Genomic DNA, 144,179 nt, shown 5'->3' with positions numbered 1-144,179 from the left:
ATGTCAGAGCTGCTGCAGAAAGTGCAGTCCGTCTGTGTGCTCTTTCGGCGTTCTCACCCTACTGCTGCTCGCCTGTCAACGCTGCAGCGTAACTTCGACCTTCCCGCTCACTTCCTCATATGCGACGTGCCCACAAGGTGGAACTCCACCTTGCACGTGCTAGCCAGACTGTGCGAGCAGCAGCAGGCAATAGTGTAGTTTGAGCTGCAGCACGCACGGGTGAGTCACTTTGTGGAACAGCACCACTTCACCACTAATACTGGGCCTCCATGCGAGACCTATGTGCCTTGTTGCGCTCATTCAAATACTCCACCAACATGGCCAGTGCCGATGACGCTGTTTTCAGCGTTACTATCCCACTTCTATGCCTCCTTGAAAAAAAAACGCTTTGGGCGATGATGGAAGAGGATGTGACACAGGAGGCGGAGGAGGAAGAGAGATCATTTCATAGGGTTTCAGGCCAGTCATTCACAAGTGGCTCCGAGGGTGGGTTCCTGCACCCACAAATGCCAGGTACACAATTGTCCAGCCAGGGCACAGTTCAGGAGGATGAGGAGGTGGAGGATGAGGAGGTGGAGGAGGAGGAACCGTGTTCACAGCAGGGTGGCACCCAAACCAGCTCATGGCCATCACTGGTGCGTGCCTGGGGGGATACAGAGGACACAGACGATACACCTCCCACAGAGCACAGCTTTTCGTTGCCTCTGGGCAGACTGGCACACATGAGCGATTACATGCTATAGTGTCTCCACAATGACCGTTGCGTTGCCCACATTCTAACTTGTGCTGATTACTGGGTGGCCAGGCTGCTGGATCCCTGTTACAAGGACAATGTACCATCCTTAATTCCTTCACTGGAGCGTGATCGTAAGATGCGCGAGTACAAGCGCACGCTGGTAGACGCGCTGCTGATGGCATTCCCACCTGACAGCGGGGGCACCGTGAAAGCACAAGGCGAAGGCAGAGGAGGAAGAAGAGGTCACCAACACAGCTGGGGCACCACCAGCAGCTCAGAAACCAGGGATAGCATAGCCGAAATGTGGAAAAGCTTTGTCAGCACGCCACAACAACCAGATTCACCAGCTGATATGGAACGTCTTAGCAGGAGGCAGCATTTCAGCAACATGGTGGAGCAGTATGTGTGCACACGCCTACACGAACTGAATGATGGGTCTGCTCCCTTCAACTTCTGGGTCTCCAAATTGGGCACATGGCCTGAGCTTGCCCTTTAGGCCTTGGAGGTGCTGGCCTGCCCTGCAGCCAGTGTATTGTCTGAACGTGTGTTAAGCACGGCAGGGGACGTTATCACAGAAAAGCGCAGCCACCTGTCCACAGCCAATGTTGACAAGCTCACTTTCATTAAAATGAACCAGGCATGGATACCACAGGACTTGTCTGTACCTTTTGCAGAATAGACATGTATACCATCCTTAACCAGCCATTGTTATACTACAGTGCAATTGCTCATTGTTGTATGTTTTTATATTTCCTCTTTTGGGGTGTACCCTAATGAAAAAATTTTTTTTTTTATTAAAACCAAAAACCAGTGTTGGCAGTCAACCGCCTCCTCAACATCCTACTCCATATGGACCTCCACCTCATACATTAAGATTATTTTTTGTACATTTTTACATATTTTATTTTAAGTAATTTTACTCATTTGTCTGATTTGTCTGATACATTGTTGGGTTACATATCCCAAATTTTTGGCTTTGATATACCCCTGCTCTACCTAGTGGACAGGTTAATAATTTTCACTAATTTGTCTCTCACATTGTCGGGTGAAATTCACCAATTTTTGGCTGTGATATATCTCTGCTCTACCTAGTGGACAGGTTAATAAATTTCACTAATTTTTCTGTTACATTGTCGGGTGACATTCACCAATTTTTGGCTGTGATATATCCCTGCTCTACCTAGTGGACAGGTTAATAAATTTCACTAATTTTTCTGTTACATTGTCGGGTGAAATTCACCAATTTTTGTCTGTGATATACCCCTGCTCTACATAGTGGACAAGGAAATACAGTTCACTAATTCGTCTGTTACATTCTTGGGTGACATTTTACCATTTTTGCCGTGAATAAACCCCTGCTCTGCATAGGTGACAGGGACACAAATTTAAAAAAAAATCGTCAGTTACATTGTCAGGTGACATTTTACCAATTTTGCCGTATACAAACCCCTGCTCTGCATAGGTGACAGGGACCTAATAATTGTAAAATCGTTGGTGGGTGACATGAACCTAGTTTTGCCGTGAAAAACCCCTGCTCTGCATAATTGATAGGGACTGAAATTTTTAAAAATCGTCTGTTCCATTGGTGGGTGACATTAACCTAATTTTGGCGATGGACCATGAGATCTGATGTCACCACAGGTCCTTTTAGCCGGCAGCTCATGATTAAAGAAGTAAGAAGAAACCGGCAGCTACGCGATCAAGAGGAGAATGTGAGTTAATTATTTTTTTTTTTTTAGCCCTCAATTGACCACCTACTAAGCATTCTGTATTAAAGAATGCTATTATTTTCCCTTATAACCATGTTATAAGGGAAAATAATACAGTGAATAGACTGTCACCTAGCAACCGTGCGTGAAAATCGCACTTGATTGCGGATGCTTGCGATTTTCACTCAGCCCCATTCACTTCTATGGGGCCTGCGTTGCGTGAAAAACGCACAATATAGAGCATGCTGCGATTTTCACGCAACACATAAGTGATGAGTGAAAATCACCGCTCATGTGCACAGCCCCATAGAAGTGAATGGGTCCGGATTCAGTGCGGGTGCAATGCGTTCACCTCACGCATTGCACCCGCGCGTAAATCTCGCCCGTGTGAACTCAGCCTTAATCACATTTCGATTACAACTTAGATCTAAGTTCCTAATGGTTGTATTGCTAGAATTGACGAATATAACGAATATAGCACTATATTCTCAATCTTCGTTATATTCTAGCAATACAACCATTAGGAACCCAGCTCTAAGTCAAACAACTTAGCCAAATTTGTGACACTGCAGCTTCAGAATGAATCTAAGATGGATGCTGTCCTTGCTTTTTGATAGGAGGTGGGAGGGTCTGGGAGGGAGGGTATGCTGATTGGCTGGAATGTGTCTGCTGACTGTGAGGTACAGGGTCAAAGTTTGCTCAATGAGGATGTATAGGGGCGGACCGAAAATCGCATATGTTCGCCCGCCGCGGCGAACGCAAACAAGCTATGTTCGCCGGGAACTGTTTGGGACATCACTACTCTTAACCACATTTTGCTGCCATTTGCAGCCCTCTAGCCCTTTCCATTACTTTTTTAGAGCCATTTTAGTGCTCCAAAGTTCGGGTCCCCATTGACTTCAATGGGGTTCAGGTTCGGGGTCAAGTTCGGGTCAAGTTCGGGTCCCGAACTTTAACTTTAACATACAGGTGTTTGCTCAACTCTAGTTAGAAGGCTTAAAAGTTTGGAGGCAAATCTTGAAATTTTTCGGAAAATTTCCAAAACCCACTTTTTAAGGACCAGTTCAGGTCTGAAGTCACTTTGTGAGGCTTATATAATAGAAACCACCCAAAAATGACCCCATTTTAGAAACTACACCCCTCAAGGTATCCAAAACTGATTTTACAAATATTGTTAACCCTTTAGGTGTTCCACAAGAGTTAATGAAAAATGGAGATAGAATTTCAGAATTTCACTTTTTTGGCAGATTTTACATTTTAATCCATTTTTTTGTTATTGTAAAATGCTGTACAGGCACAAGGCAGGGCGCAGTAGGAAAGGAATGCCAAATGGTTTTTGGAAGGCAGATTTAGCTGAACTGGTTTTTAGATGCCATGTCCCATTTGAAGCCCCCGTGATGCACCCCTACAGTAGAAACTCAAAAAAATTACCACATTTTGGAAACTACGGGATAAGGTGTCAGTTTTATTGGTACTATTTTGGGGTAGATATGATTTTTAATTGCTCTATATTACGTTTTTTGTGAGGCAAGGTATCCAAAAAATGGATGTTTTGGCACCATTTTTATTGTTTATTTTTAACAACATTCATCTTACAGGTTAGATCATGCGCTATTTTTATAGAGCAGGTTGTTACGAACGCAATGATATCAAATATGTCTACTTTGCTTCAGTTTAACATAATAAAGCATTTTCTCGAAACAAAATTAGCTTTTTGTATCTCCATTTTATGAACGCCCTATTTTTTTTTACTATTCTTACGATCGCCTTGTGCAGGGGCTCGTTTTTTGAAGGAAGAGTTGATGTTTTTATTGGTACCGTTTTTGGGTACATATGATTTTTTTATCATTTATTATTACACTTTATGGGGCAAGGTGACCAAAAAATTGGTTGTTTTGGCGCAGTTTTTATTTATTTATTTTTACAGCGTTTACCTGATGTTAGGTCATGTGACTTTTTTATAGAGAAGATCGTTACGGACGTGTCAATACCTAATATGTCTAGTTTATATTTAAGTTTTACACAATAATAGCATCTTTGAAACTGAAATAATGATATTTTAGTGTCTCCATTGTCTGAGAGTGATAGCTTTTTTATTTTTTGACCAATTCTCTTAGGTTGGGTCAAATTTTTTGTGGGATGAGGTGACGGTCTGATTGGTACTATTTTGGGGGGCATACGCCTTTTTGATATCTTGCTGTTGCAATTTTTGTGATGTAATGTGAAAAAAATGTATTTTTTTTACACAGTTTTTAATTGTATTTTTTTACGGTGTTCACCTGAGGGGTTAGGTCATGTGATAATTTTATAGAGCTGTTTTTTTTTGTATTTCACTTTAGCACAATAATAGCAGTTTTGAAACAAAAAAATTATGTTTTAGTGTCTCCATATTCTGAGAGTTATATTTTTATAAATTTTTTTGGTGATTGTCTTACGTAGGGGCTTTTTTTTTTGCGGGATGAGGTGACGGTTTTATTAATACAATTTTTTCCTTTTTTTACTTTATTAATTTTATTACTTTTATAAATTTTATTAAAAACACTTTTTTTTAAACTTTTTTTTTTCTTTATTTTATTTCTGGTGTTCACTTTTGGGGGTCTAAACCCCTTTGCAATGCATTACAATACATCTGTATTGTAATGCATTGCCTGTTCGTGTACTACAGTGAGTAGTACACAAACAGGTTGCCTAGGAGGCCCAGTCTGCGGCTTAATCTCCTCGGCACCGGTAGAATGCAGGTCCCAATGCCCTGCAAGGCATTCGGCAGCCTCTGCACTGCATCGGGCTGCCTTGTCATGCTTCGGGTCATGGCCACAGCAGCGTGGAGACTCGATGCGCTCACTCACCCGACACAAACCTCTTCTATGTCGTAGTCAGCGTGGACCGCGGCATAGGAGGGGTTAATCCGCTAGCATAGGCTTTTACAGCGATGCTGGTGGATGCAGCAGGGGCCAGGCTACCAGGGACTGCCGGGCCCCTGCAGTGATCGTGCTCACACCGCTCTGGTGCCCGCCCGATCACCATGACGTACTATTACGTCAAATTGCGGGAACGCAGTGGTTTCCATGACGTAGTAGTACGTCATGGGTTGGGAAGGGGGTTAAGGTATTAATTACAGCTGGAACGTATTGCCAGGCACACCCAGCCTCAGCTTCTCACTTCTCCCTCTTTGGCTGACAGCTTTTCCTATTGTACACAATTATTCTTCTTTCCCTGTTCTACATAATTATTCATTCTAGCCTTTCCCTTCAGTGTCCTTGATACTAGAATGAAGCTTGATTGCAAGACCCATCCACCCTCATACACAGCCCAACACAGAATGACACTCTGCTCGTTCTTCAATGGCAACTCCCTGCCTGCTGAACCACTGATTGTCTCATCCAGGCTGTCTGTCGGCCTGTAAGTTAATTAGGGCAACCCCCCCCCCATACACACACACACACACACACACACTTCCTATGAGGGTCAGGTGAGAATCCTTCTTCTTGATCCAGTGTTTTTTTTTCCATTGACATGCAGTAAAATGGTGCTGCATGCCTTTTTACTGGATTTGTCCAAAACAAACTTGAAAAGCTTCAGGTTGAGATGCCAGACGAAATTTAGCAAAATTCATTCATCTCTAATCAGTATTATAAAAGTGATCACAAATCCTACATGAACATAGCATAAAATCCAAGTACTAGTAGTGTAATATCATATGTAGATTTCTAGTGCAGTTAAAATCTTGTATTGTGTAACTTTTCTTCCGAAGTAAGGTGAAAATGCCCTGTATGACAGCAGCAAGGAATAATAATTAACACAAAACCAGCTTAAACAGCCCATAGTGAAATCTTAGGCTTAGGTTTTCTGAAAAAATGTCAGTTTCAGCTATATATATACTGAATCTAAAGGTAGAAAGATCTCTAATTGCTTCAAAGGGCAGTTCCTTACTGTGAGGACTGTACTAATTAAAGCAAGAAAGCTGGTTCATTCCTGGAATAATGAGGGTTAGCAAACATCAATCACACTAAAACTAAATATAATACGCAAAAACACACTAATGGTAATATTACAGAACAAGTTGGTCTGACTCAGAGCTTTGCTGCATGCTGCTTCACCCTCTAATAATTTAATTAGAGATCCCTCATATAAATCACCATATACCATATCATATTTCATAAACATATATCACTTGTCAGCTGCCCTGGATCTGTGTTGTACACACCCTATATTATATTCTAACTATAAAGAGAAATCACAAGGCAGATGGTGTTTATAAATACTTTTGCCTGAACACTGACTTGAATTATATTACCGCTGATTTACAATGCAGATTATTTGCTATATGGAAGTTTTCAACAAACTGTTCAAATGTAAACAATTTCTGACATTTACAACTTTTTGTTTTAAAGTTTTAGGTAAATAACAAAATCCTGCAGCTATCCAAAAGTGTGGTTTTAAATGTTTGTATTCCACAAAAACAGTTATGATACACAGCAAAACAAATGTAAAACTATAGGTTTAAAAATGTGTGATTAGATAGGTTTCATCAAGATCTGTTGACAATAAAATGTCTACTGTGGGTGTCAGCAACATTTTGCCAAGTGTTCAATTTTAGGGGGAAAAAAAGTTTTCTTTTAAATATATCCGATGTTTTGCTTTTTGATTGCACAGTGACTAAGACTAGGTTCACACCACATTTTAGCATCCTATTGAACATTACTGTTTAGTACATAGAAGAATGCAGGTAGACCAGATAGACCGCATGTTCCATCTGGTCTACCCTTATATTATTTGTTTTTATATTAGGAGTTAGAGATGTTGCGAACATAAAATTTTCCGTTCACGAACGTCGAACGCGAATTTTCGCAAATGTTTGCGAACAGGCGAACCGGGCGAACCGCCATAGACTTCAATAGGCAGGTGAATTTTAAAACCCACAGGGACTCTTTCTGGCCACAATAGTGATGGAAAAGTTGTTTCAAGGGGACTAACACCTGGACTGTGGCATGCCGGAGGGGAATCCATGGCAAAACTCCCATGGAAAATTACGTAGTTGACGCAGTCGGGTTTTAATCCATAAAGGGCATAAATCACCTAACATTCCTAAATTGTTTTGAATAATGTGCTTTAAAACATCAGGTATGATGTTGTATCGATCAGGTAGTGTAAGGGTTACACCTGCTTCACAGTGACAGACCAAACTCCCCGTTTAACGCACCGCAAACAGTCCATTTGCACAACCGCAGACTCCCCATTTGCACAAGGAGTGATACCAAGCTAGCCATGTCCCGTTCCTTGTCCTCACTGATGTCATTGAAGGTCTCTTCCTCCACCCAGCCACGTACAACACCAAGGGTTCCTGAAAGGTGACAACAAACCCCCTGGGACGCTTGCTGTGGTTGGTCTTCCACCTCCGTCAAAGCCACCTTCCTCCTCTGACTCCTCTTCTTCAGACTCCTCTCTCTGCATTGCCGCAGGTCCAGCAATCGACGACGACAAGGCTGCTTCTGGTGGTGATGGTGACCACAACTCTTCCTCTTCATGCTCATCTACGGCCTGATTCAGCACTCTTCGCAGAGCACGCTCCAGAAAAAACGCATATGGGATGAGGTCGATGATGTTGCCTTGGGTTTGACTGACCAGGTTTGTCACCTCCACAAAAGGACGCATGAGCCTACAGTCATTGTGCATGAGCGTTCAGTAACGCGGCCCAAAAAAACCCAGCTCCGCAGAGGCTGTCCTCTTTTTTTTAAATAAAAAAAAATCTGTTCTTAACAGTTTAATCTCTGTTTTGTCCCCTATCAGGGGCTGGTGTATGGAATAGATTTTAGGAACCGGGAGATGGAAAAAGATGCTTGGTTGGTCCTCTTACTTTTAATTTGGGGCACTGCATGTGCGCCGTGTAATGTACTGTGCAATCCCAATATGAGTGGTGTGTTTAAGTAGTACTATTCCTATCAGTTTAATCCCTGTTACGTCCCCTATCAGGGGCCGGTGTATGTAATAGATTTTAGGAACCAAGAGATGGAAAAAGATGCTTGGTTGGTCCTCCTACTTCCAATTTGGGGCACAGCGCGTGCGCCGTGCAATGTACTGTGCCAGCAGATATGAGTGGTGTGTTAAGTAGTACTATTCCTATCAGGGAACGTGTATGGAATAGATTTTAGACAACCGCAAAGAGTTGTCAATAGTTGATACACTCTTGACATAAATTTTATTCCTCTATGCGTCATTCTTGATGTAGTGATGACTGTGCTCGTGCGCACGTTTTGGATATTGCAGGCGATGGGGGTTTTTCAAAGTCCATGGTCGTGCTGAGGTAGTTCAGTGACAGTTAAGTGACCCAGAAAACAAGGATTCTGCAGTGTGGGCCCATTGTTGGCCTAGTAGGCTTTAATGATCACCTTAGATGATCACAAAGAAAATTAAGGTTTTTTCTATGCAAAATTATCCAGCCAATCGCTTTTGGTCTGTTCACAATGAAGCAACGACCTTATCATCTGGGGTGTGCCAACATTGCCATTGCCAACACACTCATAGAGGTGGTCGCTTCATTGTGATACGCAAGTCCCTTCACCACAACAAGGTAACGATCACGAAGGGGAATTGACACATGTATGTGCCTTTTTTTGTTTTGTTTTGTTTTTGCAGCCACAGTGCAGCAGCAGAGGCCAGAAAAAATTTGGCATGTACACATGCCAGAAAAATCAGGTATTGTTGCAGCCGCTGCTGTAGCAGCGGCCAGAATAATTGATGTTTTCCAGGCAGAAAGTGCACTAAAACATTGCGGCTTGAACCCTAGTTGGTGGCAGATAAGTCACGCAAGTCATCCGGCATGCAGAGATAACATACAGCAGCATGTGGACCATTTTTAGCCCAAGGCAGCTCATCTCATCACCAGGCCTTTTTTAGTCAAATGTATCGCCCACTGTCAGTCCCTTCGGGATCCATGCCTCATTCATCTTAATAAAGGTGAGGTAATCTAGACTTTTTTGACCTAGGCGACTTCTCTTCTCAGTGACAATACCTCCTGCTGCACTGAAGGTCTTTTCTGACAGGACACTTGAAGCGGGGCAGGCCAGAAGTTCTATCGCAAATTGGGATAGCTCAGGCCACAGGTCAAGCCTGCACACCCAGTAGTCAAGGGGTTCATCGCTCCTCAGAGTGTCGATAGCTGCAGTTAAGGCGAGGTAGTCTGCTACCTGTCGGTCGAGTCGTTCTCTGAAGGTGGACCCCGAAGGACTGTGGCGATGCGTAGGACTTAAAAAGCTCCACATGTCCTCCATCAACAACACGTCTGTAAAGCGTCCTGTCCTTGCTGGCGTGGTCGTGGTAGTAGGAGGATTACTTTCACCTCTTCCCCTGTTAGATTCCCGTTGTGCTGTGACATCACTCTTATACGCTGTGTAAAGCATACTTTTTAATTTATTTTGGAACTGCTGCATCCTTTCCGACTTCTGGTAATTCGGTATCATTTCAGGCACTTTCTGCTTATACCGGGGGTCTAGTAGCGTGGCCACCCAGTACAGGTCGTTCTCCTTCAGCCTTTTTATACGAGGGTCCCTCAACAGGCACGACAGCATGAAAGACCCCATTTGCACAAGGTTGGATGCCGAGCTACTCCTCATGTCCCGTTCCTCGTCCTCACTGATCTCACTGAAGGTCTGTTCTTCCCCCCAGCCACGTACAACACCACGGGTACCAGATAGGTGACAACGAGCACCCTGGGATGCCTGCTGTGGTTGGTCTTCCTCCTCCTCCTCAAAGCCACATTCCTCCTCTGACTCCTCTTCCTCAGACTCCTCTTCCAGCATTGCCGCAGGTCCAGCAAGCGATGCTGATACGGCTGTTTCTGGTGGTGATGGTGACCACAACTCTTCCTCTTCCTCTTCACTCTCATCTACGGCCTGATCCAGCACTCTTCGCAGGGCACGCTCCAGGAAGAAAACAAAAGGGATGCTGTCGCTGATGGTGCATTCAGTGCGACTGACTAGGTTTGTCACCTCCTCAAAAGGACGCATGAGCCTACAGGCATTGCGCATGAGCGTCCAGTAACGTGGCAAAAAAATTCCCAGCTCCGCAGAGGCTGTCCTAGCACCCCGGTTATACAAATACTCGTTGGCGGCTTTTTCTTGTTGGAGCAGGCTGTCTAACATTAGGAGTGTTGAATTCCAACGTTTCGGGCTGTCACAAATCAAGCGCCTCACTGGCATGTTGTTTCGCCGCTGGATATCTGAAAAGTGCGCCATGGCCGTGTAGAAATGCCTGAAATGGACACACACCTTCCTGGCCTGCTTGAGGACGTCCTGTAAGCCGGGGTACTTATGCACAAAGCATTGTACAATCAGATTCAACACATGTGCCATGCACGGCACATGTGTCAACTTGCCCAAATTTAATGCCGCCAACAAATTGCTTCCGTTGTCACACACCACTTTGCCGATCTCCAGTTGGTGCGGAGTCAGCCACTGATCCACCTGTGCGTTCAGGGCGGACAGGAGTGCTGGTCCGGTGTGTCTCTCTGCTTTCAGACAAGTCAACCCCAAGACGGCGTGTCACTGTCGTATCCGGGATGTGGAATAGCCCCTGGGGAGCTGGGGGGTTGCAGTTGATGTGGAGCAAGACGCAGCAGCAGAAGAGGACTCAGCCGAGGAGGTTATCTAAGAGGATGGAGTAGGAGGAGTAGAGGAGGTGGCAGCAGGCCTGCCTGCAAGTCGTGGCGGTGTCACCAACTCCTCTGCAGAGCCACGCATTCCATGCTTGGCAGCCGTCAGCAGGTTTACCCAATGCGCAGTGTAGGTGATATACCTGCCCTGACCGTGCTTTGCAGACCAGGTATCAGTGGTCAAATGGACCCTTGCCCCAACACTGTGTGCCAGACATGCCATGACTTCCTTTTGCACAATCGAAACAGGTTGGGGATTGCCTTTTGTGCAAAGAAATTTCGGGCGGGTACCTTCCACTGCGGTAACCCAATAGCTTGTATGTTAAAAGCTGGCGGGCTAAGAGTTCCGACAAGCCAGCTGTCAGACGCCGGGCAAGGGGGTGACTTTGTGATATTGGCTTCTTACGCTCAAACATGTCCTTGACAGACACCTGACTGTGGGCAGATGAGCAGGAACTGCTCAAGGCGAGAGACGGAGTGGCGGATGGTTGAGAGGGGGCAAGGAGGACAGCAGTGGTTGACGTGGCTGAAGATGCTGGACCTGGAGGAGGATGGCGGCTTTGTGTTTGTGTGCTGCTTGTACTTATGTGTTGATCCCATAGGCGTTTGTGATTTGAGATCATGTGCCTTTGCAAAGCAGTTGTACCTAGGTGGGTGTTGGACTTCCCACGACTCAGTTTCTTTTGGCACAGGTTGCAAATGGCATCGCTGTTGTCAGAGGCAGACACACAAAAAAAATGCCACACTGATGATCTCTGCAATGACGGCATTCTGGTGGTGGCAACAGCATGCATTGATTGGCGTGCTGTCTGGCTGACCCCGGGTGCCGATGCATGCTGTCTGACTGTGCCACTAGCTCCTTGCGACGACCTCCCCCTGCTTCCAACTCGTCTCCTCCTCCTCTCTGTCTCCCCATCTGAACTTTCCCCCTGTTCTTCTTCTCTTCGAGCGGGCACCCACGTGACATCCACAGACACATCGTCATCATCAACCGCTTCACTTGTATCTGACAATTCAGCAAAGGAAGCAGCAGCGGGTACAACATCATCATCATCACACCGTACGTACATGTGTGTAATGCTGCCTGACTGAGACATATCCCTGTTATCTACATCCTCTGGCAATAATGGTTGCGCATCACTCATTTCTTCCAACTGATGTGTAAATAACTCCTCTGACAGATCAAGTGAAGCAGCTGTGGTGCTAGTGTTGGTGGTGGCGGCAGGTGGGCGAGTGGTAACTTGAGAGGTGCCCGAAGCTGAGTTGGAGGAGGATGGTGTGTCAAGGTTCCGAGCTGAAGCTGTAGAAGATTGGGTGTCCTGTGTTAGCCATTCAACTATGTCCTCAGAACTTTTAGAGTTCAGGGTACGTGGCCTCTGAACACTGGGCATTATTCTAGGGCCAAAGGTAATCACAGCACCATGACCACGACGGCCCCTGCGGGGTGGCCTGCCTCTGCCTGTCATTTTTTTTAGATTAGTTTAGTTGTACTATGTGTGCAAGCTACTGTGACACCAGATATGATTGGCACTGTGCACTGGCAGAAGTTGGCAGAGTAGACGCTGTAGGCCTGACACACATGCTTGCAGACAACTAACTGCTACTCAATCTATCACAGTCAAAATTATTGTTTTTTTTTTAAATGTAATCTATTGTGACACCAGATATGAGTTGCACTGGTGTGACACTATGCACTTGCAGGGCCTGAAACACACACGCGTGCAGGCAACTGACTGCTATTATTTTACAGTCAAAATTATAAAAAAAAAAATTAATGTAATCTACTGTGACACCAGATAGGAGATGCGCTGGTGACACTATGCACTTGCAGGGCCTGAAACACACACGCATGCAGGCAACTGACTGTTCTTATTTTACAGTCAAAATTGTTGTTGTTTTTTAAAATGTAATCTACTGTGACACCAGATAGGAGTTGCGCTGGTGACACTATGCACTTGCAGGGCCTGAAACACACACGCGTGCAGGCAACTGACTGCTCTTATTTTACAGTCAAAATAGTTTTTTGTTTTTTTATGTAATCTACTGTGACACCAGATAGGAGTTGCGCTGGTGACACTATGCACTTGCAGGGCCTGAAACACACACGCGTGCAGGCAACTGACTGCTCTTATTTTACAGTCAAAATTGTTTTTATTTTTATTTTTATGTAATCTACTGTGACACCAGATATGAGTGGTGGCACTGGGCAAGTGGGCACAGTATACGCTGTGAGCCTGACACACACGCTGGCAGGCAACTGCAATTAGATTACACAGGGGGGAAAAAAAAAGCAGACTGATGTACTGGCCCTAAAAAGAGCTTTTTGGGGTGCTGTCCTTACAGCAGAGATCAGATGAGTCTTTCAGGACTGTAATGGACACTGAATACACTAGCCTAGCTATCGATTTCCCTATTAAATCAGCAGCAGCTACACTGTCCCTCCTCTCACTAAGACTGCAGCTTCCGAATGAATCTAAAATGGATGTTGTCCAGGAGGTGGGAGGGTCTGGGAGGGAGGGTATGATGCTCATTGGCTGGAATGTGTCTGCTGACTGTGAGGTACGGGGTCAAAGTTTACTCAATGATGATGAATTGGGGGCGGACCGAAAATCGCATATGTTCGCCCGCCGCGGCGAACGCGAACGAGCTATGTTCGCCGGCGAATAGTTCGGGACATCTCTATTAGGATTATACCATACTCTGCAAAGGATTTAAGCAAGTGTGGAAAAATGCTGCAAAGTAAGAATGCTTTCAAAAATAGAAGTGTTAATAGTTAAAATTTATTCTGCACCAGGACAATGACCCAAAACATACAGCCAATGTCACTATCTTGAGTGTAAAGAAGGACAAGGAGACCTAGAAGTGATGATATGGCTCCAACTAGAGATGAGCGAATCAAAGTTGACGAAGTGGAATTCGATCCGAATTTCAGGAAAAATTCCATTCGCATTGCATCAGAATTTCCTAAGGTCTGTGGTAACGAATCGCATTTTTTCCAAAAATGGCTGCTGCATGTGTTAAGACATCTAACAAAACAAAACTCGATACACAGCAACAATTGATATGAAATATATATTTTATTAATCACATCTTAAAAGGAAATCTGTCATCAACTTTATGCTGACCTCACTGAAGGCAGCATAAAACAGTGACAGAAATGCTGATTTCAGCGGTGTGTCACTCATGAGCTAAAAGTAAGTGGTTGCTGAGAACCAGCATCATAATCATTGCAGCACAGGCCTTGAAAATAGTCAAATCTACTTGAGAAGAGTCCTGGTTATTCATAATCTCCTGCACTCTCACCTATCTGCTGATGATTGGCAATTCTCTCCTAGAGAGATAGGGAGAAAACTAGGTAGAAGCCTGTTAATCATTAGCAGGTGGGCGGGGAGAGCAGGAATTCATGAATAACCATGACTCTTCTCAGGTGGAGCAGAAATAGAGAAAAAAAGGGAGAGGGTTATCCAAAAAGCTGCCAGGGACTGTGCTTTGTCCCTGAAGAAAAAGGATAAAGAAAGGGGCGCCACAAGGATGGTATGGAAAAGAAGGGGAATTAAACAGGGAAAAAAAGGTATTGCTGGAGAGGCAGCTCTGGTGTGGGATGAGACCAACCACCACAGAGAAATCAAGATAATAAGTGAAGGGTAGGGAACAGGGGGTAGTCACCCACCCCGAGTTATAACCGGTCACTGTGTAAGAACAGTTGAGCGCCAAACTCCTAGGGGACAGAATAGAGGTGTTGGAAAATCGTTGACAATAGCAAAGATCACCAAACTCAAGTGCTATAGGCTGCTATGTAGAGCACTAATGAGAATAGGTGTTGAAAAATAGAATGATGCTTGTATAATTATTAGGTCAAGTCATATAGCAATATAACCGAATGGATGCATAAAATGAATATTTCAAGAGAGTTTAAAATATTGGAACTATGGAAATAAAAAAATGTTAATGAATAAAAACATTGGTAAAAATCCACTCACTTCACAGGGGGGGCACCACAAGGATGAACTAAAGCACCTGTGGCAAGTCACCCCCCTAAGCCGGGATCGCGTGTAAGTTGTCAGAGGTAGACGTCTACGTCCTGGGTGTACAGCCTGGTTGGTAAAGCAGCAGACAAATCCAAGGGTACGTATTCGATCCTCTTTAATGATTAAACATATAGGGCTCAACGCGTTTCAGGGGTCACAATACCCCCTTCATCAGGAGCAGGATATACAATGGACATAATGTATGGGCTTTAAATACATGTGGGTGTGCCGTTTTGGCGCCAAAAAACAGTGGGTGGAGTTACAAGTGATGACATCATCGTTATGAGAATAAGAATATTTTTTAAAAAACAGATACATTGATGGTGCTTATAGTTGGTGGAGGGAAAGTGAGTGGATTTTTACCAATGTTTTTATTCATTAACATTTTTTTATTTCCATAGTTCCAATATTTTAAACTCTCTTGAAATATTCATTTTATGCATCCATTCGGTTATATTGCTATATGACTTGACCTAATAATTATACAAGCATCATTCTATTTTTCAACACCTATTCTCATTAGTGCTCTACATAGCAGCCTATAGCACTTGAGTTTGGTGATCTTTGCTATTGTCAACGATTTTCCAACACCTCTATTCTGTCCCCTAGGAGTTTGGCGCTCAACTGTTCTTACACAGTGACCGGTTATAACTCGGGGTGGGTGACTACCCCCTGTTCCCTACCCTTCACTTATTATCTTGATCTTCTCAGGTGGCCGTGACTCTTTTCCAGGCCCGGTCTGCAATGTTTGTGATGTTGGTCCTTGGCAACCACTTACTTTTAACTTTTAAATGACAGACCGCTGAAATCAACTCACCTGTCTCTACTTTATGCTACCATTAGTATGGGCAACAAAAAGTTGAAGACAGGCTCCCTTTAAGTAAAATAAATACATAAAAAAATGGCGGCATACATATACAGGAAAGAAATGAACCCTAATGGTACATCATACATTAAAAGTCCAGACCCCCAAACGTATGGTACTAATGTGGAATCTCCATACCCACAATAAGAAATACATCTGATATAACTGGTCAAGAAATGACCTTAATATGTAATAAACATATTAAGGGAGATACAAGAAATAGTGGAAATGGATCAAACTACCACATATAGTATAACAAATATGGCGAAAGAAGATGGGAAGGTGCTCATAGGGTAGTATGATTGTTAAAAAAATGTATGGAAGTTAGACATCAATGGTTGTGCTCACTTTTTGGTGTTGTGCATACGTAGGCACAACACTTGTGAGAACAGGGGGTCGGTGCAGCCGGTATCTCTCAGTCCTCGTAGGTGGAGTAGCCAATTCTCCAGAGGAATGATATGGAACACAATAGGAGGAGTTTTGTGTACCGTAACAGTACACTAAAAATGATACCTTCTGGCGCAAGGACACAACCTCAGTGGATAAATATAGGATATTTTATTAGTGTTTAACAATGCGTTTTGGCGTCAATGTACTCCTTTTTCAAGTCTAAAAAAAATCACAAAGTTAATAAAATGAAAGAAAGTTATGTAGAAATAAGAGTTTTCTTTATTTTCATGACTATGAAGGCATCAAAACTATGAATTAACACATGTGGAATTATATACATAACAAACAAGTGTGAAACAACTGAAAATATGTCATGTTCTAGGTTCTTCAAAGTAGCCACCTTTTGCTTTGATTACTGCTTTGCACACTCTTAGCATTCTCTTGATGAGCTTCAAGAGGTAGTTCCCTGAAATGGTCTTCCAACAGTCTTGAAGGAGTTCCCAGAGATGCTTAGCACTTGTTGGCCCTTTTGCCTTCACTCTGCGGTCCAGCTCACCCCAAACCATCTCGATTGGGTTCAGGTTCGGTGACTGTGGAGGCCAGGTCATCTGGTGCAGCAACCCATCACTCTCCTTCATGGTCAAATAGCCCTTACTTTCAAAGTTTTCCCAATTTTTCGGCTGACTGACTGACCTTCATATCTTAAAGTAATGATGGCCACTCGTTTTTCTTTACTTAGCTGCTTTTTTTCCTGCCATAATACAAATTCTAACAGTCTATTCAGTAGGACTATCAGCTGTGTATCCACCTGACTTCTCCTCAACGCAACTGATGGTCCCAACCCCATTTATAAGGCAAGAAATCCCACTTATTAAACCTGACAGGGCACACCTGTGAAGTGAAAACCATTTCAGGGGACTACCTCTTGAAGCTCATCAAGAGAATGCCAAGAGTGTGCAAAGCAGTAATCAAAGCAAAAGGTGGCTACTTTGAAGAACCTTGAATATTACATATTTTCAGTTGTTTCACACTTGTTTGTTATGTATATAATTCCACATGTGTTAATTCATAGTTTTGATGCCTTCAGTGTGAATCTACAATTTTCATAGTCATGAAAATAAAGAAAACTCTTTGAATGAAAATGTGTGTCCAAACTTTTGGTCTGTACTGTACAATATATATATATATATATATATATATATATATATATATATATATATACACTAAACAAATGACGAGGCAGCACTTCCAGCTTTTGGTGACAGGGTGACGACCCCAAAACTTTATTCCCAGCAACGTTTCGGCCTACTCAATGAGGCCTTTGTCAAGCTATACAACAGTGCTTGCTATTGGGTATATATACCCACAAATCATTACACACTCAGTGCAATCAGTGAAAACACATGTTAACAATCAGGTCACATGATCATCCAAAACAGCATCATCACATGACATTCAGTGTCTAATACATGTTAGTGTCAAATCAATATTTGACATATACATGATCTATAAAACAAATCAACAGTGATCATTGTACAATCTGTGTTCAGTTCATGTATACATTACAGTTTAATGTACAACAAAAGTGTCCTCTAAGTACAACATCCAATGTCATAAGTGAAGTGCAGTCGTGCTCTGTGCATTAAGGGTTAAAATTCCTTATTAGTGATGCAGCTGCATCATATCAAAAGTTTAAAATTAGTGGAGCTTACCGCCCATGGACCCGCCGAGTCAGCCAGCGCTGGCGTCCCCCCATCTGTAATGCACATGCGCCGGCCCAGACGTCTCTCACCCACCTCCCAACGCAGCCACGTCACCACGCACACTCCCTGGAACGCACCGTCACCCAGTGGAGCGCACCGCAGGCGCAGCAGCGGAGGGAGGAGGGCAAGGACATGTGACACGGTCGCACTAGCACCGCATCAAGGGGGCGTGTCAGTGGCCATGGTAACACAGGGTAAATGTCCCAGTGCGGCGAATGGCGGGGGCATCCAGACGAACACATCGTGCACAATAGTTATATCAGTCTTCATCTCAGTGTGTAGGGGGGCCAAGGGACGGCGACATATGGCACCCAGTTTACTGACTAGACATGCCCATGGCGCCCCCTTCCGCCATCCTCCACACTAAGAGACAAACTAGTGCTGCTCCAATGGAACAAACCCTTCCCATCTACATGCACTTAACTGTGGTGTGCCAAAACAGTGCCATCTGGCATCCAGGTTCAAGGCCAATACCATGGCATCCAATGCCACCTTCGTGATAGTACAGATCAGGTAAAAAACATCATAGTATGCACCATGTGACTCGTCCAAAAGTACACCCGCCGTATTCGCCAGTTCTTCATACGATGGTCACTGCTTTGCTAGCGTACTCAGGGGGTCCACACGCGGCACCATCCACAAAAATAGGCAAAGGGTCATTAAGCTTGTCCAAAGAATCTCTGAAGCAAACAAGAGATGTGTGAAAATACGGAACATACAATAGGTTCAAAATTAGCACTGTTGTATATCCTCCTCACCAGACAAGACGATTCAGACCCCCCACGTTCAATAAGCTAACTACACACTCTCTATCCACATAATTTCCATCTACATTCTGCATTAAGGCCGTCAGGCTTAAGTGAGCTTAATTTATGGATCCACATAATCTCACGCTGCTTCAACAATCTTTCCCTGTTACCTCCCCTTTTGAGTGGAGGAATGTGATCTATCACCCTAAACCTAAGGTCCTTTTCTCTGTGCCCAGCTTCAACAAAATGCTTAGGCACAGGGAGGTCCCTCCGTTTTTGACGAATGGAATATCTATGGTAGTTCATTCTCGTCTTCACGTCACAAGTAGTTTCCCCAACGTAAAAAAGGTCGCAGGGGCAAGACAGAAGATAGACGACAAATGAACTATCACATGTTAGGAAGTGTCGTATTTCAAACTGCGTGTTTATTACTGGGTGCGTGAATTTCTCCCCTTTCAGAATATAACTACAATTCACGCAGTTCAAGCACGGATAACATCCATACTTTCTGCGACCTATATAGGTCTGGACAGAGGCCCTGTCTCCAGCTACCTCTGCTCTGACCAGTTTGTCTCTCAGACTGTCAGTTCTCCTGTATGACATTAAGGGGGGTACAGCAAATTCTTTCACGTTGCCAAAATTACTATTCAGTATAGGCCAATATTTCTTGATGACACCTGCTATCTGGTAGCTGCCCTCAGTGTAAGTAGAAATAAACGGTACTCTAACTTGGTTGTTGACTCTCTTGGGGCCCTTAGGCTCCAAATCGTCCAAATGTTTCTGGACCAATTTTCTGGGGTACTCTCTATTTGTGAATTTATCAGCCATCTCTGATAATCTCTTACTCCGTAATTGTAGATCTTTCACAATCCGCTGTACTCGGAGAAACTGACTCCGTGGCAGTGATTTCACCATGGACCGCGGATGGCAGCTCTCAAACCTCAGTAGTTTGTTGCAGTCTGTCGGCTTAGTGAACAGATCAGTCACTAGTCTGGTATTCTGCTTCTTAACCATAGTGTCCAAAAATTGAACCTGCTCGGTGGAGTGCGTCAGAGTGAATCGGATCTCAGGATCCATTGTGTTCAAAAATTCATGGAACTTCGCCAACTCATTATCAGTGCCGTCCCAGATGACAAAAACATCATCTATGTATCTCCACCACCCCAGCACATGGCTGAAGTGGTGGGACACATAGACGCGTTCAGCCTCCAGGCCCGACATGAAAATGTTGCCGTAAGTCAATGCCATATTCGAACCCATTGCGGTTCCTCGCAATTGAAGGTAGTAGCCATCTTGAAAAGCAAAATAATTGTATCTGAGCACTACACCGAGCAGGCCAATAATGAACTCTTTACATTCATTAGTGTACTGTGTTGGAACCAGACACTTTCTAACTGCCTCCACACCCCTATCATGATTGATAGAGGTGTAGAGGCTAACCACATCAAAAGATGCTAGTATAGTACTCAACGTCACTTCCACGAGTGCAATTCTGTCCAAAAAAAATCGCTTGTGTCCCGTATATATGATTTAGCTGAAACAGCAAACTGCCGGAGGATCTTATCTAAAAAAAAAAATAAAAAAAAAATCGCTAAATTGGAGAACACAGACTCCCTCCCGGAGACAATAGGTCTCCCCGGGGGGTTCTGTATACTCTTGTGGATTTTCGGTAACACGTATATCAATGGTGTCTTAGGGTGTGCAACCAGTAAAAAGTTATACAGAGACTCATCAATCAGACCTCCTATCTTAGCTCTGTCTAATACCCTGGTGATGATTTTGATCACCTCAAATTTGGGGTCATGATTAAGCCATCTATATATTAGAGCGTCCCCCAGTTGTCTCTGAATCTCAGAGATGTACCATTTGGTGTCCATTACAACAACGGCTCCCCCCTTGTCGGCGGGCTTCACCGTGAGGGACCTGTTGTTGCATAGTTCACCCAAGGCCTGTATCTCTGCAGATGTCATATTTGGATGTCTGAGACCACCAGTTTGCAAAGAACCCTTTAAACCTTCAATGTCTGTCCTCACTGCATTGATATACGTGTCTATAGCTGGACGTGGATTTTATCTGTGGCGTGAAGTCACTCTTAGCATGTAATCCAACACTGCAAAGAGAGAGTTCACAACCATGTACATTGTCACTACTAGTCGACTGTTTATTAGCTTCAGAAAACTACACCTTCAATTTGATGTTTCTAAAAAACTTCTGTAGGTCAACTTCAAGTTGAAACCAGTTTATACCAACTGAGGGGCAATAAGATAGACCTTTGGATAGAAGATCAGTCTGTGCACCTGTCAGTACATGGGAAGATATATTTACCACCACTGATTTCTTTTCCTCGTGGGCCGGCTCCTTGCTGTACGTTGATCTTTTTCTCCATCTGTACTTTGTCCCCCACGTCTGGCATCCAGGTTCAAGGCCAATACCATGGCATCCAATGCCACCTTCATGATAGTACAGATCACGAAGGTGGCATTGTTGTTTCAGAGATTTGTTTGTTTCAGAGATTCTTTGGACAAGCTTAATAATCTTTGTCATTTTTGTGGATGGTGCCGCGTGTGGACCCCCTGAGTACGCTAGCAAAGCAGTGACCATCGTATGAAGAACTGGCGAATACGGCGGGTGTACTTTTGGACGAGTCACATGGTGCATACTATGATGTTTTTTACCTGATCTGTACTATCACGAAGGTGGCATTGGATGCCATGGTATTGGCCGTGACCTGGATGCCAGATGGCACTGTTTTGGAACACCACAGTTAAGTGCATGTAGATGGGAAGGGTTTGTCCCATTGAAGCAGCACTAGTTTGTCTCTTAGTGTGGAGGATGGCGGAAGGGGGCGCCATGGGCATGTCTGGTCAGTGAACCGGGTGCCATATGTCGCCGTCCCTTGGCCCCCCTACACACTGAGATGAAGACTGATATAACTATTGTGCACGATGTGTTCGGTGCGCTCCACTGGGTGACGGTGCGTTCCAGGGAGTGTGCGTGGTGACGTGGCTGCGTTGGGAGGTGGGTGAGAGACGTCTGGCCCGGCACATGGCATTACAGATGGGGGGACGCCAGCGCTGGCTGACTCGGCGGGTCCATGGGCGGTAAGCTCCACTAATTTTTAACTTTTGATATGATGCAGCTGCATCACTAATAAGGAATTTTAACCCTTAATGCACAGAGCACGTCTGCACTTCACTTATGACATTGGATGTTGTACTTAAGGGACACTTTTGTTGTACATTAAACTGTAATGTATACATGAACTGAACACAGATTGTACAATGATCACTGTTGATTTGTTTTATAGATCATGTATTTATATATATATATATATATATATATATATATTTGTGGTCATGGCTACGGCCAAGAGATATCCGAAGAACCCTAGGGAGAGAAACAACGGGAACAACCTAACCCAGCTAGGCGTGTCTTAGCTAACCTGACTAAATGGCTTGTTGTGTGCCCTAAGCCATGATCGTGGGTAGGCCTATAAATGGGCAAAAACCAAGCCAAGTAGGGTAGAAAAGGAGCTCGAATGGCATGTGCAAACTAATCCCCAAGCCAACTGCAAGGAGTCAGGGATCTAGAGCGAAAAATTTGGGGTGTATGAGGCAAGGCCAGAAGGAGACCTACAACCCATCTTGTGGATGACAAGGCCAGAGACATGATGCTCAATATTGCGGATACTGCCCCAAAGCGGAATGGAGGACCGGGAATACGTTGTGAAATGGATCATGAAAACCAAATGAACCTTGTAAAGTTTTGGTTCTACGGAGTACTGGCAATGCCTTAGCCTCAGCAGATCGTGGGACCAAAACCTAACTGCCTAGACTATGCAGGAATGAGGGCCAAAAAGAACTATGTAGATAGGAAGAGAATCCTTGAATAGTTCCCCAGACAACAGCTATCTGCTAGCCGTGGTCCGCGCGTTGTTCTACTGTGTGTCCCTGAGAATTGTTTTAACGCTTGAGACGAGAAGATCAACCTACTATCTGAATCTTCTACCATGAGGAAATGCTGAACTTTGCCCAAAACCCGATTCAACATGGTTGTAGGGAGTCTGAGGTTAGTGCGGAAAGAAGCTACGAAGCCATAATATACAAGATTCTGTCTATGCCCTCCCATGAGTGAGGGAATGCAATGCAATGAAGCTACCGGCGAAAATGAATTCCTGGTCTTGGTAAAAAGGCAAAGACTTTGCGCAGGGACCTGGTTGGCAAGATATGATCGACTACGATCAGAGACTGAAATGCGAGAGGGAATTACCCTACTTGTTCCTCCTCTGGCAGGACCTGAACGAAAGCATGAAAAATTAAAGCAAGACAAAATATCTGCGTAAGACATGACAATGATGCTGTAGGGCGAACCGGACCAGTTTGCGGTCAAAACATAAAGGGAGCGATCAACATGGATTATTAGGAAATTAGGGAAGCAGGTATGTATGTGATACATACGGGTCAAATCAGCCCAGATGCACAGATGGACAACCAACCAGGCAATCAGCCCAGCTGGACTGAAAACAGTCATCGGGCCCCCAAAGCCATGGGGCCGAAGCCGTCATCGGGCCCCCGAAGCCATGGGGCCAAGAATTCTTTATATATTTTATAGCCGGCTTGATAATTCCTGGCCGTGTTGGAGGAGAGGGAATGTTGTACCAGGTTCCTGGCGTGAGAAAGGAGGGACTCTAATCCATCACTCGGGAATTGAAGGCTGGGAGAGGGGACCCCGCGGGATCTGCTTCTGGCATCACCTGGAAAAAAAGGGGGTGACCCAGAAATACCACACCACGTAGCCCGGTGAAGGACCGACCTGGCAGTGCCAGGAAAAAGTAAACCAGGAAGGGACAGGCATGGGTGAGACGAGTGTGAAAGAGTAGGTGGGCCTGTGCAGATCATGGGGAAGTATCGTAATGGATAGGAGGCTAAGCCTGGACAGATCCGCCGACAGCGGGAGACCCTGGAAAAACCTGGAATAGTAGACATGCAGGGAGACCAGACCTGAACGTACCAGGCAGAGAAGGAAAAACAGGGCCTGGACGGACCCGGGGTAATGATACATAAAAAATAAACCGAACGTACCCGTTCCCAGGAGAACAAAATCTAGTCGAGTCAGAAGGAGGAATAACTGAGGAGATGACAGCCTGGGCGATCCAGCAGACAGAGGTAGGTATGAGCCTGGGCGATCCAGGAGACAGAGGTAGGTATGAGCCTGGGCGATCCAGGAGACAGAGGTAGGTATGAGCCTGGGCGATCCAGGAGACAGAGGTAGGTATGAGCCTGGGCGATCCAGTGGTAAACAGGAAAAAACATAGCATATGAATAAATGAACATACACATACAGAACGGCCCTGCTACCACTACATATCAGTACAGATGACGGCAGGCAAATGGTCAGCGTGCAGTGACTATCCATAGTGTCTAGGCTGAAGCTGTGTATTTCCAACCCAAATGAGTCGTATTCATGTAAAACACAGCCCAGCATGCGCTCCAACGTGAGGATTTTGCACTGTATGACCAGCTCCTAGCAACCACAACAAGGAATAGAGGAGCTGGTTTAGCTGCAAGCCACTATCAAGAGCGATGTCAGTGTGTGTGAACCTGATCTGCAAAATGCCGCTGTAGGAAACATAGAGGAACCGGGAGGAGCGAGCACCGGTAAGTTTGGGCAGCAATGACACAGTACTAACCAGGACACTACCTGTAATTCAAAACACACAAGTCCGGCAGTGGTTCTCAACATGCGTTCCTACGCTGGAACACACGCCGACCCCGCGACCGGAAGCAGGGAAACACATGAGCGCTGATCGGAGGAGCCCCGTGGAGGGGATGGACTGAGGGAAGGAGCTTACCCGACCTGGAGATGCGTACAGGTGGTGTACAAGCGGCAAACGACTCGGACTGCAGTAGTGAAAGCGAGGTCTTTTTTTTTTTGTCTTTTTAAAGGAGTCCAGACTGAGTGAATATGAACCAGGATTAAAGAAGACAAAAAATAAAAAATAATCTCCCTGAGGTGAACAGAAAAGTAGGCCTATGGAATGTAACAGACCACCGAGGAAAGGAACGTAAGCCTGAAAAGAACGCCGTTATGTTTGTCGGGAGAGAGGTACCAGACTGCCCCGGTGAGATTATTGAGTAAAAACCATGACGTAGCAATGAACAGGAGAATGCAGCTTTGAGTGGAAGCAGAGTACAACACATGATGTAACAACAAATGGAGCTTTGGATGTGAGTAGTACCTAAAAAACATGGTATGGGCACAGCTCTGAGTATGGGAATGGAGTATAGGACAATATGTAAAAGCAGAAATGCGGACGCAGCTTTGGATATTAATGGAATATTAACTTGATGTGACAGCAGACATGGAAAAAACCTGTAGTAGCATAGGATATGTGAGCGCAGCTCTGGGTGTGAGTAGAGTAAACCTGATATATCGATAGACGGATGAATGCAACTCTGGTCGAGGGTGGAGTGAAAAAATGATTTGACAGCGTAGTGTGAATGCACCTCTGGGTGTGGCCGAGAATGAAATTGGAAGAATAGAAGCTCTAAATGTGAGTGGAGCATAAACATGATGTAACAGTGAAAGTGAATGCAGCTCTGAAACAAGCCTAGTATGAACATGTTGTGACAGCGGACGTGTAAAACACAGCCCTCACAGTGAGCAGAGCAAACATGGTATATCAGTCGACGCATGAACGCAGCTCTGGTTGTGAGTGGAGCAAGGTGGGAACACCAAGGTGGTGCGTCCAGAGCATAAAAACGGAGTAACAGCAGCAGCTATGGCTGTAAGCCGAGTACACAACATGTAATAACAGGCGTGTAATACGGATCCGGCTGTCGGCTGGGTACGGAATGAGATGTAACAGCCAACAGAATGTAAGACCAATCTGAGTGAATACGAACCAAGAGTAGGAAAGTGCTGGACAGTAAAGACGTGCGGATGCAGCATAAAGACATGAAATAAAAGCCGAAAGTGTAAATGCCGCTCAGGATAACAGCAGAGCATAAAAGTGCGGCAGGGTTTTTAAGTACATGGAGCAGTGAAATACGTGAAGTCTAAGGATGGTGGTAGTGGGGGGAGGGGGAGACACAAAACAAAGTTGAAAAGAAATAGAAGTATTTAGCCCCAACGAGCAAACCTGAGGTAGCAGTTTCTGAGGCGAAGCCTCCCGTTTGCTAGCAAAGTCGGTTCCAACCGGCCAGGAGAGATGGCCCCGGCCCTACCTACTTACATAGTATGGCACGTGCATACTACAGTAGCAGAGAGCAAAACAACAAGCTCTATTCTGGCTCCATGCTGCAAAGAAAGACTCCTACCACCAGAGAAGCTAGTTTGCTAATGACACCCAGCGGCAGCTGTGCACCTGAGAACACACGCCTGTGAGTGAGGCTGTGGCTCGTATATGAAGAGCCTCCGCCCGTCCCACAAATGCAGGCTGACTAATCAGCCTTACCAACATACACTCACCTAAAGAATTATTAGGAACACCATACTAATAAGGTGTTGGACCCCCTTTTGCCTTCAGAACTGCCTTAATTCTACGTGGCATTGATTCCACAAGGTGCTGGTAGCATTATTTAGAAATGTTGGCCCATATTGATAGGATAGAATCTTGCAGTTGATGGAGATTTGAGGGATGCACATCCAGGGCACGAAGCTCCCGTTCCACCACATCCCAAAGATGCTCTATTGGGTTGAGATCTGGTGACTGTGGGGGCCATTTTAGTACAGTGAACTCATTGTCATGTTCAAGAAACCAATTTGAAATGATTCGAGCTTTGTGACATGGTGCATTATCCTGCTGGAAGTAGCCATCAGAGGATGGTTACATGGTGGTCATGAAGGGATGAACATGGTCAGAAACAATGCTCAGGTAGCCCGTGGCATTTAAACGATGCCCAATTGGCACTAAGGGGCCTAAAGTGTGCCCAGAAAACATCCCCCACACCATTACACCACCACCACCAGCCTGCACAGTGGTAACAAGGCATGATGGATACATGTTCTCATTCTGTTTACGCCAAATTCGGACTCTACCATTTGAATGTCTCAACAGAAATCGAGACTCATCAGACCCAGCAACATTTTTCCAGTCTTCAACAGTCCAATTTTGGTGAGCTCGTGCAAATCGTAGCCTCTTTATCCTATTTGTAGTGGAGATTAGTGGTACCCAGTGGGGTCTTCTGCTGTTGTAGCCCATCCGCCTCAAGGTTGTGCGTGTTGTGGCTTCACAAATGCTTTGCTGCATACCTCGGTTGTAACGAATGGTTATTTCAGTCAACGTTGCTCTTCTATCAGCTTGAATCAGTCGGCCTATTCTCCTCTGATCTCTAGCATCCACAAGGCATTTTTGCCCACAGGACTGCCGCATACTGGATGTTTTTCCCTTTTCACACCATTCTTTGTAAACCCTAGAAATGGTTGTGCGTGAAAATCCCAGTAACTGAGCAGATTGTGAAATACTCAGACCGGCCCGTCTGGCACCAACAACCATGCCACGCTCAAAATTGCTTAAAATCACCTTTCTTTCCCGGTCTGACATTCAGTTTGGAGTTCAGGAGATTGTCTTGACCAGGACCACACCCCTAAATGCATTGAAGCAACTGCCATGTGATTGGTTGACTAGATAATTGCATTAATGAGAAATAGAACAGGTGTTCCTAATCATTCTTTGGGGTGTTTATGCAGACGAGGAAACTCACAAAAACTTCAAAAAGGAGCATTGCGATAACCACGTAGGTAGTTATTAGTGTTGATCGAGCACCAAAGTGCTCGTGTGCTTGGGTAGAACACTTCACGATGCTTGGGTGTACTACCGAGCACCTGAGCACAGTGGAAGTCAATGGGAGAACCCCAGGCACCCCCTGCTCTGAAGAGGGGAGGGTGTCAATACTCTAGTTCGGCTTAGGAGTCCCTGCTCTGACTCCATTTATAGCTATGTACAGTACAGACCAAAAGTTTGGACACACCTTCTCATTCAAAGAGTTTTCTTTATTTTCATGACTATGAAGGCATCAAAACTATGAATTAACACATGTGAAATTATATACATAACAAACAAGTGTGAAACAACTGAAAATATGTCATATTCTAGGTTCTTCAAAGTAGCCACCTTTTGCTTTGATTACTGCTTTGCACACTCTTGGCATTCTCTTGATGAGCTTCAAGAGGTAGTCCCCTGAAATGGTCTTCCAACAGTCTTGAAGGAGTTCCCAGAGATGCTTAGCACTTGTTGGCCCTTTTGCCTTCACTCTGCGGTCCAGCTCACCCCAAACCATCTCGATTGGGTTCAGGTCCGGTTACTTTCAAAGTTTTCCCAATTTTTCGGCTGACTGACTGACCTTCATTTCTTAAAGTAATAATGGCCACTCGTTTTTCTTTACTTAGCTGCTTTTCTCTTGCCATAATACAAATTCTAACAGTCTATTCAGTAGGACTATCAGCTGTGTATCCACCTGACTTCTCCTCAATGCAACTGATGGTCCCAACCCCATTTATAAGGCAAGAAATCCCACTTAATAAACCTGACAGGGCACACCTGTGAAGTGAAAACCATTTCAGGGGTCTACCTCGTGAAGCTCATCAAGAGAATGCCAAGAGTGTGCAAAGCAGTAATCAAAGCATAGACACCCCATATGTAATTATATTGCTAATATCCTGTAAGTTCTGCATTCATTTACATATGATTTGCCTCATCACCCCCGTGGAATACAATGTTGCAGCCTATTAGTTTCTTATATCGCCTTGTAGTTCCTGCGGCTTTGGAGTGTGTTGACACTCCGTTCGCGATCGTCTCACAGGAGGAGGCCGGTCTCGGGGGGTGGCAGTGAAGGATGGCAGTCCCGCCCCCTCCCAACTCATTGGCTGGCTCAGGGGCTGGATCGCAATTATGGGAGGAGTTTCCTCCTTATCATCAGGATAGGTCGGCGGCCGCGTTATGGCCACCCTAGCGACGATGCCGTTACCTCACCACACGAGGTGCATGGTGTGTTGCATGTTGTTGTCTTCGTTCATCAGTTATTGTAATAGCTCCTGATGAGCTATTAACTGTCGAAAACACGTAGAGCTTAAGATAGAGAAGACGCACATATAGCTAGATAGAAGTGGTCTGCAATAGAAAGCGCAATAGCACGCCATGGACTGTGGGAGTTTAGTGTTATAAGCCTGCAGCAGTTACAGTGGAGGGTGTGCCATATTGTAGCAACTAAATAGACACCAGGTTAATAACGCTACAGCTCACTGGTGTGTTGAAACACTTTGAAGTTGGTTACAGTGCACATGGCACATGATCGTTAACTGTGACAAGCTGACTGCTCTAACTGGGATCAGTTCCTATATAACAGGGGGTGCTTGCTGAGGGTAGATAGGATAGGAGGAATTATTCGACAATATAAAAGCAGATCAGGGTCTAACAGGGGAGTGTACAGCCTGGTTAATAGGAACAATCCTATTACACATTGCCGCAATGACTGGGGATCCAAATTGCCATTATACTGCTGCTTTTAGGTTTGCAATAGACGATACCTCTGTAATTCCAGCAAACCTTGCTTGGCATTGGGGTGCAAGTGTAACACCCCAGAGTTATGTTACTTCATGCCTCTACCCCGCTACTATCTCCTAAGAGTCTTTATACTGTCATCTGATGTAATTTATATTGTGTAGTCCACAAATGTGCATACAAAACCATGTTAAATGCTATTGTTCATGTAATTTGCCTGGTTACCAGGTGGCAGCAACTCATTGGCAAGTACAGTTCAGTGTATCTAAGCTGGAATTGATTATTCTGGCTTAGCTCCCCCTCTGTGGAGAGGGTGGGCTGGTCCCACATCCTGTAGTCTGGGTGGAGAAAGAAGTTTAATCAGTGTAGTCTCACCCTTGCTAGGGGAAGGCTGTGTGATAGTGTCCAGGAGACCCCCTGCATAGGGAAGACAGCAAGGACCTAGTCTCGGCTGAGACTTGGACATATACCCAGTTTGAGCACCTTCAGCTCAGCTGGATGAGGAAATCAGAGACTACAGACAACCTTTAGAGTTCCAGGAAGAAAGCATCCCCTGAGAATCAAATTCCTCCTCAGCTAGTCTGTCCCCATTTGCTCAATAATCAATCAGTATTGCTAAAGGCAAAAAAAAACGGAGTGGATCTAAAACAGAATGGAATATTTGCATGTCTTCTGTGTTTTCTACCCACTCCTGCTTTTGGCTACCAAATCATAAGCCAGTTCTGATGGGATCATACAGGCCTTAAAGCTGCTACACAGACAGGATCCGTTGTGTGTCTCATTTTTCCTTCCTTCTGACAGATCAGAATAAATGTCGAATAAATTATGTCAGCCAAGCCGAAAGCCAAAATCGTGGACCAGTCATGAAGTGGGGAGGGTGGGAACAGCATGAGAAGTCCATAGAGTGAATCTATGACAGGGTCTGGAGGTGGGAGCAGTATGAGGAGGCCACCAAGTGGCACAATGACAGAGGCTGGAGGTGGCGGCCTCAGCACAATTAGGAGGAGGCCACAGAGTGGCATAATGACAGAGTCTAGAGGTGGCGGCAGAAGCAGCAGCATTAGGAGAAGGCCATAGAGTGGCATAATGACAGAGTCTGGATGTGGCAGCAGAAGCAGCATCAGGAGTAGGCCACAGAGTGGCATAATGACAGAGTCTGGAGGTGGCGGCAGCAGCAGCAGCAGCATCAGGAGGATGCCACAGTAGCACAATGACAGAGTCTGGAGGTGGCAGCAGCATGAGGAGACCACAGAGCGACACAATGACAGAGTCTGGAGGTTGCGGCAACATGAGTAGGCCACAAAGTGGCACAATGACAGACCCTGGAGGTGGCGGCAGCATCAGGAGGAGGCCACAGAGTGGCACAATGACAGAGTCTGGAGGTGGCGGCAGCAGCAGCATTAGAAGAAGGACACTGATTGGCACAAATACAGAGTCTGGAGGTGGCAGCAGCAGCATTAGGAGAAGGCCACCAATTGGCACAATGACAGAGTCTGGAGGTGGCAGCAGCAGCATCAGGAGTAGGCCAGAGTGGCACAAAGAAAGAGTGGCACAATGACATAGTGTGTAGGTGACAGCAGCATGAGTAGGTCACAGAGTGGCACAATGACAGAGTCTGGAGGTGGCAGCAGCTTCAGGAGACCACAGAGCGGCACAATGACAGAGTCTGGAGATAGTAGCAGCATGAGGAGACCACAAAGCGGCACAGTGACAGAGTGTGGAGGTGGTGGCAGCATCAGGAGGCCACAGAGTGGCAAGGTGACATACAGTGGAGATTGGTGGCAATACCAGTACCCGCTGAAGATGGTGGGGGAAAGAAGGAGCACTTGGCATCAGATGTGTGGCATCAGGCAGGTAACAGCATCAGAATAGTAGCTGAGGCAGGTAGCCAGAAGAAACCTTTCTCTTTTGTCAAATTGTTGGTGTGGCACCATGGATGATCTAGTTTGATGCATCAGGCATTGGTGTGTGGAAATCCTGGCTGATCCACACCTGATTTATCTTGATGCAGTGTCCCACTATGTGCTATATGTGGGCACTTTAAACTGTTGCTATATGTCATATCAAATGTATTGTGGTATCATGATGTAATTCCCTTTAACAGGCTGGCAGTGTCATTTACCTTTTATTCGCCCCTAGGTGTTGCTGGCACCACTGTTATATATATATATATATATATATATATATACAGTACAGACCAAAAGTTTGGACACACCTTCTCATTCAAAGAGTTTTCTTTATTTTCATGACTATGAAAATTTTAGATTCACACTGAAGGCATCAAAACTATGAATTAACACATGTGAAATTATATACATAACAAACAAGTGTGAAACAACTGAAAATATGTAATATTCTAGGTTCTTCAAAGTAGCCACCTTTTGCTTTGATTACTGCTTTGCACACTCTTGGCATTCTCTTGATGAGCTTCAAGAGGTAGTCCCCTGAAATGGTTTTCACTTCACAGGTGTGCCCTGTCAGGTTTAATAAGTGGGATTTCTTGCCTTATAAATGGGGTTGGGAGCATCAGTTGCGTTGAGGAGAAGTCAGGTGGATACACAGCTGATAGTCCTACTGAATAGACTGTTAGAATTTGTATTATGGCAAGAAAAAAGCAACTAAGTAAAGAAAAACTAGTGGCCATAATTACTTTAAGAAATGAAGGTCAGTCAGTCAGCCGAAAAATTGGGAAAACTTTGAAAGTAAGGGCTATTTGACCATGAAGGAGAGTGATGGGTTGCTGCACTAGATGACCTGGCCTCCAGAGTCACCAGACCTGAACCCAATCGAGATGGTTTGGGGTGAGCTGGACCGCAGAGTGAAGGCAAAAGGGCCAACAAGTGCTAAGCATCTCTGGGAACTCCTTCAAGACTGTTGGAAGACCATTTCAGGGGACTACCTCTTGAAGCTCATCAAGAGAATACCAAGAGTGTGCAAAGCAGTAATCAAAGCAAAAGGTGGCTACTTTGAAGAACCTAGAATATTACATATTTTCAGTTGTTTCACACTTGTTTGTTATGTATATAATTCCACATGTGTTAATTCATAGTTTGGATGCCTTCATAGTCATGAAAATAAAGAAAACTCTTTGAATGAGAAGGTGTGTCCAAACTTTTGGTCTGTACTGATATATATTATAGCTGGGGGGGGGGGGTGTCAAGTCAGTGTGTGTGTTGAGGATGAGAATGAAGAGAGGAGGAAGTTAATGGAGGAGGTGGAAATGTGTTTTTCCACCGAAATAAGTCACAAAAGATTTTACTGCATATAAGTGCAGCGCTTAACACTGAATACAATTTTTTTTCCCACTGTAATAAGTCACAAAAGATTTTACCACATATAAATGCAGCACTGAACGAAATTAGTTTTTCCACCGAAATAATTCACAAAAGATTTTAACGCATATAAGTGCAGCGCTGAATAAAATTTATTTTTCCACCAAAATACTTCAATAAAGATTTTACCACATATAATGGAGCACGGAGATGGAAAGGGTCTTCGGATTCCCACCGCACTATAAGGACGTCTCAGAAATGAACCGCTGCTCCCGACAGCAGCTCCTGGGAAGGTCATGGAGCGTCCCGGTCATCTGGCATCTATTCGCTCCCTGAAGGATTATTTTTAAAGTGTGTAGTAGCCACACGGGGCCCCCACGCTGCAGATTTATGATGGAGACATCATGGAGATTTAACCACCTATAACCGCAGCGATGACCGCTGAATAAATTTTGTTTTTTGACCGAAATACTTCAACAAAGAATTTACCACAAATAACCGCCAAACACTGACTGACTACTACCGCCGCTATTTCTGTGAACCCCTGCACCACTTCTTCCCGGGTAGGTAGGCTGCTGCTAAGCAGGTGCTCTACCCCGGGCAAGTTTGGCTCCCGACCTCCCACTGCTGCCACCCTGCTGTATCCCAGCCATGCTTTCAAAACATATAACCGCCAACGTGAACTGAGAATGTATTTTTCTGTTTGTACTGAACTAGGCCGCTAATCGCTTTCAACACATAACTGCCGCCGATGTGAACTGAGAATGTATTTTTCTGTTTGTACTGAAATACAAAATAACACATACAACCGCCGCACTGACTGCTACCGCCGCTTCTTCCGTGAACCCCTGCACCGCTACTTCCCGGGTAGGTTGGCTGCTGCGAAGCAGGTGCTCTACCCCGGGCACATTTGGCTCCCGAACTCCAAACACATAACCGCCAACGTGAATTGAGAATATATTTTTCTTTTTGCACTGAAATAAGCCAATAAACGCTTTCAGCAGAAATAAAAGCAACAGTGAAGCGCGTATATATTTTTATCTCTGTAATGAAATAGGCCACTGAATGCTTTTGCCACATAAGTGCACCAGTGAAATGCGTATCGATTTTTCTTTTTTTACTGTAATACGCCCCTATACGTTATGAACAAAAATAACTGCAGAAGTGAACTGAGCATATATTTTTCTTGTTGGACTGAAATAGTCCACTATAAATGCTTTCACCAGAATTAACTGCAGAAATTCACTGAGAATATATTTTTCTTTTTTAACTGTAATACACCTCTATAAGCTTTCACCATAAATTACTGAAACAGTGCAGTGTGTATATATTTTTCTTATTTTACTGAAATACACCCCTATACGCTTTCACCAGAATTAACTGCAATAGTGCAGTGTGTATATATTGTTCTTATTTTACTGAAATACGCCCCTATACGCTTTCCCCAGAATTAACTGCAATAGTGCAGTGTGTATATATTGTTCTTATTTTACTGAAATACGCCCCTATACGCTTTCACCAGAATTAACTGCAGAAATGCAGTGAGAATATATTTATCTTTTTTTTACTGTAATACGCCCTTATACGCTTTCACCAGAAATAACTGCAACAATGCAGTGCGTATATATTTTTCATATTATACTGAAATACACCCTATATGCTTTCACAAGAAATAACTGCAACAGTGCAGTGCGTATATATTTTTCTAATTTTACTGAAATATGCCCCTATACGCTTTCACCAGAAATAATTGCATGTCCCTGACTTTCCCGTGGCACTGACTTTCCCGTGATCGGAGAGACTGGCAACTCGTGGGTTAAATTGACAAGCTCACTGTGGATCTTATTGTGTCTGTGTTTTGGTGAATGCCACACCCCTTGCTTCAGGTGTTGCTTGTTGGCAAATTACCTTTCCCATAAGTAGCCGCTTCTCACTCTTGGAGGTGTGGTTTATAGATTTTCTTTCTGCCTTCTAACTAGCCAGTCAGTTGTACTCTGTAGTGCTTCTGGAGTTGCCAGTTTTCTACTTTCAGAAAAGTCTTGTCTTTTCTTATTGTTTTGTGTTTGTTATATTCCTGTTGTTTGTATCTGGGCCTGAGACAGAGACTTCCATTCGTCCATCTAGGGAGGAATGGGTTGTTTCTGGTCCTAACCTCATTCCAGGGCCTTATAGGGATATAAGAGCCTAGGTATACAGCATATGAATATTCCTACCTTCAAGATCTATTCATATTGATAGGTAGTTAGGGCCCGGATTAGGGTTATTTAGAAGGTAACCTGTTTCTTCCCTAGCTTCCAGACCCAGTTACTGTTCCCCTTACCTCCTGTGTTTAGTGTGGAGTTTTTCCCCTACACTGATCGTGACACTGCAACAGTGCGTATATATTTTTCTTATTTTACTGAAATACGCCCCTATACGCTTTCACCAGAATTAACTGCAGAATTGCACTGCGAATATATTTTTCATTTTTTACTGTAATACGCCCTTATACACTTTCACCAGAAATAACTGCAACAGTGAAGTGCGTATATATTTTTCTTATTTTACTGAAATACACCCCCATATGCTTTAACCAGAAATAACTGCAACAGTGCAGTGCGCATATATTTTTCATGTTGGACTGAAATACGCCCCTATATGCTTTCACCAGAAATAACTTCAACAGTGCAGTGCGTAGATATTTTTCTCATTTTACAAAAATACGCCCCTATAAGCTTTCACCAGAATTAACTGCAGAAATGTACTGAGAATATATTATTCATTTTTATTTACTGTAATACGCCCCTATACACTTTTCACCAGAAATAACTGCAACAGTTCAGGGCGTATATATTTTTCTTTGTAAAAAATACAATAGTAATACCCGCGCTTGTTTGAGAGATAGAATGAGAATGTTGGTAAGAGTACTGGCTATATCAATTAAAAAATGCTGTTGTTAAATGTAATGTTATAAGAACATGATTTCTACCTGTCCAGAAGATGAGGGGTAAGATAGTTTTCTTTCTACAGTCTTCTCCAATGAAGTGATGCAATTCTTACCGGAGCACTTCTGGCTCAACTTCCTATGTGCGCGCCGCTCCGGCCGATAGCTCCGCGTGCAGAAGTCGGCTGGTAGAAGGTTTGGAAACGTGTTCGTGTGACGTCACAACACTGCTACGGATACTTCCAGGGGACAAAATTTATCCAACACGTTTCAGAACCACCGGGTTCCTTAGTCAGGGATGGTGTAAGTTACTTGTTCTATGGGTTAAATAGGCATCCAGTTTCCATAGCAACACCTGCACATTCACCTCCACAGTTTTCATACAAATTACTCCCTCTTTTATTCGTAGTCATGCTCCCGTCACCAAATTTCTAATAATATCTAAAATGCCCACTAATGAACCAGGTATATAATATGGTCTATCACTGAAAGGCAAACAGTTCAATCTCCTGGTTCAGACCTCTTGGCGCTAGACTATTGTAACGGTCGCGTACACACACACACAGGGGGGAGGGAAGTGACCACTGCGCTCCACCCTTACCCCTGGCCCTGCCTACTTGCCTCGCGAGTCCTAATGACAGGGGACAACTGGACGGCAATCCCTAACTTGGAGTAAGTGCAGGGATGACAGACAGACAAACAACAGGACGTGAACGGACCGAGTCAATACCAGGAAAGCTGCAAAGTACAAATGGAGCAAGCAGAGAATTGTCAGGAGAAGCCAGGGTCATAAATACCAGGAGAGCAGAGAAGTACAAGAGGAGTCCTAAGAGAGTAGTCAGGTGGGAGCCGAGGTCACAATACCAGGACGGATGCGCAGTACAGGAGGATCAGGCAAAAGGATGGTCAAGGAACAGGATCAGGTAAGTATTCAGCAGTCCAACAAATAGCCAGGAACCTAGAAATTAATAGGCAACCTGTAGCCAGCAGGCTGCCTGTATTTATAGTGGGGAGTGAGGGTCATGTGACGTGGCCAGCGTCACATGACCGACAGACCAACCAGTCGAGCACCGAGTGATCATCTCGGCGCTCAAGGCAGACTTAGGAGCAAGGAGCCACCCAGCTAGTAAAGCCGCCCTGGGAATGAGGTCAAACACAGAACCTCATTCCAAAAGCTAAGCAACAGTTCTGCGGGCAATGGGGGACCGAGTGCACCTTCGGAACCCCGTGACAACTATTCAGTCTGAATATCCACTTACTTTCGCTGCGAGACATTTGTTTAATTAAATCTCCCCCCCCCCTTATATTTGCTTTATCCCTATCAATGCCCCCAAATGAAGAATCAGTAAAATGACCTGTATTATATTCTGCATTGTGTCGTGACAGTGGATGTCTGTCAAATTTTTTATGTATATTTTTAATATGTTCACGAATTCTGGTTTTCATCATCCCTTTGGTTCTACCTATATACATTTTCTGACAGGGGCATTTAATATAGTAAATTACTCCTTTTGTGTTGCAGGTAATGTGGTGGTCGATTTTATACACCTATGGATCATCCCGTATTTCAAGGATAGGTCAATTCCTACATATTTTACCTTTTCTGCAACTATTCATGTTAGTGGATTTACCATTCTGGGCAGATTTGAGGAGGAGCTACTAAGTTGGCCCAATTTAGCGCTTTCCTAAACGTAAAAATTGGACGTACAGGGATCTTATCTCCTATCACCTTGTACTTTTACAGGAGAAACCCATAAATGAAAAAAATGATGAGGGTAGTAACAAAGCAAACTACATAAAGGTCCCCATAATAACAAGATACAGTGAAGGACAGCGAGCCCTTAAAAATATTGTGGGACATCACTGGGACATTCTGAGACAGGATAAGGTGATAGGAGATAAGATCCCTGCACATCCAATTTTTACGTTCAAGAAAGCGCTAAATTTGGCCAGCTTAGCAGCTTCTTCTATAAAATATTGTGTAATGAAGTCAGGCGGCACAGCGTACTGGTTGAGGGGTGCTCGGTTTGTGTGGACGTAATCCCAAAATCAGAAGAATGAAAGAAAACCGGCACTCCCAAAAATCTTTGCTGGTGATAGATTTATTGGTCACTCATATGACGCGCAGCGTTTCGGCACTCACAGGTGCCTTTTTCAAACAAGAAGTGAGCAGCAGTATGAGTGCTGACGCGCAGCGTTTCGGCACTCACAGGTGCCTTTTTCAAACAAGAAGTGAGCAGCAGTATGAGTGGAAGAACATGCAAACAAAACAGGTTTAAATAACCCTCCCCTGGTCATGTGATGATGACATCACGTTGCCGGGGAGACACATAAACAACAATGTGAGTGAACGCCTCCTGTTGAGTCTTCACAGAGGTCACACCCTGGAAAGTAAATTTCAGTTGCACTGTGAAGAGAAACATTGTTGCAAATAAGTAACACAAATTGTGCATATAAACATATCATGGTAGCAACATTCACTAATTGGTATAGATTACAAAATTGTGCAACCAACAATAAATTTCAGTTGCACTGTGAAGAGAAACATTGTTGCAAGTAAGTGACACAAATTGTGCATATGAACATATCCTAATAGCAACATTCATTAATTGCTATATATTGCAACAGTGTGCAACCAACAGAGAAAGAGAGGCAAAAAAGAGGACTAAGCGGTCTTATAAAAGATCTTATAAGAAGCTGTTAATTGCATAGTCCCGGTTTAACCCTTTAGGAGCCAGTGTCTGTAGCCGATGGATCCAAAAAGCCTCGCGTCTGAGTAACATTTCTATACGGTTCCCACCCCGTCTAGGTAAAGTGACTTCTTCAATGATCTGAAACCGGAGTTGTGAGGCATTGTGTCGCTGCTGGTGAAAGTGTTGAGGAATGGGGAGTAGTAAATTCTCATTGCGTATGGTAGATTTGTGTTTACCAAAGCGTTCCTTCATGCGCATGCTGGTCTCACCCACATAACACAGACCGCAGGGGCACTTCAGCAGATAGACAACAAAGGAGCTGTCACATGTGAAGTGTCCCCTCACTGGGATCTGCTCACCTGTATGGGGATGTGAGATACATGCCCCTTTAATGACACTTGAGCAGTGGACGCAATTGAGACAAGGGAAGGTGCCCTTTCTGACAGTGGCAAGTGTCCTTTGTCTAATGTTTAGTTTATTGCTGCCTATGTTGGCCCTAATCACCATGTCCCTGATGTTTCTTGCCCTTTTGTAGCAGATCATGGGAGGGTTCTGGAGTTCTGCAACAGTGGGGTAAGAGGATTTAACTATATTCCAATGTTTATACATGACAGATCTGATGCGATTAATCCACGGATGATATTTGACCACAAATGGAATTCTTTTGGGGTTGGATTTTTTTGGTGTTGCATCAGTACTGTTGATTTTGGCCCTTTGTTGTAATAAAACAGAACTGGGATATCCTCTTTGTTTGAATTTGTCAGTCATCTCACTCAATCGTGTGTCACGAGTTGTGGGATCACTGACAATTCTGTGGACTCTTTTGTACTGGGAGTAGGGTAAAGATTTTTTTACTGCAGGGGGATGGTTACTATCATAATTGAGTAAACTATTACGGTCAGTCTCTTTGGTGTAGAGGTCTGTTATACACTTGCCGTCAGTCCCCTTTATAACCCAAGTGTCCAAGAAGGATATTCTGTGAGGATCCCAGTGGAGTGTGAATTTTAGTTCAGGCCAAATATTATTGATGTAGTCAGTGAATTGCTGTAAGGTTTCTACGCCGCCCCACTCATACTGCTGCTCACTTCTTGTTTGAAAAAGGCACCTGTGAGTGCCGAAACGCTGCGCGTCATATGAGTGACCAATAAATCTATCACCAGCAAAGATTTTTGGGAGTGCCGGTTTTCTTTCATTCTTCTTCTATAAAATATGTCCAGAATGGAAAATCCACTAACATGAATAGTTGCAGAAAAGGTAAAATATGTAGGAATTGTAAACTTGTCAATAAACAGACTAAAAAACCTATCCTTGAAATAATGGATCATCCCGATCCATATGTGTATAAAACCGACCACCACATTACCTGCAACACAGTGATTTACTGTATTAAATGCCCCTGTCAGAAAATGTATATAGGTAGAACCAAAAGAATTATGAAAACCGAATTGGGGAACATATTAAAAATATACATGAAAAATTTCACGGACATCCACTGTCACGACACTATGCAGAATATCACGCAGGTAATTTTACTGATTCTTCATTTGGGGGCATTGATAGGGTTAAAGCAAATATAAGGGGGGGGGGGGGGGAGATTTCATTAAACAAATGTCTCGCAAATAGCCTAGCACAAAGAGAACTATTTGCCTTTCAGTGATAGACCATATTATATACCATACATTAGTGGGCATTTTATATATTAATTGAAATTTGGTGACGGGAGCATGACTGCCAACAAAAGAGGGAGTAATTTGTACAAAAACTCTGGTGGAATGTGCAGGTGTTGCTATGGAAACTGGACGCCTATTTAACCCATAGGACAAGTAACTTCCCTGACTAAGGAACCCGGTGGTTCTGAAACATGTTGGATAAATTTTGTCCCCTGGAAGTATCCGTAGCAGTGTTGTGATGTCACACAAACACGTTTCCAAACCTTCTACCTGCCGGCTCCTCCACGCGTGCGTCAGCTACCGGCCGGAGCGGCGCACGCATAGGAAGTTGAGCCAGAAGCGCTCCGGTAAGAATTGCATCACTTCACTGGAGAAGACTGTAGCAAGAACACGACCTTAACCCTCATCTTCTGGACAGGTAGAAATCATGTTCTTATAACAATACATTTAACAAAAGCATTTTTTAACTGATAGTCAGCACTCTTACCAACATTCTCATTCTATCTCTCAAACCAGCGTGGGTATTACTATTGTATTTCTTACCTACATATATGTTTAACAGATTCACGACAGCGGACTCTAGTTTACTTACCCAGCAGCGGTTCCCAGCTCCTAGATCTGGGGAATGAGGGACTGATACAACAGTAGCACTCGTGTCACTTTGTATCTATTAACCTATATTTTTCTTTGTTACTGAAATAAGCCCCTATACGCTTTCAACAGAAATAACTGCAGAAGTGAAATGCGTATATATTTTTCTTGTAGTCTCTTGAATAAGATACTAAGACATAAGCCTCTAAAGGTTTTTCAACATAAGACTTGCAGCTCAATAACAAAAAGCTTGAATGACAGAGCTGTCTAATGACTATTTGGTTCCCCAAATAATCGTTCCCTGCACTTGTAAATCACTTTCCTATCAATGTCCCTAGTGCCTTCTGACGTCTCTCCCTGCACTAAGATGCTGTGAGATGATTCCTCCCTATCCTTTCCCCGCACTTATAAATCCTTTTTTCTGTCTTTTTTTTTCCCACAATTGTTTTTCCAATAGCTGTCCCTAGCACTTTCACACATCTGTCCCTGCACTCTGAATGCTGGAAAATGTCTGACTGTAAGATGGCCGACGTATTTATAGGGCTGTGACATCACAGGGCTGGCTGGCTGCTGATTCGCTCATCTCTATTACTTAACTTAGAAAGATCACTCAGTATCCAACATTCTACCGTAAAAGGGATCTGCAATATCAGTTTATGAATAAGAAAATTATTAATAGAACTCCAGTATTCTTTTAGTTTTAGACAAGACCAAAGCATATGCAGATAATATGCACCAGGTAGATCACATCGTGGAACTATCTCTTAACCCACATGTATTAAGCCATAATGGCATAACATATAATCTATGCAAAATATTAAATTGTACCAAAATGTGATTAAAATTGTGAGATATGGAACTTAAATTCACCAAAAATATTTCCCCATCCCTCTAATTGAATACCTGGACACTCAACTCCTCAGGCCCTTTGTCCTGGTGATTGTATTTTAATAAATAGTACCATAAGTAGTAGTTTGTAAATATGTGCAATCTTGACTCTCCATTCTAAATTTACTATTAAATCATTTAAAAAAGTAGAAGTGTCTAATCTCAAAAAATGATTTATCTTTTAGATTAGAAAGTGCCAATCGCAACTGAAAATATGTAAACCACTACAAATTATCCAAAATCTCCCTTTGTGCTAACTCCGAAAACAATAGTATTTCTTTATTCTTCACCACCTGTGTAATATATAGAATGTTATTTTTTTGCCAAAACTTATCTCCGGCAATTCCATCTAAAGCCTGTAGATAGGAATTATACCAAAGAGGGGTGCATTGGATGGATTCTTTTATCCCCAGCCATGATCTAATAGCATCCCAAGAGTTGGATAACAACTTTCTAGCCTCTTTGTACTCCTGTTCCACGTGATTCAGTTGCCCAAATTCTAGTAAGGTAAATATATTGCTATACAGGGATCTCCTCACACAATACGTTTTTCTCCCATTCACGAATATAACCATAGCTACCCAGCTATAAAATAGCCCCTAAAGTAGGGAAGATTCAAACCCCCCTGCTTCAGCGGCTTATATAAATATTCCAATTTAAGCCTTACCCACTTTCTTCCCCATAATACAGTAAGTCATTAATAATTTTCTCCATAAGTTTAAAAAGCTTTTTATCTATCCATATACACTGCGTGCAGAATTATTAGGCAAATGAGTATTTTGACCACATCATCCTCTTTATGCATGTTGTCTTACTCCAAGCTGTATAGGCTCGAAAGCCTACTACCAATTAAGCATATTAGGTGATGTGCATCTCTGTAATGAGAAGGGGTGTGGTCTAATGACATCAACACCCTATATTAGGTGTGCATAATTCTTTCCTTTGGCAAAATGGGTCAAAAGAAGTACTTGACAGGCTCAGAAAAGTCAAAAATAGTGAGATATCTTGCAGAGGGATGCAGCACTCTTAAAATTGCAAAGCTTCTGAAGCGTGATCATCGAACAATCAAGCGTTTCATTCAAAATAGTCAACAGGGTCGCAAGAAGCGTGTGGAAAAACCAAGGCGCAAAATAACTGCCCATGAACTGAGAAAAGTCAAGCGTGCAGCTGCCAAGATGCCACTTGCCACCAGTTTGGCCAAATTTCAGATCTGCAACATCACTGGAGTGCCCAAAAGCACAAGGTGTGCAATACTCACAGACATGGCCAAGGTAAGAAAGGCTGAAAGACGACCACCACTGAACAAGACACACAAGCTGAAACGTCAAGACTGGGCCAAGAAATATCTCAAGACTGATTTTTCTAAGGTTTTATGGACTGATGAAATGAGAGTGAGTCTTGATGGGCCAGATGGATGGGCCTGTGGCTGGATTGGTAAAGGGCAGAGAGCTCCAGTCCGACTCAGACGCCAGCAAGGTGGAGGTGGAGTACTGGTTTGGGCTGGTATCATCAAAGATGAGCTTGTGGGGCCTTTTCGGGTTGAGGATGGAGTCAAGCTCAACTCCCAGTCCTACTGCCAGTTTCTGGAAGACACCTTCTTCAAGCAGTGGTACAGGAAGAAGTCTGCATCCTTCAAGAAAAACATGATTTTCATGCAGGACAATGCTCCATCACACGCGTCCAAGTACTCCACAGCGTGGCTGGCAAGAAAGGGTATAAAAGAAGAAAATCTAATGACATGGCCTCCTTGTTCACCTGATCTGAACCCCATTGAGAACCTGTGGTCCATCATCAAATGTGAGATTTACAAGGAGGGAAAACAGTACACCTCTCTGAACAGTGTCTGGGAGGCTGTGGTTGCTGCTGCACGCAATGTTGATGGTGAACAGATCAAAACACTGACAGAATCCATGGATGGCAGGCTTTTGAGTGTCCTTGCAAAGAAAGGTGGCTATATTGGTCACTGATTTGTTTTTGTTTTGTTTTTGAATGTCAGAAATGTATATTTGTGAATGTTGAGATGTTATATTGGTTTCACTGGTAAAAATAAATAATTGAAATGGGTATATATTTGTTTTTTGTTAAGTTGCCTAATAATTATGCACAGTAATAGTCACCTGCACACACAGATATCCCCCTAAAATAGCTAAAACTAAAAACAAACTAAAAACTACTTCCAAAAATATTCAGCTTTGATATTAATGAGTTTTTTGGGTTCATTGAGAACATGGTTGTTGTTCAATAATAAAATTAATCCTCAAAAATACAACTTGCCTAATAATTCTGCACTCCCTGTAGATGAATTACTAAGGATTAGTTTTGGGCGAACATGCTCGGCCGAACACAAATTTTACTCGAGCATCGCGATGCTCAGCACATCGCGGCGTTCGGCCGAATAATGGGTGTGCTCGAGCGTGATGCTTGAGTCTCCTCCACGCACATTTGTTGGCTGCTACACAGCCAATAAACATGCAGGTAAGTGCTGCCATTCATGGCGCTTTTTTGAGGAAAGTGCGGACGATAAAAGAATTGTCATTTGGGCGTGAACACTAGCAATCTCACCACCACCAGCATGATCCGCCACATGGTATCAAAGCACCCTAATAGGTGGGACGAATGCCTGGGTCCACAATCAATGTCTGCAGGTCACACCACTGCCTCCTCTTTCCCTGTGTTACGTGCTGGCCAATCCCCTGTTCAAGACGGACGCCTCCTGCCCTGTACCTTCTTAAGCACCATCAGCTAGCACATCCACTTCTGTGTCCCAGCGCAGCGTACAGATGTCCATACCCCAGGCCTTTGAACAAAAGCGCAAATACCCAGCCACCCACCCATAGGCCATAGCACTAAATGCACACATTTCCAAAATGTTGCCATTTAAGCTTGTGGACACTGAGGCTTTCCACGGTCTGATGGAGGAGGTCGTCTCTCGTTACTTAGTCCCCAGCCGCCACTATTTTTCCCGGTGTGCCATCCCTGCCTTACACCACCATGTGTCCCGTTTCATCACCCATGCACTGACCAACGCAGTTATTGGGAAGGTGCACTTAGCGACTGACACATGGACAAGCGCTTTTGGCCAGGGATGCTACATTTCCCCGATGGCACACTGGGTGAACGTTGTGGAGGCTGGGAGCGAGTCGTACCCTGGGATGGCACAGGTGCTACCGACGCCAAGTATTGCGGGCCCTACTACCATCAGGGTTTCCGCCGCCACCTACGTTAGTGGCTGCAACCCCCCCTTCTCCTCCTCCGCCTCCTCCTTCACTTCCACCTCTGAATTATCATCTTGCAGCACTGCAGTGGGGAAGCGGCAACAGGTCGTGCTTAAACTTATCTGCTTAGGTGACAAACAGCACACCGCCGCAGAGCTGTAGCAGGGGATAAGGGACTAGACTGAGCTGTGGCTCTCGCCACTCAACCTACAACCAGGCATAGCTGTGTCTGATAATGGCCGTAACGTTGTTGGCGGCTTTGGAGCTCGGCAAGCTCACACACATACTATGCCTAGCCCACATGTTCAACCTAGTGGTTCAGCGGTTTCTCAAAACCTACCCCAATTTGCCTGAGCTACTGGTTAAGGGGTGCCACGTGTTTGCCCATTTCCACAAGTCACCGACAGTTTCCGCTGGTCTGGCAATGCTGCAGAAGTGCTTGCAATTGCCAGCTCACCGACTGTTGTGCGACGTGAGCATGCGCTGGAACTCCACGTTTCACATGTTGGCCAGGCTTTGAGAGCAGCAGAGGGCAGTAGTGGAATACCAGCTGCAACATGGCCCTCGCCTTTCCGGTCAGCTTCTGCTCTTAACAAGCGATGAGTGGGCATGGGTGTCTGAACTCTGTGAGGTCTTACGCAACTTTGAGGAATCAACACAGATGGTGAGCAGCGATGGCGCTATTATCAGCGTAACCATCCCACTTCTGTGTCTACTCAAATGCTCGCTGCTCACAATGAAGGCGGACGCTTTGCATGTGAAAGAGTTGGAAATGGGGGAAGAAAGTACACAGGGTGATAGCCAGAACACCCTCAGTTCGTCTTCTCAGCCCAAATTGGATGAGGAGGAGGAGCAGGAGATGATTGCCTCCACTACAGAGGGTAGTACCCATGGAAGTTTTATTCCATCTATTCAGCATGGGTAGAAGAGGAGGAAGAAGATGAGGAGATTGAGAGTCATCCTCTTGATGAGGACAGCAAAGTCTTGGCTGTTCGGACTCTAGCACACATGGCTGACTTTATCTTAGGCTGCCTTTCCCGTGACCCTCGCGTTGTACGCATTTTGGACAACACCAATTACTGGTTGACCCCAGCTACAAAGAGAACTTCTCATCTCTCATTCCTGTGGTGAAGAGGAGGAGTAAAATGGTGCAATACCAGAAGGTCATTGTGGAAAAATTGCTCCAAAAATTTCCAGCTGACAACACTGGCTGCAGAGTACGTAGTTCCTTGGCCAACCAAGGAAGGAGACGAGGGGAACACACAGCAGTTCCAACAGAGGCAGGACAACACTCTCCAAGGCCTGGGACAGTTTTATGATTCCCCGCCAGCACCCTCAACCTGATGCAAGGCCTAGTGTTACAAGGAGGGAAAGATTTTGGAAGATGGTGAAGGAGTACGTAGCAGACCGTTTCAGTGTCCTCAGTGATCCCTGTGTGTCTTACAACTATTGGGTGTCAAAGCTGGACACACGGCATGAACTGGCGCTGGCCTGGCACGAATGCCTTGGAGGTGGTGGCGGCCTGCCCCGCCACCAGCATTTTGTCAGAGCTTGTATTTAGTGCTACTGGTGGCATAATAACTGATAAGCGCATCCGCCTGTCAAATAAAAATGCTGACCGGTTGACTTATAAAAATGAACAAGGCCTGGATTGCCCCTGACTTCTCTACTACACCAGAGGAAAGCAGCTGAACATAAAGGCACTCTAAATGTTGCTTTTATGGTGTATTGAATACACTGTATTCCCATGCACCCCTTCCACCACTAAAAAGGGTATATGGTTCAATCTCCCTTTTCTCATCCTCCTCCTCCTCCATCATATCAACATGCTTATTAGGCTGCCCTCGCTCCTAATGTTTTATAGGGTCAGCTCAGCAGCGGGCCCTCACCCATAATGTTTTAGAGGGTCAACAGCAGGCCCTCACCCATAATGTTTTTGAGGGTCACCAGCAGGCCCTCACCCATAATGTTTTAGAGGGTCAGCTCAGGAGCAGACCCTCACCCCTAAATTTTTAGATGGTCAGCTTGGCAGCAGGCCCTCGCCCACAGAATTTTTTAGATGGTCAGCTCGGCAGCAGGCCCTCGCCCACAGAATTTTTTAGATGGTCAGCTCAGCAGCAGGCCCTCACCCCTAATGTTTTAGAGGGTCACCAGCAGACCATCAATCATAATTTTTCAAGGGTGTGTATGATGCCCTCCTTTATGTGTAATAAAGGGTGTATTGGAGTGCCGGTTACTTGTAATTTTTGGCAGCCCTTTCCCTTAGTGCATAGGCTTTTTGAGAGTAGGAGTCCCACTACATGAAGAATTGTACCACAATGTGAATGAGGCCCTTCTTTATGTGATATACAGGTTGTATCTGAGTGCCTCTTCCTTGCCAGCACTTGTCCTTTATATACAAGTAAATATACAGGAAAGAATGTTTCTTAACAATTTTTCCTCTAAAATCGATTTTATCTTCAGCTTTGTGCGTATTATTGTCAGTCTGTAAAAGTGGGTTACTACTCGGACTACATCGTTCCCAGCAGCGACCTGGGAGTCCAAGATGCATCCAGACATCCTCCCCATGCTGTTCTCAAACCATTTCAGTGGTGTTTCCATCAATTTCTGAATTTTTCCTATGAACCAGACACCCTCCCCTCTTCAGAGCAGGGGGTGCCTGGCTTAATGCTCGGGTTCTCCCATTGACTTCCATTGTGCTCCTGATGTGTTCTACTCGAGCACTTTGGTGCTCGACCAACACTACTAAGGATATAGAGGAGTTGGGGTAGGATCACCATCTTTACCAAGGATACTGTCACGATACTAGTGGAATGCTGCTGGAATCCAAAGGCAGGGACAAGGCCTAAACACAGGAGGCACCAGAGTCTTGAACAGGAGGTAGCAGGAATGCAGATGAGAGGTTAGGGGGAAACCCAGTGAGCGGTCAGCAGGTGTCCAGAAGTAGCAGAGTAAACCGCAAGGAGAAGGAACAAACCAGAGAGCAAATTCCAGGTGTGAGGACTGCCCAAGCGGGAGCTAAAACACAAAACAAGCAATGAGTAACAGGCCTGAGAGATTTATATATGAAACAGGAAGTAAGATGGCACCCAGCTGAGACACAATCCACCATCTTAAATGAGGGAAAACTTAAGGGCAAGACAATCTGAACTAAACAGACATAACAGGATGATTCCTGACATTACTCCCACCTCAACAGCGGCCTCTGGATGAGACCTGGCTTAGTCTCCCAGGAAGTCTTTAATTAAACTGCTTGATCAGTCAGGTAGCATTAATATTACTCATCGGTTCCCAAGAATTCTCTTCAGACCCATAACCCTGCCACTTAATGAGGTATTGTACAGTCGTGGCCAAAAGTTTTGAGAATGACAAAAATATTGGAAATTGGAAAAGTTGCTACTTAAGTTTTTATAATAGCAATTTGCATATACTCCAGAATGTTATGAAGAGTGATCAGATGAATTGCATAGTCCTTCTTTGCCATGAAAATTAACTTAATCCCAAAAAAAACTTTCCACTGCATTTCATTGCTGTCATTAAAGGACCTGCTGAGATCATTCCAGTAATCGTCTTGTTAACTCAAGTGAGAATGTTGACGAGCACAAGGCTGGAGATCATTATGTCAGGCTGATTGGGTTAAAATGGCAGACTTGACATGTTAAAAGGAGGGTGATGCTTGAAATCATTGTTCTTCCATTGTTAACCATGGTGACCTACAAAGAAACACGTGCAGCCATCATTGAGTTGCATAAAAATGGCTTCACAGGCAAGGATATTGTGGCTACTATGATTGCACCTCAATCAACAATTTATAGGATCATCAAGAACATCAAGGAAAAAGGTTCAATTCTTGTTAAGAAGGCTTCAGGGCGTCCAAGAAAGTCCAGCAAGCGCCAGGATCGTCTCCTAAAGAGGATTCAGCTGCAGGATCGGAGTGCCACCAGTGCAGAGCTTGCTCAGGAATGGCAGCAGGCAGGTGTGAGCGCATCTGCACGCACAGTGAGGCGAAGACTTTTGAAAGATGGCCTGGTGTCAAGAAGGGCAGCAAAGAAGCCACTTCTCTCCAAAAAAGATCAGGGACAGATTGATCTTCTGCAGAAAGTATGGTGAATGGACTGCTGAGGACTGGGGCAAAGTCATATTCTCCGATGAAGCCTCTTTCCGATTGTTTGGGGCATCTGGAAAAAGGCTTGTCCGGAGAAGAAAAGATGAGCGCTACCATCAGTCCTATGTCATGTTAACAGTAAAGCATCCTGAGACCATTCATGTGTGGGGTTGCTTCTCATCCAAGGGAGTGGGCTCACTCACAATTTTGCCCAAAAACACAGCCATGAATAAAGAATTGTACCAAAACACCCTCCAACAGCAACTTCTTCCAACAATCCAACAACAGTTTGGTGAAGAACAATGCATTTTCCAGCAGGATGGAGCACCGTGCCATAAGGCAAAAGTGGCTCGGGGACCAAAACGTTGACATTTTGGGTCCATGGCCTGGAAACTCCCCAGATCTTAATCCCATTGAGAACTTGTGGTCAATCCTCAAGAGGCTGGTGGACAAACAAAAACCCACTAATTCTGACAAACTCCAAGAAGTTATTATGAAAGAATGGGTTGCTATCAGTCAGGAATTGGCCCAGAAGTTGATTGAGTGCATGCCCAGTCGAATTGCAGAGGTCCTGAAAAAGGAGGGCCAGCACTGCAAATACTGACTCTTTGTATAAATGTCATGTAATTGTCGATAAAAGACTTTGAAACGTATGAAGTACGTGTAATTATATTTCACTACATCACAGAAACAACTGAAACAAAGATCTAAAAGCAGTTTAGCAGCAAACTTTGTGAAAACTAATATTTGTGTCATTCTCAAAACTTTTGGCCACGACTGTAGATAGTTCCTGAAAATTCTGGAGTCCAAGATTGTCTCTACAACAAACTGTTCTTGCTAATCGATCTCCACCACATCGGGAGGAGGAGGGACACGTTCTGGAAAAGGGTTGGGCACGTCAGGCTTTAGTAGAGACACATAAAAAACAGGATGAATCTTCATAGATCGTGGGAGCTTGAGCCGAACAGCTACTAGACTAATTATCCCGATAATCTTATAAGTCCCAACAAACTTCTGTACTAGTTTTGGTGAAGGAACCTTAGTTTCAAATTTCTAGTGGAAAGCCATACTTTATTCCATATTTTAAAGATTGGTGCTGGTCTACGAAATTTATCTGCCGACTTGTTGTTATTTTCTTGAGCCTTCTCTAATGTTCCATTAAGTAGCTCTAAATTTTGCTGTAATGCAGTGATCCTTTAGGTGAAACAGCAGAGAATTTGGGAAGAATATTTGGATGATACCCCAAATTTGCAAAGAAAGGAGTTTGCTTGGTGGAGGCATTTGGGGAGTTATTGTAAGAGAACTCAGCCACAGGAAGCAGATCGACCCACTCATCTTGTAAATGACAGATATAGCATCGAAGATACTGTACCAGAGTCTGATTTGTGCGTTCAGTTTGTCCATTAGATTGTGGCTGAAAGGTGGTTGATAGATTAATATTAATCTCAACTGCTATGCAAAAACTACGCCAAAATTTTCCTTAGAGATAGGTAGATCTACGATAAAGTCCATGGAAATAGAACCCAGGGACGAGAGGGAACCGACAATGGCTGTAATAAACCCATGGGTGAAGAACGTGGAGTCTTGCATCTAGCACAAACGTCACATGACATGACATATTTCCTTACATCCTGTTGATAATTTGGCCATCAAAAGAAACGGAATAAAAATTCCTGTGTCTTCTGCACTCCTTTGTGACTCGCAATCTTAGAATCATGGACTAACTTTAGAATTTTCAGTCCACACCTTGTTCTAAAGTATTAAATGCACATCATCAGGTAGTCGAGACAGCAAGGAGTTGATGTCATAGGCCTTTTTTTTCTCTTCAAGCGAGTCCTTATTATGGATTACTCCCACAAATTTACACTCCATAACAATAGTCTTGAGCGGAATCATAGAAATTGAATCATTGGAAAAGATTCTAGATAGAGCATCTGCCTTGCCGTTACGGGAACCGGGCCTGTACGAGATTACAAAGTTGAATTGATTGAGGAAGAGACTCCAAAAAGCTTGGCGAGGAGATAAATATTTGGCAGATCTAACGAATTCTAAAATACGGTGATCAGTCAGAACTATTATTTGCTGTGAGGTTCCTTGAAGATGATGTCTCCATTCCTTAAAAGCTCCAATAAAGGTGGCAGAAAGGGGAAAGAAGCTCATAGGGTAGTATGCAGATAAAACGTGTTAATAATGTTTATGAATAAAATGTGTCAATCGGTATGCTCACCTTTTGGAGTTGTGCATACACAGGCACAACACTTGTGAGGGTGAAGGGTCGGTGCTGCCGGTATCTCTCAGTCCTCGTAAATGGAGTTGCTGGTCCTCCAGAGGAGTGATGTAGAATGCAGTGGGGGGGATGTGTACTAGGATAGTGCACAAATATTATACCTCTTGGTGCAAATACATGACCTCAATGGATGTATATAAAATCTTTTTTTATTTTCGATTGGTACAGAGCGACAACGCGTTTCAGAGTGAATATACTCCTTTTTCAAGTCTAAAAAACACATACTGTAATATTAGTGAAAGGTGACATATGGCGATGGAGGGTAAAAGAGAAAATGTAATAAATAAATAAGAAAATTTAATAAATAATAGTAAGGAATAAAAATTATTCAATACATAAAAAGATGGTTGAAGACAAAAATTTGCATAATAATAATAATAATAATAATAATTATCTTGAGCCGGATTTTCTGAACCTTGTTCAGACTGAGCTGTCGAAAGAACATCCTCCGCTGGCAAGCTTATTTCTTTGGTTTCCCAGTTGATAACAGGGTTCTGTGCTTGCAACCAGGGTAGCCCTAGAATAACAGAGAAATGTGGAGAAGAGATCAATAGAAACTATAGGACTTCACGGTAATGGGGTGTTATAATGATTTCAAGTGGTTCCGTCTCTTGATCCACTGGCCCTGAGCTCAGTGGAGATCCATCTACGGTCTCTATAACCACGGGTGAGAGTTTTTTCTGAAATTTAACCTCATGCCATTGAGTAAAAGAAAGGTTCGTGAAATTGCCACTAACCCCGGCGTCCACAATAGCAGAGGTGGATATCCACTGAGAGTTAATCAAGAACTTAATGGGAAGGAAGCAATGGGAGCCTTTATTCTCTTTCTTAATGAGGGGCCACCGATGAAATAGAATGGATTATTGCTTTCTCAGATAACTCTGTTTCCGAAGCAATTGATTCTCCATCTGAAAAGTCAGGATTTGTGATAGCTGCCACCAACCTCCGTGGATGGCTAGGGCAGTTGATAAGGAAGTTGTCAGACTTTCCACAGTAAAAGCATAGACTTTCCCGAAGCCTGTGCTCCCTTTGATCAACGATTTCATGTCTTAGTATGGAATCTACTTGCATAGGCTCACTTCCTGATTCTCTGTAAATCTTTCCTTGGAAATGGAGACAGGAAAAGAGGGGGACTGCTTAGTATCATAATTCAAGGTAGCCCATTTCTCTTGTAGTCATTTAGACAGTCGGGTATTGATTTGAATGCAATGGTTAATAAAAGCATCCAAACCTAAAGGAGCCTGTGCATGGGCAAGTTCATCTTTTAATGCGCTGCATAGTCCTTTCCTAAAAAAAGACATTTTCGCTGCGTCGTTCCTATCGGTGTCGACAGCCCACCTCTTGAACTCCATTGCATACTCTGTGACAGGGTGTCTGCCCTGGTGCAATGCTAGTAATGCTGTTTCAGCTGTCGGCAGGTGTCCAGGAGTAGCAGGGTAAACCGCAAGGAGAAGGAACAAACCAGAGATCAAGTTCCAGGCGAGAGGACTGCACAAGCAGGAGCTAAAATTCAATACTGAAGCAATGAGTAACAGGCCTGAGAGGTTTATATATGAAACAAGAAGTAAGATGGCACCCAGCTGAGACACAATCAACCATCTTAACTCAGGGAAAACATAAGGGCAAGACAGTCTAAACTAAACAGACATAACGGGATGGTTCCTGACAGATACTCTGTCAGCTCTAGATAAAGGAAGTCGCAGCCAAAACCTAATTTTCAACATCAATTTGGTCAACAATGGGATCGGGTTAAGCTGTAAAAAATCTTCAATCTTGGGAGATATAATCATACCCAGATATGGAAAGGATTCGCCATGAATCGCCACAATCAAATTGAATCTTTTCGGAAAATTTGGCGAACTGTCCGAATTGAATTTTTATGAAATTCGCTCATCTCTAGCTCCAACAGAGCCCTTATCTCAACATTGGATCTGTCTGGGATAACATGGAGACAGAAGAATTTGATCAAACCTACATCCACTGAAAATGTGTGTTAAGTTTTCCCAAGATTTTTGGAATAACCTCCCTACCAACTTATTTCAAATGCTGCTTGCAAGTGTACCTAGAAGAAGTGATGCTGTTTTGAAAGAATGAGGTGTTCACGCCAAATTTACATTTAGATTTCTCTTGTTCATTCACTTTTCATTTGGAATTTTGTTTATTAATAAAAACAAACTAACATTTTTATTTCTGAAAGCATTCTTAATTTGAAGCATTTTTCCATACATGTTGTTGTGGGTTCATGTACTCACGGCGGGGTCGGCAATCACAGACTCTCAGACTTTGGTGGTTAAAAGTCTGAATGGTATTCAGACCTTAAGTCTGAATGGTATTATTTTTTTATCCAGCACAACACAGTACAGGGCATCAGAGTTAACCGTCACTTGAGTAAAGCCACAGAACATAAAGCGTATCACAAAACATTAAATAAACACCTGCTCTTCGGGGAGCTAATTATACAGAGACTTCTCTCTCTCATCTATGCCTTTAGCATGTCAGGGAAATCTGGCTTTGCACAGGCACAAAGTCAAATAGGCACCGAGCTCTGACACTGACTGAGGCTCTGAGGCCTCTATTTATTCTCCAGTAACGATCCCTGCAGCCCCACCTGGGATCTCCTCAGGCCAGTGGGAATAGCTGTGGCTATCCCTAGGTTCTTTTCCAGAGCCCGCCACAAGGCCAGATGAACTTGGCTTCTAGGGACCCAGGTTATGTCTATGGAGTAAGGTAGTGGAAAACAGGTGCAATCTCGCTAGTAGCAGATCTACCAAAATGACCAGGGAGGTTAAGTGGTTGGCAAGCAGAATCAAAACCAAGAGATACCCATACAGCCAAAACAACTGAAAAAATGGTTCATCTGGAGATAAACCAAAGACAGCTCACCAGGAGAATAAATATAAGACAAATCCGCAGACAATAGGTTAATCCAGAAAGCAAGGCAAAGGTCAGTTCACCAGGAGTTCTAATGCAGGAATGGAAAGTAGCACAATGCACAGAATCCAGGATTCATATGAAATCCCCTCAAGAACACACAGAAAAAGTTTGGATTAAATCCTTTGCATAGCTCTGGGACTGGACACCAAGCCAGTTGATTGGTCCAGCGTCCAACTGATAGGTTGACCAGCACGAGCTTGGTTGGTCAGCATAGCAACCCACCTGACACAGCCATGCATAGGACTGTTGGTTTTGATGGTTGATTATCCTCTTGTTCAGGATAGTTTTCATTATATTTACTACTACAGATGTCAAACCTACTGGCTCATAGTTACCAGCTCTCTACTAACCTTCTTATAGATGGTGTAACAGTGTATATAGTGAAGTACTGGATGGAGTGTATGTCTCACCCAGATTGCTCAGCTGGGTGAGATAAAATAATTCAGAAACCTTTATTTCAGCAAATTGTAGTTTGCTCGATCTGTGTATTCAGACTTTGTTTTTGGGCTGGACTTTTTTAGAATGCTAGGTAGGTTTGGTAACCTACTATTCTACACCCTCACTCCAGTACAGCTATAACCCTAGCCTGATGAGATCCCAAGTGTGGCTAGTGGGATCGTTAATGGAGAATAAACAGAGTATACAAACTGAAAAGAATGGCGTGGTATTAACCAAGCAGGACGTGCTCAAACCCACATGCAGTTGTGTATATATATATATAGGGGAGCAGATCCTGCACTTGTGGCCCGTTGCTAATGACGATCCCCAGCAAAAATGCATACAGTGGAGGATGACCGCAGCGAACCACAAGTACCACAATAGACATCCTACACAAGATAGCAATTATGTGGATGTGATAATCAATATAACAAAATAATAACAAAGACAGGTGCACTCTGCGGTCTTAATAAACACTCAAACTGATTTTAAAATTGAGAGATTAGCCAACATATCCTATGGTGTAGGACATGTCTGAGCCCGAGCACCGCGCCAAGGTTTCTCAAGTAGCTCAGGGACCTAACACTCACCTACCTGGGCCATATGGGCTATACCAGGAGCCAGTGGGCAAATTACAGGAGCATGAGGCCGACTCACAAACAACTCACCAGTTACCTCTAGCATGTAACCATGCTAGCAATGGGAGGAGGGAGGAGTCTGCGAGTCCCACTAAAGACTGGCTGAAAAGGCCCAGGCCTCACAGGTGCACCTAAATGTAGCCTGTAGATGGAAAGCAGGAGAATAAACAGAGGCCTCAAAGCTTTGGTTAGGTTCAGAGTATGGTGGCTGTTTGACTGTGTGGCTGTGCAAAGCCTGTTCTCTCTAACATGCTGAAGGCATAGATGAGAGAGAGAGAGAAGTCTCTGCATAGTTAGTGCCCAGACAGACAGGTGTTTCTTTAATGCTTTATGTGCTGTGGCTTCACCCAAGTGACAGTTAATTTGGATGCCCTGTATGGTGTTGGATTAAAAATAAACATTGTTTGGACTTTTAACTTAAAGTCTGAGAGTCTGTCATTGCTAATCCCACCACAAGTACACAAACCCGCAACAATGTGTACAATATTGGCCAGATTGTAGTTTCAGTTGCAAGTTGTCTTTTACCTCTTAAGAACTTGTTTTTATATACAGAATTTATATGTATGCAGGTGTGTAAATGTTTATTCAATGTGTACATCTGTTTGCATATGTATTATCAATGTAGCTTTTTCCATGATTACTTGTTTTGGTCCTTAGAGGCTGAATATATTATTGATTCACAAGAGATTGTGTACAGAATGCATTAGCGGTGTAGGCCACTGTGTCATCATGGATTTTAACATTCGTTAATGGATCACTATGATTATGAACACAAAAGTGTAGATACCACATAGAGCGGGGGATCTCCTTGTGTAGGTGTACTGTAGGTGAAGCTAAAGACCAGCAATACTGTTCATTAACTCATAATGCCCTTTACATGGTAAACATGTGTAGCAACCCATGGAGCTGGAAGCAGGCATTATGATAGTTTTGCCTTGCCACAATACCAGCTTAAAGGGTTTGGCCACTATCTATTACTAGCTGCACATGTACTGGTAACGGCACATACATGCAGCTAGTAACATGCATTACTAAACTATTGGCTCCTATATCCAATAGTTTAATATAAATAAATTATCTCAGGTCTGCTTATCTGCTTCCCTGCACTCCATTAACGGCCTCTATTCACATACACTGGGGATGGACTGTGCATCCTGTACTTCCCCTGTTCATCCCCAGAGTAAGTGAACAGAGACCGGTAATGGTTGAGACCCTACATCAGGGGCCATTTGGAGAGCACAGGGCCAAGAAACAGGAGGGCACATAAATTATGAATATTAAACCACCAATGATTTCATAATGCTTATTTAGAGCTGCATAAGACAGATCCTTACTTGGTTTTAGGCCTCTTGCACATGAACAATATGGATTAGTTCCGGATGCGTTCAGGGTGCGTTCAGAAAAACTCGCACCATTTTGCAAGCAAGTTCAGTCAGTTTTGTCTGCGATTGCGTTCAGTGGTTCCGTTTTTTTCACGCGGTTGAAATGTGCATTGATGCGTTTTTCACGCACGTGATAAAAAACTGAAGGTTTACAAACAACATCCCTTAGCAACCATCAGTGAAAAACACATTGCATCCGCACTGGCTTCACGCAGCCTCAGTCACTTCTATGGGGCCAGGGCTGCGTGAAAAATGCAGAATATAGAACATGCTATGATTTTTAAATGAATTGCATCACGCATTGAGCCCGCGTGGAAAACTTGCTCGTGTGAAAGGGGCTTTATTCTCAAAATACAGGTAGATGCCCATGTGCAATAATTCTCAGTTTACCATTATATAAATATATATAACTGTTGGCTCTACAGGTTGGTATACAATGCAGATATTAAGAGTAATATATATTTTAACAGCATAAAGCAATATCCTCTATTATCCTAACCTATTGCTTAGAAAATAATGGGCCCTAAAACAGATGAAGACTGGCGACTTTAATGTTGTTTTGGATTATTAGAGATTTACAATTCAGATTATGTGAAACTATGAACCTATTAAATAATGCAGATGAACAAATCTCTAAGATACTAGAGACGTTTTATAGAAATTTGAGAAAGGAGCAAATAATGGCTGTGAATAGCATACATTTTATTACAGCCATTCGCTGACATCCTGACAATTCATTAACATTGCAACTAACAAAAAAAAAAAAAACTATGAGGAAAAGCGGGCAGAAAGAGGCAGTTTTTTTATTACCTGCTAAGTGAGATAAATAGCAATGTACATCAAATTCATTCCCAGCTTTCTACCTCTGTGCTCAGAGAACAATGTAAACCTGTACTCATTGCTACGTGTTTGGAAGTGATAGTGTTAAAAACTGAATAGTATAAGTACAAGGCTAAAGCTGGTCCTACCCAATAAATAACTGTTGGCCAAAGCTTTAATATTTGTCCTAACTGCACCTTAAAAATCCACACTCGACTGGACTAGTACTATCTAATGTGCATGGGTACCATAACATATGGATAGTGAACTATTCAATGTCTGTGTGTAGGAGAGAAGACTTACTGAATGTGTGTCCTCTGACACACTATATAAACCAAAAAATATTGGGACACCTTCACATTACACCTACAGGAACCTTTATGATCTCTCGTTCTAAATCCATAGGCAGTAATATGGAATTGTCCTTTTGAAGCTAAAACAGCTTCCACTCTTTTGGAAAGGTGTGTCTGTTGGAATCTTTGTCCATTTATCCAAAACATTATCTGTGAGGTCAGACGGTGATATTGGATAAGAGGGCCTGGCTCACAATTTTTATTCTACCCCATCTCTACCTCAAGATGTTTGATGGAATTTAAGTTAGTTATGGGCCTTGTTTTGCGCACTGGCACACAGTCACACAAAAACAAAAAAAAAGTCCTTCCCCAAACTCTTTCCACAAATTTAGACGTTACAATTGTTCAAAATGTCTTGGTATGCTAGATTATTAAGATTTCCATTCACTGGAACTAAGGGTCCTAGGTCAACCACTGAAAAACAGCCCAATAGCATTATCCCTCCTCCACCAAACTATATATTTGGCACAATGAAGTCAGGCAGGAAACACCATTTTGGTATTTATCAAACCCAGACTTATCCATCATATTGCCAGAAAATGAAGTGTGGTTTGTCACTTCACAGAACACATTTCCAGTGCTCCAGAGATCACGGACGGTGGGTGTGGACCCACTGTACCAACTAACTGGTTTGACTTTGTGCTATCTCTAAGGGCATTATCCTAGCAGTCCCCTAGATTTCACTCTTTAACCCCTATACAGGGATCTGGACATCAGTGCAGGGGTGCCATTACCTTTTGAGATAGTTCTGGAGTAGCTGGAGGTTGATTGATCCATGGGGGTCAGACACACTGGAGCAAAACACAGAGGGGTCAGGAAGTATTCATAGTCAGGAGTCAGGTCGAATTCAGGGCAGGCAGCAATGGGTCAATATGAGAAACAGGCTAAAGTCAGGGAAGACAATCAGAGTCAGTTGTCAAGCAGAAGTTTGGTATACGGGCAGTCACACAGAATAATTTTACGGGTAAACTATACATTACGAACCCAAACTCAAGCACCCTCTCACTGGGCAAGGTGCCTACTATACCCAGGGACAGCCAGTCATAGGATGGGGAAGAATTTGGATGCACAGCAGCAGCACTTGCTGTTGTCCTCTGTGCACTGGTCTGGACTGGACCTGGAATGTACAGAAGCAGCACTTGCTGTAGTTCTTGGTGCACTTTCCTGCCTGTAAAGATACCCGGCTAGGCTGTATGATGCTTGTCCATCATCAATTGTCAGCCAATCACAGAGGTGCTCAAAAAGTCACAAGAACATAGAGGAGCAGTGGCAGCCAGTGTTGTCTGTTGGGTTGAGCCAGGGGGCTCGCTGCAGCAGCATCAACTGCTACAGTCAGGTCCATAAATATTGGGACATCGACACAATTCTAACATTTTTGACTCTATACACCACCACAATGGATTTGAAATGAAACAAACAAGATGTGCTTTAACTGCAGACAGTCAGCTTTAATTTGAGGGTATTTACATCCAAAGCAGGTGATCAGTGTATTAATTACAACAGTTTGCATATGTGCCTCCCACTTGTTAAGGGACCAAAAGTAATGGGACAGAATAATAATCATAAATCAAACTTTCACTTTTTAATACTTGGTTGGAAATCCTTTGCAGTCAATTACAGCCTGAAGTCTGGAACGCATAGACATCACCAGACACTGGGTTTAATCCTTGGTGATGCTCTGCCAGGCCTCTACTGCAACGGTCTTCAGTTCCTGCTTGTTCTTGGGGCATTTTTCCTTTAGTTTTGTCTTCAGCAAGTGAAATGCATGCTCAATCGGATTCAGGTCAGGTGAATGACTTGGCCATTGCATAACATTCCACTTCTTTCCCTTAAAAAACTCTTTGGTTGCTTTTGCAGTATGCTTTGGGTCATTGTCCAACTGCACTGTGAAGCGCCATCCAATAAGTTCTGAAGCATTTGGCTTAATATGAGCAGATAATATTGCCCGAAACACTTCAGAATTCATCCTGCTGCTTTTGTCAGCAGTCACATCATCAATAAATACAAGAGAACCAGTTCCATTGACAGCCATACATGCCCACGCCATGACATTACCACCACCATGCTTCACTGATGAGGTGGTATGCTTAGGATCATGAGCAGTTCCTTTCCTTCTCCATACTCTTCTCTTCCAATCACTCTGGTACAAGCTGATCTTGGTCTCATCTGTCTATAGGATGTTGTTCCAGAACTGTGAAGGCTTTTTTAGATGTCGTTTGGCAAACTCTAATCTGGCCTTCCTGTTTTTGAGGCTCACCAATGGTTTACATCTTGTGGTGAACCCTCTGTATTCACTCTGGTGAAGTCTTCTCTTGATTGTTGACTTTGACACACATACACCTACCTCCTGGAGAGTGTTCTTGATCTGGCCAACTGTTGTGAAGGGTGTTTTCTTTACCAGGGAAAGAATTCTTCGGTCATCCACCACAGTTGTTTTCCATTGGTGTTGCTGAGCTCACCAGTGCGTTCCTTCTTTTTAAGAATGTTCCAAACAGTTGTTTTGGCCACGTCTAATGTTTTTGCTATCTCTCTGATGAAAACCAACCAAAAGGAATGGGTCAATTAGGTACAAAAACACTTAGGCCTCTTTCACATGGGCGATGCGGGAAAATGTGCGGGTGCGTTGCGGGAACACGCACGATTTTTCCGCGCGAGTGCAAAACATTGTAATGCGTTTTGCACTCGCGTGAGAAAAAACGCGCATGTTTGGTACCCAAACCCGAACTTCTTCACAGAAGTTCGGGCTTGGGATCGGGGTTGTGTAGATTGTATTATTTTCCCTTATAACATGGTTATAAGGGAAAACAATAGCATTCTGAATACAGAATGCATAGTAAAATAAGACTGGAGGGGTTAAAAAATAAATAAAAAAGAATTTAACTCACCTTAGTCCACTTGATCGCGCTGCCGGCTTCTCGTCTGTCTCCTTCTTTGCTGAACAGGACCTGTGGTGAGCATTCATTGCAGGAACAGGACCTGTGGTGACGTCACTCCGGTCATCACATGATCCATCACATGATCCATCACCATGATAAAAGATCATGTGATGGACCATGTGATGACTGGAGTGACGTCACCACAGGTCCTGTTCCTGCAATGAATGCTCACCACAGGTCCTGTTCAGCAAAGAAGGAGACAGACGAGAAGCCGGCAGCACGATGAAGTGGACTAAGGTGAGTTAAATTCTTTTATATTTTTTTTTAACCCCTCCAGCGCTATTTTACTATGCATTCTGTATTCAGAATGCTATTATTTTCCCTTATAACCATGTTATAAGGGAAAATAATAATAATCGGGTCTCTAACCCGATCGTCTCCTAGCAACCGTGCGTGAAAATCGCACCGCATCCGCACTTGCTTGTGGATGCTTGCGATTTTCACGCAACCCCATTCACTTCTATGGGGCCTGCGTTGCGTGAAAAATGCTGAATATAGAGCATGCTGCGATTTTCATGCAACGCACAAGTGATGCGTGAAAATCACTGCTCATGTGAACAGCCCTATAGAAATGAATGGGTCGGTATTCAGTGCGGGTGCAATGCGTTCAACTCACACATCGCATCCGCGCGGAATACTCGCCCGTGTGAAAGGGGCCTTATAGTACTGAAGTATTCAAAAAATAACATAATTTTATTGAGAATCACAAAAGGACATAATTGGCACAAGTCACAAAACACATTTAACACAGGTCACAATAAGAGTTGAGCGAACACCTGGATGTTCGGGTTCGAGAAGTTCGGCCGAACTTCCCGGAAATATTCGGGTTCGGGATCCGAACCCGATCCGAACTTCGTCCCAAACCCGAACCCCATTGAAGTCAATGGGGACCCGAACTTTTGGGCACTAAAAAGGCTGTAAAACAGCCCAGGAAAGAGCTAGAGGGCTGCAAAAGGCAGCAACATGTAGGTAAATCCACTGCAAACAAATGTGGATAGGGAAAAGAATTAAAATAAAAATTAAAAAAATAAAAATGAACCAATATCAATTGGACAGAGGTCCCATAGCAGAGAATCTGGCTTCACGTCAGCAGAGAATCAGTCTCTTCATGCCATAGCAAAGAATCTGGCTTCATGTCAGCAGAGAATCAGTCTCTTCATGCCATAGCAGAGAATCTGGCTTCATGTCAGCGCAGAATCAGTCTTCATGTCATAGCAGAGAATCAGGCTTCACGTCACCCACCACTGGAACAGGCCACTGTCACACATTTAGGCCCCGGCACACAGACAGAGGAGAGCGGTCCCGTAACAGAGAATCTGGCCTTATGTCAGCGCAGAATCTGTCTTCATGTCATAGCAGAGAATCAGGCTTCACGTCACCCACCACTGGAACAGGCCACTGTCACACATTTAGGCCCAGGCACCCAGGCAGAGGAGAGAGGTCCCGTAACAGAGAATCTGGCCTTATGTCAGCGCAGAATCTGTCTTCATGTCATAGCAGAGAATCAGGCTTCACGTCACCCACCACTGGAACAGGCCACTGTCACACATTTAGGCCCAGGCACCCAGGCAGAGGAGAGAGGTCCCGTAACAGAGAATCTGGCCTTATGTCAGCGCAGAATCTGTATTCATGTCATAGCAGAGAATCAGGCTTCACGTCACCCACCACTGGAACAGGCCACTGTCACACATTTAGGCCCCGGCACCCAGACAGAGGAGAGGTTCATTCAACTTTGGGTTGCCCCGCAATATAATGGTAAAATGAAATTAAAAATAGTATTGAATGAGGAAGTGCCCTGGAGTAGAATAATATATTGTTAAGAGGAGGTAGTTAATATCTAATCTGCACAAGGGATGGACAGGTCCTGTGGGATGCATGCCTGGTTCATTTTTATGAACGTCAGCTTGTCCACATTGGCTGTAGACAGGCGGTTGCGTTTGTCTGTAATGACGCCCCCTGCCGTGCTGAATACACGTTCAGACAAAACGCTGGCCGCCGGGCAGGCCAGCACCTCAAAGGCATAAAAGGCTAGCTCTGGCCACGTGGACAATTTGGAGACCCAGAAGTTGAATGGGGCCGAACCATCAGTCAGTACGTGGAGGGGTGTGCACAGGTACTGTTCCACCATGTTAGTGAAATGTTGCCTCCTGCTAACACGTTCCGTATCAGGTGGTGGTGCACTTAGCTGTGGCGTGTTGACAAAACTTTTCCACATCTCTGCCATGCTAACCCTGCCCTCAGAGGAGCTGGGCGTGACACAGCTGCTTTGGCGACCTCTTGCTCCTCCTCTGCCTTCGCCTTGGGCTTCCACTTGTTCCCCTGTGACATTTGGGAATGCTCTCAGTAGCGCGTCTACCAACGTGCGCTTGTACTCGCGCATCTTCCTATCACGCTCCAGTGTAGGAAGTAAGGTGGGCACATTGTCTTTGTACCGGGGATCCAGCAGGGTGGCAACCCAGTAGTCCGCACATGTTAAAATGTGGGCAACTCTGCTGTCGTTGCGCAGGCATTGCAGCATGTAGTCGCTCATGTGTGCCAGGCTGCCCAGAGTTAAGGACAAGCTGTCCTCTGTGGGAGGCGTATCGTCATCGTCCTGTGTTTCCCCCCAGCCACGCACGAGTGATGGGCCCGAGCTGCTTTGGGTGCCACCCCGCTGTGAATATGCTTCATCCTCATCCTCCTCCACCTCCTCCTCATCCTCGTCCTCCTCGTCCTCCAGTAGTGGGCCCTGTCTGGCCACATTTGTACCTGGCCTCTGGTGTTGAAAAAAACCTCCCTCTGAGTCACTTCGAAGAGACTGGCCTTAAAGTACTAAAAATGACCCCTCTTCCTCCTCTTCCTCCTGGGCCACCTCCTCTTCCATCATCGCCCTAAGTGTTTTCTCAAGGAGACATAGAAGTGGTATTGTAACGCTGATAACGGCGTCATCGCCACTGGCCATGTTGGTGGAGTACTCGAAACAGCGCAACAGGGCACACAGGTCTCGCATGGAGGCCCAGTCATTGGTGGTGAAGTGTGTCTGATCCGCAGTGCGACTGACCCGTGCGTGCTGCAGCTGAAACTCCACTATGGCCTGCTGCTGCTCGCACAGTCTGTCCAGCATATGCAAGGTGGAGTTCCACCTGGTGGGTACGTCGCATATGAGGCGGTGAGCGGGAAGGCCGAAGTTACGCTGTAGCGCAGACAGGCGAGCAGCGGCAGGGTGTGAACGCCGGAAGCGCGAACAGACGGCCCGCACTTTATGCAGCAGCTCTGACATGTCGGGGTAGTTGCGAATGAACTTCTGCACCACCAAATTCAGCACATGCGCCAGGCAAGGGATGTGCGTCAAACCGGCTAGTCCCAGAGCTGCAACGAGATTTCGCCCATTATCGCACACCACCAGGCCGGGCTTGAGGCTCACCGGCAGCAACCACTCGTCGGTCTGTTGTTCTATACCCCCCCACAACTCCTGTGCAGTGTGGGGCCTGTCCCCCAAACATATGAGTTTCAGAACGGCCTGCTGACGTTTACCCCGGGCTGTGCTGAAGTTGGTGGTGAAGGTGTGTGGCTGACTGGATGAGCAGGTGGAAGAAGAGGAGGAGGAAGCTGAGTAGGAGGAGGAGGAGACAGGAGGCAAAGAATGTTGCCCTGCGATCCTTGGCGGCGGAAGGACGTGCGCCAAACAGCTCTCCGCCTGGGGCCCAGCCGCCACTACATTTACTCAGTGTGCAGTTAGGGATATATAGCGTCCCTGGCCGTGCTTACTGGTCCACGTATCTGTGGTTAGGTGGACCTTGCCACAGATGGCGTTGCGCAGTGCACACTTGATTTTATCGGACACTTGTTTGTGCAGGGAAGGCACGGCTCTCTTGGAGAAGTAGTGGCGGCTGCGAACAACATACTGTGGGACAGCAAGCGACATGAGCTGTTTGAAGCTGTGTGTGTCCACCAGCCTAAATGACAGCATTTCATAGGCCAGTAGTTTAGAAATGCTGGCATTCAGGGCCAGGGATCGAGGGTGGCTAGGTGGGAATTTACGCTTTCTCTCAAATGTTTGTGAGATGGAGAGCTGAACGCTGCCGTGTGACATGGTTGAGATGCTTGGTGACGCAAGTGGTGGTGTTGGTGGTACATCCCATGTTTGCTGGGCGGCAGGTGCCAACGTTCCTCCAGAGGCAGAGGAAGAGGCCGAGGCGGCGGCAGCAGCAGCAGAAGAGGCCGAGGCGGCGGCAGCAGCAGAAGAGGCCCGAGGCGGCAGCAGCAGAAGAGGTAGCAGGGGGGGCCTGAGTGACTTCCTTGTTTTTAAGGTGTTTACTCCACTGCAGTTCATGCTTTGCATGCAGGTGCCTGGTCATGCAGGTTGTGCTAAGGTTCAGAACGTTAATGCCTCGCTTCAGGCTCTGATGGCACAGCGTGCAAACCACTCGGGTCTTGTCGTCAGCACATTGTTTGAAGAAGTGCCATGCCAGGGAACTCCTTGAAGCTGCCTTTGGGGTGCTCGGTCCCAGATGGCGGCGGTCAGTAGCAGGCGGAGTCTCTTGGCGGCGGGTGTTCTGATTTTGCCCACTGCTCCCTCTTTTGCTACGCTGTTGGCTCGGTCTCACCACTGCCTCTTCCTCCGAACTGTGAAATTCAGTGGCACGACCTTCATTCCATGTGGGGTCTAGGACCTCATCGTCCCCTGCATCGTCTTCCACCCAGTCTTGACCCCTGACCTCCTGTTCAGTCTGCACACTGCAGAAAGACGCAGCAGTTGGTACCTGTGTTTCGTCATCATCAGAGACGTGCTGAGGTGGTATTCCCATGTCCTCATCATCAGTAAACATAAGTGGTTGTGCGTTAGTGCATTCTATCTCTTCCACCCCTGGTGAAGAGCTAGGTGGATGCCCTTGGGAAACCCTGGCAGCAGAGTCTTCAAACAGCATAAGAGACTGCTGCATAACTTGAGGCTCAGACAGTTTCCCTGATATGCATGGGGGTGATGCGACAGACTGATGGGCTTGGTTTTCATGCGCCATCTGTGCGCTTTCTGCAGAAGACTGGGTGGGAGATAATGTGAACGTGCTGGATGCACTGTCGGCCACCCAATTGACTAATGCCTGTACCTGCTCAGGCCTTACCATCCTTAGAACGGCATTGGGCCCGACCAAATATGGCTGTAAATTCTGTCGGCTACTGGGACCTGAGGTAGTTGGTACACTAGGACGTGTGGCTGTGGCAGAACGGCCACGTCCTCTCCCAGCACCAGAGTGTCCACTAACACCACCACGACCATGTGCACGTCCGCGTCCGCGTCCCTTATTAGATGTTTTCCTTGACCAGATTAAACAGTACAGATTTGCTTGAATAGAAATGGGAGACCTGTTTTTTTTTGCGCTGTGTAACAGGTTAAGGTTTAATCTCAGAATCAGACTTCTATCTGCACGGTAGCGTGTGTCTTAGGTTTTTCTGAATGACACTATCAGTACCTTCAATGTAAGATATTCTTTTTGGGATAGAATTCAAGTAGGCCTCAAATACCAGAAACTAGTTATTTTGAGAATGGCAAATTTGGGAATGGTTTTTCAACCCAGAACAAAAAGTGTGCTTTTACGGTCACTACAAATAACTTGACCAGCTAAAACAGTACAGATTTGGTTAAATAGAGATGTGAGGCCTGTTTTTTTTTTGCGCTGTGTGACAGGTATAGGTTTAATCACAGAATCAGACTTCTATCAGCACGCTAGCGTGTGTCTTAGGTTTTTCTGAATGACACTATCAGTACCTTCAATGTAAGATATTCTTTTTGGGATAGATTTCAAGTAGGCCTCAAATACCAGAAACTAGTTATTTTGAGAATGGCAAATTTGGGAATAGTTTTTCAACCCAGAAAAAAAAGTGTGCTTTTACGGTCACTACAAATAACTTGACCAGCTAAAACAGTACAGATTTGGTTGAATATAAATGTCAGGTCTATTTTTTAGGCGCTGGGTGACAGGCTCAACTTGCCCCTGATGTAATATATGGCCAAAAAATAACCACACTGTTGATGGTTAAATGCACTTGGGTGACACAGGCTCAGCCTGCACCAGATGTAGTATATGGCCAAAAAATAATCAATCAGACTGTTGATGGTTAAATGCACTTGGGTGACACAGGCTCAACCTGCACTAGATGTAGTATATGGCCAAAAAATAATCAGACTGTTGATGGTTAAATGCACTTGGGTGACACAGGCTCAGCCTGCACCAGATGTAGTATATGGCCAAAAAATAATCAGACTGTTGATGGTTAAATGCACTTGGGTGACACAGGCTCAGCCTGCAGCTGATGTAGTATATGGCCAAAAAATAACCAGACTGTTGATGGTTAAATGCACTTCGGTGACACAGGCTCAGCCTGCAGCTGATGTAGGATATAGCACAAAATAACCACACTATCGATGGTTAAATACACTTGGTGATAGCTTGTGCTGGCGCACCACAAGTCACAAAATGGCCGCCGATCACCCCAGAAAAAAAGTGATCTAAAAACGCTCTGGGCAGCCTCAAAAAAGTGAGCAAGTCAATAATAGCACTTCAATGATCCACAGCTGCAGATCGATCACAGAATGAAATCTTTTGGAGGAGTTAATCTGCCTAATCTCACCCTAACGTCGCAGCTGCAACCTCTCCCTACACTGATCATAGCAGAGTGACGTGCGGCGCTACGTGACTCCAGCTTAAATAGAGGCTGGGTCACATGCTGCACTGGCCAATCACAGCCATGCCAATAGTAGGCATGGCTGTGATGGCCTCTTGGGCCAAGTAGTATGACGCTTGTTGATTGGCTGCTTTGCAGTTGCATTATGCACATATATATCACATTGGTGTTTTTTCTAAAATATGATCGCCCTCTAAGCAGGATAGACAATATTTGTCTATTCTCGTTTTATTATGCTCTTTTCCCCTCCCTTGTCTTTTTCTTCCCGCCTAGTTGTCTCTTCTCCTTTTTTTGCTCCCTGGGTGCTGCATTTATACATCTGAATTTGCATTCAAAACTTGCTTAATTGTGGTGTTATATATGTATGGGATGGCGTTTTATACCCCAATTGTATTGGGGTTGAGATTTGGTAAAATAACCCCATTGCCTGCATTGATTGTAGTTGCCAATCCAGATTGCCCTCACCTAATTCGGTGGTTGCGGTGCGCCCGACGGTCCACGCATGCACCGGACTCGGGCCCCACCCGCCGCTCCTGGTTGATCGTCGCGCAGTAATTGCGTGACTCTACTCCTCCAAACCGGCTGGGCGTGGCTGCGGGCTCGGCGTTCATGGCGGAGTTCCGGGCGCCACATAATGAGCACTCACCACTTTATATAATTCAGGTGAGTTGCAATGGATAGACGACAGGCCAGCCAATAACATTAGCAAGGGAATCAATGTAAACCTATCAGCAAACACGGTATAGCCACTCCACCTATTTAAGAGACCATCCTCACCACATCAGCCAGTACCCCTTGAAAAAGCTAAACGCGAAACGTGCATTGGGGAGTGGACCGGTGGTGTTCATGTGTGGTATACTAGGTTGGTTGGTCAGTATTTTTCTATGTGCCTACTACATTTTTAGTTGCTCTATTGCCTCAGTCAGCCCTTGTGGTGTGTATTATCACCCACATGCTTTGGTGTCTGTTGTACAAATATGCATATGAGTTTTTTTGTACTATTTTTGAGCCATAGTGGTTTGGTGTAATATACCTTTCTACTAGTGACCAATCATAATTATTGCACTTGCACTTTATAAATATATACTAACAGTCCACCATCGGTCCCCTTGGTTTTTAATACTTTTATGTATTGTGACTAGGGATGAGCGAACCCGAACTGTATAGTTCGGGTTCGTACCGAATTTTGGGGTGTTCGTGACACGGACCCGACCCGAACATTTATGTAAAAGTCCGGGTTCGGGTTCGGTGTTCGGGGCTTTCTTGGCGCTTTTTGAAAGGCTGCAAAGCAGCCAATCAACAAGCGTCATACTACTTGCCCCAAGAGGCCATCACAGCCATGCCTACTATTGGCATGGCTGTGATTGGCCAGTGCAGCATGTGACCCAGCCTCTATTTAAGCTGGAGTCACGTAGCGCCGCACGTCACTCTGCTCTGATCAGTGTAGGGATAGGATGCAGCTGCTGCTGTTAGGGCCAGATTAGGCAGGGATTTACTCATCAAAAACACTTACTGAAGTGATCGATCTACAGCTGTGTATCATTCAACTTCTGCTAGTTAATTGCTCATTGTTTTTAGGCTGCCCAGAGCGTTTTTCTGTCACTTTTTTCTGGGGTGATCGGCGGCCATTTTGTGTCTTGTGGTGCGCCAGCACAAGTTGCCACCAAGTCCATTTAACCATCAATAGTGTGTTGTTGTTTTTTGCTATATCCTACATCAGGGGCTTGGCTGTGCTTGCTATTTTATTAAGGGGTGAAATACAATTGCCAAAATAGCAGTACCCTAAATCTGGTGTTTCAGCTGTGGCTAGCCAATTGTAATACTGTCTGCCGTCTGGCAAAGGATATATTTTTTTCTGGGTTGAAATACAATTCCCAAATTAGCAATTCCCTAAATCAGTGGTTTCTGCTGTAGCAGGCCAAGTTTAAATCTATCCATAAAAGGGTATATTACATTGAAGGTGCTGATAGGGTCATCCTCAATAACTTCACACGCTACCGCGCATCTCCAAGTCTAATTCTGTCCGTAAAAGGATACCTGTCATCCAGGGCCTAAATACTAGAGCTACAATTTATATTCAGCTAAATCTGTGGTTACTGCTGTGCCTGTATTAGTGTAATACGGTACTTATAGATAGCCAGATAGTGTTAGGTGCCTATAAAAAAAGGCCTGAATTTGAATTCAATATATTGGGCCAAATAATTTTTTTATTATTGTGGTGAACGGTAACAATGAGGAAAACATCTAGTAAGGGACGCGGACATGGTTGTGGTGGTGTTAGTGGACCCTCTGGTGCAGGGAGAGGACGTGGCCATTCTGCCACAGCCACACGTCCTAGTGAACCAACTACCTCAGGTCCCAGTAGCCGCCAGAATTTACAGCGATATTTGGTGGGGCCCAATGCCGTTCTAAGGATGTAAGGCCTGAGCAGGTACAGGCATTAGTCAATTGGTTGGCCGACAGTGGATCCAGCACGTTCACATTATCTCCAACCCAGTCTTCTGCAGAAAGCCCACAGATGGCGCCTGAAAAACAAGCCCATCAGTCTGTCACATCACCCCCATGCATATCAGGGAAACTGTCTGAGCCTCAAGTTATGCAGCAGTTTCTTATGCTGTTTGAAGACTCTGCTGGCAGGGTTTCCCAAGGGCATCCACCTAGCCCTTCCCCAGCGGTGGAAGACATAGAATGCACTGACGCACAACCACTTATGTTTCCTGATGATGAGGACATGGGAATACCACCTCAGCACGTCTCTGATGATGACGAAACACAGGTACCAACTGCTGCGTCTTTCTGCAGTGTGCAGACTGAACAGGAGGTCAGGGAGGAAGACTGGGTGGAAGACGATGCAGGGGACGATGAGGTCATAGACCCCACATGGAATGAAGGTCGTGCCACTGACTTTCAGAGTTCAGAGGAAGAGGCAGTGGTGAGACAGAGCCAATAGCGTAGCAAAAGAGGGAGCAGGGGGCAAAGCAGAACAAGCGCCGCCAAGAGAGTTCGCCTGCTACTGGCCACCGCCACCTGGGACCGAGCACCCCAAAGGAAGCTTCAAGGAGTTCCCTGGCGTGGCAGTTCTTCAAACAATGTGCTGACGACAAGACCCGAGTGGTTTGCACGCTGTGCCATCAGAGCCTGAAGCGAGGCATTAACGTTCTGAACCTTAGCACAACCTGCATGACCAGGCATCTGCATGCAAAGCATGAACTGCAGTGGAGTAAACACCTTAAAAACAAGGAACTACTTCTCCAAGAGAGCCGTGCCTTCCCTGCACAACCAAGTATCCGATAAAATCAAGTGTGCACTGCGCAACGCCATCTGTGGAAAGGTCCTCCTAACCACAGATACGTGGACCAGTAAGCACGGCCAGGGACGCTATATCTCCCTAACTGCACACTAGGTAAATGTAGTGGCGGCTGGGCCCCAGGCGGAGAGCTCTTTGGCGCACGTCCTTCTGCCGCCAAGGATCGCAGGGCAACATTCTTTGCCTCCTGTAGCCTGCTCCTCCTACTCAGCTTCCTCCTCCTCTTCTTCCACCTGCTCATCCAGTCAGCCACACACCTTCACCACCAACTTCAGCACAGCACGGGGTAAACGTCAGCAGGCCATTTTGAAACTCATATGTTTGGGGGACAGGCCCCACACCGCCAGGAGTTGTGGCGGGGTATTGAACAACAGACCGACGAGTGGTTGCTGCCGGTAAGCCTCAAGCCCGGCCTGGTGGTGTGCAATAATGGGCAAAATCTCGTCGCAGCTCTGGGACTAGCCAGTTTGAAGCACATCCCTTGCCTGGCGCATGTGCTGAATTTGGTGGTGCAGAAGTTCATTCACAACTACCCCGACATGTCAGAGCTGCTGCATAAAGTGCGGGCCGTCTGTGCGCGCTTCCGGGGTTCACATCCTGCCGCTGCTCCCCTGTCTGCGCTACAGCGTAACTTCGGCCTTCCCGCTCACCGCCTCATATGCGACGTGCCCACCAGGTGGAACTCCACCTTGCACATGCTGGACAGACTGTGCGAACAGCAGCAGGCCATAGTGAAGTTTCAGCTGCAGCACGCACGGGTCAGTCGCACTGCGAAACAGCACCACTTCACAACCAATGACTGGGCCTCCATGCGAGACCTGTGTGCCCTGTTGCGCTGTTTCGAGTACTCCACCAACATGGCCAGTGGCGATGACGCCGTTATCAGCGTTACAATACCACTTTTAGGGCGATGATGGAAGAGGAGGTGGCCCAGGAGGAGGAGGAGGAGGAAGAGGGTTCATTTTTAGCACTTTCATGCCAGTCTCTTAGAAGTGACTCAGAGGGAGGTTTTTTGCAACAGCAGAGGCCAGGTACAAATGTGGCCAAACAGGGCCCACTACTGGAAGACGAGGAGGATGAGGAGGAGGTGGAGGAGGAGGAGGATGAAGCATGTTCACAGCGGGGTGGCACCCAAAGCAGCTCGGGCCCATCACTGGTACGTGGCTGGGGGGAAACACAGGACGATGACGATACGCCTCCCACAGAGGACAGCTTGTCCTTACCTCTGGGCAGCCTGGCACACATGAGTGACTACATGCTGCAGTGCCTGCGCAATGACAGCAGAGTTGACCACATTTTAACATGTGCGGACTACTGGGTTGCCACCCTGCTGGATCCCCGGTACAAAGACAATGTGCCCACCTTACTTCCTGCACTGGAGCGTGATACGAAGATGCGCGAGTACAAGCGCACGTTGGTAGACGCGCTACTGAGAGCATTCCCAAATGTCACAGGGGAACAAGTGGAAGCCCAAGGCGAAGGCAGAGGAGGAGCAAGAGGTCGCCAACGCAGCTGTGTCACGGCCAGCTCCTCTGAGGGCAGGGTTAGCATAGCAGAGATGTGGAAAAGTTTTGTCACAACGCCACAGCTAACTGTACCACCACCTGATACGGAACATGTTAGCAGGAGGCAACATTTCACTAACATGGTGAAACAGTACGTGTGCACACCCCTCCACGTACTGACTGATGGTTCGGCCCCATTCAACTTCTGGGTCTCCAAATTGTCCACGTGGCCAGAGCTAGCCTTTTATGCCTTGGAGGTGCTGGCCTGCCCGGCGGCCAGCGTTTTGTCTGAACGTGTATTCAGCACGGCAGGGGGCGTCATTACAGACAAACGCAGCAGCCTGTCTACAGCCAATGTGGACAAACTGACGTTCATAAAAATGAACCAGGCATGGATCCCACAGGACCTGTCCATCCTTTGTGCAGATTAGACATTTATAACTACCTCCCCTTAACCATATATTCTTGTACGCCAGGGCACTTCCTCATTCAATCATCTTTTTTTAATTTTACCATTATATTGCGGGGCAACCCAAAGTTGAATGAACCTCTCCTCTGTCTGGGTGCCGAGCCCTAAAAATATATGACAATGGCCTGTTCCAGTGGTGGGTGACGTGAAGCCTGATTCTCTGCTATGACATGAAGCCCGATTCTCTGCTATGGGACCTCTCTCCTCTGTCTGGGTGCCGGGGCCTAAAAATATCTGACAGTGGCCTGTTCCAGTGGTGGGTGACATGAAGCCTGATTCTCTGCTATGACATGAAGCCTGAATCTCTGCTATGGGGCCTCTCTCCTCTGTCTGGGTTCCGGGGTGTTCGCTCAACACTAATTGTGACCTGTGTTAAATGTGTTTTGTGACTTGTGCCAATTATGTCCTTTTGTGATTCTCAATAAAATCTTGTTATTTTTTGAATACTTCAGTACTATAAGTGTTTTTGTACAAACCGGATTCCAAAAAAGTTGGGACACTATACAAATCGTGAATAAAAACTGAATGCAATGATATGGAGGTGCCAACTTCTAATATTTTATGGTGTCAGCAAATTCCCAAAAAGTTGGGACAAGGCCATTTTCACCACTGTGTAGCTTCTCCCCTTCTTACAACACTCAACAGACGTCTGGGGACCGGGGAGACCAGTTTCTCAAGTTTAGAAATAGGAATGCTCTCCCATTCTTGTCTAATACAGGCCTCTAACTGTTCAATCGTCTTGGGCCTTCTTTGTTGCACCTTCCTCTTTATGATGCGCCAAATGTTCTCTATAGGTGAAAGATCTGGACTGCAGACTGGCCATTTCAGTACCCGGATCCTTCTCCTATGCAGCCATGATGTTGTGATTGATGCAGAATGTGGTCTGGCATTATCTTGTTGAAAAATGCAGGGTCTTCCCTGAAAGAGATGACGTCTGGATGGGAGCATATGTTGTTCTAGAACCTGAATATATTTTTCTGCATTGATGGTGCCTTTCCAGACATGCAAGCTGCCCATGCCACACGCACTCATGCAACCCCATACCATCAGAGATGCAGGCTTCTGAACTGAGCGTTGATGACAACTTGGGTTGTCCTTGTCCTCTTTGGTCCGGATGACATGGCGTCCCAGATTTCCAAAAAGAACTTCGAATCGTGACTCGTCTGACCACAGAACAGTCTTCCATTTTGCCACACTCCATTTTAAATGATCCCTGGCCCAGTGAAAATGCCTGAGCTTGTGGATCTTGCTTAGAAATGGCTTCTTCTTTGCACTGTAGAGTTTCAGCTGGCAACGGCGGATGGCACGGTGGATTGTGTTCACTGACAATGGTTTCTGGAAGTATTCCTGAGCCCATTCTGTGATTTCCTTTACAGTAGCATTCCTGTTTGTGGTGCAATGTCGTTTAAGGGCCCGGAGATCACGGCATCCAGTATGGTTTTACGGCCTTGACCCTTACGCACAGAGATTGTTCCAGATTCTCTGAATCTTCGGATGATGTTATGCACAGTTGATGATGATAGATGCAAAGTCTTTGCAATTTTTCGCTGGGTAACACCTTTCTGATATTGCTCCACTATCTTTCTGCGCAACATTGTGGGAATTGGTGATCCTCTACCCATCTTGACTTCTGAGAGACACTGCCACTCTGAGAAGCTCTTTTTATACCCAATCATGTTGCCAATTGACCTAATTAGTGTTAATTGGTCTTCCAGCTCTTCGTTATGCTCAAATTTACTTTTTTCAGCCTCTTATTGCTACTTGTCCCAACTTTTTGGGGATTTGTTGACACCGTGAAAATTGGAATCAACGTATTTTTCCTTTAAAATGATACATTTACTCGGATTAAACGTTTGATCTGTCATCTACGTTCTATTACAAATAAAATATTGACATTTGCCATCTCCACATCATTGCATTCAGTTTTTATTCACAATTTGTTTAGTGTCCCAACTTTTTTGGAATCCGTTTGTACCTAATTGACCAATTCCTTTTGGTTGGTTTTCATGATATAGTTAGGGGTGGGTCCTGGACTTTATTTTGGGCTATATATAGGTTCCCTATCTCTCTGATGGGTTTGTTTTGTTTTTTCAGCCTAATGATGGCTTGCTTTACTGATAGTGACAGCTCTTTGGATCTCATCTTGAGAGTTGACAGATTCTAAATGCAAATATCACACTTGAAATAAACTCTGGACCTTTTATCTGCTCATTGTAATTGGGATAATGAGGAAATAACACACACCTGGCCATGGAATAGCTGAGAAGCCAATTGTCCCATTACTTTTTGTGCCTTAACTAGTGGGAGACACATATGCAAATTGTTGTAATTCCTACACCGTTCACCTGATTTGGATGTAAATACCCTCAAATTAAAGGTGACAGTCTGCAGTTAAAGCACATCTTGTTTGTTTAATTTCAAATCAATTGTGGTGGTGTATAAAGCCAAAAATGTTAGAATTGTGTCAGTGTCCCAATATTTATGGACCTGACTATGTTTGAACTGCTGGAGCACAGCACAAGCTAGTGTGTGGTGTGGGCGCTCCTCATTGTCCTCCCAAGCGAATACAAAGGCGCTGCATAGACGCTAGTAAGAAGTGTCTGCACAGTCGACGGAGGGAGCACCTGCCACCTGTGACGGTTGTTTATGATGCTGCATGCTGGACAAAGCCAGCCACCTTCCTTCTCTTGTGCTAGTAGCAGCACAGTGTAAGGAATTGCGGCAGCGGTCACCAGGTGTGGAATAAGTGTTGTACATTTTCATAGGTGTATAACATTTATATCAAAATATCCTAGGTATAGTGGATTTCATTATATATAAGAGGCCATATTGTGACATATTCACCATTTTTGTATGTATTTTAAAGTTGGCCGAAATAGGTTCATGGAAAGGACACAGTTCATATAATTTCTTCTCTATAGATGTACCAGTCTGAGAAGAGTCATTCTTGTCTACTTATAGATTTATGACTGAGATAAGGATATTCTTTAGATGTATCTGGTACTAATTATCCCTATGGTTTAATGTCGAAATTGATGAAGCAGAAAATCTGTGATGTATATGTATAATGAAAATTATGTTTTAGTATAAAACAATCAATAGGACATATGTATTGTACTATGTTATTGGATATTATGAAGGACGTCAATGCATCTATTATCTTATATATTTCTCACTAGGAACGCATACACTCCTAAAGCATGATGAGAAGAATTGTAAGTGTAAACTTTGTTATTAAGATAGTGTTATATTAACTAACAATCAATCACCCATTGAAGTGACAGAGGAGACACACATGTCTGTGATAGTACAAGGTCCATTATATTCTTATTGATACCATGCATTTGGTAACTTGGGAAACGTCTCAAATAGTAACCAAATGTATATGCTTTAATTGGTATGTGTGTCAAAGATAATCACTTAGCTCTGATTTAGGTTTCCTTATGTTATGTGTATGGAATGTAAGATTAAATCAGACCTGGACATTTAACCCTTACTAGTGATGATGCTAGTAGCTAGTGCCACCTAGCTATGAATAGGCAACATTGTTCCATCAGTTGAAATGCATTCTGGGTAATATAGTGACATCCCAGTCATTATTTATTATATGTACACGCCTAACCGAAAATTATTGGAAAACTCCAAGTTAGGAAGGTGTGTATAACTGATAAGTTTGTGATCATAAACCTCACACACATGAAGGGAAGGGAACACAGAGAAACAAAGAAAGGAGAGACCCCAGGAGGAAAATCCCAATGATCAGAACAGACTTCAGAGCTGACTTCCCATAGACTCTGCACATCATTTGCATTCTCGGGTAACGTATAACTTTATTATGTGTAATATTGATTGAATTATTTGGCTTGATATTTAGTTTTTGATTGGTCATAGTTTGAGCAGAGCAAGTGTTCGTATCTATCCTTATAACTATTGAATTGTGTATATCTCATAATTGTCGTCAGGACGCTTGTATTTGTATTTTTATGTTTGAGAAGTAATAAGGAACGCTGGTATTAGTGTTAGAGCCATTTAGTGGTGAATTTAGGGCACTGCATATAACTTTGTATTATTGCATATTATTTAGTTTTTATTCTATTGCTTAAGCATTGATTGCATTTTAAGTTATTGTATAATAAATCATTTATATTTTTGCATAGACGCCTGCACCATGTTTTACTGATTGCACAATATAATAAAATTAACGAAAAATTATTTTTGAGGTGTTTTATATGTCCACCTTTAGGATCAATTACCTTTGAAATGTTTCCTTTTATCCTTTCTTTTATATAAAGCATTTGCTTTATATCCCTGACAGTGTATCATAATCCAGGGGCTGTTTACCCATCTTGGACCCCTCCCTCCATTTTCCCCGACCATCCCCTCTTTTGTTTTGTGCCCCATGTTTATTTTTTTCTGGTACATACTAAAGAAAACTATGCCATGTATATAGTGTCATTGCTCATATATGCCTGAGAACACCAGGGATCTGGGAAGACATTTTGGGGGCAGCGTATGAAGCGACTGTAGAAGACGTCAGTGCTGACACTAAACTGTACAATACGTGCAATTTATTATTGATAAGGAAGCAATAGAGGGACTAGTGGTGACACCACAATCCTTGGTGCAGGAGGGAACACACAGAATAATACACTACCACAGCTCGTGGCTAGAGTTGAGCGAACCCGAACTGTAAAGTTCGGGTTCGAACCGAACTTTAGGTTTTTCGGCACCCGGACCCGAGCGTTTACGTAAAAGTTCGGGTTCGGTGCTTTCTTGGCGCTTTTTGAAAGGCTGCACAGCAGCCAATCAACAAGCGTCATACTACTTGCCCCAAAAGGCCATCACAGCCATGCCTACTATTGGCATGGCTGTGATTGGCCAACTGCAGCATGTGACCCAGCCTCTATTTAAGCTGGAGTCATGTAGCGCCGCCCGTCACTCTGCTCGGATTAGTGTAGGGAGAGGCTGCAGCTACTGTGAGGGAGAGATCAGGGAGAAATCTTATCAAGAACTGCTTTTTTTACTCAGCGATCTACAGCAAATGTGTTTTGTGGGTGCAGTGCACAATTTTTTTAAGCCTGCCCTGAGCCAACTACTGCTGAAAACTAACTTTTTTTTACTTCAGTTTGTCAATATCAATACATAATCAGCAGCCATTTTTTGCAACAATAGTGCACCAGCACAGGCTACCTGCATGTCTGCAAGTCCAGAAATACAGCTTTTTGCTTACTGGGGTTAAAAAAACTTTTTTTTCATATAGTGCACATCTAGGATTAGACGTGCATAAGCGAGTGTCACATTTAGGCCAGAAATACATCTTTTTGCTTACTGGGGTGAAAAAACCCTCTAATATACTGCACATCTGGGATTAGACATGTGTAGTGTCCCACTAGGTAGGCGTGGGCACTACACAAGGGTCAATTGGTTCACGTGTTACTTCTGCTCACAAGGGACAGTAATATTATATTTAACTATGTACTGTTATGTATTTTCTATGTGCTTTTACATGCAATGTTTCCCCTGTGTCATGCATTGCAGTCCTATGAGGGTGTAGTTAGGCATCCTAGACACTAGAGGGAGATAGGGAGCCCCTAGTATAAATGCTCAGGCCCAGACAGGGAGGAGTTAGATCATAGTCAGGAGTCTGTGGAGACAGAAGTGAGAAGGCACCAGCCAGAGATATGCTGAGGGCCTCCTCCTGACATGCAGCTTGATAGTCCTGGCTGCTAGCCACAACCAGGAGGCTAGTGAGGAACTCTAGCCTGCCTGTAGATAAAGTGAGCCTCAGTTAGCTCAGAAGACACCCCAGTAGTAGGAGATGCACCTCCTGGGAGCAACCTGCAGTATCCCTCACAGCAAGGACAATACTACAAGTAACCTGAGGGGCAGAAGTGTTTATTATAAAGCAAGTGCCAATACTGGAGGAAGGATTATATATACCAAGGATTCAAGCCAGCAATTAGGCATCCGGGCCTTGGGATCCAGCCAGCTAGAATAGCTGAGGGGATAGAGCAGCATTGTACTGCAAAGCATTAACTGTATACCCTCCAAGTATCTTGCAAGATTATACCTGCCATATTGTGAAGTAAACCTGCTGTGCATTTGTACTATAAAGGACTGCATTATCATCTACTGCAATTACTTGTATAAAGTTGGACTGTTTTCCTGAAGTAAAGCAACGTTTGGTTTACCACCTGTGTACTCCATTAATCCTCCTACAAATCGGAGTGCCACCGTTACAGGCACTGGCATCACGATTCTTAAAGGGACCTTGCCTCAGGCACTCAAAACACCTGCAACATCCAGGGCACCTCACCCAACATCAGGCCAGGTCTCTACATCCAGAGTGTACCCCAGGGAAACTTGTGTCTACCCTTCATTCACTGCCGCATGCCTGCCCAGGGTTCTCCTCCAAAAAGTGAGTAACCCTCGATTGCCCATAACCGTAACCTCACTAATCGCAATACCATGCAGGTCTGGCGTGCTGCATAAATTGGCATCACGAACAGGATACGATCATTCCTGCGCCATTGCGGATACAAAAACTGTGTGCCGTTATTTGCCTTAAAGTGACCAAGCCCTAATTGCTTTATTAAAAATTGCTGGGCCAAAGAGAACTGTAATAATTTGCGGTATGAAACTGTGCTTTTTATGGACTGTTTTGCTGTTGTAAAGCCACCGCTTGCTGTCAGTGAATAGACAGCGTTTTGCTCAAGATGGCCGCTTAGCTTGCTTGGATTTAACTGCTGCGTCATCTTCATACTTTGTTTGGCGGGAAAAATTGGCGCCTTCAGCTGAAAAGTGCGGGAAAGGCTATATGTCCGCACCACCGCCCTGTCTGGACATTTGCATGTCTGCAATGATGGACTCCGCCTCCCCCATACTGGAGTACTTGGGGTGCGGCCTCCCAGAGCAATGGGAGGATCTGACTACAATTATTGGTGCCGCCCTGTCGCTCTCCAGAGAAGGATCGAGCATGCTGAAGAATGAAGATTTTCCTGACGGAATGACCTTACCTGCGAACAAGTTCCAGGAAGCCCTTGATGCCTTGCGAACAGGAAGAAGTTCGGATCCGGCGCCGGAACATGCGGCGATCGTACCAGAGAGTTCGGATCCCCTATCTGAGCCTGCTGCAACTGTGACGGATCCCTGCAGCGACGCAGCGTCCGAGAGACTGGAGGACCAGATTGCCAGATTGGAAGTCCACCTTCATGGCCTGCGCCAACTTGCTGCATCCCGAGCGGCACCTACGCCACCGGATAAAGAGGATTCACCAAAGGATTCAGTTGCCCCTGAGCCAGAGGTAAGGGTGCCTATCCCTGTCAGTCGACCGCCCATAGTGGCTGCAGCTGCTATCGCGGCACCGGGGAGACTTACTTATGCCAGGAGCCGTTGCTTACAGCCAGCGACACCTAGACCAGTGGAGCCACTAACAGTATATACCCCTAGGCCTATGGGGCCCATACCTGTAAGGGGTCCATTTATGCTCCAGTTACCGCCTAATGCTATTTTGTGGGCCGATCCATATATGGATCATCGTGTCCGGCCCAATTTGCAAGCGGAATCACGATGTGCCACTGATGAGCAAAGTGGAACTGATGCACACCTGTGAGTAGGCCTGCTAGGCCATGCTTCTACTTTCTTTCATCAAGGGACCTTATTGCTGAGGATTTAACCCTTCCAGGACAGGAGTCCTTTGTTTTGGTCCTCTGTTGCTGCTGCCAGTTACCCACGGCTCAGTGGAGGCGGCAAACCACTGAAATACAATTTGCATCAAGGCCATATCGTTTACAGGACCCCCTGCCTGCTTCTTCAATACTTGAGCCAAGTTGTGCCTATTTTTGTTTGCACCTTTAACCCTTTTTAACCCCCTTTTCAGGTTGGTTAAGGGATCTTGCAGCACTTATTTTTATATGCCATTGTGAATAATGTGGATTATTTTTATTGTGCAACATAAGTTCCAAGCAAATGCGCCCAGGGATAGACTCTAAAGCACATGAGCCTCTGAGATTTTGCTACTTTAAAGAAATGTGCCCAGAGATGGACTCCACTGTATGCGAGCCTCTGAGATCTTGTACCTTTGCCTCTGCTGGATTGGAACACTTTCAATGAATAATTAAAGAAACCTGGGTACGGACTCATTTATATACCTTGAGCCTCCAAGAACTTTTAATTGTTTTGCATTTTTCTACTGTTCTATTATGGACAATGTGCACTTAAAATATTATTATGGACTATCCTGGTATTATTGATACGCTGCACCAGGTCAGCGCCCCTGTTCCCTTACAATATTCTGAGAGAAGAGAACGACGCCCCTTTTCACCGTACTTGCTCCTAAGCCAGCAGAACTGCCTGAAAAATATATATGTATTTGCAAATGTAGATGTATGTTCCTGCTTTGCATTATTTTTGTCTTTCAGGTGCAGTATCCAGCTGGGCAGGGCCCCTTCATGTTGCGCCGAGAACCGGCAACGTTGTAGCATGGGTGTATGTAGTGTCCCACTAGGTAGGTGTGGGCACTACACAAGGGTCAATTGGTTCACGTGTTACTTCTGCTCACAAGGGACAGTAATATTATATTTAACTATGTACTGTAATGTATTTTCTATGTGCTTTTACATGCAATGTTTCCCCTGTGTCATGTATTGCAGGCCTATGAGGGTGTAGTTAGGCATCCTAGACACTAGAGGGAGATAGGGAGCCCCTAGTATAAATGTTCAGGCCCAGACAGGGAGGAGTTAGATCATAGTCAGGAGTCTGTGGAGACAGAAGTGAGAAGGCACCAGCCAGAGATATGCTGAGGGCCTTCCCCTGACATGCAGCTTGATAGTCCTGGCTGCTAGCCACAACCAGGAGGCTAGTGAGAAACTCTAGCCTGCCTGTAGATAAAGTGAGCCTCAGTTAGCTCAGAAGACACCCCAGTAGTAGGAGATGCACCTCCTGGGAGCAACCTGCAGTATCCCTCACAGCAAGGACAATACTACAAGTAACCTGAGGGGCAGAAGTGTTTAATATAAAGCAAGTGCCAATACTGGAGGAAGGATTATATATACCAAGGATTCAAGCCAGCAATTAGGCATCCGGGCCTTGGGATCCAGCCAGCTAGAATAGCTGAGGGGATAGAGCAGCATTGTACTGCAAAGCATTAACTGTATACCCTCCAAGTATCTTGCAAGATTATACCTGCCATATTGTGAAGTAAACCTGCTGTGCATTTGTACTATAAAAGGACTGCATTATCATCTACTGCAATTACTTGTATAAAGTTGGACTGTTTTCCTGAAGTAAAGCAACGTTTGGTTTACCACCTGTGTACTCCATTAATCCTCCTACAAATCGGTGTGCCACCGTAACAGGCACTGGCGTCACGATTATTAAAGGGACCTTGCCTCAGGCACTCAAAACACCTGCAACATCCAGGGCACCTCACCCAACATCAGGCCAGGTCTCTACATCCAGAGTGTGCCCCAGGGGAACTTGTGTCTACCTCTCATTCACTGCCGCATGCCTGCCCAGGGTTCTCCTCCAAAAAGTGAGTAACCCTCGATTGCCCATAACCGTGACCTCACTAATCGCAATACCCTGCAGGTCTGTCGTGCTGCACATGCATAAGTGAGTGTCACATTTAGGCCAGAAATACGGCTTTTTGGTTACTGGGGTGAAAAAACCCTCTGCTATACTGCACATCTGGGGTTAGACGTGCATAAGTGACTGTCACATTTAGGCCAGAAATACGGCTTTTTGGTTACTGGGGTGAAAAAATCCTCTAATATACTGCACATCTGGAATTAGACGTGCATATGTTACTGTGAAATTTAGGCCACAATACCGCTGTCATATAGAGTAAAAAAAAAAAATTGGAGTGCAATACCCTACATCAGGGTTTTTATTGGCGGTTAATTATTTTTAACAGACTTAACCACTTTTTACTTTGCTTTGTGAACACTAACTATGAGGCAAACATCTAATAAGGGACGCGGTCGTGGTGGTGGTGGAGCCTCTGGTGCAGGGAGAGTACGTGGCCGTTCTGCCACAGCTACACGTCCTACTGAACGTACTACCTCAGGTCCCAGTAGCTGCCAGAATCTACAGCGATATTTGGTTGGGCCTAATGCCGTTCTAAGGATGGTAAGGCCTAAGCAAGTACAGGTGCTAGTCAATTGGGTGGCCGACAGTGGATCCAGCACGTTCACATTATCTGCCACCCAGTCTTCTGCAGAAAGCACACAGGTGGCGCCTGAAACCCATGCCCATCAGTCTGTCACATCACCCCCGTGCATATCGGGGAACCTGTCTGAGCCTCAAGTCATGCAGCAGTCTCTTATGCTGTTTGAAGACTCTGCTGGCAGGGTTTCCCAAGGGCATCCACCTAGCGCTTCCCCAGGGGTGGAAGACATAGAATGCACTGACGCACAACTGTAGTGTACGGGAACTGTAATACCCGTCACTACCAAAGGTCACTTGGTGTGCTGTCGTCCCTCCTTAATTATGGGGAAGTTGGTATATGTCAGTTTTATAAAATGTCATGTAATGTAATGCATGTATTTCCCTGTTGCTATGAAACTTGCAAGTACAGGCCGGCTAGGGGTGTCATTCCAGCTCTTAGGCATTAGAGGGAGCTAGGGAGCCCTAGTTTATATAAGGGCCAGACAAGGAAGGGAAAGTCAGTGTAACCTGATCTAGTGTGGAGTGCAGAAGTCAGTCTAGACCACAGCTCAGAAGTTTCTAGAGCCTGAGGAAGTTTCCAGAAGCTGAGAGAGACAGAGGCAAAGATCAGGAAAGCAAGAGGTACTCAGAAAGACAGAGGAGGTACTTATTAAAGCTATAGTCAAGGATATAAAGCCAGAACTAGGTTAATGGGCCTTGGTGAAGATATGCTATATTCCAGGATCAGACAGAAATAGAGTGCTAGCTCCTGTGCTGCAAGTCCTGTGTTCAACACTCTGTAATTACCTTGCTGTAACTGAATTGCCTGCATCGACCGAATTGCAAAATCGACTGTATGCCAAGGAACTGCGATTCCACTATTGTCTCTGCTGGAAAACTACTAAAGTTGGAGTTCTGTTTTAATACTACGTTTCCTCAAATTATTCCTGCATCCGCAAACGGCGTGCCACCGTTTACTTGGCACTGGCGTCACGAACTATTTCTACCTATACCTGCCCTTGCAGAGAGTCAGCTGTACCAGGTTAGTGTATATTGCACTACATCACCCAGAAACACCTACTGCACACAACTTGAGTACGCTGCACCTCTCTTTTGGCGTTCCACGAACAGGATACGCACGCTTTCTAGTGCAAGAAGCGTGAACTTTGTGCCTTATACCGTTGCCCTGTGACCAAAGTGACAATTTGCCTGTTTTATTCAAGTGGACTTTGTGGACTGAAAATCGTACCCAAAGTGTACCAAAAACCTCTAAAAAGCGCTGTGCAGTGTTGCGCTACCCAGAGGAAGAAAATCGCCGCATTGGAGTGTGGTTTTGTGGACTTTTTACAATCCTGCTTGCTGTCAGTGAATGGACAGCGTTTTGCTAAAGATGGCCACCGGCTGCCTGGAGTAAAGTTTCCCGCGCCGCTGAGGACATTCGTGGGCGGATCCCTGCAAAGACACAGAGAGTCCCGCCCCTCTTCATCATCGCACCGCCGCGGCCCTGCTTCTCCTGCGTCACCGCGGTCTCAGGACGTCCGGAATCTCGCGAGACTTGGCCTGCGCAAGACCAGCGATACCGGTAAGCACTTGTAACCGGAGGGAAGGGGAGTGTACCGGCCCCTTTAGTCGCCAGCGGCCACCTCTCAATAGACTACCATGTCAGAGCCAGGAGTGCCTGAGCAGCCGGCCCCAGGAGAGCTTGCGGCTCCTGATCACCCTACAGCCCCTAGCATGATGCCCTTTACCATGCCCTACTATTTCGGGGCCCCATGGTTCCCCCGCTACAGGGGAGAGACCCATACCCTAAGGGACTTTAAAGAAAAGTTGCTGGCACTATTCCGATTGTACCCTATAAATGCCGACCAGCAAATGGAAATCCTGCTAGCGCAGCTGGAGGGAGCTGCCCGCAGGGAGGTATTATCCTGGCCTGCTACTGAGCGGAGTACTCTAGAACAGATCTTCACCCGCCTCAGAGCCACTTTTGAAACTAGGACTGCCTCAGAGATAAAGATGCACTTCTTTGGCAAGAAACAGAAGTCCGGTGAGTCCCTCCGTGACTTTGCCCTATCACTTCAGGAGGCTTTAGGGGCTGTAATCCAGATAGATCCCAAAGAGGCTGATAACCGGGACCAGACCCTGAGGGAACAATTTATCAACGGGGTGTCTAGTGAACAAATAAGGACCCAGTTAAAGATGCTGTCCGCCCAGCACCCTAACAGTGCCTTTCTGGACTTTAAAGAACTGGCTATAAAAATTCTGGGGTCCACAGTATCTCCTGAGTTGAGCGCCCTATCTGAGTCATCAGCCTGCAAGCCAAAACCGCTTGTCACTAACCGAGCTGAGGCCGGCCAAGCTGTTCAAGTGTCAGCTACTGATACTATTGCCATGCTGACAGAGCAAGTAAATCACCTCACTAAAAGTTTAGAGAAAGTGTGCAGAAAAATAGAGGAATGGGAAAAACCCATAATGCTAGATGAAGAATTCCTGTCACCTCCTAGGCCGTTCCCACCTCCTTACCAAGAGACTCACCCCAGGGATCCTGGGAGGCGTAATAGAGGTCGCAAGAAGCCCGTGTGTACATACTGCAAAAAGCTGGGACACACAGAATCCACGTGCTGGCAGTTAAACGGGCAACCCCTGAGGCTGAGGACCACCCCTCGGGAGGTAGAACACTAGGTCCAGAGGATCCAAATTGGATGCCTTGTTATGTAGGATCCCATCCTAAAATCAATATAGAGATCAACGGGGTCCCCTTTGAAGCCCTATTAGATACTGGGTCTCAGGTCACTACTATTCAGCTGCCTGCATTTGAAAAGTTCTGGGACACCAACCAGTTGACCCAACCGCCTGAATCCTGGGTGGAAATTATCGCCAGCAATGGCAAACCAGTAAAGGTTCATGGATACTGGGAACCCACCCTGCAGGTGGGAGAAGTAACCCTGCCTCAACAGGGGGTGATCGTAGTACAGGCCGGTGACAGAGGAGGACATCCTGTCATTCTAGGCACCAATGTTTTCAAAAACTGTTATTCAGAAATACTTGCTGTATTACATCAGACTTTGCCCACTGCTTCCTCTGCATCCAGGAGGGTGATTCAAAAGACTATTACTGTGTTAAGTGCCCAGCAGAGGTTTGCTAATGGGAAAGGAGAAATTTGTACTGCCAGGATCCGTGATATTAAGCCTGTGACTTTGCCTCCTAATTCTCAAACTCTTTTGTGGTGTCGTGCTGTCCTGGGAGTCGAAGGCCGAGATTATCCAGCCCTGGTGGAACCACTCCAGATGGAGGATTATCCTTATGTGAGAGCTGCCAAGTGCCTGGTGAACGTCTCCCAAGGTAAAGTACCTGTCCGTCTGATTAATCTGAGTAATCATCCTGTTGCGCTTACTAAGCATTGCCCTGTTGCCCAGCTGTCCCAGGTGTCCTTCCAAGACATCATTCGTCTTCCAGTGACAGAAAAGCCGCCAGCTGCAGACAGCAGATGTTCGCCGGTGACCCAGCCACAAGTGCCCTGGTGGGAAGAGCTCCATGTAGGGGACGAGACTACCCCCCAACATCAACAAGAAGGGATTCTACAGCTTGTCAAGGAGCACCACCAGGCCTTCAGTAAGCATGCTACTGACTATGGAGAGGTTAGTGTCATACAACACACCATACCTACTGGCTCTCATCCTCCTATCAAGGAGAGATACAGACCCTTACCACCTACTTCATATCAGACTGTAAAGGAAATGATCCAAGAAATGAAAGACTCTAATGTGATCCGGGACAGCCGTAGTCCGTGGGCTGCACCCCTGGTTCTTGTAAAGAAGAAGGACGGTAGTATCCGTTTCTGTGTGGATTATAGGAAAATTAATCAAATAACCCACAAAGATGCATACCCACTGCCCCGCATTGAGGAGTCACTAACTGCTCTGGGCTCCTCTGCCTATTTCTCCACATTGGACTTGACCAGTGGCTACTGGCAAGTACCCATGGCCCCTGCAGATAGGGAAAAGACTGCCTTCACTACTCCCATGGGTCTGTTCGAATTCAATTGTATGCCGTTCGGGCTATGTAATGCCCCAGGAACTTTCCAGAGACTAATGGAACGGTGTTTGGGTCACAAAAACTTCGAAACAGTGCTGCTGTATCTTGATGACGTCATTGTGTACTCAAAAACATATGAGGACCATCTGAAACATTTGGCAGAAGTATTTGAAATCCTTATCAAATATGGCTTGAAGGTAAAGCCATCCAAGTGTCACCTGCTCAAACCTGCAGTAAGATACCTGGGGCATGTAGTAAGCGGAGAGGGAGTGCAACCTGACCCTGATAAATTAGCAGCTGTCCGTAATTGGCCGGTTCCTACTACCGTCAAAGAGGTGAGGAGTTTCCTGGGTTTTGCCGGCTACTATAGACGTTTTATCCCCCATTTTGCTCAAATAGCTGATCCTATCCAGGAGCTCTTGAGGGGGCAACCCAAAAAGAGTCCTAGAACTCCTGTGCCCATTGAGTGGAATGAGAAAAGAGAGATAGCGTTCCAATTGCTAAAAAAGAAACTGACCGAGCCTCCAGTGTTAGGTTATCCAGATTATAGCAAGCCTTTCCATCTTTATACCGATGCTAGCAAGCGAGGCCTGGGAGCTGTGTTAGCCCAAGTCCAAGAGGGAAAAGAGAGAGTGATAGCATATGCAAGCCGCTCCCTGAAAGGAGCTGAGAAAAATGACCAGAATTATAGTTCCTTCAAACTAGAGTTCCTGGCATTAGTGTGGGCGGTGACAGAAAAATTCAAGGATTATCTAGCCGCCACCCCGTTCATTGCATTCACTGACAATAACCCTCTGGCACATCTAAATACAGCTAGATTGGGGGCCTTGGAGCAGAGATGGGCCTCTCGCCTTGCCAACTATAATTTCTCTGTAAAGTATCGTGCTGGACGTACTAATGATAATGCTGATGCTTTATCCAGGCTTCCCACAGAGACAGCTCCTGATGATGTGCGAGATGCTTGGGAAGATGTAGAGATGCCGGCTTTCTATAACAAATTTGCTCAACAGGATCAGGCTCGAGCTACCAATAACAGAGCGGCAGTTCCTTCACCCTCCAGTAGGCCTGAACCTAAAGAAGAAAGGTGGGTGAAACTACAGTCTGAAAGTAGAGTGCTGGGTGAGTTGTTGGACTTCATTACTAGTGGCAGAGCCCCTGAGAGGATTCGGCGTAAGAGTGCAGATCCTGAGCTCATCAAACTGTGGAGACAGCGCCATCAACTCTTCATACAAAAGGGCCTATTGCTACGGAGAAGCCTAGACCCAGTGTCCAACGAAAGAGTACACCAGATTCTCATACCCCGACGAGATGCAGGTATGGTGTTGGAGATGTACCACAATCAATCCGGTCACTTTGGGGTTCAAAAGACTGAAGCTACTATCCGCCAGCGGTTTTACTGGGTAGGCATGAGAGAAGACATGGAGAAGTGGTGTCGAGAGTGTGTAGCCTGTGCCTTGAAACGAAGTGAGCACCATGATCAGAGGGCACCACTGAGACCCATTGTAAGTACCCGTCCTCTTGAACTTGTCGCCATCGACCATGTAAAACTGGAGCCTAGTCGCTCAGGGTATGCTTATGCCATGACTATTATTGACCATTTCACAAAGTTTGTTGTAGCAGTGCCTGTGAGAGACCAGACAGCCAAGACTACAGCCGAAATGTTCTGGAAGCACTTCCTCCTGCCCTATGGATGTCCAGAAAAGATCCTCACCGATCAAGGACCTGCTTTTGAGTCCCATCTGTTCCATGAACTGTGCCGCTTACACAACTGTAAGAAGATCCGGACGACGGCCTACCATCCTCAAGGTAACGGATTATGTGAAAAAATGAATCAGACCTTGATAGAGATGCTGAGGGCCGTGCCTCCTGAGAACAGAGGAGATTGGCCCAGTCTGTTGCCACAGCTCATGTTCACATACAATCATACCATACATTGTTCCACCGGGTATACCCCTTTTTACTTGATGTTTGGGCGCCAAGGGACATTGCCTGCTGATCATTCATTGGACATACATGTGCCTGATGGCATTAACCCATTACCTAACACCGACTGGGTTGCTGAGCACCAAAGGCGATTGGATGCAGCCAAAGCCATTGTTCAGGAACGTATGGACCTTGCTAGAGACCGACAGCAGAGAGACTATGATCAGGCAGCCCATGCAGAACCCTTGACCATAGGGGCCGTGGTATGGTTAAAGAATAACCGTCGTACCAGCAAATTGGACAGTAAGTGGGAGCGAAGTCCTTATGTTGTCACTGCAATCCCAAATGTTGGAACTCACACTTATGAGATCACCCGGGAAGACAAGGGATCCCAAATTGTACACCGAAACCGGTTGAAGCTCTGCCTGACACCAGAACCTAGTGCCGAGAGTTCTGGATCTGAATATCCTGTGTCAGAGTCAGCAATACAGCCCGAGGATCCTATGCAGGCTGTTAGTAATCTGAGGTATGACGCTGATCCCATGCATTGGCTTCTGACGCCTTGGTTGAATTTGCTGGTGCCTGCTCCGGCCCCTGCTGTTTCTTCACCTCCAGAAGAGCCAGTTCAAGATGCCCCGGATCCAGTTTCCCCTCTTGTGGATATTGTTGTTCCAGTTGTTCCAGTTGTTCCAGTTGTTCCTGACCAGGGTCTCGCTGATGGAGACCCTCCTGTTGCTCCTGTCCCTTCTACTTCGTTGCTAAGGGAAGAGGAGACCCCTGTACTGAGAAGGTCTACCCGGATGACCAGGGGACGCCCGCCAGTCCGTTTAGGAGACTTTGACTATTCTGGTGGCGTCTCCTCCCAAACCGTTGTTACTGGGAATACCTTGTTGGACATTTGTGCGCAAGAATGGACTCCCCCACGTGAGCCCTTGCCTGTGCTACACCCACAGGAAACCCCTGGGTAGTTCCGTTATTATGCTGTCATTTTATTGTGCAACTTGATACTAAGGAAATGTACCCAGAGATGGACTCCACCGCATGAGAGCCTCTGTGATTTAATAAGAAATAACCTGGGTACGGACTCATGTTTGTTATTTGAGCCTCCAAGAACTTTTATACCGTTTTCTGCTGTTCTATTATGGACTTATTCATTGTCATGGACTATCCTGGTTATAATGTTACGCTGTGCCAGGTCAGCGCCCCCGTTCCATTCACTATCCTGAGAGAAGAGAACGACGCCCCTTGTCACTACCCTTCAGCTTTGCCAAGTGGACCTTATGTAAATGTAAATGCAGATGAATTACATGTATGTATGCCTGCATGTCTCTATTTTCTATTTCAGGTAGAGATTCCAGTTGGGAGACCCATGATGGAGTACGAGGTCGTACTCAGCTTAAAGCAGTGGGGTATGTAGTGTACGGGAACTGTAATACCCGTCACTACCAAAGGTCACTTGGTGTGCTGTCGTCCCTCCTTAATTATGGGGAAGTTGGTATATGTCAGTTTTATAAAATGTCATGTAATGTAATGCATGTATTTCCCTGTTGCTATGAAACTTGCAAGTACAGGCCGGCTAGGGGTGTCATTCCAGCTCTTAGGCATTAGAGGGAGCTAGGGAGCCCTAGTTTATATAAGGGCCAGACAAGGAAGGGAAAGTCAGTGTAACCTGATCTAGTGTGGAGTGCAGAAGTCAGTCTAGACCACAGCTCAGAAGTTTCTAGAGCCTGAGGAAGTTTCCAGAAGCTGAGAGAGACAGAGGCAAAGATCAGGAAAGCAAGAGGTACTCAGAAAGACAGAGGAGGTACTTATTAAAGCTATAGTCAAGGATATAAAGCCAGAACTAGGTTAATGGGCCTTGGTGAAGATATGCTATATTCCAGGATCAGACAGAAATAGAGTGCTAGCTCCTGTGCTGCAAGTCCTGTGTTCAACACTCTGTAATTACCTTGCTGTAACTGAATTGCCTGCATCGACCGAATTGCAAAATCGACTGTATGCCAAGGAACTGCGATTCCACTATTGTCTCTGCTGGAAAACTACTAAAGTTGGAGTTCTGTTTTAATACTACGTTTCCTCAAATTATTCCTGCATCCGCAAACGGCGTGCCACCGTTTACTTGGCACTGGCGTCACGAACTATTTCTACCTATACCTGCCCTTGCAGAGAGTCAGCTGTACCAGGTTAGTGTATATTGCACTACATCACCCAGAAACACCTACTGCACACAACTTGAGTACGCTGCACAACCACTTATGTTTCCTGATGAGGACATGGGAATACCACCTCAGCACGTCTCTGATGATGACGAAACACAGGTGCCAACTGCTGCGTCTTTCTGAAGTGTGCAGACCGAAAAGGAGGTCAGGGAGGAAGACTGGGTGGAAGACGATGCAGGGGACGATGAGGTCCTAGACCCCACATGGAATGAAGGTCGTGCCACTGACTTTCAGAGTTTGGAGGAAGAGGCAGTGGTGAGACCGAGCCAACAGCGTAGCAAAAGCAGGAGCAGGGTGCAAAAGCAGAGCAGCCGTCGCCAAAACAGTTCGCCTGCTACTGGCCACCGTCACCTGGGACCGAGCACACCAAAGGCAGCTTCAAAGAGTTCCCTGGCATGGCACTTCTTCACACAATGTGCTGACGACAAGACCCGAGTAGTTTGCACGCTGTGCCATCAGAGCCTGAAGCGAGGCATTAACGTTCTGAACCTTAGCACAACCTGCATGACCAGGCATCTACATGCGAGACACGGGCTGCAGTGGAGTAAGCACCTTCAAAACCAAGAAAGGGCTCAGGCCCCTCCTGCTCCCTCTTCTGCTGCTGCCTCGGCCTCTTCCTCCGCCTCTGGAGGAACGTTTGCACCTGCCGCCCAGCAAACAGAGGATGTGCCACCAACAACACCACCTCCGTCACCAAGCATCTCCACCATGTCACACGGAAGCGTTCAGCTCTCCATCTCACAAACTTTTGAGAGAAAGTGTAAATTCCCACCTAGCCACCCTCGATCCCTGGCTCTGAATGCCAGCATTTCTAAACTACTGGCCTTTGAAATGCTGTCATTCAGGCTGGTGGAGACGGACAGCTTCAAACAGCTCATGTCGCTTGCTGTCCCACAGTACGTCGTTCCCAGCCGCCAGTACTTCTCCAGGAGAGCCGTGCCCTCCCTGCACAACCAAGTATCCGATAAAATCAAGTGTGCACTGCGCAACTCCATCTGTGGCAAGGTCCACCTAACCACAGATACGTGGACCAGTAAGCACGGCCAGGGACGCTATATCTCCCTAACTGAACACTGGGTAAATGTAGTGGCGGCTGGGCCCCAGGTGGAGAGCTGTTTGGCGCACGTCCTTCCGCCGCCAAGGATCGCAGGGCATCATTCTTTGCCTCCTTTTGCCTCCTCTTCCTACTCGGCTTCCTCCTCCTCTTCTATCACCTCCTCATCCGGTCAGCGACAGACCTTCACCACCAACTTAGGCACAGCCTCGGGTAAACGTCAGCAGGCCGTTCTGAAACTGATGTGTTTGGGGGACAGGCCCCACACCGCGCAGGAGTTGTGGCGGGGTATAGAACAACAGACCGACAAGTGGCTGCTGCCTGTAAGCCTCAAGCTCGGCCTGGTGGTGTGCGATAATGGGCGAAATCTCGTTGCAGCTCTGGGACTAGCCGGTTTGACGCACATCCCTTGCCTGGCGCATGTGCTGAATTTGGTGGTGCAGAAATTCATTCACAACTACCCCGACATGCCAGAGCTGCTGCATAAAGTGCGGGCTGTCTGTGCGCGCTTCCCGCATTCTCATCCTGCCACCTCTCGGCTGTCTGCTCTACAGTGTAACTTCGGCCTTCCCGCTCACCGCCTTGTATGCGACGTGCCCACCTTGCACATGCTGAAGAGACTGTGCGAGCAGCAGCAGGCCATAGTGAAGTTTCAGCTGCAGCACGCACAGGTGAGTCGCACTGCGGAACAGCACCACTTCACCACCAATGACTGGGTCTCCATGCGAGACCTGTGTGCCCTGTTGCGCTGTTTCGAGTACTCCACCAACATGGCCAGTAGCGATGACGCCGTTATCAGCGTTACAATACCACTTCTATGTCTCCTTGAGAAAACACTTAGGACGATGATGGAAGAGGATGTGGCCCAAGACGAGGATGAGGAAGAGGGGTCATCTCTAACACTTTCAGGCCAGTCTTTTAGAATGGCTCAGAAAGAGGATTTTTGCAACAACAGAGGCCAGGTACAATTTTGGCCATCCAGGACCTGCTACTGGAGGACGAGGAGGATGAGGAGGAGGAGGAGGAGGATGGGGATGAAGCATGTTCACAGCGGGGTGGCATCCAACGCAGCTCGGGCCCATCACTGGTGCGTGGCTGGGGGGATACGGAGGACGCAGACAATATGCCTTCCACAGAGGACAGCTTGTCCTTACCTCTGGGCAGCCTGGCACACATGAGCGACTACAGGCTGCAGTGCCTGCGCAATGACAGAGTTGCCCACATTTTAATGTGTGCTGACTACACTGCGTGCAGAATTATTAGGCAAATGAGTATTTTGACCACATCATCCTCTTTATGCATGTTGTCTTACTCCAAGCTGTATAGGCTCGAAAGCCTACTACCAATTAAGCATATTAGGTGATGTGCATCTCTGTAATGAGAAGGGGTGTGGTCTAATGACATCAACACCCTTTATCAGGTGTGCATAATTATTAGGCAACTTCCTTTCATTTTGGCAAAATGGGTCAAAAGAAGGACTTGACAGGCTCAGAAAAGTCAAAAATAGTGAGATATCTTGCAGAGGGATGCAGCACTCTTAAAATTGCAAAGCTTCTGAAGCGTGATCATCGAACAATCAAGCGTTTCATTCAAAATAGTCAACAGGGTCGCAAGAAGCGTGTGGAAAAACCAAGGCGCAAAATAACTGCCCATGAACTGAGCAAAGTCAAGCGTGCAGCTGCCAAGATGCCACTTGCCACCAGTTTGGCCATATTTCAGAGCTGCAACATCACTGGAGTGCCCAAAAGCACAAGGTGTGCAATACTCAGAGACATGGCCAAGGTAAGAAAGGCTGAAAGACGACAACCACTGAACAAGACACACAAGCTCAAGACTGATTTTTCTAAGGTTTTATGGACTGATGAAATGAGAGTGAGTCTTGATGGGCCAGATGGATGGGCCCGTGGCTGGATTGGTAAAGGGCAGAGAGCTCCAGTCCGACTCAGACGCCAGCAAGGTGGAGGTGGAGTACTGGTTTGGGCTGGTATCATCAAAGATGAGCTTGTGGGGCCTTTTCGGGTTGAGGATGGAGTCAAGCTCAACTCCCAGTCCTACTGCCAGTTTCTGGAAGACACCTTCTTCAAGCAGTGGTACAGGAAGAAGTCTGCATCCTTCAAGAATAACATGATTTTCATGCAGGACAATGCTCCATCACACGTGTCCAAGTACTCCACAGCGTGGCTGGCAAGAAAGGGTATAAAAGAAGAAAATCTAATGACATGGCCTCCTTGTTCACCTGATCTGAACCCCATTGAGAACCTGTGGTCCATCATCAAATGTGAGATTTACAAGGAGGGAAAACAGTACACCTCTCTGAACAGTGTCTGGGAGGCTGTGGTTGCTGCTGCACGCAATGTTGATGGTGAACAGATCAAAACACTGACAGAATCCATGGATGGCAGGCTTTTGAGTGTCTTTGCAAAGAAAGGTGGCTATATTGGTCACTGATTTGTTTTTGTTTTGTTTTTGAATGTCAGAAATGTATATTTGTGAATGTTGAGATGTTATATTGGTTTCACTGGTAAAAATAAATAATTGAAATGGGTATATATTTGTTTTTTGTTAAGTTGCCTAATAATTATGCACAGTAATAGTCACCTGCACACACAGATATCCCCCTAAAATAGCTAAAACTAAAAACAAACTAAAAACTACTTCCAAAAATATTCAGCTTTGATATTAATGAGTTTTTTGGGTTCATTGAGAACATGGTTGTTGTTCAATAATAAAATTAATCCTCAAAAATACAACTTGCCTAATAATTCTGCACTCCCTGTACTGGGTGGCCACCCTGCTGGATCCCTGTTACAAAGACAATGTGCCGTCCTTAATTCCCTCACTGGACTACAGGCGCATGCTGGTAGACGCGCTTCTGAGAGCATTCCCGACTGACGCCGGGGGACAAGTGGAAGCACAAGGCGAAGGCAGGGGAGGAGGAAGAGGTCGCCAACGCAGCTGTGTCAGTGCCAGCACCTCAGAAGGCAGGGTTAGCATGGCCGACATGTGGAAAAGCTTTGTCACCTCGCTGCAACAACCGGCCCCAACTGCCCCATTCAACTTCTGGGTCTCCAAATTGTCCACATGACCAGAGCTTGCCCTGTATGCCTTGGAGGTGCTGGCCTGCCCTGCAGCCAGTGTACTCTCTGAACGTGTATTTAGCACGGCAGGAGGAGTCATTACAGACAGACACAGCTGCCTGTCCACAGCCAACGTGGACAAGCTCACGTTCATTAAAATGAACCAGGCTTGGATCCCTCAGGACTTGTCTGTACCTTGTGCAGAATAGACAGTTCTAACAGCCTAAACCATCCATCCTTGTACTCAAGTGCACTTATTCCTTTTTTTTCATTTTTTATATGTCCCAATATTTTTTACCCCTATGTAAAAATGCAAAATAACACATCTCTGTTTTAGCTACCTATTCCTCCTTCGCCATCGCTTCCACCTAGACCGCCACGTGAGCCTACACGGCCACATCCACCCATTCACTGCCTTCTCAACCTCTTCCTCTTACATCATTCCCAATTTTAATTTTTTTAAGGTCTTTTATGTTTTTTTTTTATTTATTTGTCTATCCACATTTGTTTGCAGAGCATTTGCCATGCTCTTAAGCACAGTCTGATGCCTTTTGCAGCCCTCTAGCTTTTTCCATGACATTTTTACAGCCATTTTAGTGCTCAAAAGTTCGGGTCCGCATTGACTTCAATGGGGTTCGGGGTCAAGTTCGGGTCCCGAACCCGAATTTTCTTTTTCAATTTCGGCCGAACCTGCCGAACCCGAACATCCAGGTGTCCGCTCAACTCTATTCGTGGGGTGTTTAGTGGTCAGAGGACTAGTGCACTCAACAACAATCCCTTGTGCAGGTGTGAGATTGTGAAACAGCTATTTCTGCATAATTTCTGTACTTGAACTGTCATTTGTCATTCCGGGCATTAGAGGCCACTGTTTTGCAGCTACAGCCAGCACACTCTGAGATTTGATTATGCAAAACAGATGATGACTCATGCTGCTGCCTGTGAGTGAACCAGGAAGTGTTGATCTGGCATGGTGGAAGCATTGTGCTGTGAGGGACTGAATCCGATTCCATCCTGACTTGCAGATGTCCGGCAGTTAATGGACACTCAGAAGAAGGAGAGTAGCTGTTATACCCTGACTGAATCCAGCTCTTTTGAAAGAGAGGTTGTCCTCTGTAGCGGCACAGCACGACTTGCAGGCTCTGCTGTGTCCGCCATCGGCTAGGCCTGTCCAGTGGGCAGGGACATTGACTGTGGGTCCGGGGATATAGCGTTTTCTATGCATATTTGTGTTGTTTTGGTGATGCTTATGTTATTACTCGTTGTCTAAGTAAAGTTTCTGTTCTTGCATAGTAAGCTGGTGTCAGTGTCGCTTTCCTTGTCTGTGACTTCGCTGTATTCTGGGGAGCCCACCCCAGTACACAGCTTACAACTTGGCGTAGTCGGCAGGATACAGCGACTGTTATGGACAGGAACGCGGCGGAAGAGTACACAGACGCAAGTCCAGCTTGCCCAGAACAATATGGCTACCCCATTAGGATACATCCCTGTAGGGGCACTGCTGCGTCATCTGCCAAAGTAAGGGTGCGAAGTGCTGTTAAAATGTGTAACCTGACCCCCGAACTGCGGGCCGAGGTTGCATTGGGAGCCCTAGAGGGCTACGTCAGGCAGACAGTGATGGTAAGGCCTGACTCTAAGAGAGATACCCTAGAGAAGATTTTCTCCCTGCTAGAGAGAGCCCAAGGGGGACGGGCCAAAGTGGTACAGTTACGGAGTCACTTCTTTAACCGACCCCAGCGAGAGGGTGAGACCCTGATGCAATATTCCAATGCTCTACAGGAGACACTGAATGAGATACAACGACGAGACCCTGAGGCTATGGGCGCCTTCCTGGAGGTGGACCGGCTTCTACGAGATCAGTTCATAGTGGGGCTCTTCAATAAATTCCTACAAGATAAATTACAAGAGATGACCCGTACAATGGCCGATATGACATTCTACAGCATTTATTTAGCCGCCGTAGAGAGGGAGGAAGAGCCCATACCTGTGGCAGCGAGAGTGGTGAATAGCGCGCATGTTACAAGGGACCGGCTGGGATCTGAAGAATCTGATTCCTTAAAGGATGTGGTCCAGGCCCTGTGGGCGGAATTGAAAGAGCTTCGGCTGGAAGTGTCCCAGATGAAGGTAGAACCGTCCCGGCCTCCGGAAACTGTCCCCGCACCTCGTGTCACTCCACCCGGAACAACCCCGGTGAGGGGGCCAGGCAGAAGAGGGCCCCTCTGTTGGGTTTGCCGAAGGTACGGCCATATAGCCAGAGAGAGCCCAGAACAGGTAGCGTCAGAGCCGACTTTAAACTTCCGACCGCTGCAGTAGCTGGGCGTCCTGCGGCAGTGTACCAGAAGTTGAGCCCTCTGCGTGAAGAACGTGATCTGTATGCCAGCAGCCCTGTATTAGAAGCCGAGCTGGAAGCCCGAAAGGTTTGCTGCCTAGTTGATACAGGGTCAGAGTGCACTCTAATGCCTTTGGAGTTCTTTGAGAGGCACTTCGGGCATATGATGGAGCCCGAAGATGGGAGCGTCCTCAGGCTGACGGCTGCCGATAATAGAGAGATGAATGTTCGAGGGATAGTCTGGATGCGTGTCCGACTGTTTGGGCAAGACATCGGCAAGAAAGGGGTCGTGCTGGTGGACCATTCTTTCCCGGAAAGGAATGGACGTGACCCTGGGCATGAATATACTGAGAGACCTAGATCATCAACTCTATGCCAAGGAAGGGCCGAAGTACTGGCAACGGGCCTCCGCACACCGGCCTACCCAGAAGGTCTTACAACAAATGGTGAGGAGCTGTAGCCTGCAAAAGAGTAACCTGTCCGGACAGGCCATTGGAGACGTGAGGAAGCTACAGAGGACTCCTTTGAAGATCCCACCTCCACAGGAGCGAATATTAATGCTGCCAGTGGGGGCTGGACGACGACTGAATGGACTGGAGGTCCTGATTGAGCCCACTTTTCAAGAAGAAACGCAGATTCGCCCACTGGTAGCCCGAGCCCTTGCCGTTGTGAAAGACGGATGTGTGCCTGTACGCTGCTGTAATGTTGAGGACTGCGAGTTAACCATCCCTGCAAACACCCTGCTGGCCAAAGTTTATGTATCCAAAGGGGGTATCGCTCGACGAAGGGGCTTTACGCTGCAGCCGGATAGGAGATCAGCCTGGACCTATGCTGTGGAGGTCCATTCAAGGGAAACCCTGACAGCGGAGTGGAATGGTCGAGTGATCATGGCCTGTATGGGGGTGGACTGCAGAACCCTGACCCCGGGGGAACAAAAGCTGCTGGAGGACACCCTCTGGGAATTTCAGGAGGCCTTCTCAAGACATGATGAGGACTTTGGGTGTGCTACTGCCATCGAACATGAAATCACAACTGGCGATGCTGCGCCGATCAGAGAACGCTACCGGCAGATCCCACCTAAGATGTATCAGGAGGTGAAAGATATGGTGGTCAGCATGTTGGAGAACCGGGTGATCCAGGAAAGTCAAAGTCCGTGGGCTGCTGCGGTAGTCTTGGTGCGGAACAAAGACGAGATTCTCCGATTCTGCGTGTATTATCGGAAGCTGAATGCTCAGACCGTCCGGGATGCCTACCCCCTTCCGCGGATTGAGGAGTCATTATCAGCCCTAAGCCAAGCAAAGTTCTTCTCAACTCTTGACCTGGCTAGTGGGTACTGGCAGGTGCCGGTGGCCAAGAAGGACAAAGCCAAGACGGCCTTCATTCTACCCATGGGACTCTACGAGTTCAACCGGATGCCCTTCGGCCTCTCCAATGCTCCGGGGACATTCCAGCGATTGATGGAACACTGTCTGGGGGACCTCAACTTCGAATCAGTATTGATATATCTGGATGACATAGTTATGTTCGGGGCCTCCTTTGAAGATCACCTCCAGAAGCTGTCTTGGGATGGCTACGAGATCATGGCCTCAAGATCAAGCCAAAGAAATGCCAGCTGTTCCGACAGCAGATAGAGTACTTAGGACATGTGGTCACCCAGGAGGGGGTAAAACTGCCCCTCAGCAAAGTAGAGGCCGTTCAGAAGTGGCCCCGGCCAAGTACGCTACGGGAGGTACGGGCGTTCATGGGACTGGCCGGCTACTACAGGAGGTTAATACCAAAATTCGCTCATCTGGTGGGCCCGTTAAACGAGCTGCTAAGAGGCACGGCTGGGGGCCCGAAAAAACGCCCCGTCAACTGCGGGCCCCGACAACAAGAGGCCTTTGAAGCGGTGAAAGAGGCGCTGACCAATGCCCCGATCCTGGCTTAAGCATGGTTTGATACCCCATTCCTGCTGTATACTGATGGAAGCCTACATGGTCTGGGGGCCGTCTTGTCCCAAGTCCAGGATGGACGGGAGAGAGTCATCGCCTATGGGAGCCGGTCCCTAAGAGAGTCAGAACGCAACCCTGATAACTATAGCTCCTTTAAACTAGAACTACTGGCACTGGTGTGGGCCATGACCGAAAGGTTTGCAGAATACCTGACTGGTGCAGAAGTGACCGTGATGACTGACAACAATCCGTTGGAATACCTGGAGAATGCCAAGCTCAGCGCACTCGAGCAAAGATGGTTGGCCCGCCTCTCTAAATACCAATACCGCATCAAGTTCCGGTCCGGTAGGGATAACGGCAACGCCGATGCACTCTCTCGAGTTCCAGTAGGACAGTCGACTCAGAGAGCCGATGAGGAGTTAGAGGATACTGAAACTCCTGACCTTGGTGTCATGCCCCGTCCTGACGGTGTGCGGAGGTCGGCCAGAATAGCAGCACGAGTTTAGTGTTTTGTTTTGGAGCTGTGCTGGATCCGCCTCCCATCAGGTGCACTGGGTGGGGTTATGAGTTTAAATAGCACTCCACCCCAGTGCTCTGAGCGGATTATATTAATCACTTTGGTCTTGGAAGCTCGAAAGGAAGGTTGTCTGTTCCAGCGCAGAGAGATAAGTGTGGTTTCTTGTTTGATTGTTTGGTGTCATCTCTCCCATCCAGGTTCTGTGCGAGCAGGCTGCGCCTATTTCCCCTCTTCACCATCTCAGGGAATTTAGGGTGTTTCAGTCCAGGCACGAGGACACATCACACCTACCACAAAGGTCTGCATGTGGGCTGAGCAGTGCAGGGAGAGAGGTCAGGGATAAGTTAGGAGGTGACCCTTCCCCTGCCTCTCGCCTAGAGCCTGGTTGATGGTTTAACTGTTAGTCTGAGTGCACGTCCGCCGTGACACTTGGTCGCTTACCTCTGTTCCCGGATGTGGCACATTCAAGTGGGGTGGCGTCTGGAATGACGCTGATGCTAAGGAAAACGTTGACTGATTGGGAGAGAGTCCAGGATAGCTGCCGGGATTTGTGGAAGGTGAAAGAATGGGTTCGGAGCAAGATCTGGCCTCGGCCAGAAGAACGAGCCCTCCTGACCCAGAGGGTTAGAAGTAGAGATGTCCCGAACTATTCGCAGGCGAATAGTTCCCGGCGAACATCGCTTGTTCGCGTTCGCCGCGGCGGGCGAACATATGCGATATTTGGTCCACCCCCTATTCGTCATCATTGTGTAAACTTTGACCCTGTACCTCACAGTCATAAGACACATTCCAGTCAATCAGCATCATACCCTCCCTCCCAGACCCTCCCACCTCCTGGACAGCATCCAGTTTAGATTCATTCGGAAGCTGAAGTGTCACAAATTTGACTAAGTTGTAATCGCAATGCGATTAATACAGGTTATATTAATCGCATTGCAAATTTAACTTAGAGCTGGGTTCCTAATGGTTGTTGTATTGCTAGAATATAACAAAGATTGAGAAAATAGTGCTATATTCGTTATATTCATCAATTCTAGCAATACAACCATTAGGAACTCAGATCTAAGTTGTAATCGCAATGCGATTAATACAGGTTATATTAATCGCATTGCAAATTCAACTTAGAGCTGGGTTCCTAATGACCCTGTACCACACAGTCAGCAGACACATTCCAACCAATCAGCAGCGTACCCTCCCTCCCAGACCCTCCCACCTCCTGGACAGCATCCATTTTAGATTCATTCGGAAGCTGCATTCTTAGTGAGAGGAGGGACAGTGTAGCTGCTGATGATTTAATAGGGAAATCGATAGCTAGGTTAGTGTATTCAGTGTCCACTACAGTCCTGAAAGACTCATCTGATCTCTGCTGTGTAATCTAATTGCAGTTGCCTGCCTGATAGCGTGTGTGTCAGGCTCACAGCGTATACTGTGCCCACTTGCCCAGTGCCACCACTCATATCTGGTGTCACAGTAGCTTGCATTTAAAAAAAAAAAAAAACTTTTTTGACTGTAATATAATAGCAGTCAGTTGCCGGCACGAGCGTGTGTTTCATGCCCTGCAAGTGCACAGTGTCACCAGCGCAACTCATATCAACAATTTTGACTGTGAATAAATAGCAGTCAGTTGCACACACGTGTTTGTGTGTTTAAGGCCCAGCTGCAAGCGCATAGTGTCACTTCAGCGCAACTCATATCTGGTGTCACATTCGATTCCATTTAACCCCTTAAAGGGGTTGTCCCACTTCATTAAATACGGTTACATTAAATCATTGCCCCCCACTGAACATTTCTTCCAATACATGTAATTTAAAAAAACTTAGCATTCAGCCTAAAAACGCTCCTTTCTCTCTCCTTTGTTTGTGCTGGTATCCCATGGATACGGCCACATCTCGCCGGCCGCATCCATGCCGCACCTGCGCACTGGTAACTATTGCGATCCTACAGCCGGCCTCTCCCTCACACTGTGAGCGCGCACGTCCCATAGTTTTGCGCGGGCGCCCAATCATAGCAATGTATTACTGTTTTCTGGCAGCAGGAGGGAGCGCACAGCGTCATAGCAACCGAGGACGCCGTGCGCTCCCTCCTGCCGCCGGAATACAGTGATATACTGCTATGATCTATATGCTTTTTATCCGGGGCCAGGGTCCCGAATCAAACTACCACTGCCCCGAACCTCGCGACAAAGTCAGCAGGAGCCCCAGCATCTCCTCCTATACCTTGCCCGGCGACATTCGCAGCTCCAGCCGCCGCATCTGCAGAGGCAACGGGACGGGCTGTGACGTCATGCTGAGCGTCCAATCAGCTGGCGGCCATTGGACGGGACGCAGCATGTCCTTCTACTCCGGTCCTGTGGTAGTTCTTACCTCATAACCATGAGTGCTGTCGGCGAGCCGCCTGGGAGCTTCAGCAAGAGGCTGCTGGTGACCGGCTTCATGTGAGTGACTTGGCCCGCCGCCAGTGCTAGTAATCTTCTGATGACAGCCTGTGGGTGCAGTGTAGGGACATTACTGGGGGCAGTTTGGAAAGTTACTATGGGCACTATAGGGAGATTACTGGGTGCATTGAAGGGAGATTACTGGGGGCAGTGGAGGAAGTTACTATGGGCACTATAGGGAGATTACTAGGTGCACTTTACTGTGGGCACTATGGGGACATTACTGGGGGCAGTGGAGGGAAATTACTGTTGACACTATAGGGACATTACTGGGGGCATGAACATTACCGGGGGCAGTTGGGGGTCATTACTGTGGGCATTATATAGAGACATTACTGCAGCCGGAATACAGTGATATACTGCTATGATCTATAAGAGAGTATCACTGTATTCCAGCGGCAGGAGGGAGCGCACGGCGTCATAGCAACAGAGGACGCCGTGCTCTCTGGTGCCCAGAAGGGGTCCAGGCGGCAATCCACAGATGCCCCCCACCCCATAAGTGCCATCCACAGATCCCCCCACCCCATAAGTGCCATCCACAGATCCCCCCACCCCATAAGTGCCATCCACAGATCCCCCCACCCCATAAGTGCCATCCACAGATCCCCCCACCCCATAAGTGCTATCCACACATGCCCCCCCCCCATAAGTGCCATCCACAGATGCCCGCCCCCCCCCCCCCCCCCCCCCCATAAGCTGGGTAATAGGTCAGTGATAATATCAGACACCGGGAAAGCTGGGTAATAAGTCTATAAGACTTATTACCCAGCTTTCCCGGTATCAGATACTTATTACCCAGCTTTCCCGGTGAACAATATTATTACAGACTTATTACCCAGCTTTCCCGGTGTCTGATATTATCGCTGACTTATTACCCAGCTTTCCCGGTGTACAATATTATTGTACACCGGGAAAGCTGGGTAATAAGTCTGTAATAATATTGTTCACCGGGAAAGCTGGGTAATAAGTCTGTAATAATATTGTTCACCGGGAAAGCTGGGTAATAAGTCAGTGATAATATCTGATACCGGGAAAGCTGGGTAATAAGTCAGTGATAATATCAGACACCGGGAAAGCTGGGTAATACGTCAGTGAATATATCTATCTATATCTAGCACAGATCCTATGGCTACTAGCTAACATGCATTTGGGCTGTAGTGATTTATTGTTTTTGCTGCACAGAATGGGTTTGTAACACAGGTTTTATGTGTAACAGTGTATTAGAATGCAGGACAGCCACAAGTTACTACATTAGTTCACTATCATTGGTCAGTGGTCACTGAGTGATTCCCCAGCAGGGGGATGGGCTTTACATACTCTGCAGGCTCCAGAAGGATGACTCATCCACATGAACGAGCATGCAAGGACTGAACTCTCAGGGTGAGTCATGAGGAGGCGTGGCCGGCCTTCACTCAACTGCCTGAGCCAAACCAGGAAGTTATCAGGACATTTACTGCTCGTAAGACTGAAAAAGCAAAGTGGGACAACCCCTTTAAGGACACAGCCTTTTTACACCTTAGGACCAGGCCATTTTTTGCAAATCTGACCAGAGTCCCTTTAAGTGCTGATAACTTTAAAACGCTTTGACTTATCCAGGCCGTTCTGAGATAGTTTTTTCGTCACATATTGTACTTCATGACACTGGTAAAATGAAGTCCAAAAATGTATTTTTTTTGCACCAAAAAATACCTAATTTAACAAAAATATAGAAAAATTTGCAAATTTCAAAGTTTCAGTTTCTCTACTTCTGTAATACATAGTAATACCCCCAAAAATTGTGATGACTTTACATTCCCCATATGTCTACTTCATGTTTGAATTGTTTTGGGAATGATATTTTATTTTTTGGGGATGTTATAAGGCTTAGAAGTTTAGAAGCAAATCTTGAAATTTTTCAGAAATTTACAAAAACTCAATTTTTAGGGACCAGTTCAGGTCTCAAGTCACTTTGCGAGGCTTACATAATAGAAACCACCCAAAAATGACCCCATCTAAGAAACTACACCCCTCAAGGTATTCAAAACTGATTTTGCATACGTTGTTAACCCTTTAGGTGTTGCACAAGAGTTATTGGCAAATGGGGAGGAAATTTGAGAATTTCATTTTTTTGTCTAATTTTTCATTTTAACCCATTTTTTCCACTAACAAAGCAAGGGTTAACAGCCAAACAAGACTGTATCTTTATTGCCCTGACTCTGCCGTTTACAGAAACACCCAATATGTGGCCGTAAACTACTGTACGGCCACACAGCGGGGCGTAGAGTGAAAGGTGCGCTGTTTGGTTTTTGGAAGGCTGATTTTTATGGACTGTTTTTTTTACACCATGTCCCATTTGAAGCCCCCTGATGCACTCCTAGAGGAGAAACTCCCTAAAAGTGATCGCATCTAAGAAACTACACCCCTCAAGGTATTCAAAACTGATTTTACATACGTCGTTAACCCTTTAGGTGTTGCACAAGAGTTATTGGCAAATGGCGATGAAATTTGAGAATTTCATTTTTTTGCCTAATTTTCCATTTTAACCCATTTTGTCCACTAACAAAGCAAGGGTTAACAGCCAAACAAGACTGTATCTTTATTGCCCTGACTCTGCTGTTTACAGAAACACCCCATAAGTGGCCGTAAACTACTGTACGGGCACACAGTAGGGCGTAGAGTGAAAGGTGCGCCGTTTGGTTTTTGGAGGGCTGATTTTGCTGGACTGTTTTTTTGACACCATGTCCCATTTGAAGCCCCCCTGATGCACCCCTAGATTATAAACTCCATAAAAGTGACCCCATCTAAGAAACTACACCCCTCAAGGTATTCAAAACTGATTTTACAAACTTTGTTAACCCTTTAGGTGTTGCACAAGATTTAATGGAAAATAGAGATACAATTTCAAAATTTCACTTTTTTGGCAGATTTTCCATTTTAATATTTTTTTTCCAGCTACAAAGCAAGGGTTAACAGCCAAACAAAACTCATTATTTATGGCCCTGATTCTGTAATTTACAGAAACACCCCATATGTGGTCATAAACCTCTGTACGGGAACACGGCAGGGCGCAGAAGGAAAGGAATGCCATACGGTTTTTGGAAGGCAGGTTTTGCTGGACTGTTTTTTTTACACCATTTCCCATTTGAAGCCCCCCTGATGCACCCCTAGAGTAGAAACTCCAAAAAAGTGACCCCATTTTAGAAACTATGGGATAGGTTGGCAGTTTTGTTGGTACTAGTTTAGGGTACATATGATTTTTGGTTGCTCTATATTACACTTTTTTTGCGGCAAAGTAACAAGAAATAGCTTTTTTGGCACCGTTTTATTTTTTATGTTATTTACAACATTCATCTGACAGGTTAGATCATGTGGTAATTTTATAGAGCAGGTTGTCACGGACGCGGCGATACCTAATATGTATACAATTTTTTTTATTTATGTAAGTTTTACACAATGATTTCATTTTTAAAGCAAAAAAATGTTTTAGTGTCTCCATAGTCTAAGAGCCATAGTTTTTTTCAGTTTTTAGGCGATTATCTTAAGTAGGGTCTCATTTTTTGCGGGATGAGATGACTGTTTGATTGGCATCATTTTGGGGTGCATATGACTTTTTGATTGCTTGCTATTACACTTTTTGTGACGTAAGATGACAAAAAATGGCTTTTTTTACACGTTTTTATTTTTATTTTTTTACGGTGGTCATCTGAGGGGTTAGATCATGTGATATTTTTATAGAGCCGGTCAATACGGACGCGGCGATACCTAATATGTATACTTTTTTTTATTTATGTAAGTTTTACACAATGATTTCATTTTTGAAACAAAAAAAATCATGTTTTAGTATTTCCATAGTCTAAGAGCCATAGTTTTTTCAGTTTTTGGGCGATTATCTTGGGTAGGGTATGATTTTTGCGGGATGAGATGACGGTTTGATTGTTACAATTTTGGCGTACATGCGACTTTTTTGATCACTTTTATTACCTTTTTTGGGAAGTAAGGTGGGCAAAAATTTCAATTTCATCATAGTTTTTTATTTTTTATTTTTATGGCGTTCACCGTTCGGGTAAAGTAACATGACCGTTTTATTGATCAGGTCGTTACGGCGTACGACCTGATTTATAAAACGGTCATGTTACTTTACCCGAACGGTGAACGCCATAAAAATAAAAAATAAAAAACTATGATGAAATTGAAATTTTGCCCACCTTACTTCCCAAAAAAGGTAATAAAAGTGATCAAAAAAGTCGCATGTACGCCAAAATTGTAACAATCAAACCGTCATCTCATGCCGCAAAAAACATACCAAACATGTGTAGGGAATTTTATTTTTTTCATTTTTAATCTGTGATAAATGTGTTTTTTGATTTTTACTTTTTTTTCACTTTTATTCACTTTTTTTTTGACCCAGACCCACTTGGTTCTTGAAGATCCAGTGGGTCTGATGTCTGATTAATACAGTACAGAACAATATATATTGTACTGTACTGTATTTTACACTTTGTCTGAACAGATCTATGCCTTTTAGCACAGATCTGTTCAGCACCATGGACAGCAGGATGCCTGAGAGGCGTCCTGTTGCCATGGGAACCTTCCCCGTCTGCTGAGTACTGGTCAGAACTTCGCAGACGGGGAAGGGTAAGGAGGGGATCTGTTGGGGGGCTGTCAGCAGCCCCCCGATGGGAGAGGGAGGGAGCTCCCTGCGCTGTTAACCTTTTCCATACAGCGGTCCGTACGGACCGCTGTATGGAAAGGGTTAAACGGCTGACATCGCATCGCAGATGTCAGCCGTTTATACCAGGGTGCCAGCAATGTGCTGGCACCCTGGTATACCCACTAGAAGCCAACGATTATACCAGGGGAGGCGGGCGGGGGATCGCGATCCCGCCTGCCGCACCGCCCGCCTCCCGCATCGCCCCCACCGCCCGCAACCCTCCCCCTGCACCTCCCGCCACCATAAAATCATTCGGGGGTGCAGGGGGGGGGTGAATAAAACTTTATTTTAGGCATATAAAGTTTCTGATCCCCGGGGTCAGGGACCGCGGGGATCAGAAAATGCAGAAATCGCAGCAAACCGCAGGTCTGAATTGACCTGCGGTTTGCCGCGATCGCTGACATGGGGGGGTCACGGGACCCCCCCGCGCATTTAGCCTAGGTGCCTGCTCAATGATTTGAGCAGGCACCGGGTTCCGATCACTGCCAGCCGCACGGCAGTGATCGAAAATACACAGGGCGTACATGTACGCCCTGTGTCCTTAAGTACCAGGGCACAAGGGCGTACCTGTACGCCCTATGTCCTTAAGAGGTTAAAGAAAAACAACAAATTTGACTGTGAATAAATAGCAGTCAGTTGCACACACGTGTTTGTGTGTTTAAGGCCCAGCTGCAAGTGCATAGTGTCACCAGCGCAACTCATATCTGGTGTCACAGTAGCTTGCACGCATAGTACAACTTAACGAATAAAAAAAAAATGACAGGCAGAGGCAGGCCACCCCGCAGGGGCCGTCGTGGTCGTGGTGCTGTGATTCCCTTTGGCCCTAGAATAATGCCCAGTGTTCAGAGGCCACGCACCCTGAACTCGAAAAGTTCAGAGGACATAGTTGACTGGCTAACACAGGACACCCAATCTTCTACAGCTTCCGCTCGGAACCTTGACGCACCATCCTCCTCCAGCTCAGCTTCCGGCTCCTCTCAAGTTACCACTCGCCCGCCTGCCGCTACCACCAACACTAGCACCACAGCCACTTCACTTGATCTGTCAGAGGAGTTATTTACACATCAGTTGGAAGAAATGAGTGATGCGCAACCATTATTGCCAGAGGATGTAGATAACAGGGATATGTTAAGCTAAGAGAAAGAAATACCAAACTCAGCCGCACCTCCAAGAATAAATATTAATTTATTGAAGACACAAAGTTTAAAACCATGGACATATAAAAAGCAGTACCCCACTGAAGGGAGAAAATAGATAAGCATGAAACAACCATCATCCAAGGATACCATGAGTAATGCAATACTGGAATAAGAAAAAATAATCCATAGAACCAAAACGGTATACTTATCAGGTGGCACAATGGTAACACAGGGAGAGGAAAATAAGCAACCCTTCAGTGAGACAAGCAGGAAAAGAATCCTCACGCGTATCGCTAGTACCCAACTAGCTTCATCAGAGGTCCATGTAGATATAAAACAGTGTTACAAGGTCCTTATATTTACAATAATTAACCTATAAGTAAGTAGATCTGTGGTCAAACCTGTTAAGGTAATTGGAGGAGGGGAAGGCCAGATGGGGCAAATCGAGGGGCGCCACCTCAGAGCTCCCCGGTGCACGGTCTGAACACTGCGACATGTGCCGGTCAAGCCGGCGTGGTGGAAAAGCGAGTGCGCATGCGCAACATGGCGCCCGGCCGGAAGCCGATGCCGTGATGCGTTCCACAGACCGGAAACGCACCCGGCACCACGTCACGTCCGGGCGACAGATCGCGCAGCTCCGTCCCGTGGAACGCAAAAGGACAAAGGGCCAAATGGAACGCAAAATGAGTAGAACGAACAAATTAGGTAATGATGCACACAATCATACCGTTTCATGTCTCGACAACGCATGTTTGTTATAAGACAATATCTGTAGGAACCAAGAGCAATAATAACAAAAATAATTCATCTAGTGAATACACAATGAGCCATAATAAACCAGTGTACAGATTCATCCATCGGTGTTTGAATAGATATAAAAAATGTTTATACAAAAAGAGAATATTATTTTTATATATAAAAAGAGAAAAACAACATATGTATATAAATATGTGATAAATAGATCATATAGTGAATACAAAATAAACCAATATTCAAGATAAAGTTGCCGAGGTACAATATTTCAAAACGTTAACGACCGTGCCCAAAGTAACGCAAAGAATATTTCATTAATATATAAAGAGATATAATAAATACATACAATATGGTTATAAATAATAATTCATAAATGTGGATGGCATATCAAAATGAACATCAACATCAGTTCATGGCTCAGACAGATTATTTATACATGCCCAGACATACGTATTCCAAATAAAAAATAATGAATCTTCCATAGCCCATGTCCAGGCCCCTGATTCTGGACACCATAGTTATTGTATGGCATATAGTTTATTTTAGGCATATAAAGTTTCTGATCCCCGGGGTCAGGGACCGCGGGGATCAGAAAATGCAGAAATCGCAGGTCTGAATTGACCTGCGGTTTGCCGCGATCGCCGACATGGGGGGGTCACGGGACCCCCCCGCGCATTTAGCCTAGGTGCCTGCTCAATGATTTGAGCAGGCACCGGGTTCCGATCACTGCCAGCCGCACGGCAGTGATCGAAAATACACAGGGAGTACATGTACGCCCTGTGTCCTTAAGTACCAGGGCACAAGGGCGTACCTGTACGCCCTATGTCCTTAAGAGGTTAAAGAAAAACAACAAATTTGACTGTGAATAAATAGCAGTCAGTTGCACACACGTGTTTGTGTGTTTAAGGCCCAGCTGCAAGTGCATAGTGTCACCAGCGCAACTCATATCTGGTGTCACAGTAGCTTGCACGCATAGTACAACTTAACGAATAAAAAAAAAATGACAGGCAGAGGCAGGCCACCCCGCAGGGGCCGTCGTGGTCGTGGTGCTGTGATTCCCTTTGGCCCTAGAATAATGGCCAGTGTTCAGAGGCCACGCACCCTGAACTCGAAAAGTTCAGAGGACATAGTTGACTGGCTAACACAGGACACCCAATCTTCTACAGCTTCCGCTCGGAACCTTGACGCACCATCCTCCTCCAGCTCAGCTTCCGGCACCTCTCAAGTTACCACTCGCCCGCCTGCCGCTACCACCAACACTAGCACCACAGCCACTTCACTTGATCTGTCAGAGGAGTTATTTACACATCAGTTGGAAGAAATGAGTGATGCGCAACCATTATTGCCAGAGGATGTAGATAACAGGGATATGTCTCAGTCAGGCAGCATTACGCACATGGACGTACGGTGTGATGATGATGATGTTGTACCCGCTGCTGCTTCCTTTGCTGATTTGTCAGATACAAGTGAAGTGGTTGATGATGACGATGTGTCCGTGGATGTCACGTGGGTGCCCGCTCGAAGAGAAGAAGAACAGGTGGAAAGTTCTGATGGGGAGACAGAGAGGAGGAGGAGACGAGTTGGAAGCAGGGGGAGGTTGTCGCAAGGAGCTAGTGGCACAGTCAGACAGCATGCATCGGCACCCGGGGACAGCCAGACAGCACGCCAATCAACGCATGCTGTTGCCACCACCAGAATGCCGTCATTGCAAAGCTCAGCAGTGTGCCATTTCTTGGGGTGTCTGCCTCTGACAACAGCGATGCCATTTGCAACCTGTGCCAAAAGAAACTGAGTCGTGGGAAGGCACATGATCGCACATCACAAACGCCTATGGGATCAACACATGAGTACAAGCAGCACACAAACTCAAAGCCGCCATCCTTCTCCTGGTCCAGCATCTTCAGCCACGTCAACCACTGCTGTCCTCCTTGCCCCCTCTCAACCATCCGCCACTCCGTCTCTTGCCTTGAGCAGTTCCTGATCATCAAGTCACCCCCTTGCCCGGCGTCTGACAGCTGGTTTGTCTGAACTCTTAGCCTGCCAGCTTTTACCATACAAGCTGGTGGAGTCTGAGGCATTCAAAAATTTTGTAGCTATTGGGACACTGCAGTGGAATGTACCCGACCGAAATTTCTTTGCACAAAAGGCAATCCCCAACCTGTACTTGATTGTGCAAAAGGAAGTAATGGCATGTCTGGCACACAGTGTTGGGGCAAGGGTCTATCTGACCACTGATACCTGGTCTGCAAAGCACGGTCAGGGCAGGTATATCACCTACACTGCGCATTGGGTAAACCTGCTGACGGCTGCCAAGCATGGAATGCGTGGCTCTGCAGAGGAGTTAGTGACACCGCCACGACTTGCAGGCAGGCCTGCTGCCCCCTCCTCTACTCCTCCTACTCCATCCTCTTCCATAACCTCCTCGGCTGAGTCCTCTTCTGCTGCTGCGTCTTGCTCCACATCAACAGTACCCCCCCAGCTCTCTTGGGGCTATTCCACATCCCGGATACGACAGTGTCACGCCTTCTTGGGGTTGACTTGCCTGAAAGCAGAGAGTCACACCGGACAAGCACTCCTGTCCGCCCTGAACGCACAAGTGGATCAGTGGCTGACTCCGCACCAACTGGAGATTGGCAAAGTGGTGTGTGACAACGGAAGCAATTTGTTGGCGGCATTGAATTTGGGCAAGTTGACACATGTGCCGTGCATGGCACATGTGTGTAATCTGATCGTACAACGCTTTGTGCATAAGTACCCAGGCTTACAGGACGTCCTGAAGCAGGCCAGGAAGGTGTGTGGCCATTTCAGGCGTTCCTACACGGCCATGGCGCACTTTTCAGATATCCAGCGGCGAAACAACATGCCAGTGAGGCGCTTGATTTGCGACAGCCCGACACATTGGAATTCAACACTCCTAATGTTCGACTGCCTGCTCCAACAAGAAAAAAGCCATCAACGAGTATTTGTATGACGTTACTGGACGCTCATGCGCAATGCCTGTAGGCTCATGCGTCCTTTTGAGGAGGTGACAAACCTAGTTAGTCGCACCGAAGGCACCATCAGCGACATCATACCATTAGTTTTCCTTCTGGAGCGTGCCCTGCGAAGAGTGCTGGATCAGGCCATAGATGAGCGTGAAGAGGAAGAGTTGTGGTCACAATCACCACCAGAAACAGCCTTATCAGCATCGCTTGCTGGACCTGCGGCAACGCTGGAAGAGGATTGTGAGGAAGAGGAGTCAGAGGAGGAATGTGGCTTTGAGGAGGAGGAGGAGGAAGACCAACCACAACAGGCAACCCAGGGTGCTCGTTGTCACCTATCTGGTACCCGTGGTGTTGTACGTGGCTGGGGGGAAGAACATACCTTCAGTGAGATCACTGAGGACAAGGAACGGGACATGAGTAGCTCAGCATCTAACCTTGTGCAAATGGGGTCTTTCATGCTGTCATGCCTGTTGAGGGACCCTCGTATAAAAAGGCTGAAGGAGAACAACCTGTACTGGGTGGCCACGCTACTAGACCCCCGGTATAAGCAGAAAGTGCATGAAATGTTACCGAATTACCGCAAGTCGGAAAGGATGCAGCAGTTCCAAAATAAATTAAAAAGTATGCTTTACACAGAGTATAAGGGTGATGTCACAGCACAACGGGAATCTAACAGGGGAAGAGGTGAAAGTAATCCTCCTCCTCCCACGACCACGCCGGCAAGGACAGGACGCTTTACAGACGTGTTGTTGATGGAGGACATGCGGTGCTTTTTAAGTCCTACGCATTGCCACAGCCCTTCGGGGTCCACCCTCAGAGAACGACTCGACCGACAGGTATCAGACTACCTCGCCTTAACTGCAGATATCGACACTCTGAGGAGCGATGAACCCCTTGACTACTGGGTGTGCAGGCTTGACCTGTGGCCTGAGCTATCCCAATTTGCGATAGAACTTCTGGCCTGCCCTGCTTCAAGTGTCCTGTCAGAAAGGACCTTCAGTGCAGCAGGAGGTATTGTCACTGAGAAGAGAAGTCGCCTAGGTCAAAAAAGTCTAGATTACCTCACCTTTATTAAGATGAATGGGGGATGGATCCCGAAGGGACTGACAGTGGGCGATACATTCGACTAAAAAAGGCCTGATGAGATAAGCTGCCTTGGGCTCAAAATGGTCCACACGCTGCTGTATTTTATCTCTGAATGCCGGATGACTTGCGTGACTTTTCCGCCACCAACTAGGGTTCAAGCCGCAATGTTTTAGGGCACTTTCTGCCTGGGAAACAACAATTTTTCTGTAGCAGCGGCTGCAACAATACCTACATTTTTCAGGCATGTGTACATGCCTAATTTTTCTGGCCTCTGGTGCTGCACTGTGGCTTCAAAAACCAAACAAAAAAAAGGCACATACATGTGTCAATTCCCCTTTGTGATCGTTACCTTGTTGTGGTGAAGGGTATTGCGTATCACAATGAAGCGACCACCTCTATGAGTGTGTTGGCAATGGCAATGTTGGCACACCCCAGATAATAAGGTCGTTGCTTCATTGTGAACAGACCAAAAGCGATCGGCTGGATAATTTTGCATAGAAAAAACATTAATTTTCTTTGTGATCATCTAAGGTGATCATTATAGCCTACTAGGCCAGCAATGGGCCCACACTGCAGAATCATTGTTTTCTGGTTCACTTAACTGTCACTGAACTACCTCATAGGCTTTGAAAACCATAGGCTTTGAAAAACCCCCATCGCCTGCAATCTCCCAAACTTGCGCACGAGGACAGTCATCACTACACCAAGATTGAGGCATAGAGGTATAAAATTTATGTCATGAGTGTGTCAACTATTGACAACTCTTTGCGGTTGTCTAAAATCTATTCCATACACGTCCCCTGATAGGGGGACGTAACAAGGATTAAACTGCTAGGAATAGTACTACTTAACACACCACTCCTATCTGGTGGCACAGTAGATTGCACGCTCAGTGCCCCAATTTGGACGTAGGAGGACCGACCAAGCATCTTTTTCCATCTCCCGGTTCCTAAAATCGATTCCATATACACGTCCCCTGATAGGGGACGTAACAGGGATTAAACTGATCAGAATAGTACTACTTAACACACCTTATAATAACGCAGAGAGAGGCAACGCAGAGAGAGGAGTCTGAAGAAGAGGAGTCAGAGGAGGAAGGTGGCTTTGAGGAGGTGGAAGACCAACCACAGCAGGCGTCCCAGGGGGCTTGTTGTCACCTTTCGGGGACCCTTGGTGTTGTACGTGGCTGGGGGGAGGAAGAGACCTTCAATGACATCAGTGAGGACAAGGAACGGGACATGGCTAGCTTGGTATCCAACTTTGTGCAAATGGACTGCTTGCGGTTGTTTGCGATGCATTAAACGGGGAGTTTGGTCTGTCACTGTGAAGCGGGAGTAACCCTTACACTACCTGATCTATATAACATCATACCTGCTGTTTTAAAGCACGTTATTCCAAACAATTTAGGAATGTTAGGTGATTTATGCCCTTCATGGATTAAAACCAGACGCTGCGTCAACTATGTAATTTTCCATGGGAGTTTTGCCATGGATCCCCCTCCGGCATGCCACAGTCCAGGTGTTAGTCCCCTTGAAACAACTTGTCCATTATATTGTGGCCAGAAAGAGTCCCTATGGGTTTTAAAATTCGCCTGCCTATTGAAGTCTATGGCGGTTCGCCCGTTCGCGAACATTTGCGAAAATTCGCGTTCGGATATGGAAAATTTTATGTTCGCGACATCTCTAGTCAGAAGTTGTTAAGGCAGTGGGACAAGCTGACAATTACTCAGGGCCTCCTGTGCCGGATCATATACTTACAGTCAGAGCTGCAGTATCGGCAACAGATTGTCATTCCCATGTCGTTGGGACCGGAGGCCGCCAGAGAAGCTCATGAAAAGGGAGCTCATTTCGGGAGCGACAAAACGTTCAAGTGGCTCCAACGGCTGGAGTACTGTCCAGATCTGGCCGACATGGTGGCCGCGGCATGTCTTAAGTGTCGATCCTGTGGGTTAAGTAAGAGTACTGAACAGCGGGCTCCTGTGCAGACCATCCGCACCTCAGCGCCTCTAGAACTTCTGATGATCGATTATGTACAGACCGGATATTCTACCTCGGGGCACTCGTACTGTCTAGTTATGACAGATCACTTTACCAAGTATGCGGTGGCTGTGCCCACCATAGACCAAACCGCAGAGTCGGCCGCCAAAGCTGTCTGTAAACACTTTATACAGGTGTTCGGGTGTCCACGAAGGATACATTCTGACCAGGGAGCATGCTTTCAGGGTACTCTAATGAATGAACTGTACCAACTGTATGGGATTGAACGCTCCCGAACCACTCCATATCACCCACAAGGAAACGGGGCGTGCAAACTCTTCAATCGCACCTTGCTTCAGATGCTGCGGACTCTGGAAGACAGTCAAAAAGCCCAGTGGCCCGCATACCTACCTGAGTTGATGTGGGCCTATAATAACAGAGTACACAGTACCACCGGATACTCTCCATATATGCTCATGTTTGGACGAGCCGGATGGGAGATTGAAGATCTCCACATGCCTAACCCGATGGAGCCCCCACCTAGAAGTACCACCGCACGGGTGCAGGAGCACCGCCGCCGGCAGAGAGCGGTACACAAGGTTGTGGGGGAGCGCCTGGGACAGGTGGTACACCCTAACCCAAGACCAGTGCAGAAAGATGGGTATGTCCCAGGTGATCGGGTGATGGTCAAAGCCAAACGGCCGTCAGGAAAGTTGGATGGACGTTAGGAGGCAGTTCCATACACGGTGAAGAGAAGGGTAGACCCCGCTATTCCGGTCTATGAGGTAGAGCCAGTAGGGACAGGGGGACCCTCACGGAACTTACACCGTAATATGTTAAGACGTTGTGCGTAGAGGGGGTGCCTCCTCACGCTCAAAGTATGGAGGAAAGTCCCTCAGACGAGGAAGAGGCGGAATGGTGGGTCGTCCCTGCTCAAGTGTCCACAGAGGTTCTGGCCGTGGCAGGTTTGCCACCCAGATGCAATGCTGAGCAATCAACAGCTCCTCTCTTGTCAAATATGCCTGATGTCCCCAGTATTTCTGAAACCCCCAATCTGAGAAGGTCAGCGAGGCCCAATGCTGGTGTGCCTCCACAGCGCTATTCTCAGGATGAGTTTGTATGGGGAGAGTTGCCGAGGGCGACAACTTCTAGTGAGGTGGCATGTGAGATTGTGAAACAGCTATTTCTGCATAATGTCTGTACTTGAACTGTCATTTGGCATTCCGGGCATTAGAGGCCACTGTTTTGCAGCTACAGCCAGCACACTCTGAGATTTGAATATGCAAAACAGATGATGACTCATGCTGCTGCCTGTGAGTGAACCAGGAAGTGTTGATCTGGCATGGTGGAAGCATTGTGCTGTAAAGGAACTGAATCCGATTCCATCCTGGCTTGCAGATGTCCGGCAATTAATGTACATTTAGAAGAAGGAGAGTAGCTGTTATACCCTGACTGAATCCAGCTCTTTTGAAAGAGAGGTTGTCCCAGGAAGACCAGTTCAGTGTGTGGACAGAAGGCCTCATCATCAAGCAAGGCCGCACGGTTGCTAAGAGGTTGGTGGCCATCCCTGGTAGGCTGCATCCTCGGGCCCAGAACGGATGCAGGTCAGTACACCTGGTTACTGATTGTTATATTGTGTGGCGCCTGAAGTTACAGAGACTAGCCTAGGCCTAGCGTTAGTTAGTTAGTTAGGATTAGATCGTTTTGCTAGGCTGTACTGTACTGGACTGCAGCGCAGTTATTGACTTGCAGGCTCTGCTGCGTTTGCCATCGGCTAGAGGTGTCCTCTGTAGCGGCACAGCACGACTTGCAGGCTCTGCTGTGTCCGCATCGGCTAGGCCTGTCCAGTGGGCAGGGACATTGACTGTGGGTCCGGGGATATAGCGTTTTCTAAGCATATTTGTATTGTTTTGGTGATGCTTATGTTATTACTCGTTGTCTAAGACTGTTCCCCGATGAAGTACCAGGCATGCATTGATTATGCTATTCTGGGGATCTTTCCAGAGACAGATCAAAATAAAACCGAGCAGACACTCTGGTTACGGGGCACAGCACTAGCCAAAATAATAATTGTTAAACACTGGGGCACAATGAAATACCCCAGTTTTTGGGAGTGGATGGAGTGGATGAACAGGGTTAGGCAGTATGAACACATATTAGCCCAAACAGCTCGGAAAAAGGTAGTCTGGCAGCGGATCTGGGGTAACTGGAAACAATGATAGTTGATGTAGATATGGAACAGAAAGGGGACAACTAGAAATAATAATGAATTAACAATCAATGTAGACACGGCAGCTCCGCGGAAAGAAAAGGGGGGGTGGAGGGAAGGACAGGGGGGATGATTAGTAAAAGAGAAATTTAATACAAGATGAATCTAATATACTGATTCTATTACTATGTGACACTGAAGTGGAAGATTGTCGTTTTTTCTTCTTGTTTTTGTCTTTTGGAAAATAAAATATATTTAAAAAAAAAAAAAAAAAGTAAAGTTTCTGTTCTTGCATAGTAAGCTGGTGTCAGTGTCGCTTTCCTTGTCTGTGACTTCGCTGTATTCTGTGGAGCCCACCCCGTTACACGGCTTACACAGGAGTGAACACACAGAATAATAAACTACCATAGCTCGCTGGGTGTTTAGTGGTCAGAGGACTAGTGGTTGTAACGAGCCCCTGCTCGCTCTATTCTGCTCTCACGGCACTCCCTGATGTGACCACAATATCTGCTGGTTCCGCCGTTGATGATCCGGCCTCAAACAACCGCTCGTGTCGTTTTAATTCTCACAGAACTAACACCAGTCAGGCTGTATGTGAGTTCAAACTGACAAAATTCTTTATTGAATGCATCACATATATTTATATTGACAGTTGGAACACCTCTTTCAATTGGTAAATTGTAAAAAACCCTCTGATTGGCTATGCAAATGAGGTAAGCAGGGATTAGTTCTAGAGCTTGGCTGGGAGGCAGATGGGTGTGGCCATGGTCACAGATTCAAACTATGACAGTGGTGACACCACAATCCTTGGTGCAGGAGGGAACACACAGAATAATACACTACCACAGCTCGTGGGGTGCTTAGTGATCAGAGGACTAGTGCACACAACAACAATCCCTTGTGCAGGAGTGAACACACAGAATAATACACTACGATAGCTCACTGGGTGTTTAGTGGTCAGGGGAGTAGTGGTGAGACTGCACAGAACCACAATCCCTCGAGCAGGTGTGAACACACCGAATAATACACTACGATAGCACGCTGGGTGTTTAGTGGTCAGAGGACTAGTGGTGAGACTGCACAGAACCACAATCCCTCGAGCAGGAGGGAACACATAGATCAATACACTATGGTAGCTCTCTGGTAGTGTTGAGCGAACCCGAACTGTAAAGTTCGGGTCTGTACCGAACTTTACAATTTTTGGTACCCCGACCTGAACTTTGCCGGAAAAGTCTGGGTTCGAGTTCGGTGTTCGGGCATTTAATAAAACTTGTTAAAAGGCTGCAGGGCAGCCAATCAACAAGCTTTTAAGATGTGTGCCCTTAGAAGCCATCACAGCCATGCCTACTAATGGCATGGCTGTGATTGTCTGGTGCATCATGTGACCCAGCCTCTATATAAGCTGGATTAAGTGTAGCACCGCCCATCAGCTCTCAGTAGTGAAGGGACAGAAAACAGGCAGCTGAAAAGAGGGACAGTGTTAGTGCAATTTTTTGTGGGTGCATTACACCATCTTTGCACCCCTGACACAGAGAGCTAATTATAAATATGGCTGTTAATTCTGTGGGTGACCTACAGCAATTTTTTTTTTGTGGGTGCAATGCAACATTGTACTTTGTACCCCTAGTTATGTGCACGTCATTTGTGGTCAGGACCTAAACGAGTGGAAGATGCCCAACCACCACCCCCCTACCTAATTGGCCTGAGGTGTGCCTTGGCCTCACTAGGTCGGTATGCCTGAAAAAGGGGGCATACCCTGAATGTGATGGTTGAATGACTGAATGAAGAATGGGAATGGGTGGGCAGGGGACGTCCGAATGCCGACGTGCTGCCTGGGAGAGCTGGACTGCTTAAGACAGGTACCGGCCCCTCCCACAAATCCAGGCTAGCCTGCGGCCAGCCTTAACACTTGTGGTCAGGACCTAAACGAGTGGAAGATGCCCAACCACCACCCCCCTACCTAATTGGCCTGAGGTGTGCCTTGGCCTCACTAGGTCGGTATGCCTGAAAAAGGGGGCAAAACCCACCAGTGAGGAAAGGATTGGCCTGAGGTGCTACTCTGCCAATGTACTGAATGCTTGGACCAGCTCCGCTTGTGGCTCCGGGATATACCGTACAAAGCACCCCGAGCGCCAGCGCCCCAAGTGTTTGATGATATGCACAGGGACTCCATGCTTGGACGCTGCAGATGCCGCACCGATGCGGAAAGAATGCCCCGAGAATTGAGCCGGATTCAATCCTACACTGGTCAACAGGATGCGAATATGTTTGATGAACTGGCTGGACGTCAGTGGACCAATAGGGAATGGAAGTAATGGGTCGGTGGGGCTGTGAAGACTAAGGGCCAGCAAGAGGTTGTCCAAGACTGTCACTGGACACCATGCGTTTGTGGTCTGGAAGAACTTAACTACATGGCCGGGACCTACCTGCCTTGTTTTGTTGTGAGGCAACTGCAAATGAAAGTTACTGCCCATCCTGACTAAATCTCCCTTGCGGAGAGCCACCGCCCCTTGTCTGGCCTGTGTCACTTCACCTGGTCTTAAAAACCCGTAAACGCCAAGTACATCGCCGCCTTGATCACCAGGCTGGGAAGGACTCCGAATGGTGACAATGTGAGAACTTCCGACAGGCTACGAAACGTGTCCCCCGTAATAGGTCGACGGACCGACTTGACCGTGACCTGGCTTTTTTGAATGACTCTGAGGATGGCCTTGATCGGGTGAGCTGAAAAAATAGAGGGTCTGTCTGGCTCTTGAAGTGCCAAAAAATGCTGCACCCCAGCCAAATATAGCCTAATGGTGTTGTAGGATAAAGCCAATACTGAATGACAATAAGACACGAAAGCCACCATATACTTGACCTGACCTGTGTCACCTCTAGGATATGCCAACTGAAAGTTCGAAAAAACCACCCACGCTCGGCGGTACGACCGCAACGTACTGGCCGACAAAGACTTGGTAATGAGTGAACTGGCGACCACCATCAGAGAGTCTAATCCAAGACCAGCAGCCGCCAGTCCGGTACCGGGGTGCCCACTGAGTCTGCTTCTGGGTTCTGTAAGAAAAAGCGAGAAAAATCAAAACAAGATAAAGCATCAGCTGCAACGTTGCTGACCCCGTCCAAAAACAGGGCATGAAAATGAAACCCCTATTCCAGAGCTATCCAGGTCAATCTACGCATGAAAGACATGATGAGTAACGATTTAGATCTGCCCTTGTTAATGATCTCTGCGGTCGCCATGTTGTCAGTGTGGAAAACCACCGTGTGACCCGACCACCTATGCCCCCAGACTATAGCTGCTGCTACGATAGGATAGATCTCGAACAATGCCGACGTCTGAGAAAACCCTGGCAACTGTAGCACGTGTGTGGGCCATGAGCCGGCGAACCAATGTGAGCCAAATATGGCCGCGAAACCTACCGAGGCAGCCGCGTCTGAAAATACGTGTGGAGAATCAGAAGTGGCCCTCGGAATAAACATGGAAATGCCGTTCCACCCGCTGAGAAATCTGTCCCACATGAACAGATCTGCTCGGGTGTTCGCATTAAGATGCACTGATGCGTCCAAATCACTGGTCTGTTGTAATAAGACTAGCAATCTTGAAATGAATGATCTACCCTGAGGAATGATCCTCATGGCAAAATTTAACATGCCCAACAGAGACTGCAATTCTCTCTTGGTGCAAACCTGAGACATGAGCAAGGAACGGACACCTGATTTGATTCTGTCGAGTTTGTCTTGTGGCAGACTGGCTGACATGGCGCGTGAATCCAGAGAGATCCCCAAGAACGTGACAACCTGCGCAGGCCCTTCTGTTTTGTGTTCGGCCACTGGAATGTTTAACTCCTTGAAGACCTGCAAGAGAACCTGCAAGTCAACAGGCGCCTGTGAGGGTACTTCGATCAACAGAAAATCATCCAGGTAGTGAATGACATTCTGGCAACCCTGTTCCAACAAAATCCATTCCAGTGCCTGCGCTAACTTGTCAAACAGACTGGGGCTGCTCTTGGAACCAAACGTCAACTTGGTGGCGAAATAGTACGCATCTCTCCATTTGATGCCATGCCACTGCCAGAGAGATGGGCTAATGGGCAGCAGTTTGAACGCATCAGAGACATCTGCTTTGGACAGCCAAGCCCCCATGCCTGTCTGAAGAATGACCTGGATAGCCTGGTCTACGGAAGTATACTTTAAGGAAAATTCCTCGGACGGAATCAACGAGTTGAGACTTGGAACGTGGGAAGAATGTGGAGCAGACAAATCATAAATCAAACGAAATTTATTGGAATATTTTCCCTGCACCACCCCCATCGGGCTCACCCTCCAGTGCAGAAAGGAGGGGACTGGAAAGGACCAATGATGAAACCCTTGTCCAGCTCAACTGCCAAGAGTGAATCCACCAGACCAGCATGTTTAGAAGCCGACTGCAAGTTGGGGCATTCATGAGTCTGCTGGGGCAAGGTGATGAGCCCAGTGTGAAACCCCCGTGAAAACCCTTCCACCAGGAAGGTACGGAACGGCTGAACCGGATGAAGCCGCAGCAGCTGGTCTAGTGCCTCCACATTCACCCGGCTCAATCACGCCGGCTTCAATATGCAGACCGTGACCGGATGTGCCCTAAAACATGTGGCACAGACATGCAGGAGCCTGCACTGGCTGAAGTTGCAGATAGCGTAGACCACTGCAAACAACACATCAAACACCACAAAACAACAAAAAAAAAAAAAAAATGAAGAAAGAAAAAGAGAAAAAAAAAACAAACAAAAAAAACAAAAAAACAACCTGTTAACCCTACGACCTGCTGCCCGTAAGCTGACAGACAAGATGACGGAATCTAAGCCCCTCCCCTTTCCCCCCCCAGCAGCGTGAAACGATTGAACGAAAAGCCTTCGAGGCTGACAGGGAGTATGATAGTCGTTTCCACTGACGTATGAAGCGAGCCCGAGTTTGTGTGAATCTGTGACGTGGCAGATTAATTAAAAACGAATACTGCGGGCTAACGAACCTACAGACGTGGTAGGTGATGTATGTAAGTATAGGATTTGTGGAAAACAGACCGTATGACGTATGACACTAGTCTACGAGATGAAACGGGGTGTGTATGTCGTGCGAGCGTGTAGCTGTATTGGCGGATGTACCTATGCTAGAGGTGTATGGATGAAGCTTGGTGGATAAAGGTTTTAAATCCCAAAAAATTTTCTTTTTTTTTTATTTGAACAACCCACTCTTTTTTTTTTTTTTTTTTTACTTTATGTAACAATCCACTTGTACCCTTTTTTTTTTTTTTTTTTTTTCGTCAAACTGCCTGATGTGTGAACTATGTGTCTAAGGTATGTATGTAGTGTATGTGATGAGTGTCAAACATGTGCACAAGCAGCAACCTTGTAAGTAATCAACTCAGTAATGGCACCAGGACCCAGCTGCCAGAGTTTAACCTGCTGAGCCCAGATGACTCGCAGCCCCTGTATGAACTTGGATACAGGTTATGCTGAGAGTGCTGAACAGGCAATGAGCTCCAACTATGTGACAATGCTGCCCCCTGGTGCCAAAACTTGAATTGCATGTGCCTGAACGCAGTGAGGAGAAGCGATCCTCCGGCACACTTCCCCCTCTCTACACACCCTCCTACCCTCCTCCACGTTGCCACGCTCCCCAAACAAACCAGTTATCTTGGAAAACGATCTGAACAGCTTGCAGACTGAAGGGAAAGGTACACCCGGCTTCTCTGAGATCCGACTCGTGCAGGACGCTTGCTGATGACGTCACACCCGGAAGTAGCAGACGTCCGAATGCCGACGTGCTGCCTGGGAGAGCCGGACTGCTTAAGACAGGTACCGGCCCCTCCCACAAATCCAGGCTAGCCTGCGGCCAGCCTTAACACATACCCATTCATTGCGTGAAGTACACCTTCACTGCATACGTGACAGGGAAATTGATATACCGTATGTTTCGCCCTATGAGCTGCACCTAAGGGTGAAAATAGGAAAAAAAAGATTTAGAAGTCTATGGGCTGCATAACGGATCTGTCTAGTTTCTGTTATGCAGGAGAGGACTCTGTTATGCAGGAGCCCATAGACTTCTAAGACGGAATAATTAACGGAATGGCTCTAAAGGCATTCCATTATGCATTCCATCATAGAATTGTGTTATGGTCCCTGGCAATGGAATCCATAACGCAAATCTGCTTTTACCACCAAACAAAGCGTGAATGAATTAAAAAAATTGAAATTCGCTCATCTCTAGTCACCTTATTGGGTGGATCACTTTATTAAGAGTGGGGTAACTTTATTAGGGGGTCACTTTATTAAGGGGGTCACTTTATTAGGAGTGGGTCATTAGGGGTACCTTAGGGAGGGCAGGGCACAGGTCTCACAGTGCACATGTCACGGTCTTTGCTGTGTGCGCCGTGACACTTGTGCCATGCCTGCGGTTGCTGGTGACAACGTGTTGCTGTTATGGCATGTGGTGGCAGAGTCTCGGCTTTGGCTGTGTGCGCCGTGACATGGTTGCCACGCATGTTGTTGCCGGTGGCAATGTGTTGCTGTTATGGCATGTAGTGGCAATGTCTCGGCTTTGGCTGTGTGCGCCGTGACATGGTTGCAACGCAAGCTGTTGCCGGTGGCAACGTGGTGGCCGGTGTGTGCACTTCCCCTTTAAGTTGTAGCCTTCCCCTGTCTGGTGCTATAAGGGTTAACCCCCTGATTGGGTGTGGTCGCTTTGGGCTATTTAGCTTCTGTTGGAAGCCTATAGCTCAGTGTTCCTCCAGGCTTGGTGTGTGCCGGTGGGTCACTGCTACTGGCTTTACCATCTGTCCAGTGAGGGCCACCCTTGTGGTCATCAAGGTCTTCCCAGTTTCTCGCTTGTATCTGCTATGTACCTAACCTCACTTGTATGTTTGGTGTGGGTTTATGTTCAGGGTTTGTTGTACGTCTTGTTTGTTGTTACATGTCTGGGCTGTTGTTGGTGTTTGTCCCTGCATGTGTGCAAGATGTTTTCCCTGTGTGGGTTGAACCTCTGCGAGGAGGCTGGTTTCCTGGAGGGGGAACCATAAGCCTGTAAGCAGCGCTGCCTGGAGTTTCCGTGCATCGAGTGTTCGCATGGAGGTCTGGTTAGATGTTTGGTGCTGTCTTTCCATCTCTGTTGCGGCAGGTAAGTGTTGGTTGTTGCTAGTGTTCTGTTGTTAAACTGTGAACTTACCTGCCATTCAGTTGCTGCATATGGTCTTTTCCCTCCACCTGTTACTAGGCAGCTGGAGACTCCGGTTCGTCTGATTCCCTGAGGAACTGGTTGTCTCCTATTGCTGACCCCTATGCCAGGGACCATCAGGGTCAGCAGCATGCAGGTTCCAGTGCATGAGCCCTCCCACCTTCAGGGTTTGCTCATGAGGTCAGGAGATCAGGGTCAGGATTAGGGCGGCTGTAGGTTGCGGCCTGCTCCCTTTACTGTAGTCTGGTAACAGTTCCCACTATATGGTGGGGAGTTTCCCCCACTCCCCACCGTGACAGCACGTAGCCAGGAGCAGTCACGTGTGAAGACAGAGAGGCGGAGCAGGCAAATGGGAGAGGGAAGTCTTCTCCGCCCCTTGTCTGCCTGCTCCCACACTCCCATTCAATTTTCATCTGCCATAACTGCGCATCACATTCAGGCCGGCCCTTTTTTATTTCAGCACTGCAGCGGCAGCAAGGTATCTGTCACGACCATGGTTATGATCGTGACTTTTTGGTCGCATGCAGTTGTCAGCAGTTGTTCTATGTTGTCAACCACAGCTGAGGGCTCTGGCTTTGTTGCCTCACGTGTGGTTGCCGTTGGCAACATATCTTTGTTGGCAGTGTAGCAGCTGGAGCTGGTGCTAGGCGGCTCGCTGTCACGGCATGCGGTTGCCTCTGGCAACGTGTGATTTTAAGTGTTCACTTTCTATGTTTGGTGTTAGGGAGTTTGTTCTGTGTATACTTCTCCTTTAAGTGACAATTACTTTGTCTGGTGATGAAAGGGTTAACTCCTTTCCTGGTGTGTGGGTGTGGCTGCTTGGGCTATTTAGTTCCTGCTGGAAGCCAGAAGTCTGAGGGGTACTCCTGCCATGCTTTATGCTGGAGTCATCCTCCTGGTTCATTTACCATCTGTCCAGTGAGTGCCACCCTTGTGGTCATAAGTTATGCACGATGTTAAGTTGATGTTGTTATCCTTTCTATGTTTATTGCAGCTATGGATGTCCTGGTTACCTGTGTGATTTGTGGTGTGTGCTGTGTCCTTTGTTTGTGTGGACAGCAGTACTGGTGCATGGGTTCCAGTCAGCGAGGCTGTGGCAGGTAGGTTTGGAACTGGTGTAGTTCACCTGCCATATCCATATGTCTGTATATGTTTCCCCTTTCCTTGCAGCTTGGCCAGTGAGACTCCTGTTCCTCCGTGTCTAGGAGGAACAGGTTGTCTTATCCTGCTCCTAGCACAGGGTTGGTCCTGAGGGATAGTAGGGACCCTAGGTTACAGAGTATGAGCCCTCCTACCATCTGGGTTGGCTCATACAGTTAGGAGTCAGGGTCCGCATTAGGGACGCGATAGGAGGTTACCTGCTCCCTGATCCTGTGTTCCTGGCCTAGCAACTACCCTATTCTATAACATCGCACGGATGAGGGTTTTCCCCACTCTCATCCGTGACAGTATCATAACAAGCAAAGTGCCGGACATATTTTTCCCTATATTCACCCCATAAGATGCACTAACTCTCCCCCCCCATTTTTTGGGGGGAAAAGTGCATCTTATAGGGTGAAAAAAACGGTAGTTAATCTGTCAGTTAGGTGCACGTCATATAACCATTTATTGCGTGAAGTACACCTGCACTACATACGTGACAGGGAACATAGTGGTAGGCAATTAAGAGTGCCGCATTTGTGTGAGGGGAGGCGGGGCGTTCACTATTTAAACCTGGCCCTCCTCCCCCCACTTGTCGGTTCGAACGATTTCGAATCGGCTTGTGGGTTGGTGCCAGAGAAGGGCATGCGTCACTGGAGGATCGGGGGATCGGCTGCGTTGAGCTCGTCGCTACGGTGATTAGGTAGGCAGGGTGGCTTGCACACCCGTCTCGCTATGTATAACATGTGGGGCTGCCGAGCGTGCCGCCGGTCCCCAGCTGCGCTGGAGACTGCCCGCACTCCCGATCGCTTCCGGCACCCCGAGACAGGCACCCCGATCCGCTCCAGGCCCTGCACCAAGCACCCCCGCTCCCACATGCAGCGTCCCCCAGGCGGGCACCCCTCACCTGTGGCTCAGCAGTGACGGGTCACGACGTCCGCTCGCATACCCTGAGCATCGGTCACGCCGGCCGTCGGCTCCACGACGCAGCGTTATATATCACTCACTCCCGTATCAGAACGTTCCGCCGTAGAGGAAAACGCCGTCCGCTCACACAGGGATCTATTCATTAGCTGCAATCAGTAAGCGGAGGTCCAGCTGCAGGATCAGGGGACGGAAGCCGAAACCTATAGGTGATTAATACGCCGCGGCTTTCCCTGTACAAATAGTCGATAGCGGTGGGCACAGGATGCAATGTTCCACATGGCGGAGCGCAAATCCCTCACAGCCGATCCTGATGCACGGTCTCCTGGTAATTACAATTAGCGAGGCAGTGAAGGTGGACATGCTTATGTGACTTTCAGTCATGTCTAGGAATCCGCTGCAGAACAAACTCGTCTTCTTTACTGCGCAAAGTCAGGCAAGACAAGATAAGCAGATACTCAGACATGTGCACTGTATAACAAGTTAGGATTTCAATGGTTAATTCTAACCTAGAAGGGAATCACTGGCTTGCTGCGCTCCAGCAGGTCCTGGCTTGAGAGAGGGCGGGGGATGGTCGACACCTACAGGCCCATACTGGTACTGCAGTCCAGGTGCAGGGCTCCTCTGCTCAGGCACAGTGGCTAGGTACTAAGGCAGGAGTATATAAAAAAATATATATATATATATATATATATATATATATATATATATATAAATATATTTAAATAAAATTTGGAATATGTTCAAGGATCAAATATAAAGAGGGCTTCAAGGAGGGGGGCTGGCCACGTCACTTTGCGCACGCAGCCGGGCCGCCCGTAAGCCCATACGGTCAGTCAGGGGGTTGGTTCGGGCGCAGTCACAATAATCCGGTGGTTAGCTAGGGAGCGGTGGCATGAGTGAAGTGTCGCCCAGCTGGCGGGCGCTCACTCACACGTCTGTTCTTGGTTGTTCAGGTCCACAGGTGGTGGGCTAACTTACGATACTGTGGGGTTCGTGGCTGTCATGGCCGCCAGGTGAGTCAGGGGTGGTGCATGCGGGGGCCAACCCCCTCTTTTCTCCTGCATAGGCTTGGGGGACAGGGGATGGTGGACTATTATGTCCAGGCCTCTGGCGCATCTCTTACAGGGTGGCGCCTACAGTCGTGGCCTTTGGTGGGGGGGAAAAGAAAAAAAAAAAAAAAAGAAAAAATAATAATAATGGTATAGATAGGAATGTTGCTTTGCCAGGTCTGTCACGACTACAGACTCCTTATAAAGCCCTGCCACGACTGCAGGCATCAGTCTGTCACGACTACAGACCCGCTCTAAAGCCCTGCCACGACTGCAGGCAACAGTCTGTCACGACTACAGACCCGTTATAAAGCCCTGCCACGACTGCAGGCATTAGTCTGTCACGACTACAGACTCGTTATAAAGTCCTGCCACGACTGCAGGCATTAGTCTGTCACGACTACAGACTCGTTATAAAGTCCTGCCACGACTGCAGGCATCAGTCTGTCACGACTACAGACCCGCTCTAAAGCCCTGCCATGACTGCAGGCACAAATCCGTTACGACTACAGACTCATTATTAAGACCGGCCACGATTACAGGCATTAGTCTCATGTCAACAGACTCATGAGGTAATACTACCACGTCTACAGGCGATGGTCCGTTACCGCTACTCTCGATGTAGGGTCCCCTCACGACTACAGGGGCTAGTCGGTCACATCCACAGACTCGGTCGCACTCCCGTTAACTACAGGCACTGGGTGGGCATCTACGGGTAGTTGCATCACGACTACACACGTGGGTCAGCCACGGCCTGGGAGGTCAGCCTTCACGGTCACAGGTAGGTCCAGTTAGGCTTCAGTCTCCCAGCGGGTTCCAGTCACAATAACCAGCCCCTAGGTGAGGGGGGGCACTCCCGCACCGGCGCACAATGCCAGGGAGCTGTGCGGCTCCTCACGCGGCACACGGTTCAAACCAGCGGGGGCCGGGGCCCACGGTAAAGGAAGGGCTCCCTCTGATTCGGTGCACATTGCCAGGGAGTGGCGCTGCTCGCCACGCGGTACGAGTGTCCAGCCGGCGGTGGGTCGGCCCTAGCTGAGAAGGGGGGCTCCCCCGCACTGGTGCATTCTGCCAGGGAGCAGCGTGAGCTCCCCACGCGGCTGGGGGGTAAGGCTCCTCATCTTCAATAAAGTCTGGCACGGGCCGCCGTGCCGTTAGGTAGGCAGGGATCAGGGGAAGGAGTACTAGGCTCGGTCAGGGGGAGCAGATCATAGGCGGTGGCTGGCTTCCTGCTGCCGGCCGTACATAAGGTTCTAAGGGGGTTATTTAGGCACAGGATGTTAGTTAGTCCGTGCAGGTGATCTGCGTTATACCATGCTCTTCATGCTCATACTCAGAGCTGTGCCCATACGAGAGCTGCTTAAGTGGTTGATAGTGAAAAAAAAAAAAAAAAATACATTTTTGAGTCTCTCACGCATGGCTTCTCCGTTTTAGGTTTACACATATGACTCCGCCATCTGAGTCTCTCACGCATGGCTTCTCCGTTTTAGGTTTACACTTATGACTCCGCCATTAGAGTCTCTCACGCATGGCTTCTCCGTTTTAGGTTACACATATGACTCCGCCATTAGAGTCTCTCACGCATGGCTTCCCCGTTTTAGGTTACACATATGACTCCGCCATTAGAGTCTCTCACGCATGGCTTCTCCGTTTTAGTTTTACACATATGACTCCGCCATTAGTCTCTCACGCAGAGCTTCTCCGTTTTAGTTTTACACATATGACTCCGCCATTAGTCTCTCACGCATGGCTCCGCCATTAGTCTCTCACGCATGGCTTCTCCGCTTTAGGTTTACACATATGACTCCGCCATTAGTCTCTCACGCATGGCTCCGCCATTAGTCTCTCACGCATGGCTTCTCCGCTTTAGGTTTACACACAGGACTCCGCCATTAGAGTCTCTCACGCATGGAGATTAAAAAAAAAAAAAAAAAAGGGGGGGCCTATCACTCACCTATTGGGCTTTGTCAGGGTTTTTGCCACTCTCAATTAAACCTGTCCTATAGCACTGTTAAACTATACCCGGCAGGTATTCAGCACCATTGGTACAGGCTACATCCGGACCTACCGTCACTCTTCTCCGCCCACCCGATCAAAGCGGCGTTGAAGGGTTTGCGCAAGATGTCTGTTGTGAAACGACATGGGCGTCAGCCATTTACCGGTAGCTTGTTCAGGCCGTGACAGGCAAACTGCAGGGGCAAACCGTTCGGGCCACAGGTTAGCGCTCTGGTAGAAACAGCCTTGTACCTGGCCTTCCATGGATTCCTCAGGTCAGGCGAGCTCATGGGCACCAATACGCTGTCTGGGTGCCTGCGGAAAGGTCAGCTCATCCGGCGCGGGTCCATCTATGTCCTCACCTTGGCCTCGTCCAAGACGTCACGGCCGGGGAAACCAGTGGCGGTCAGATACTTTCCCCCGGACAGCAGATGGTGACCGGGCAGGCCTTGGAGGCTTGGCTGCGTAGTATTTAGTCCAAGCGGCATGTTCTCCCGTACTCGAACTAGGCAATGCCCGGCTAACCACCGCGGCCTTTCTTACGTACATTCAGGTTAGTTGACAGGTTCAGGGGTCGGTCCTCGCTGGATCACAGGACATTCCTTCCGCATGGGCGCGGCAGCAACGGCGTCCATGCATTAGGTGCCAGTACATGTCATCAAACGGTTGGGTCGTCGCAGTTCCGCGTGTTCCATGCGTAGTATCCCGGATCCTTATACGAAATATCATTGGCTTTCGAGTTTTGGTCTGTAGTTTCTGTTATCAAGTTTTCTAACTCCTATGCATGGTTCTTTTGGCCCCTTTAGGCTACCCTTCGATAAGCAGTTCCGGCATAACTCTGCTGCTTCTAGGTTGGGGGGGGTGGAGTATAGGCTTAGGTAGGGGACCCTCTCAGCATGAGCCGATCCGAGCACAAGTGGTAGGCAATTAAGAGTGCCGCATTTGTGTGAGGGGAGGCGGGGCGTTCACTATTTAAACCTGGCCCTCCTCCCCCCACTTGTCGATTCGAACGATTTCAACCCACCCAGGAGCCCTCCCTTCTTTCAGGTCTCATCATTGGGGTAGCCCCCTTTAGGCTACCCTTCGATAAGCAGTTCCGGCATAACTCTGCTGCTTCTAGGTTGGGGGGGTGGAGTATAGGCTTAGGTAGGGGACCCTCTCAGCATGAGCCGATCCGAGCACAAATATAGTTAATCCATCTGTTAGGTGCACGTCATATACCCATTTATTGCATGAAGTACACCTGCACTGCATATGTGAAAGGGAAAATAATATAGTTAATCCGTGATGCGGCGTGGCCATGGTCATGGTGCTGCTGGGGTTGGTGGAGCTCCTGTTGCAGAGAGAGGACGTGGTCGATCTGTGCCAGCTACACGCCCAAACGAAACAAACACCTTCCTCAGGTACACGTAGGCGACAGAATGTTCAGTGTTATTTTGTAGGCCCGAATACTGGTGTACGAATGGAGAGGCCTGAACAAGTAGAGGCGGTAGTAGATTGGGTGGCTGACAGTGCCTCCAGTTCCTTCACATTGTCTCCCACCCAGCCCCCTGCTGAAAGCGCAGAATTGGCACTTGCAGCCCATGGGCATCTGTCTTTCACCTCACCCCCTTGCAAATAAGCCAAGCTGTCTGAGCCCCAAGTCATGCAGCAGTCTGTTATGCTTTTTGATGACTCTGCTGGCAGGGTTTCCGAGGGCCATTCACATAGCCCTGCTCCAGAAGTGGAAGAGATTGAGTGCACTGATGCCCAACCACTTATGTTTCAGGATAGGGACATGGGAGGACCACCGCAGCTCATCTCTGATGAAACACAGGTGCCAATTGCGGCAGCTTTCTGCAATGTGCAGATCGGCAACGAGGGCGTGGGTGGAGGATGATTAGGTCCTAGACCCCACATGAAATCAAGGTCATGAGAGTGAAGTGTGCAGTTTGGAGGAAGAGGTGGAGGTCACAGTGTGCAAAATCAGAGTGGCCATCCCCTAGCCAGTACGCCTGCTCCTGCCCACCGCACTCAGGAACTGAGCACACCAAAGCCAGCTCTGAGGAGTTCCCTGGCGTAGCAGTTCTTCAGACAATATGCTGATGACAAAACGCGAGTGGTTTGCATGCTGTGCAATCAGAGCCTGAAGCGATGCATAAATGTTCTAATCCTGAGCACAACATGCATGACCAGGCATCTAAATGCAAAGCATGAGCTGTAGTGGAGTACACACCTCAAAAACCACAAAAGATCTCAGCCTCCTCCTGGTCCCTCTTCTGCTGCAGTCTTGGCCTCTTCCTTCCCCTCTGGAGTGACAGTGGCACCTGCCACCCTATGAACAGAGGATATGGCAGCAACAGCACCATGTCTGTCACCGTCACCAAGCATCTTCCCAATGTCCCATGGAAGCGCTCAGCTGTCCATCTCCCAAACACTGGAGAGAAAGAGGAAGTATCCCCCTACCCACCCGCGATCCCTGGCCCTGAATGCCAGCATTTGAAAATTCCTGGTCTGGTGGAGACGGAGACTTAAAAACCTTTTGGCGGGGGCTGTCCCACAGTACGTGGCGGACAAAATTAGGTGTGCATTGTGCAATGCCATCTGTGGCAAGGTCCACATAACCACCGATACGTGGACCAGTAAGCACAAGCAGGGACGTTATATCTCCCTAACTGCACACTAAGTAAATGCAGTGGCGGCTGGGCCTGAGGCAGATAGCAGTTTGGCGCATGTCCTTCCGCCACCAAGGATTGCAGGACGTTTCTCTTTGACTCCTGTTGCCTCCTCCTCCTTCTCCGCTTCCTCCTTATCCTATCAGGGTAACACCTTCACCACCAACTTCAGCACAGCCAGGGGGAAATGACAGCAGACTGTTTTGAAACTCATCTGTTTGGGGGAAAAAACCCACATCGCGCAGGAGCTGTGGACGGGCATCAATAGAACGATGAATGGTTGGTGCCACTGAGTCTCAAGCCTGGCCTGGTGGTGTGCGATAATGGGCGAAATCTCGTAGCAGCTCTGGGCCTAGCCGGTTTGACGCACATCCCTTGCCTTGCGCATGTGCTAAATTTGGTGGTGCAAAGGTTCCTGAAAAATTACCCCGATATTTCAGAGCTGCTGCAGAAAGTGTGGTCCGTCTGTGCACGCTTTTGGCGTTCTCACCCTGCTGCTTTTCGCCTGTCTGCGCTTCAGCGTAACTTCGGCCTTCTTGCTCACCGCCTCATATGCGACCACTCCCCCTTGCACATGCTGGAGAGACTGTGCCAGCAGCAGCAGGCAATAGTGGCACCCAAAGCAGCTCATGGGCATCACTGGAGCATGGCTGGGGGGATACAGAGGACACAGACGATACACCTCCCACAGAGGACAGCTTTTCATTGCCTCTGGGCAGCCTGGCACACATGAGCGACCACATGCTGCAGTGCCTGCTCAACAATCGCTGAGTTGGCCACATTCTAACCAGTGCTGATTACTGGGTGGCCATCCTGCTGGATCCCCGCTACAAGGACAATGTACCATCCTTAATTCCGTCACTGGAGAGTGATCAGAAGATGCGCGAGTACAGGCACACACTGGTAGACACGCTGCTGATGGCATTTCCACCTGACACGGGGACACAGTGGAAGCACAAGGCAGAGGAGGAGGAAGAAGTAGCCAACGCACCACCAGCACCTCAGAAGGGAGGGTTAGCATGGCCGAACTGTGGAAAAACTTTGTCAGCACGCCACAACAACCAGCACGACCAGCTTATATGGAACGTCTTAGCAGGAGGCAGCATTTCAGCAACATGGTAGAACAGTACGTGTGCACACGGTTACATGTACTGACTGATGGGTCTGCCCCATTCAACTTCTGGGTCTCCAAATTGGGCACATGGCCTGAGCTTGCCCTTTACGCCTTGGAGGTGCCTACCTGCCCTGCGGCCAGTGTATTGTCTGAAAGGGTGTTCAGCACGGCAGGGGGGTGATCAGACAAGCGCAGCCGCCTGTCCACAGCCAATGTGGACAAGCTCACCTTCATTAAAATGAACCAGGCATGGATCCCACAGGACTTGTCTGTACTTTGTGCAGAATAGACAAGTATACCGGCCGCACCCAGCCATTGTTATACTCCAGCGCACTTTCTCTTTGTTTTCTTTTTTATATTTCCCAATGTTTTGGAGTCTTCCCAAATTTTATAAAAAATTACTAAGAGAGTGTTGGCTACCTCCTTCACCACCGCTTCCACCTACACAGCCACGTCAACCGCCTCCTCAACCTCCTACTCCACTTTGACCTCCGCCTCCTATTTATTTATTTTTTTATTCATTTCCCTATCAACATTTGTTTGCAGGGCAATTTTCCTGCTCTTAGCCTTATTTTGCTTCCTTTTGCAGCCCTATAGCCCTTTCTATGACTTTTTTAGAGCCATTTTAGTGCCCCAAAGTTCGGGTCCCCATTGACTTTAATGGGGTTCGGGGTAAAGTTTGGGTCCCGAACTTTGCGGGGAAGGTCGGCCGAACCCGGACTTCCAGGTGTTCGCTCAACCCTAATTACCATATCTTTAGCCAAACTCATTTCCCACAAAACCATGCCCCTTTTCTGCCAGGCAATGACTTCATATCCAACAATAGTTCAAAAGTATCTAAAACACACGATAAATGTTTTACAAAGCAAATAAGCCATCTTGTTACTGCTTTTCCTTTAAAAGATTTAACAATGGTTATGTATCATAAACAGATGGAACAAAATGGTCTAATAGTATTTAGTCAGGTAGCAATTATATCATGATCTGTCAAGATAATATGTCAAGGCGTCCTGTCAGTACTGTGGAATCTGCTTTTGTCTCTTCGTCAGATCTATATTTATTCATCTCACTTACTCATCACTAACATGTTTTCCTCTATCCACTAACTATTTTCAGTAGAGCTTCATAAAAAACTACTTATTCTACATATAAATTCTTGCATCTGGGACTTTTTACATAAGAAGTTCTATACTTATTCATAATATAGTTTTAGAGTGAACCTTTACCATTAGAGGTAACACTATTTGAGATAAATAATGCATTATAGTACATTACACAATGAACAATTTCATAATATACACCTATTATCCAAATTGTTTGTTGAGCAGTGGTAGTGATTCACTTACTACACAAGAGTAGAACAGAATAATTCATGAACTCTGTGTGCAATCTCAGCTCCGTTCTATAGCCTTCTATATTCTGAGACGCACCAGTGTTGTACTGACAGGCCTTGCAACCAAGGTCGGATTAACCATAGTGCACGAGGAGCAACTGATTCAGGCCTCATTGACAGCGCACGATTACTAGGGGGCACCAGATGAATTCACCTGGTTTCTGGAGCCCCATCACTCAATTGTATCTATGTACACTGGGCACAGCTACAACTGAGCATCTGGCAGTGCAAGAGGAACAAGGGAATCATTGGTTGCCTGCCCCTCCATTCCGGGCACTTCTCTGTGACATTCCACCACTGCAGATCTGGTAGAGGCCTGTCTGATTGGCTGAATGCTCATCGTGGGACCGGGTTGGGACAGGTGAGTAAATAGTGCCCTCCCTTTTTCTGTTTATGAGCCCTAACACTGACTTCTGACCCAAATGCTGCTCCTAACACTGACCCTAATGATAGCCCCTAAAACTTAACCCCTGACCCGAATACTGGCTAGTGTTAAGCGCCAATACTCCAATTGCAAATTTTTATCGCGAATATCGGCACTTCGAGAATTCGCAAAAATCGTGAATATAGTGCTATATATTCGTAATCGCGAATATTCTAGGTTTTATTTTCATCCAAAGACATCCTGATAGGGAACTTAGATCGTGAGTCCCATTGGGGACAGTTGGATGCTAATGTGTGTAAAGCGCTGTGGAATATAGTAGCTATATATATATATATATATATATTTGTGGTCGGATTGGCTATCAGAAAGGTGAACCTAACCTATCTAACCCTATCTACAACAAGCAGTGGAGTTATACCATAACTGCTGTGGTAGGGCAGCCTAAAGGGGCCAAAAAGAGCAGACCTTACTTTAAAGTAAATATATATACATACCGTTACGACACCCACTTTTGAACGCAAAAGGCCTTTCACGATGAAGGTGCGGAATATACTGTATATATCACAGTGACTTCCATCTACCTTACCTCTTTGTCATGTGCACCGGCACATCGTTCTTGGAGGTGGCTAATGCTGATGCGATTGAAACAGTGGCCGGTAACCAGAAACTATTTACTCCTATGTTGACTAACAACATATGAACATATTACGAGAAGGTCTGAATCCTGAGAGCTGCAGACTGAAACAAACAATGGTGAATCTGTTGGAAGGGCCTAAATGAACTCCAACCATTCGCCAAGGGCCCTGATCGGACACCAACTGTTCCTGGTGGCAAAATAGTTCACCTCTACTTATTCCCCAGGCCACACACACACACACATATATATCTATATCTATATCTATATATATCCCAAAAGTTAGAACATGGCGTATGCCGTCTTACTCTAGTAGTAGATTAAGCGAAATGTGTAAACCCACCAGGCCTGGGGAACCATAAACAGGAATACATGGCTATTTCGATTAACGAGCTAATGTTGCCTGTAATAAGGACAGAACGTACACACCATACCTGCAGTTGTGACAGGAAATAAGCTTAAGGTCGTGATGAACTATGTATGCTGCGCCTGTAGTAGTGTCTGTAGACGTGACAGACTTCGTAAATTGCGCCTTATTACTGTAGCTCCTACTGGAAGACAGACCGATACCCAGGACTTAGGCCGGACACCAACACCCTCAGCCCGAGTTTCTAGATGAAGTAAGCATGCCTGGGAAAAGGTGATGTCCGCAAAGGCAGGCTTGGGATGACTGCTTATAAAGAAAACAATGAAGACCCAACAACCTAGAAAATAAAAAAGTCAGAGAAAAACAATATTGTGAGTGAGGCTCTAATGGCACAAGCCACGCGTGCGAGCCACCACAAGAAAAATTGTATTGCGAGCCACGGATGACCGAGCCATGCGAGCGGGTCTGAAGGCAGAAAAAGACATGGAACCTACTTGTGGTGGGACCATGCAGCTGGCCTCGAATGGCAGAGTTATGTGTGTAAAATTTAAACTGAGAAGCCATGCGCGGGAGACTCTAATGGCGGAGTCATATGTGTAATACTAAAACGGAGAAGCCATACGAGAGACTCTAATGACGGAGTCATATGTGTAATACTAAAACGGAGAAGCCATGCGTGAGAGACTCTAATGGCGGAGTCATATGTGTAACACTAAAACGGAGAAGGCATGCGTGAGAGACTCTAATGGCGGAGCCATGCGTGCGAGACTAATGGCGGATTTTTTTTTATTTTATTTTATTTTATATTTTAAATATAAACCACTTATGCAGCACCAGTATGACTTGGGGACTCGCATAACCATGACCCTCTCAGACAATGAACCTAGGACGCTAACCAGCCTACAACCATATTGTACCCCTAACGAACAACATGAAGAACGGTCATCGGGCCTTCAAAGCCATGATGCCCCCCGAAGCCAAGAGACTGAACTGGATGACCTTACAGTGACGATAAGTAATTAAAACGTGAGCCAAACTTAATGGAAAATGCATAGACATTAGTGATCCGAACCACGTGCATAAACGAAACATTAAACTAACCGCGAACCGTGAAATTGAAACAGATGGGAGAAAAACAAGAGCCAGAGGCATTGCAGTTCGCTATGAGAAGACCCTTGTCGTGACAAACGAATGAACAACTGTGAAAACATAGTAGGAACTTACTCCTATTGGCCCACTGACCACTAGGGAGCTATTTAGTTAACTGGGGCAGGAGACCAATCTGAGTGAATGCGAACCAGCACTAAAGAACACCTCAATTTTTTTTATTTTTTTTATTTCTTTTCAAAGTGAACAGAAAAGGTAGGACTATGGAATGTAACAAACCACCTGAGGAAAGAAACGTAAGCCTGAAAAGAAAGCAGCTATGTTTATCGGAAGAGCAGTATCAGAGCGGTGTGCTGATTGCCCTAGTAAGAATACTGAGTAACCATAATGTAGCAATGAAAAGAAATGCAGCTTTAAGTGGAAGCAGAGTATAACACATGATGTAAGAACAAATAGGTGAATGCAGCTCTGGATGTGAGTGGTGCCTAAAAACATGGTATGGGCACAGCTCTGAGTATGAGCATGAAGAGCATGGTATAAAGCAGCCGTATGAATGCAATCTGAAAGTGAGCAGAGTATTAATGTAATGCAACAGCGGACGCATGAACGCAGCTCTAGTAGTGAATGGCGTATAGGACAAAATGTAAATGCATGACACACGGACGTAGCTTTGAAGGTAACAATCCTAACCACAATCATTCGACCATTAGCGCCCAACCCCCTTCGCCCCAGAGCACTACAAGACACGGACCGTGTAACCAAGTCCGATCCTACCATGAATGCCAGCACTCGCCTGGCACCTTCTGCCATTGCCCAGGCGCGAACGAACCTCCACATGATGCTGCAGGAGTGTTTTTATTTTTTTATTTTTTTTCATATCGATGGTCACCACAACACCACCTCGTGTTGGCCTAAGAAAAACATAAACGTGGTTGAAACATAAACCCTGATGCAACGCCAATTAATTGACATATAGTGTACCTATAAACATAGCACGGAACCGCTGACGCATGCTTGCCCATAAAATTATGTTTATAGAAACGGCCGGGCAACAATCCTAACCACCATCATCTGACTAATAGTGCCCAACCCCCTTCGTCCCAAAACACTGCAAATCGCGGACTGCAGTGTGTGTCCTGTGCAGCAAGTTCTATCCTACCGTGAGCGCCAGCATTCGCCTGGCACCTTTCGCTGTTTACCCAGACGTGAACGAGCTCCCACACAATGCTGCGTTTTTTTTTGTTTTTTTTTTTACGACCATTGATACATGACCCTTCCAAAAACTAAATGAATAAAATACCATCACTTAAACACAGCGTGCGTAGCTTGGAGACACGCGTCCCGTATGTAACAGGTATCAGAACACATGCGACCATACCTATTCAAGGCACATGCTTACACCAATAACAATATGCAATAGCCCCCAACAAGCCCCTAAACAGACGGACAAAATATACTAACAGTCATTTGACCATTAGCGCCCAACTCTGCTTCGTCTCAGCGTATGCGCAGACCGCAATGTGGGTCTCGTGCAAACAAGTCTGATTCTACCGTGAACACCAGCACTCGCCTGGCACTTTCTGCAGCTGCCCAGGCGTGAATGAGCCTCCGCACAATGCTGCTGCATTTTTTAATTTTTTTTATAATTTTATTTTATTTTTTTAAATTGACCATTGATCCACATTTACCATCACTTAAACACAGCATGCATAGCTTGAGCCAACTGCAGACACGCGCCCCGCATGTAAACCAGGTATCAGAAAACATACAACCATGCCTACTCTAAGCACATGCTACCCCAATAACTGTATGCAATGGCCCCACCCGGCCTCTGAATAGCCAGACAAACAATACAAACAACCATGGTTCGACCATTAGCACCCAAACTCTGCTTCATCCCAGAGCGCTACATGTCGCGGACCGCAGCATGGGTCCCGTGCAAACAACTCCGATCCTACCATGAATACCAGCGCCCTCCTGAGACATTCTGCCATCGCCCAGCCGTAAGGAGCCTCCACACCATGCTGCTGTATCCTAGAGCTGACTCAGAGGTAGTGAAATCAGCTGAATCGGCGTCAGCCTGGGCCCGCAGGTGCCTATAAATAGCCTAGTAATCAGCCAGCCTGAGCCCACAGGTGCGTGTAAATAGCCTTGTATTCAGCCTCACCTCCCACAAATGCAGCAATATATAATTAAATATATATATATATATATATATATATATATATATATTAAATAAATCAGTAACCTCCCTTCTTGCTTGTGGGCCAATGAGAAGGCTGCAATATCTTTGTCAGAGCTTAGCAACATCCCTAGCAACCAATAGGGAAGTTGCCTACCCCTTTACTATATAACAAACTCCCCAGCAGCCATTTTCTGCTATTTTTTTGAAGTTCTGAGAGAGAGAGAGAGAGAGAGAGAGAGAGCAGTGTCATTGCTGTACTCTGTGCTTTGCAGACTCATCTAGATCCTTATTTAATTTCATTAGATAGTTAGTTAGTTAGCTCATATAAATATATAATACAGATAGTCAGTGTAGGTTAGATGGTGATGTAGTGTAGCTGGGTGTTAGGTAGTGTGATAGGAATTACTGTTTCTCTACTGTCCATACAAACATGCTACATACATAGTGCTTTGATGTTAGAACAATACTTAGTGAACCAATCTGTAATATCTACTCAGACCTGATAAAATGAGCAGTTGCATGTATTGCGCCAGTCTCAGGAAACTTCTAGCAGCTTGACAAATGGAGCAAAAGTGAGACATACCTGTACTGCACACGCAATACGCACAAATTACATTGCCGATTTTCGCAGTCAAGAAAATAATGACAGTAGATCGCGAATTCTAGGCCGTACATTCGCAAATATCGCAAAAACGAATATTACCTATGCCGATCATCACTAATACTGGCCCCTAATACTGCAATTATATTCTGGGTTTAAAAAAAACACCCATTTTTTGCAAGATAATACATTTTGGGTCATTTCCTGAATTTGTCACAGTGAAATACAAGCTTTAAATACTGCAATTATATTCTTGGTTTAAAAAAACTCATTTTTTGCAAGATAATAAATTTGCGGCCTTTGTTGCATTTGTGACAGTCAAATACAACCAGTCAATACTGCAGTTACATTGTTGGTTGACAAATTAACATTTTTTGTGAGTGTGAAATTGTATAAAATTCGCCTGACACACTGTTGTGTGACCTCAAGAAATTTTTCCTCTTTATGACACTGGCACTGCCTTACTCTCAGTGAACTTAATTGTTGACTATTGGCGGTTACATTGTCGCCTGACATAAACCATCTGTTAGTTTGGTGGGTGAACGCAAAGAATGGGGAGAGAGTCAAATAAGGGACGTGGCCCCGGTCGTGCTGCTGCTGGTGGAGCTCCTGTTGCAGGGAGAGGACGTGGTCGATCTGTGCCAGCTACACGCACAAGTGAAACCCCTTCCTCAGGTGCGAGTAGGCGACAAAACCTGCAGCGGTATTTGGTCGGGCCTAATGCTTCTCTACGAATGGTGAGGCCTGAACAAGTACAGGCGATAGTAGATTGGGTTGCTGACAGTGGATCCAGTTCCTTCACATTGTCTCCCACCCAGTCTCCTGCTGAAAGACCACAGTTGGGACCTCCAGCCGATGTCCATCAGTCTTTCACCTCACCCCCTTGCAAATCAGCCAAGCAGTCTGAGCCCCAAGTCATGGAGCAATCTTCTGCTTTTTGATGACTCTGCAAGCAGGGTTTCCCAGGGTCATCCACCTAGCCCTGCCCCAGAAGTGGAAGAGATTGAGTGCACCGATGCCCATCCGCTTATCTTTCAAGATGAGTACATGGGAAGACTATCGCAGAACGTCTCGGATGATGACGAAACACAGGTGCCAACTGCTGGGACTTTCGAAAGTGTTCAGACCGACAAGGAAGTCAGGGGTGAAGACTGGGTGGAAGATGATGTGGAGGACGATGAGGTCCTCGACCCCACATGAAATCAAGGTCATGCGAGTGACCTATGTAGTTCGGAGGAAGAGGCGGTGGTCGCACAGAGCCACCAGCACAGCAGAAGAGGGAGCAGGGTGCAAAAGCGGAGCGGCCATCCTCTAGACAGTACGCCTCCTACTGCCCACCGCAGCAAGGGACCGAGCACACCAAATCCAGCTCCAAGGACTTCCCTGGCGTGGCAGTTCTTTAGACAATGTGCTGACGACAAGACACAAGTGGTTTGCACGCTGTGCAATCAGAACCTGAAGCGAGGCATAAACGTTCTCAACCTGAGCACAACCTGCATGACCAGGCATTTAATTGCAAAGCACGAGCTGCAGTGGAGTAGACACCTCAAAAACCAAGAAAGGTTTCTGGCTCCTCCTGCTTCTTCTTCTGCTGCAGTTGCGGCCTCTTCATCCACCTCTGGAGTTACAGTGCCACGTGGCACCCTGCAAACAGAGGATCTGCCAGCAAAACCAATACAAACACCAACACCTGGGTCACCAAGCATCTCCACAATGTCCCACGGAAGCTTTCAGCTCTCCATATCCCAATCACTGGAGAGGAAGAGGAAGTACCCCCCTACCCACCCGCGATCCCTAGCTTTGAATGCCAGCATTTCTAAATTACTGGCCTTTGAAATGCTGTCATTCCGTCTGGTGGAGACGGATAGGTTTATAGGCCTTATGGCGGTGGCTGTCCCACAGTACATCGTGCCCAGCCGCCACTACTTTTCAAGGTGAGCCATCCCTTCCCTGCACAAATAAGTAGGGGACAAAATAAGGTGTGCACTGCGCTACGCCATCTGTGGCAAGGTGCACCTGACTACAGATACGTGGACCAGTAAGCACGGTCAGGGCCATTATATCTCCATAACAGCACACTGGGTAAATGCAGTGGCGGCTGGGCCTGAGGCGGATAGCAGTTTGGCGCATGTCCTTCCACCACCGAGGATTGCAGTGCGCTTCAGTTTGCCTCCTGTTGCTATCTCCTCCTACTCTGCTTCCTCATCCTCTGCCAGCTCCTCATCCGGTCAGCGTAACACCTTCACCACCATCTTCAGCACAGCCAGGGGTAAACAACAGCAGGCAGTTTTAAAACTTATCTGTTTGGGGGACAAACCCCACACCGAGCAGGAGCTGTGGACAGGCCTTGAACAGCAAACAGATGAGTGGTTTGTCGCCTGGTGGTGTGTGCGATAATGGGCGAAATCTCGTAGCCGCTCTGGGACTAGCCGGTTTGACGCACATCCCTTGCCTGGCACATGTGTTGAATTTGGTGGTGCAGAGATTCCTTAAAAATTACCCCGACATGTCAGAGCTGCTGCATAAAGTGCAGGCCATCTGTGCGCGCTTTCGGTGTTCTCACCCTGCTGTTGCTCGCCTGTCAGCGCTGCAGCGTAACTTAAGCCTTCCCGCTCACCGCCTCATATGCGACGTGCCCACAAAGTGGAACTCCACCTTGCACATGCTGGCCAGACTATTCGAGCAGCAGCAGGCGATAGTGGAGTTTCAGCTGCAGCACGCACGGGTGAGTCGCTTGGCGGAACAGCACCACTTCACCACCAATGACTGGGCCTCCATGCGATACCTGTGTTCCTTGTTGCGCTGTTTCGAGTACTCCACCAACATGGCCAGTGCCGATAATGCCGTTCTCAGGGTTACTATCCCACTTCTATGCCTTCTTGAAAAAACGCTCCTGGCGATGATGGAAGAGGATGTGGCACAGGAGGAGGAGGAGAAAGAGGGATCATTTTGTAGGGTTTCCGGCCAGTCATTCCCAAGTGGCTCCGAGGGTGGGTTCCTGCACCCACAAAACCAAGGTACACAATTGTCCAGCCAGGGCACAGTTCAGGAGGATGACGAGGTGGAGAATGAGGAGGAGGAGTAACCATGTTCACAGCAGGGTGGCACCCAGATCAGCTCATGGCCATCACTGGTGCGTGGAAGGGGGGATACAGAGGACAAAGACGATACACCTCCCACAGAGGACAGCTTTTCGTTGCATCTGGGCAGCCTGGCACACATGAGCGATTACATGCTGCAGTGTCTCCGCAACGACCGCCAAGTTGCCCACATTCTAACTTGTGCTGATTACTGGGTGGCCACGCTGCTGGATCCCCGTTACAAGGACAACGTACCGTCCTTAATCCCCTCACTGGAGCGTGATCATAAGATGCGCGAGTACAAGCGCACGCTGGTAGATGCGCTGCTGGTGGCATTCCCACCTAACAGCGGGGGCACAGTGGAAGCACAAGGCGAAGGCAGAGAAGAGGTCGCCAACGAAGCTGGGGCACCGTTAGCACCTCAGAAGGCAGGGTTAGCATGGCCAAAATGTGGTGTGCTGACAAAGCTTTTCCACAACAACCAGCACCACCAGCTGATATGGAAGGCAGGATTTCACCAACATGGTGGAGCAGTATGTGTGCACACGCCTACATGTACTGAATGATGGGTCTGCCCCCTTCAACTTTTGGGTCTCCAAATTGGGCACATGGCCTGAGCTTGCCCCTTACCCCTTTGGAGGTGCTGGCCTGCCCTGCAGCCAGTGTATTGTCTGAACATGTGTTTAGCATGACTGGAGGGGGTTATCACAGGTTATATTTCCCAATGTTTTGGGGTGTACCCTAATTTTAAAAATATTTTAAACCAAAAACCAGTGTAGGCTACCTCCTCCTCCTCCAACGCCGCTTCCACCTACACCGCCACCTCAACCTCCTACTCCATATGGACCTGGTCCTCCTAGATTAAGATTATTATTTTTTATTTTTACGTATTTTATGTTATTTAAAGTCATTTCCCTATCCACATTTGTTTGCAGAGCACTTGCCATGCTCTTAACCACATTTTGACGCCATTTGCAGCCCTCTAGCCCTTTTGCCCTTTCCATGACATTTTTACAGCCATTTTAGTGCTCAAAAGTTCGGGTCCCCATTGACTTCAATAGCGTTCGGGTTCGGGGTCAAGTCCGGGTCCCGAATTCGAACTTTTTTCCGAAGTTCGGCTGAACCCGTCGAACCCGAACATCCAGGTGTCCTCTTAACTCTAGTGCCAACTGCTTTCTGCAGTCTGCAGACCGACAAGAAGGGCAGGGGTTAAGAGTGGGTGGAAGATGATGCGGAGGATGATGAGATACTAGACCCCACATGTAGTCAAGGTCATGCGAGTGACCTGTCTAGTTCGAAGGAAGAGGCGGTGGTCGCACAGAGGCACCAGCACAGCAAAAGATGGAGCAGGCTGCAAAAGCATCTGTTAA

This window comes from Bufo bufo, chromosome 3 (genome assembly GCF_905171765.1).
Source record: "Bufo bufo chromosome 3, aBufBuf1.1, whole genome shotgun sequence".
In the NCBI taxonomy this organism is placed as follows: Eukaryota; Metazoa; Chordata; class Amphibia; order Anura; family Bufonidae; genus Bufo; species Bufo bufo.
This window is presented reverse-complemented; position numbering follows the sequence as displayed.